A 144,179-nucleotide genomic window follows, 5' to 3' on the forward strand; every position below is an offset into this window, starting at 1 on the left:
CCGCCTGCTCTGAGGAGGCGGACAGACATTGCCACAATTCAACCCGATCGAATACGATCGGGTTGATTGACACCCCCTGCTAGCGACCGATTGGCCGCAAATCTGCAGGGTGCGGCGCTGCACCAGCAGTTCACAAGAGCTGCTAGTGCAATGCTGAATGTGGAGAGCGTATTGCTCTCCGCATTCAGCGAGGTCTGTCGGACATGATCCACAATGTCGGATCATGTCCAACAGGCCTTTCATAAATAGTCCCCACAGAGTAAATTATAACTTTAATTTGTTAAATTACAAAGAAATTGCTGTATACAGAATCTTTACGCAATAAAATACAAAATAGAAAGTGTAAAGTTTAAATGTAATACAACTTAATCTGAAGTCTAAAGTAATATTAAATACAAATCACAATGTGTAAATTCAGCAGAACTCTCTTGTCATGCAGTGCTATATTGCACTTGGTTTGTCTCTCCTTTACATACAGAAATGCAGCGATAACCCATTGGAGAAGTATAGCAATCTGTCTTTTTAGAATCTCGTGAGGGATATTGCAGTGCTGACAGATCATTTTATATCATCTCGTCTGAGTGGAGAGCTTGGCCTTGGGTATGGGTGCATAAGTGAGAGATAAGATAAGGAGGACTTTGTTTATCTATACAGAGATGGGATAACAAGGTCTGCCTTTCCTGCAAGTTCAGTCCATATACAAAATTAAGCCTAAAGGAGCAATTACCCATACATTTATGTATATGGTATAACAAGTCATTGGACATTAAGAGGAAGTCAATTTTTCCTTACAGTGTCCCTTTATATCCTAAGGAGGGTGTTACCTCCTGAACACAACTCCTGATAACAATCATTAATAAAAATTAGCTTTAGCAAGAATATTTTATGCAAACAATAACAAGGCAAAAAGTAAATGTCTGTTCAGATTTCTTAAGGAAATTGAAAAAAGAAATTGAGCTTGTAATATAAAATGATGTAATTTTGGGTAGTACATTTTTGCAATATATTTTTATTTTATTTTGCCCCCTTTTCCTTCAATTATTGGCCTTACAGTTTTAGAGAGAATTGGAAGTGCAAATTTCAGACTTCACAAGCCTAACACTGCTATATTCCAGACAACCATAGTTTTCTCCCTCTAGTAACTCAGTTATCTGTCCCTAAATGTCCTCAGCAGAAAATATACAATAACAGAAGCCAAAATTACAACCAGTTGGTGCCGACATAGAGACTCCAACTTTACACTTCTTTTTTCAGTATTTAAACAGCTAATATAAAAAATACACCTACATAATATTCTGAGGCTAATATTCACTTTGAATACATCATTATATCTAGCATTTATTCAATTTTTAATATCCCTTTCAGGGGGTCGATCCGATATAAAGCGTCGCCCGCAAAAGCCGGCGACGCCAATATTTACGCTGATTTGGTATCCTATATACGGCGTAACCTAGAAGTTACGCGCGTATATTTCTGCCGTCGCCCGTAGTTTTTTGGGCCATAGGCAGGTATACCAAACCAGCGCAGTTTGGTATCCAATATGCAGCGTAAGGACTTACGTGGCGAAAATGGAGAAAACTTACTCCATTTTCACCTCGCCACAAAAAGCAGCCGTAAGAAGCCTTACGCTGACTATTGGAGCCCCGTAACTCCCTAAACTAACTAGAAAATAAACCTAACACCTAACGCATGCGCAATGTCTATCTCCCTGTCAACCGCGATCTTCTAAAATAAACCTAACACCTAACGCATGCGCAATGTCTATCTACCTGTCAACCGCGATCTTCTAAAATAAACCTAACACCTAACGCATGCGCAATGTCTATCTACCCGTCAACCGCGATCCCCCCCCCCCCCGAAATCCCTAATAAAGTTATTAACCCCTAAACCGCCGCTCCCGGACCCCGCCGCCATCTACATAAACTAACCCCCTACTGTGAGCCCCTAAAACCGCCGCCATCTACCTTATCTATCCCCTAATCTGACCCCTTACACCGCCGCCACCTATATAAAAATAATTAACCCCTAATCTAATCCCCCTATACCGCCGCCAGCTATATTAATATTATTAACCCCTAATGTAAGCCCCTTACACCGCCGCCATCTCTATTAAAATGATTAACCCCTAATTTAATCTACCTACCCCGCCGCCAGCTATATTATCTATATTAACCCTAAGTATATTATAGTTAATATAGGTATTACATTATATATATTAACTATATTAACCCTAATTATATTAGGGTTAATATAGTTAATATAGTTACTATAGTATTTATATTAACTATATTAACTCTATCTAACCCTAACTAAATTTATATTAAATTAATCTAATTCATTTATAAACTAAAATATTCCTATTTAAATCTAAATACTTACCTATCAAATAAACCCTAAGATAGCTACAATATAATTAATAATTACATTGTAGCTATGTTAGGGTTAATATTTATTTTACAGGTAAATTGTTAATTATTTTAACTAGGTATAATAGATATTAAATAGTTATTAACTATTTAATATCTACCTAGTTAAAATAATTACCCAATTACCTGTAAAATAAATCCTAACCTAAGTTATAAATACACCTACACTATCAATAAATTTAATAAACTACAAACATCTATCTAAAAATACAATTAAATTAACTAAACTAAATTACAAAAAAAAAAAAACACTAAATTACAAAAAATAAAAAAAAGATTACAAGATTTTTAAGCTAATTACACCTATTCTAAGCCCCCTAATAAAATAATAAACCCCCAAAATAAAAAAATTCCCTGCCCTATTCTAAATTAAACAAATTTCAAAGCTCTTTACCTTACCAGCCCTTAAAAGGGCCTTTTGTGGGGCATGCCCCAAAGAATTCAGCTCTTTTGCATACAACAAATACAATCCCCCCCCCCATTACAACCCACCACCCACATACCCCTATTCTAAAACCACCCAAACCCCCCTTAAAAAAGCCTAACACTACCCCCCTGAAGATCTCCCTACCTTGTCTTCACCACACCGGGCCGAACTCCTGATCCGATCCGGGCGATGTCTTCCTCCAAGCGGCAAAGAAGAATTCTTCCTCCGGCGACGTCTTCCTCCAAGCGGCAGCAAAGTCTTCATTCTTCCGGCGGCATCTTCAATCTTCTTTCTTCGCTCCGCCGCCGCGGAGCATCCATCCCGGCCGACTGCTGTACTACGAATGATGTACCTTTAAATGACGTCATCCAAGATGGCGTCCGCCGAATTCCGATTGGCTGATAGGATTCTATCAGCCAATCGGAATTAAGTTAGAAAAATCTGATTGGCTGATTGAATCAGCCAATCAGATTCAAGTTCAATCCGATTGGCTGATCCAATCAGCCAATCAGATTGAGCTCGCATTCTATTGGCTGTTCCGATCAGCCAATAGAATGCGAGCTCAATCTGATTGGCTGTTCGGATCAGCCAATCGGATTGAACTTGAATCTGATTGGCTGATTCAATCAGCCAATCAGATTTTTCTAACTTAATTCCGATTGGCTGATAGAATCCTATCAGCCAATCGGAATTCGGCAGACGCCATCTTGGATGACGTCATTTAAAGGTACATCATTCGTAGTACAGCAGTCGGCCGGGATGGATGCTCCGCGGCGGCGGAGCGAAGAAAGAAGATTGAAGATGCCGCCGGAAGAATGAAGACTTTGCTGCCGCTTGGAGGAAGACGTCGCCGGAGGAAGAATTCTTCTTTGCCGCTTGGAGGAAGACATCGCCGGAGGAAGAATTCTTCTTTGCCGCTTGGAGGAAGACATCGCCCGGATCGGATCAGGAGTTCGGCCCGGTGTGGTGAAGACAAGGTAGGGAGATCTTCTGGGTGGTTTTAGAATAGGGGTATGTGGGTGGTGGGTTGTAATGGGGGGGGGGATTGTATTTGTTGTATGCAAAAGAGCTGAATTCTTTGGGGCATGCCCCACAAAAGGCCCTTTTAAGGGCTGGTAAGGTAAAGAGCTTTGAAATTTGTTTAATTTAGAATAGGGCAGGGATTTTTTTTATTTTGGGGGTTTATTATTTTATTAGGGGGCTTAGAATAGGTGTAATTAGCTTAAAAATCTTGTAATCTTTTTTTTATTTTTTGTAATTTAGTGTTTGTTTTTTTTTGTAATTTAGTTTAGTTAATTTAATTGTATTTTTAGATAGATGTTTGTAGTTTATTAAATTTATTGATAGTGTAGGTGTATTTATAACTTAGGTTAGGATTTATTTTACAGGTAATTGGGTAATTATTTTAACTAGGTAGATATTAAATAGTTAATAACTATTTAATATCTATTATACCTAGTTAAAATAATTAACAATTTACCTGTAAAATAAATATTAACCCTAACATAGCTACAATGTAATTATTAATTATATTGTAGCTATCTTAGGGTTTATTTTATAGGTAAGTATTTAGATTTAAATAGGAATATTTTAGTTTATAAATGAATTAGATTAATTTAATATAAATTTAGTTAGGGTTAGATAGAGTTAATATAGTTAATATAAATACTATAGTAACTATATTAACTATATTAACCCTAATATAATTAGGGTTAATATAGTTAATATATATAATGTAATACCTATATTAACTATAATATACTTAGGGTTAATATAGATAATATAGCTGGCGGCGGGGTAGGTAGATTAAATTAGGGGTTAATCATTTTAATAGAGATGGCGGCGGTGTAAGGGGCTTACATTAGGGGTTAATAATTTTAATATAGATGGCGGCGGTGTTAGGGGCTCACTTTAGGGGGTTATAGATATAATATAGCTGGCGGCGGGGTACGGGAGCGGCGGTTTAGGGGTTAATAACTTTATTAGGTTGCGGCGGGGTACGGGAGCGGCGGTTTAGGGGTTAATAGCTTTTTTATTGTTAGGCTAGTGAGGGGGGATAGCGGATAGAGGGTTAGACAGTGCGGGCTATGTTAGGGAGGCGTGTTAGACAGTGCGGGCTATGTTAGGGAGGCGTGTTAGACAGTGCGGGCTATGTTACGGAGGCGTGTTAGACAGTGCGGGCTATGTTAGGGAGGCGTGTTAGACAGTGCGGGCTATGTTAGGGAGGCGTGTTAGACAGTGCGGGTGTTTTAGACTTTAGTCAGGTTTTATAGGCGCCGGCAGTTTCTAACGTGCCGCAAGTCACTGGCGACGCCAGAAATTTGTACTTACGCAGATTTCTGGACATCGCTGGTTTGTCAGACTTACGGCACGTTAGCATCTGACGGCGACTTATATGGGATAGCTCGAGTTGCGAGCTGAAACTGCGGGCGACGCCGGTTCCCTCGCTTGCGCCGCAAACTGCGATCTATATCGGATCGCGCCCCAGAAATCTGTCCCCTGTCTGTAGCACAAATGACTTTGCTCTCCACTCCACCTAAAGTCTTGTCAGTACGACGACGTCCCTCACAGAATCTTAGAACATTTTACATTGGGAGAAGTTTATCTCACTATGCAGGGTTTTGTATGTGAAGGAGAGACTCCTATATTACAATATAAAAAAAAACCCCTCAAAGATGTTGTGTGATTTCTCTCCATTGCAGCAAGTTTTCAATCGTCAGACCCTTAGGGGCCAATTAATCAATGTCTGTCCGACATGATACGTGTCCGACAGACATCGCTGAATGCCGACAGCATATGCTGTCGGCATTTAATATTGCACAAGCAGTTCACCAGAACTGCTTGTGCAATGCCGCCCCCTGCAGATTCGCCGCTAGCAGGGGTGTTAATCAGCCCGATCAATTAGGATCAGGTGGATTACAGACCACAGCCTCAGAGGCAGCGGACAAGTTATGGAGCAGCGGTCTTAAAGTGCATGTAAAGTCAACAGAACTGCTTTTCATCAAAGTGTTTAATTGCTAAAATAAACGTTAGTTTAATTCATCATATTTTTAAAATCTATATATAAAAGTAAATATATATATTTTTACTTGCTATTCTTACCGCCGATTCCTCTGCCTGCTATTTTGGTCCCACATTAGTTTTATGATTGACACTTCGCTTTCTTAATCTTTTTTTCACCCCCGGGGCGTCAGGCCGGTTGTTCGCTACATCACGCGCTTTAACTGCGCATGCGTGAACTACTCGATGACGTAGCATACTCAATGCTCGTCCGCGATTCGCGCATGCCCAATACTAATAGCCTATTATTTATTCTACAACCTGAGTATCGCATGCGTGTTTTGTCAGCAAAATTTTGAAACGCATGCGCAAATGTCACCCCTGATCGTGACCGAGTATCAAACAGACGTCATCGAGTGGGCGGTAAATATTTAAATGATGCAGGGGAAATCGGGGTGAAATACAGGAAGAAGATGGTTGGGAGGAGTTCAATGTATATAACGGAGATAAGTTGGAATTGAAATAAAACTATAAACATTAGTTATATTCGAAAAATATTATTGCGGTTTGAATATATATAACATTGTGAGCAAGTAGGATTAATTTAATAACAAAAAATTTACATTCACTTTAAGGCCGTTGCTTCATAATTGCTGTTTCCGGCGAGCCTGAAGGTAATTCGGCCCCAGAATCTCAATTAAAGAAATTGTTGTCTAATAAAAATAATAATAATGATAATAATAATAATAATAATAATAATAATAATAAAACAATGATTTTTTTTTAATAATTAGACACTATGGACAACAGCATACAAAAGAAAAATATGGTAATAATTAATATTATGGTTAAAATCTCAAAAAAATAAATAAAAATAGATCAAGAACAGCAAATAAAAGTGATAAGAAAGTGAGCTGCAAAGAAATGGGACTTTAGTTTAACATGAGATCATTACTTCTAAATAAACTAAGGTGTAACCATGAGAGCTATACAGCAATTAGTGCCAAAAGAAGATTATGTAATCCGAGAAGCGCAGGACAAATACTCAGGAAGTAATGCTGCTAATATATTGCTCATATTAATCGCATTGTTAAATGTAGCATCATTCATTTTGTACTTCCTTTTTAACATTAGTTTAATCATCTTTATGCATTTCTTTCAGTTTAGTAGTCTTAGTAAAAATTGCTTTGAACCTACAAGATTCCTTAAAGAGACATTAAAGGGACATAAATCCCTAATTTTTTCTTTCATGATTTAGATAGCGCATACAATTTTAAACAACTTTCCAGATTAGTTAAATTATCAATTTGTCTTTGTTTCCTTATTATCCTTTTTTGAAAAGCACAACGGTAAGTTCAGTGTGCACGAGTCTGCAGTACTATATGACAGCAGTTTTGCAACAATGTTATACACTAGCAAGAGCACTAGATGGCAGCACTATTTCCTGTCATGTGCTCCAGACATGTGCATGCGACAACAAAGAATAATAAGAGAATTAAGTAAATTTGATAATAAATGTACATTGTAAATTGTATTCTCTATCTGAAAATAAAAATTTGGAATTTCATGTCCCTTTAAAGTAATTTACATCTGTAAAGTAATGGGCTCTGCCATGTTTGAACTTAAGTTTTCACCTTATCTCACTGTACTGCTGCGAACAATAGGGACAGATATAAAACAGACAATAAAATAGACTATCCAAACAAGGCTATGTGGGTTTCCACACAGCATTGATTACAGAAACACTGTTTTATTACCTGCTTTAGATATGTTCCCCTAATTGTTCTCAGAAGAAGACAGAGATAGTGCAAACAAGGTGGTGCCCATTACTTTACTTTACTTTTAGAATCTAGAGCAGGGGTCAGCAACTTTGGCAACCCAGATGTTTTGGAACTACATTTCCCATGATACCCAGCCAACCAAAAGTTGTCTGAGTATCATGGGAAGTGTAGTTCCAAAACATCTGGGGTGCGTTAAGGTAAGTGTTAAAGATTTCTTTTATGTAAAATATCAGTTTGACATCATGCAAAATACACTTCCCATATATTTCATTCTCACCTTTGCAGTCCCCACCTCCTGTTTCTCACCCTTCTACCCATCTAGATTGTAAGTTCCCACGGGAACAGGGCCCTCAATTCCCCCTGTATTTGTTTGTTAAACTTTGTCTGGTGTCTTTTTTATATTGTATTGTACTGTACTTTTATCTTTGTACCCAATGGACAGCACTGCAGAATCTGTTGGCGCTTTATAAATAAAGAATAATAATAATAATAAATTTAATTTGATTGTCATATGGCGCACCTGATGAAACGGCCCCCTTTGCACTCTCACAAGGACTTAAAAACACGTAATATATTGAGTGTATTGAGCAATTATATTGCTTTTAAATGCATTTTCCTTTTATATTGGATATACATAAATATCTTGTAATAAAATGAATATTTGTTGAAGACTAGTACTTTTAAAAGAACAAAGAGAGGCTTATTCTTTATAAGAATACACCTAATAGCACTCAAGGTTTGTTGCTTGTAGATCAAGTGTATTAGGACAGCATGTGATAAATGTACTTGTGAAACTAAGTTAAAACATAAACTTCTATTCAATAACTTGTAAAATTAGGAAATAATTAAAACCACATTTAGGTCACCTTATGTAGTCAAAATTGTGTTATATGCATAAATTTTGTCAGGTCTGATATATAGATTAAAGTTATATAGGAGTCTTTATTGGTATCACTAAAGTAAAGGTTATAAATCTATACAGGCCTCCTGCAGTTTAAGCTGCTATAGATCATACTAAATGAAAAACGGTGGTTCAGAATCTAACAAATATAATAAGTACCTAAATATCGACAAGTTGTCTCTTTACACTATATGTAACAACCGGTGCTAACTATTCTATAACCACTTACACTATACAATATTATGTAATACTAACTATATTAAACCTTGGTGTAAAATGTTATCGATAGAAGATACTATGTTAAACACTATTAAGGGCATGTATTACCGTAATACAAGTAATACAAGAGGCCTACTTATCAAGCCATCAACTGTGCTGCATTTGATGGCACCAATACGCTCGCCTAACATCGCGGCCGCGGACCTGAATACGCTCTCCATCTTTATAAAAAAAGCTGTCAAAAAGCTGCTCACCAAGTACGGGACGATGAGCAGCGGACTGTTGTTAACTAGCAGTCATCGATCTCGCTGCTTATTTATATCCTGTCACTAAACACCGCCACTATACTAATATGTTTAACCCCTATCCTGCTGCTCCCGGAGCCCGCCACGACTTTAATAAAGGTATTAACCCCTTGCTACCGGAGCCCACCGCAACTCTAATAAAGTTATTAACCCCAATCCCGCCTCTCCTGGACCGCGCCGCAACTAAATTAAGTTATTAACCCCTAAACCACCGCTCCCGGAGCCCTCCGCAACTCTAATAAAGTTATTAACCCCTATCCTGCCGCTCCCGGAGCCCACCACAACTCTAATAAAGTTATTAACCCCTATCCCGCCACTCCCGGAGCCCTCTGCAACAAAATAAATGTATTAAACCCTAAACCCCTTGCCTCCCACCTCACTACCACTTACTAAACCTATTAACCGGGAGAATGCGAGTACAATGCACGCTCAATCCTATTGGCTGATTGGATCAGCCAATAGGATGAAAGCTCAATCCTATTGGCTGATTCCAACAGCCAATAGGATTTTTTCCACCTTAATTCCTATTGGCTGATAGAATTCTATCAGCCAATTGGAATGTAAGGGACGCCATCTTGGATGACGTCATTTAAAGGGAAACTTCATTGTTCCAGAAGACGTCGGAAGAAGAGGATGCTCCATGCCGGATGTCTTGAAGATGGAGCCGCTCCGCGCCGGATGGATGAAGATAGAAGATGCCGTCTAGATTAAGACTTCTGCCGGCTAAGATGAAGACTTCGGCCTACTTGGATGAAGACTTCTGCCGGCTTTGCTGAGGACTTCTGCTGCTTCGTTGAGGATGGATGTCGGGTCTTCAAAAACTGTAAGTGGATATTTGGGGGTTAGTGTTAGGTTTTTTTAAGGGTTTATTGGGTGGGTTTTAATTTTAGATTAGGGATTTTGGGCGGAAAAAGAGCTAAATGCCCTTTTAAGGGCAATGCCCATCCAAATGCCCTTTTCAGGGCAATGGGGAGCTTAGGTTTTTTAGATAGAATTTTATTTGGGGGGGTTTGGTTGTGTGGGTGGTGGGTTTTACTGTTGGGGGGTTGTTTGTATTTTTTTTACAGGTAAAAGAGCTGATTTCTTTAGGGCAATGCCCCACAAAAGGCCCTTTTAAGGGCTATTGGCAGTTTATTGTAGGCTAGGAGTTTTTTTTTATTTTGGGGGGCTTTTTTATTTTCATAGGGCTATTAGATTAGGTGTAATTAGTTTAAATATTTGATAATTTATTTTTTATTTTGTGTAATTTGGTAGGGTTTTTTTGTAACTTAGTGTTTTTTATTTTGTGTAACTTAGTTGTTAGTTTTTTGTAACTTAGTGTTTTTTATTTTGTGTGTTATTTTTTTTAGTAGGGTTAGGTTTTTAAATATATAATCTAGTTAATTTAATTTGTAGTTTAATGTAATTTTAGTATAATAGTTAGGGTAGGTTAATTATTAGTTTAATATAGTTTAATGTAATTTTAGTATAATAGTTAGGGTAGGTTAATTAATAGTTTAATATAGTTTTTTTTAAAGGTAAGTTTAAATTTATTATAAAATAGGGATGAGTTAATATTTAATGTAAAGTTAGCGGGTTGTTAGGTTTAGGGGTTAATAGCTTAATTTAGTTTATGGCGATGTGGGGGGCTGGCGGTTTAGGGGTTAATAGGTTTAGTAAGTGGTAGTGATGTGGTAGAACAGGGGCTTAGGTGTTAATACATTTAGTTAGTTGTGGTGGGCTCCGGGAGCGGCGATTTAGGGGTTAATAACTTTAGTTAGTTGCAGAGGGGTCCGGGAGTGGTGGAATAGGGGTTAATAACATTATGTAGGTTGCGGTGGGGTACGGGAGTGGCAGCATAGGTTATATATACAAAAGTTGTTGTGCACTCTACTATTGTTGCAAATTCTTAAAGAGACAGGTGCTTGCAGTCATAGCCAATTTAACCTTAAACTTGAAAAAGAGAAGTAATAACTAATTAAAAAGTTATGAAAAAGAATGACAAGGCAGCACTCAGATATCTTCATAACAAGTGGTTTATTATTGCTTTTCCCAACATGTCAAAACACATGAAAAAAAACCCTAAACAAATGTGTAATTAAGAAGGAGTTACATACATTACCAGGCCTGGTGAACAGAACAATTCCTTACATCAAAAAGTTATAATAACCAAATACAAAGAAGCGCAATTATAAGACAAAACCGCTTCCATATATAACATATTGTTAAGGAAATAAAGGCAACAAACCAACATTAGACACAAGGTTGCAAATGTCCAGAACCAACAGAGCACTTAGTGTGAAACACACGATCTATATTGCAAAAGGAATGAAGCCAAAATAAAGTTCTAGCGTTACTGAATTTGAGCCAAAACAGCATAACAAGAAAAGAGCAGCCTCACCACCATACGCGGTAGAAGTTCCTGATACACCTGTGTCGTTTCCTCTGTATGCAAGCTTTACAGAAAGTGTGACAATTTCTCAGAAAAGCAACTGTGTGTGATCCTCTTTTCCATTCAGAGATAGTCGCCTCCTTTGAGATTTAAGACACGGAACTCCCCATACAAGGCTGCTGACTTCAATGCTGGTAATTGCAAATGCTCCTCAGTAATGCGGTAATTCAAGACTGCTGCCAGGTAAGTATACTCCAATTCGAAGGTTGCCGCTTCTCAAACGTCAGTCAGTATAGGGGTTAATAACTTTATTTAGGTTGGGCGGGGTCCGGGAGTGGAGGGATAGGGGTTAATAATTTTATGTAGGTTGCGGCGATGTCGGGCAGCAGATTAGGGGTGTTTAGACTCGGGGCTTATGTTAGGCTGTTAGGTGTAAACGTTCCTTGTTTTCTACCATAGAAATCAATGTGATATCTGGCAACATCGAACATGAGCTTTCGCTGCTTTCAGACTCCCATTGATTCCTATGGCGTTCGCGGCCTCCAACCAGGTATGCTGGGCCAGAATAGTGGCGAGCGTACCTGTTAGATATTTGATAACTTGCAAAAGTAGTCAGATAGTACCGAATTTGTATTCAGAACATCTGTAATGATGTAAGCATCGATCTGTGTCGGATTGAGACCGGCAGATCGTATTTTACGTCACAGATTTCAACTTTTGCCGGTCTGTAGGCTTTGATAAATAAGGCGAATCAGGCTCGCCACAATTATGCTGCGGAATTACAGCGTATTTGCGGTTGACAGCTTGATAAATAGGCCTCTTAGTGTACTGTTATGTTAAAAACTGAGTACAACTGTTTAAACAATTGTAATTTCATCCTATTATTGGTCTAAGATTACTATATTATCTAACAGCCGAGACTTAACACGGACAATATACCTTTCTGGGAAAGTAACAGACCTGACAAGTAATGCTTACCCGATATCAATATAAATACAGAATCTCTATGTTATAATAAAGGGTTTCTACTGAGGTTTAACTCTAAAGTAGTGCCATTGGTTTTTCCTTTTGTCTAATTTGTTGAAGACTGGCTGCTGGTCCAGAGAAGCCTGAGGAAACAGCCAAGAGAGCTGAGAAACGCGTTGCGCTACTGTTTTTTTAACCCCTTAACGACCAAGGACGTATGGGGTACGTCCTGCAAAAAAATGCAGTTAATGACCAAGGACGTACCCCATACATCGTTGGTCTTTGAAAGCAGTGGAAGCAATCCTGATAGCTTCCAGCTGCTTTCATGTTATTACAGTGATGCCTCAATATTGAGGCATCCTGCAATAACTGTTTTTAGCCATCCGATGCAGAGAGAGCCACTCTGTGGCCCTCTCTGCATCGGCTATCGATAGCTGTTACCGTTGGTGGGTGGGAGCTCATCCAGGGAGGCGGGTGGACAGTTATTGGTGGAGGAGGGGGAGGGATCTTGTGCGGGTGCGTGCGCGTGCTCGGGCGCGTGCACGAGAGCCATGCACGCGCGTTCACGTGCGCGCGCATGCACGTGAGATCTATGCAAACAGCATCAATATGCTGTAGATCTGGAGGGTGGGTGAGAGGACTGGGGAGGGTGGGATTTTCAAATCAAGGCATCTGGGAGAGGGTGGGGGGTTGGATGTTGAGGGGGGGGGAGGCAGCTACACTACAAAAATATTTAATAAAATAAAAAAATGTAAATACATTATTATTTTTCAAACTGGGTACTGGCAGACAGCTGCCAGTACCCAATATGGTGCACAATAAAGGCAGAGGGGGGGGTTAAAGAGCTGTTTGGGGGGGGGGATCAGGGAGGTTGGGGGCTAAGGGGGGTCCTACACAGCAGAAGAATTATTTTTTTTTAAAAAAAAAACCTAAAACCCCCCAAAAAACTTTTATTTTAGTACTGGCAGACTTTCTGCCAGTACTTAAGATGGCGGGGACAATTGTGGGGTGGGGGAGGGAAGGGAGCTGTTTGGGAAGGATCAGGGGGTGGGATGTGTCAGGTGGGAGGCTGATCTCTACACTAAAGCTAAAATTAACCCTGCAAGCTCCCTACAAGCTACCTAATTAACTCCTTCACTGCTAGACATAATATACGTGTGATGCGCAGCAGCATTTAGCGACCTTCTAACTACCAAAAAGCAACTCCAAAGCCATATATGTCTGCTATTTCTGAACAAAGGGGATCCCAGAGAAGCATTTACAACAATTTGTGCCATAATTGCACAAGCTGTTTGTAAATAATTTCAGTGAGAAACCTAAAATTGTGAAATATTTAAAGTTTTTTTTAATTTGATCGCATTTGGCGGTGAAATGGTGGCATGAAATATACCAAAATTGGCCTAGATCAATACTTGGGGTTGTTTACTACACTACACTAAAGCTAAAATTAACCCTACAAACTCCCTACATGCTCCCTAATTAACCCCTTCACTGCTGCGCATAATACACATGTGGTGCGCAGTGGCATTTAGCGGCCTTCTAATTAGCAAAAAGCAACGTAAAAGCCATATATGTCTGCTATTTCTTAAAAAAGGGGATCCCAGAGAAGCATTTAAAACCATTTGTGCAATAATTGCACAAGCTGTTTGTAAATAATTTCAGTGAGAAACCTAAAGTTTGTGAAAAAATTTGTGAAAAAGTGAACATTTTTTTTTATTTGATCGCATTTGGCGGTGAAATGGTGGCATGAAATATACCAAAATGGGCCTAGATCAATACTTTGGAATGTCTTCTAAATATATATATATACGAGTGGATTAAAGTCGGGGGCACTCCTATCTGTTCGAGAGGACATGGAACTGCAAGTATCATAAAAGTTAATTAACATGCATGTTTTAACTGGCCAGTTTCCATACTAATCCAGACGTAATACCAGCTCACACAGATGATTGGTGATACATATGCTGACTTAACTTACAGCTTCCACTGCATTAGAGACGCTCTAATATACTAACACAATAGTGCTGGGAGACGCTGCATATGTTACGCATAGGTTGTGACATCAACTGTTAGAATTGCCACACACCGATACTCAGGCTGAATATAACCCTACCGCATGAGTGGTTCGATAAAGGGGAACTTTGAAAGAGCCTTGGAGTAGGTTGAGAGTGAATACAGATTGACTTTTACACTTATGCTGGACGAACTAACGGCTTTTTGACATTTTTTTACAATATGCACTAACATATAGATGTGCTTACACTTGCTAAAAGAAACATAATTATCACAGCCTGTGGAAATGCTTATTAAACCTCATGCTTAAGAGGATATGTTTTGAATTGTAAAAAGAAATTTTCACAGCAACTTTGTCTATTAGCTTACATCAAAGAATAATCATTTGGATACAAGTTTGAAAGTTCAGTATGTTTACGGGACTGTCCATCTTCAAATGAACTTTCTAGGATATACTCTTGAATATATAAGAGCAGTGTCTTTGTGAGAGCCTTCTTTTGATTCTTCCAGGGACGCCTGAGTCGAATCAGTTTGTTTTATGAATGAATGTGCTTTGCATGAGTGGATGGGTTGAAAGGGTTGGATTCAGGTTTTAGAATTGTATTTAGATACTCTATAATAAAATCTTGTTGTATTTTTTGCATTTCAGGTGTGCTGAGTTTTTTGTTATATATATATATATATACATGTTAAAGGATATTCAGGGATTCCTGACAGATATCAGTGTCCCAATGTAACTAGCGCTAATTTTGAAAAAAAGTGGTTTGGAAATAGCAAAGTGCTACTTGTATTTAGTGCCCTATAACTTGCAAAAAAAGCAAAAGAACATGTAAACATTGGGTATTTCTAAACTCAGGACGAAATTTAGAAACTATTTAGCATGGGTGTTTTTGGGTGGTTGTAGATATGTAACAGATTTTGGGGGTCAAAGTTTGAAAAAATTGTTTTTTTTTCATTTTTTCCTCATATTTTATAATTTTTTTAATTGTAAATGATAAGATATGATGAAAATAATGGTATCTTTAGAAATTCCATTTAATGGCGAGAAAAACGGTATATAATATGTGTGGGTAGAGTAAATGAGTAAGAGGAAAATTACAGCTAAACACAAACACCTCAGAAATGTAAAAAATAGCCTTGGTCCCAAACGGTCAACAAATGGAAAAGTGCTCTGGTCACTAAGGGGTTAATATACATAGGGTACATGTAGTGGTCTTTTGTTTTTTAAAATGAATTTGAAAAATAAAATCTTATTTTTTGTGATTTTTGGAAGTATGAGCTTTAGTTATCCAGCTCACAGCAATAGGAGCAGTCAAAAGGATTTCCCCTGCTCTTTGGATCAGTGAGCTGGGACACAGAGTTCCTAGTACGCCCCATTAAGCACAATTGGGTGCTGCCACACTTGTGAGTATGTTTTGATAAGTATATACCAATCTCACATATCATCAGTGTTACAATAGAAGGCGCCCTTGTTTGTGATTCCTTTGCACAGAAGTCTATTATTATGAGTGTAACTGTACTTTGTAATGTATTTTTTATGTGTTTTGTGCAACTTTTTAGTTTTGTGAAACAATTAACCAGAGCTCTGAAGTCGCAGTAATCATTCTAGCGTAAAACGCAATTGTGCTCAATCGATCGCGTTTACTTTAAACTCGTAAGCCCAACAAACGAAACCCCAAATCTTTTGGAACAAATATTTATTGGCTGCACTATTCGGTATTCGTTTTGTTTAAGCAAATAATGAATATTTGTGGAACATTTACATTCATTTTCTTTAAACAAATGTAAATGTTCCTTTGCTACAGACTGGCTGATCTCAGGGCCTTCGTTAAAGGACCTTAGTGTGTCCCGAGGTTCTGAAAAGATGGATAGGGTTTAGTGTGTTTTTCCAGTTTACCAGAGGTAAGAATTTAACCCCTTAAATTTAATTTAAAAAAACAAAACAAATGAATATTGACAAAGTTTGTTAGTGCAATCATTAAAACTAAATGAATATCCGTTTTTTGTTTTACGAATTTGGATTTGTAATGAAAGGAATGCAAATCTTTACCAGTGTCTATAAAATTGCTGCCTCTGTAAAAATGTAGGCAAGTATACCTTAAAATAAGGAAAAGATCTTTAATTAGATGTATATTTTTACCTTCTAGTCCGAATCAATGATCTAGGCACCGTGAAACTTAAATTCTTAGATATAAATATATGTTTAAAAAATAAATCATCCATCTCTATCTCTATGGTTCAATGAACCATAAGGCTGTGCTGCAGTTTCTTTTAGTTTACTTGTGTTCTACACAAATTAAATCTGTGGTATTTCTGATAGATCCCACCCATATGGGGCCTATCTATCAAGCTCCGTACGCCCCTGCAGGCTCGCCAGAAACACCAGTTATGAAGCAGCGGTCTAAAGATCGCTGCTCGATAACCCTGTCCGCCTGCTCTGATGAGGCAGGCAGGAATCGCCGGAATTCAACCCGATCGAGTACGATCGGGTTGATTGACACCCCCTGCTGGCGGCAGATTGGCTGCGAGTCTGCAGGGGGCGGCGTTGCACCAGCAGCTCACAAGAGATGCTGGTGCAATGCTGAATATGGAGAGCGTATTGCTCTCCGCATTCAGCGATGTCTGTTGGACCTGATCCGCACTGTCGGATCAGGTCCAACAGACATATGATAAATAGGCCTCATAGAGTCCAGACCATAACATTTAAAAAAAATTCTCATGTGCGGGGGAAAATATTAAGGGAACACAACTCTTTGAGGACTTAAGCTTTTTTTAATTTGTATTGTTGACATGTTGCAGTCATCAATTCCTGTATTGAAGAGGCTTATTTCCAATTGAACTGTTATTGTCACTGGGGAGCTATGAAAAATGAGCTCCATGCTTCTATGTCCGGCTCCACATTTTTCCCATTTCAGCACTAATGATCCTAAGTGGTGGTTTTCTGTTGCAATGCTAACATTTTCTATCACTGTTTATATTGTAGACATGCTTTAATATTCCCTTTAAAATGAACTCTGAAAGAGGTAGGGAATGGTTAAAGGACCAGTAATAGATTTGCATAATCAACAAATGTATGATAAAAAGACAATGCAATAGCCCTTAGGCCGGCATTTATCAACTGCCATATGGATAGTGTTTCCACACACTCCTCTCTGCTCGGGATCTCAGAATGCTACCCGTATTTAACATTGCACAAGGGTGTGCTACAATCCTGTCTACTGCTCATCCTAGCCCAATGGCGTGCGAGTAGGGGGTTGTCAGTCACCCTGAGTTGAAGTTATTTGGAGTGATTTAATCGGCAGTCTATGATTAAGGCATGTAACAGCCAAAACGCGTAAGACTTTGGGGCTTCACCTTGTGTTTTTAACTGTTTTTCAAATGCATTAAACATGAACTTTTACTCCTCCGTGCCCATCATCTGTGTTTGCAGTGATTTAATTCAACAGCTAATTGCTGGCGTACTAGTTAGGAAGCTGCGGTCTGATGGCCTTCGTTTCATAACTTTTGGCTATAGGCTAACTTTCGGATGTAGGCCTGCATCAATGGGCCCCCAGACCTGCATACGCAGCTTGATAAATAGGGACCCTAATCTGAACTTCAAATGAGTAGTTTTCTCTGCCAAATTTCAAAGTTATGTCTATTTCTACTCCTCCTGTATCATGTGACAGCCATCAGCCAATCACAAATGCATATACGTATATTCTGTGAATTCTTGCACATGCTGGTGACTCAAAAATTGTAAACATAAAAAGACTGTGCAGAGTTTGGCAAGATATTAGATTATTTAAGAGAGATGGCTTGCATTTGGATGCTAAAGGAACAGAGTATCTGGGAGAGGAGTTCAAATGCTTTGTTAGAAGTCATTTAAACTGGTAAAGGGGGTAGCATTAATATATCCGCCTGCCCCCTACAGCATGCCAAAACTGTTAGTCTAAGTTACAGTTTTAGAAATTCTAGTAGAAAAGTTCTTTGTCCCATGAGAACAAATACTCACACATTAGGAGATAAATTTCAATAATGACTTGGATTTAGTAGCTATAACAGAATCATGGTACAATAATTCTCATGACTGGGACATAGTCATAGCTGGATACAAGTAATTTAAAAAGAACAGAGTAGGAATGAAAGGTTGAGGAGCTGCTCTGTATGTAAAATAAAATATAAAGAATACTGAAGTTGTAGGAACTAATGATGATGTGAAAAATATTTGGGTGACTGTGGAAACTGGAGATAAAAATATGTTGAGAATAGGGATTGCATAAAGGTCTTCATTACAGAAGACTGAACAATCTGTTATTAGAAGAAATAACCAAAATCACCATGAAGGGTATGATTATATTAATGGGGGACTTTAATTTGCTATATAAACAATAGACTGGAAGATTCCCTCTGCTAGATCAGCTAGAAGCAGGTATATTCTTGAATCATTTCAAGGGAATCACTTAAATAATTGGTTAAGGAACCAACTCAAAAGGAAACTATTTTAGATTTAATACTTACAAACAGTGAAACAGTATCAAATGTGTCTGTAGGTGAGAACTTAAGATCCAGTGATCATCAATCTGTTTGGTTTAGTATTCATGTGAAGGTACTGTCCTCTCAGACTAAAACAAAAGTTATAGGCCTCTATTTAACAAAGTCTGGTGGACCTGATCCGACAGTGTGGATCAGGTCCACCAGACCTCGCTGAATGCGGAGAGCTAAGCTCTCCATATTCAGCATTGTACCAGCAGCTCACAAGAGCTGATAGTGCAACGCCGCCCCCTGCAGACTCGCGGCCAATGGGCCGCCAGCAGGGAGGTGTCAATCAACCTGATCTTACTCGATCGGGTTGATTTCCGGTGATGTCTGTCCGCCTGCTCAGAGCAGACGGACAGGTTATGGAGCAGCGGTCTTTATGACCACTGCTTCATAACTGCTGTTTCTGGTGAGTCTGAAGACTTGCCAGAAACATGGGCCTTTCAGAGCTTGATAGATAGGCCCCTTAGACTTTAGAAAGGCTGATTTTTCATACATGGGAGAATACCTAAACAACTATTTAAAAGGGCAAACTCTTATTACTGGGGCTCAAGAACAGTGAGAATTGTTGAAGGGTGCCAATTTAGATGCAACTGCCCACTGTATTAGACATGTCAGTAAAAGTAAAAAAAAAGAGGAAACCAATATGGACTTCCAGAGAAGTAGCACATGCTGTAAAGATAAAAAAGATAGCTTATAAAAATTAAAGATACACACAGTCAGATGATTTGCATATATGAAAACTCCAACAAAAATGGCTAAGCATTTAATTAGGAAGGTTAAAGCTAATGAGGAAGAGAAGAAAGCACAGTCAGTAAAACCGGGGGACAAAACCTTATTTAGATATATCAGTGAAAGCAGAAAAACAAATTGAATAGTACAACTGAAAACAGTTGATGGTAGAATAGAAGAAGGAGATAAGCAAATTGTACACTGACTCAATTATTACTTCTGTTCTGTCGTCACAAAAGATTGTGAAGATAGAATGTCTACATTAAAGGGACAGACAACACCAGAATTTTTGTTGTTTAAAAAGATAGATAATCCCTTTAATACCCATTCCCCAGTTTTGCATAACCAACACTGTTATATTAATACACTTTTTACCTCTGTGATTACCTTGTATCTAAGCATCTTCTGACAGCCCCCTGATCACATGACATTTTATTTATTATCTATTGACTTTCATTTTAGCCAATTAGTGCAGTGTATGCCACAAGTCACGGGCATGATCACGATGTTATCTATATGGCTCACATGAACTAGCTCTCCCCTGTTGTAAAAAGTAAATATAAAAGCATGTGATAAGAGGCGGCCTTCAAGGGCTTAAAAATTAACATATGAGCCTTCCTAGGTTTAGCTTTCAACTAAGAATACCAAGAGAACAAAGCACAATTGGTGATAAAAGTAAATTGGAAAGTTGTTTAAAATTACATGCCCTATTTTTTGCCCTGTTTTTTTTTGTACTTGACTATCCCTTTAAGGAATGAAACAAAAAATGGACTAATCTTTTAACAGAGGATGAGGTTTTGTTGGCATTATCAAAAATAAATGTAAAAAAGTAATTGAGTCCTGATAATATTCATCCAAGCATTTTAAAGGAACTTTGATTTGTGCTAACTGCCCCATTAAGTGATCTGTTTAATCAGTTGCTATTGACAGGAGTTGTCCCAGATGATTGGAGAATAGCGAATGTAGTACCTCTTCATAAAAAGAGCAGTAAGGTATGAATCTGGTAACTGCAGGCCAGTTAGTTTAACTTCAGTAGTAGGGAAATTAATGGAAACTCTCTTAAAAGAAAGAATTATGACTTACATAAAGACAAACAATTTAGAGGACCAAAATCAGCTTGGTTTTACTTCAAGAAGATCATGTCAGACTAAACTAAATGGCTTCTATGATTATGTCACAAAAGTATTAGACCAGCGTGGGGCAGTTGATGTAGCATATCTATATTATATCAGCAAAGCATTTAACACCATCCCACAAAATAAATTAATTCAAAAACTGTATCTCCTTGGTCTAGACTCACTGGCTAGAATGCTGGCTTAATGATAGAAAAACAGACGGCTAGATTACGAGTTGTGCGTTAGGCTGAAAAAGCATCGTTAACAGGTCATAATGCTGCTTTTTTACGCCCGCTGCTATTACGAGTCTTGCAGGTACACCCTCTTCCTCCAAGATCCCTAACGCATTTTAAAGTCAGTAGTTAAGAGTTTTATGGTACAACGCCGTAGCATTAAACTCATAACTAAAGTGCTAAAAAGTACACTAACACCCATAAACTACATATTAAACCCTAAACTGAGGCCCTCCCACATCGCAAACACTAAAATATTTTTTTAACCCCTAATCTGCCACTCCGGACATCGCCGCCACTATAATAAACATATTAACCCCTAAACCGCCGCACTCCCGCCTCGCAAACACTAGTTAAATATTATTAACCCCTAATCTGCTGCCCCTAACATCGCCGCCACCTACATTATACTTATTAACCCCTAATCTGCCGCTCCAGACATCGCCACAATCTACATTATACTTATTAACCCCTAATCTGCTGCCAGCAACATCGCCGACACCTACATTATTTTTATTAACCCCTAATCTGCCGCCCCCAAAGTTACCGCAACCTACCTACACTTATTAACCCCTAATCTGCCACCCCCAACGTCGCCGCCACTATTCTAAATTTATTAACCCCTAAACCTAAGTCTAACCCTAACACCCCCTAACTTAAATATAATTTAAATAAATCTAAATACAAATTACTATCATTAACTAAATTATTCCTATTTAAAACTAAACACTTACCTATAAAATAAACCCAAAGCTAGCTACAATATAACTAATAGTTACAATGTAGCTAGCTTAGGGTTTATTTTTATTTTACAGGCAAGTTTGTATTTATTTTAACTAGGTAGAATAGTTATTAAATAGTTATTAACTATTTAATAACTACCTAGCTAAAATAAAGACAAAAGTACCTGTAAAATAAAACCTAACCTAAGTTACACTAACACCTAACACTACACTACAATTTAATAAATTAACTAATTTAAATTCAATTAAATAAATTAAATGAGCTAAATCACAAAAAAACACTAAATTACAGAAAATAAAAAAAAAATTACAGATCTTTAAACTAATTACACTTAATCTAATAGCCCTATCAAAATACCCCCCCCCCATATAAAAAAAACCCTAGCCTACACTAAACTACCAATAGCCCTTAAAAGGGCCTTTTGCGGGGCATTGCCCCAAAGAAATCAGCTCTTTTTCCTGTAAAAAAAATACAAAAACCCCCCAACAGTAAAACCCACCACCCACACAACCAACCCCCCAAATAAAATACTAACTAAAAAAAACTAAGCTCCCCATTGCCCTGAAAATGACATTTTCAGTTAGCTCTTTTGCGGCCCAAAGCCCTAACCAAAAAAAAAAACCCACCCAATACACCCTTAAAAAAACCTAACACTAACCCCCTGAAGATCGACTTACTGTTCTGAACGCGGAGCATCCTCTTCATCCGGAGTCTTCATACTGAATAAAGGTACCTTTAAGTGATGTCATCCAAGATGGCGTCCCTTAGAATTCTATCAGCCAATCGGAATTAGGTAGAAAAAATCCTATTGGCTGATGCAATTAGCCAATAGGATTGAAGTTCAATCCTATTGGCTGATCCAATCGGCCAATAGGATTGAGCTCGCATTCTATTGGCTGATTGGAACAGCCAATAGAATGCAAGCTCAATCCTATTGGCTGATAGGATCAGCCAATAGGATTGAACTTCAATCCTATTGGCTGATTGCATCAGCCAAAAGGATTTTTTCTACCTAATTCCGATTGGCTGATAGAATTCTATCAGTCAATCAGAATCTAAGGGACACCATCTTGGATGACGTCACTTAAAGGTACCTTCATTCAGTAAGAAGACTTCGGATGAAGAGGATGCTCCACGTCGGATGTCTTGAAGATGGACCCGCTCCGCTTCGGATGGATGAAGATAGAAGATGCCGTCTGGATGGAGACTTCTGCCCGTCTGGAGGACCACTTCACCCGGCTTGGATGAAGACTTCTCCCAGCTTCGTTGAGGACTTTGGCCCGGTTGGATGAAGACTTCTGCCGTTTCCTTGAGGAAGGATGTCCGGTCATCAGAACAGTAAGTCGATCTTCAGGGGGTTAGTGTTAGGTTTTTTTAAAGGTGTATTGGGTGGGTTTTATTTTTAGGTTAGGGCTTTGGGCCGCAAAAGAGCTAACTGCCCTTTTAAGGGCAATGCCCATCCAAATGCCCTTTTCAGGGCAATGGAGAGCTTAGGTTTTTTTAGTTAGTATTTTATTTGGGGGGTTGGTTGTGTGGGTGGTGGGTTTTACTGTTGGGGGGGGTGTTTGTATTTTTTTTTACAGGAAAAAGAGCTGATTTATTTGGGGCAATGCCCTGCAAAAGGCCCTTTAAAGGGCTATTGGTAGTTTAGTGTAGGCTAGGGTTTTTTTATTTGGGGGGGGGGCATTTTTTTATTTTGATAGGGCTATTAGATTAGGTGTAATTAGTTTAAAGATCTGTAATTAGTTTTTTATTTTCTGTAATTTAGTGTTTGTTTGTTTTTGTGATTTAGCTAATTTAATTTAATTTATTTAATTGTATTTAATTTTGTTAATTTAGTTAATTGTAGTGTAGTTTTAGGTGTTAGTGTAACTTAGGTTAGGTTTTATTTTACATGTACATTTGTCTTTATTTTAGCTAGGTAGTTATTAAATAGTTAATACCTATTTAATAACTATTCTACCTAGTTAAAATAAATACAAACTTGCCTATAAAATAAAAATAAACCCTAAGCTAGCTACAATGTAACTATTAGTTATATTGTAGCTAGCTTAGGGTTTATTTTACAGGTAAGTATTTAGTTTTAAATAGGAATTATTTAGGTAATAATATTAATTTTTATTTATATTTATTGTAATTATATTTAAGTTAGGGGGTGTTAGGGTTTTGGTTAGACTTAGGTTTAGGGGTTAATACATTTAGTATAGTGGCGGCGATGTTGGGGGCGGCAGATTAGGGGTTAATAAATGTAGGTAGGTTGCGGCGATGTTAGGAATGGAAGATTTGGGGTTAATAATATTTAACTAATGTTTGCGAGGCAGGAGTTCGGCAGTTTAGGGGTTAATATGTTTATTATAGTGGCAGCGATGTCCGGAGAGGTAGATTAGAGGTTAAAAAATATAATGTAGGTGGCGATGATGTCGGGGGCGGCAGATTAGGGGTTAATAAGTGTAAGATTAGGGGTGTTTAGACTCGGGGTTCATGTTAGGGTGTTTGGTGTAAACATAAATTTTATTTCCCCATAGGAATCAATGGGGCTACGTTACTGAGTTTTACACTGTTTTTTTGCAGGTGTTAGACTTTTTCTCAGCCGGCTCTCACCGTTGATTCCTATGGGGAAATCGTGCACGAGCACGTACGACCAGCTCACCGCTGACTTAAGCAGCGCTGGTATTGAAGTGCGGTAAGGAGCACAATTTTGCTCAATGCTCACTTCTTGCCTTTTAACGCCGGGTTTGTAAAAACCCTTAATACCAGCGCTGCAGGTAAGTGAGCGGTGAGAAAAAAACTGCTTGTTAGCACCGCACAGCTTCTATCGCAAAACTTGTAATTTGGCCGAGAGTGTCTTAGGAAATGGAGTACATTCAGGAGAGGGGGCAGTTAGTGGTGTTCCTCAGGGATCGGTTCTGGGGCCTGTTTTGTTTAACATATCTGTCGGAGATATCAGCAAAGGGCTACAGGGAAAAGTATGTCTATTTGCAGATGATACAAAAATTTTATAGAGAGTAGATATTCCGGGTGGGAGTAAACAAAAGGAGAATAGATATACAAAAATTGGAGGATTGGACAAATGACTAGGATCTAAAGTTTAACATTGCAAAGTGCAAAATTACACATTTAGGAAAGAAAAATGCAAATGTTAATTTCAGAATCAGTGACACTTTACTGACTGTTCCAAATGCAGAAAGGGACTTGGGAATTTGGGAATTATTATTTCAGATGATTTAAAATCTAGTAAACAATGTAGTATTGCAGCGCGTAAGGCCAGTAGAATTTATGGTTGTATTGGTAGAGGTATTTAAAGAAGAAATAGTAAGGTTCTTATACCACTTTACAGATCATTAGCTAGGTCTCATTTTGAGTATTGTGGCAGTTCTGGAGATCTCCAGAAGGATATAAACAAACTGGAATCTGTGCAAAGGAGGGCTACAAAAATGGTACATGGTCTAAAAAATAAAACTTTCCAGGAGAGGATCAATGACCTAAATATGTATGGCTTAGGTGAGAGAAGGGGATGAGGTGATATGATAGTCATTTTTAATTGTATTAAGGGCCTAAGTAAAGCTGAGGCTGTTAGTATTTTTCCTAATAAAATAAATTCAAGAACAAGGGGTTATGATCTTAAGCTGAAGGGTAGAAGATTTTAGGACTTTAGGAATGCATGGGATAAGCGTAAGGCTATCCTGCAAAGTAGATAAGTTTATACTTTTAGGAAATATCAGGCTTGCTGGACCTATGGTTCTTATATGTCGTTAAAATCTATGTTTCTATGTAAGTAAATTGAAAAGTTGTTTAAAATTGTATGCTCTTTCTGAATGATGAAAGTTTAATTTTGAATTGAGTTTTGTTTTAAAAACAATCCACACAATCACTAGTAATTGATCCAAACCCTAAAGAAAACACAGGCTTATAAAATTACACCTGAAACTTACTCAGACTCAAATGTAACCCAAATTTAGTGTGATCTCACTAAATAAAACATAAATAGATCCACTTCTATAGTAACAAAACAGGAGTTGTCATTTGTATTTGAGAAGGGAATATGGAATTATTAACTAAGAATATTTAGAATTAAAATGAAGCTCTGCAAGTATCCTCAGATTCTCTCCTACACTGTTTTCGATGATTACAGCATAAATCTCAACCCACTCCAATCCACCCCAAATCAATGTTGTACATATGAGCTGCACATAATTTAAAAAAAAAAAAAAGGTGTCTCAAGAACCATCTTTATCAGCCAGTAAGCATTAGAAGGACATGAAACAACTTGTAATTATAACACTTTTCTGGAGTTTATTAATGAATGATTCTGCCAGTCAAGTGTACAAACTTTCCACATACAATACCATTTGTTTGCTGTCATCGACTGATTGATTCTATTGTAAACTCCCCACAATTAGACTTATTTGGAGAAGCAAATCTTGTTATCTGAATAGTCAAGGCTATCATTATCTCAATACATCAGCTGAAGCCAATTAGAGGGGCATATATGTAGCAGGGTTAGGCTTGTGCAATCCGCAGAATAAATTAATAAAATATATGATAACAAATCTCAGTGTTTCATGTCCCTTTAAAACATACATTTCCTGCTGGTTTCAATTTAAATTTACTTAACCTTCTTCATGCTAAAACTTTAACATGTTGTGAGTTTTGTATGCATTTTTTTATTACATTGTCTCTTTAATTCTATATCATCTTCCAGAGGTTACTGCTTATTTGGTTGGACCAAGTGAGGTGACCGGAGCACTGGGAGGATCCGTGAATATATCGTGCTATTACAATACAATCTCCGCCAACATTCACGGGAGGAAATTTTGGTGCAAGATTCTCAAGAGGGATTGCAGAACCATCATATCCACCAATGGTTACATTGCAAATGGCCATATTAACAAAACTCGTCTTGTTGATTTTAAGGGTAATGGGAGCTTTATAATACAGATAACAAAGTTGGTGATGGAGGATGCTGGCCTATACAGATGCGGTATTGGAAATGATAATAATGGCTATGTTTATCCCATCACCCTGACTGTTCCTAAAGGTAGTTGCAAATCATTTTTTCTTTATAGTTACACTGGGATATATTTTTAAAACAGTTTGTGTTTAAATACTATTTATAGTAAATCTAGAAACAAGGTGATGTAGTTCAACAGTACACATTTTAGATTGAGGGGGCCACTAGCACCCCTACTTATATATTTACCATCAATAAATACTATTATCTGCAAAATTATATAGGCTAATATTAAGTTACAGTGACATCAGATAAAATAGATTGCAGTTTAGGTTTTATATCATCAATAGCACGACCAACAATTTTGGTAAGTAAAAAAAGCACCATTGCTTCAAAGACAAAAATATCAGAATCAAACCAGTTTTGTAAAAAAACAAAAACAAATTAAAACAACTCTTAAAACTATAAAGGTCGGAAAGAAAAACAATCAGTTGTAGCTGGTGATGCCTTTGAGTGTACCATCATAGGAAGTTGTATCTTTTAATTTCTTTTATTACTTTCTTCTATTTAAAAAAAAACAACACATTTTCTAAATTTTTTTTTTAAATATATGAAGTTATTTCTTTTATTATTTTCTTCAAGTTAAATTAATTTTTTTAAATATTCTATATTTTTAAAAAAATTATATATATTTTTACTTGTTAAATAAATTGAAAAATATATGCATTGCCTTTTTTATAATCTCACACTTACTTGAGGAATTCATTTCAAAACTATATTTCTGTTGGTATCTTTTGACTAACCATTCTCTTCAAACTACCTCATTGTGCCTTATAATTTAAAATTAGGGTTATATTACAAGTGCAGCAGAAAAATATAAGCACTATAGTGTGCTATATTATCTCAAATCAAAAGCATTTTTTATTTTTGGGCTCATATTACAAGTTATAAGTATTTTTTTATCACTCAAGCAAAAGTGAAGAGTGCCCTAACACCAGGATGTTGGAAAGTGCGGGTGCGCTAAATCCCTCACATAATAGACTTCTATGGGTGTGCGCAGTAAAATTAATGTCAGCTATCATTCAATCACTAAACCTAAGATGTGCTAAATGACCGCTCAGGTAGTGGAGTTCTTCACTTACTTGAAGAGAAATATAAGTGAAAAAGACAGCATACATACATACATACTGTATGTATACACACATGCACATATATACCCTTGACTGCTTCCCGATCCAGCAACTTTTCATATAAAATATCCTTTTAAATCACTAACAAAACATGTTCAATAATAAACTTTTTTTTTCTGCATATTTTAAAGCTTTAACAGTTTACTTCAGTTCTCCAAAAGCGCAAACTGTTTAATTGCTATTTTTTTTGCACTTGAGAGCAGAACTGAACTCACCGCTAGTAAGTAGTAACATGATTGTTAATAGAGCTCCCTGCTCTCTCCATTAAAAGTTTATAGCGTACTAAACAAAATGTTAGTCGTGTTTATATTCTCTAATAAATCTTATTTACCATCCACTTGTAATCTAACCCTTATTTAAGAAAGCAATAAATTAATAATGATGAGAGGGGCAAATATTTTTAAAAATAATAAAAGTAAATATATCTACAGGATCTAAGATTCCATCCTCATCAGAGTTAATTCTGGCTAAACTTAGGAGCTCTATTGTCATTCATTGTCCAATGCAAGATGAATTTTCGACCCGTCGGAAATACTTGTGCAAAATGCAGAGTTCAGATTGCGAAATCATTGTGGACAGTAATGGATTAGTCCACAAGGATGTCTGGGGAAGGGTGCTGATCAAAGAGGAAAAAAATTCAACTGGTTTTGTGGTCCTGTTGAATGACCTTGACAGGACAGACATTGGGTTTTACCGTTGTGGTTCTGGTTTATATGAGGAAGGATTGGACTGGAAGGACATACACTTGTTTGTCAGCAATGGTAAGTGAAATAGATTATGCATTCTGAATCTTTGTATCAAAAAGTGTTATATTGTTTTAAGTTATAATGAAAATTATATATATATATATATATATATATATATATACAGTATATATACACACACACATACATAACTGATTTAAGTGCATTTAAGGAGAAGGATGACAATAAGGAAGTCGTGAGGTGAACTGCCAACATTTAATCATTCTTGGCTTTTCCATCTTAAATGACACCATATACTTAGGAATAAATGTAATTTTAACCTCTTAAGGACATATGACGGAATTTTTCCGTCATAAAACAATTGAGCAAACTGAAAGCTGTGTCCTTAAAGGGTTAAGTCTGCTTTTACTAACATGCTTTTAATTTTTGTCTAATAAAGGTCACTATATAGTACAGAAAAATAACAGCATTACAAATTTGGTATTAATATTCCGATTTAATAGTGCTTAATCCCTAAATCTGCTATGAATAAACATCACATTATATTGTTGTAGCAGCAAGCAATGGTGGACACCCACTTAGCGTTAATAAAATTACTTTCATCCATGCTTGGGAGTGGTTCTCCTTCTGGTACTTGCTGTGACCCAACAATCCTCAAACTTTCACCAACAGCAGGCGCTTAGGGCCCGATTATCAAAAACTATCTGGCATGGAGAGAAATTTATTTGAACATTATATATGTAACACTGTCTGATAATCATTTAAAAAAACTGCATTAGAAAGTTATAAGGCATCAAAGATATGTCTTAGGTTTTAAAACAAAATGATTGCAAAGGGCTTTAACAAAGAGATACATACATATACATTTCTAAATATGTATGTATGTATGTATATATATATATATATTGCATACGAAGAGAGAAGCACTCTACTAGGAATGAACAACTCATCAGCTAGTTCTATGGTGATTTACCACCCAGGAGCAGCCTCTTTTAGACCAGTGTGCTTTTCACAGAGGAAAACTTTCCTGAAGTATATCACTCTGATCCTGCCATGTAAGGTCAGTCCAGCCCCAAAATATCAGGCAATTCTTCTCTGAACAAGGAACATGACAACCCCAGACGATCGTTTCGGCCTCCTTTGGCCTCATGAGTGAGGTGCAGCCACATTCCTCTAAGCACACTGGGCAAGGAGTCCACGTCTGGTTTCCACATCACCCATAGGGAGACCTCCCCAGGGTCATATTAATTTGCATACGAAGAGAGAAGCGCTCTACCAGGAGAAAACAACAGCTCATCAGCTAGTTCTATGGCAATTTACCACCCAGGAGCAGCTTCTTTTAGACCAGTGTGCTTTTCACAGAGGAAAACTTTCCTGAAGTACATCAGTCTGATCCTGCCAAGTAAGGTCAGTCCAGCCCCAAAATACCAGGCAATTCTTCTCTGAACAAGGAACATGACAACACCAGACGATCGTTTCGGCCTCCTTTGGCCTCATGAGTGAGGTGCAGCCACATTCCTCTAAGCACACTGGGCAAGGAGTCCACGTCTGGTTTCCACATCACCCATAGGGAGACCTCCCCAGGGTCATATTAATTTGCATACGAAGAGAGAAGCGCTCTACCAGGAGCAAACAGCAGCTCATCAGCTAGTTCTATGGCAATTTACCACCCAGGAGCAGCCTCTTTTATACCAGTGTGCTTTTCACAGAGGAAAACTTTCCTGAAGTACATCAGTCTGATCCTGCCAAGTAAGGTCAGTCCAGCCCCAAAATACTAGGCAATTCTTTCTAAACAAGGAACATGACAACCCCAGACATTTGTTTCGGCCTCCTATGGGCCTTGTCAGTGAGGTGCAGCCACATTCCTCTAAGCACACTTGGCAAGGAGTCCACATCTGATTTCCCCCATCACCCATAGGGAGACCTCCCCAGGGTCATATTAATTTGCATACGAAGAGAGAAGCACTCTACCAGAAATGAACAACAGCTCATCAGCTAGTTCTATGGTGATTTACCACCCAGGAGCAGCCTCTTTTAGACCAGTGTGCTTTTCACAGAGGAAAACTTTCCTGAAGTATATCAGTCTGATCCTGCCAAGTAAGGTCAGTCCAGCCCTGAAATACCAGGCAATTCTTCTCTGAACAAGTAACATGACAACCCCAGACGATTGTTTCGGCCTCCTATGGGCCTCGTCAGTGCAAATTAATATGACCCTGGGGAAGTCTCCCTATGGGTGATGGGGAAACCAGCCGTGGACTCTTTGCCCAGTGTGCTTAGAGGAATGTGGCTGCACCTCACTGACGAGGCCCATAGGAGGTTGAAATGATCTTCTGGGGTTGTCATGTTCCTTGTTCAGAGGAGAATTGCCTGGTATTCGGGGTTGGACTGACCTTACTTGGCGGGATCAGACTGATAAACTTCAGGAAAGTTTTCCTCTGTGAAAAGCACACAGGTCTAAAAGAGGTTGCTTCCGGGTGGTAAATTGTCATAGAACTAACTGATGAGCTGTTGTTTGTTCCTGGTAGAGTGCTTCTCTCTTTATATGCAAATTAATATGACCCTGGGGAAGTCTCCCTATGGGTGATGAGGGAAATCAGATGTGGACTCCTTGCCCAGTGTGCTTAGAGGAATGTGGCTGCACCTCACTGACGAGGCCCATAGGAGGCAGAAACAATTGTCTGGTGTTGTCATGTTCCTTGTTTAGAGGAGAATTGCCTGGTATTTCGGGGTTGGACTGACCTTACTTGGCGGGATCAGACTGATATACTTCAGGAAAGTTTACTTCTGTTAAAAGCACACTGGTCTAAAAGAAGCTGCTTCCAGGTGGTAAATCGCCATAGAACTAGCTGATGAGCTGTTGTTCGTTCCTGGTAGAGCGCTTCTCTCTTCATATGCAAAAAAATAATAATATATATATACATATATGTGTGCACATATTTATTTATGTATATAATATGTGTATATATATTTATAGACATATATACAGAGGCGGAACTAAGGCGGTTGCACTGGGCCCTTGAGGCTTGTGACTCTGGGGGGCCCCAGCATCCCACATGTCCCCTGCCCTGACTGTGAAGTTTTGTAGGCAGCACAGCAGCACAGTGAGTAGGGCCTGGGCCAGGAGGAAGCGGGAGAAAAAGAGTATGTGGGGGGGGGGGGATTGTAGGGCAGGGTTTCGAGCAAAGAACTTGTGCTCTGCTGAACCCGGGGGAATATCTGGCTGGGCCCTACCTCCACTCACTGGCAGTGATTGTCACTCTTCCGGTTCCCTCTACAGTGGTCCCTACTTCCCCTCTATCGCTGTCACTAAGAGAGATGCCAGGGTGAGTAGGGACCGCAGCAGAGGGAACAGGAAGACTAGCAGGGGTAGACTAATCCTCATTGGTGGAAGGCTGGGAGCACTCTGTCGTACCTCCACAATATGGAGTTTCATGCTTCTTGAAAAAATAATATTCACTTACAAATGTTAAGCTTTTCCTCATAACTTTTGTGCAACATATTTTGAGAATACCACCTCAATTATTTAGCCAAATGAATCTGCTTTTATTAATTTTTTTTTTTTTAATTTTTTTATGTCAAAGTTTAAGTTCTAAACCAAATTCTGAAGTGGAACTGTGCTCATAGCCAATTTAATTTTTTTTTTTAACGATTTATTATTAAGTTAGGATATCTTGAATAATAAAAAGAGGTGATGATGTTGGATTTGGGTGTGTAGAGTTTCATTTGAGTACAGGTGGCCCTCGGTTTACAACGGTTCAATTTGCACCATTTCAGAATAACAACCGTTTTTTTCAGTCATGTGACTGCTATTGAAAAGCATCGAGAAGCAGTGGATTGATTAAAATAGCCAGTAGGTGGAGCTGTACAGCTTGTGTTGCAGCAATAATATGCAAGCAAAGCAAGCTGAAATTAATCAGTTTAACCAGACCTGAGCTATCGAGCAGCTTGCAAAGGAACAAGATCTGCCTGTCTATAAATCAGTCCAGTTTGGAATGCATAGAAATAACTGTTTGCAGAAAAATGCAAGTAAAGTCTGTGTTGTGTTTTTATTTTATTAGTTTATAAAGCTGTTTTGCAATTGTTTTTGCTCATTTAACTTGGTTTAATTATATTTTCTGTGTTGTGTGATTATTTTATTAGGTTTATAATGCTGTTTAGCATTTAAAGTCTTCATTTCAAAGCTTTAAAAACAATGTATTAGGTGTTACTTATGCCAATTTTGAGAGGGGCCTGGAACCTAACTCCCTCACTTCCCATTGACTTACATTATAAACTGGGTTTCAATTTACAATGGTTTCGATTTACAACCATTCCTTCTGGAACCTAACCCCGGCGCAAACTGAGGGCTACCTGTATTACCATTTAAGGACTATTGTAGGGAAAAACAGCAGGTTTATTAAAGGGACATATTTCTCAGGTGTGCTGTACAATATAAGCCATCTACCATACTACTGATCTCTTGGGTAACACTGACTGATATGTATGCCCTCTAAACCGTGCATGGCGCATACCTACTAACTGGTGCCTGTGCTCTTGAACTGGGTGAGGGCAACTGGTACTGTTGTGATATAGCATAACATAGAATGTAGCTTTATTTATTAATACCCTTTGCATTATAAAGTGCTTTAGGTGACAGACAGGGTTAGGGCTCTAGTAGGGGAATGCCAAGAGTGAGTCTCATAGAGCACATAGAAGTTGTAGCAGGGGCAGGGGCTGTCTGTGAGACTGGCAGGGATTATAGGGGAGAGATGAGGGAAAGTGGCCCAGGGATATGAGGGAGAGAGGGAAACTTACCCCTGGGATCTCTACTCCTTTTAGTGCTGTCTCTCTCTCTCTGTGTCCTCCTCCTGTCTCGCTCTGTCCCTCTGTCTCTATCTGCCCTCACTCTCCCCCTCTGTCTTTCTCTCTTCTTTGTCTCTTTCTCTCTGTCTCTTTGTCTTCCCTGGCTCGCTCTGTCCTCCCCCTGTCTTGCTCTCTCTCTCTCTCTCTCTGTCCTCCCCCTGTCTTGCTCTCTCTCTCTCTGTCCTCCCCCTCTGTCTCTCTCTGTCCCCCTCTGTCTCTCTATGTTTCTCCCCCTTTCTCTCTCTGTCTGTCTGTCTGTCTCTCTCTCTCTCACAGATGCACAGTCAGCTATATATATGTGTGTGTATACAGCAATCAGCTATATATATATATATATATATATATATATATATATATATATATATGTATGTGTGTGTGTGTGTATACAGCTCATTCAGCTATATAAGTGAGTTTATACAGCACAGTCAGCTATATATGTGTGTGTATACAGAACACACAATTTTATTTTTTTCTGAATGAAATGTAGAAAAAAACGGTGTTAAATCCACTTTTTTTGGGGGGGGGGATTTTGGGGCTGCTTGGATTCTTGCACCTGGGGCCTGTGGTTTCTAGTTATGCCTCTGTGTATATATACACATATAAACACATAAATACATATGTATATGTGTATGTATATATATATATATATATATATATATATATATACATTGGAGCCCTTTGCAGTCAAGTAGCTGAAAACATGAAAAAATCATATTTATGCTATATTCATATTTAATAAAGTGTTATAGTATATATTTACTGTAAATATTGTACATTCCAATGTTCTATACATAGGGGAATATGTTCTATGTATTGCTAAATATATATTTCTGTATATATTTTTATATATCTATAAATATGTATAAATATATATATATATATATATATATATATATATATATAATATATATATATACACAGTATATATATAAAATAAATATACACACACACACATATATATATATATATATATATATATATATTTAAGAATAAATAGAACATGTTCTTCTATATAAAGAACATTGGAATGTGAAATATTTAAGCGTACTTAAATAAGATCTGGTTAGAGCGCGAGTATGGTTGTTAAGTTTGTTTTGCAGTTTTCTCGTTCCATTGAAGTCTATGGGGGAATACGTTGATGAGATTGCAACTTTGTGAAGTCTATCTTTTTGCACGCATCGGCTTTCGCTCATGCGCAAACATTTTACTTTCAACTTGTGATACGAGTGCAATCTGATGCAAGCAAAAAGCCTTCCTCTAGCAAAGTTAATACACAAGCGGGAGCACAAAATAATGCTCCATTCGTAATCTAGCCCTCAGTGAGATAAACAGTTTAGAAGCTAAAATTTGCCTTTCTAAATTTCTTTGAGGAACATAAAAGTACTGAAAATCTCACCAGACCAGAAAGCTTTAGAAAAATGGGCCTTTAGTATTAAAGCTTCACTTTTCTTTATGGAAGTTTGAGTATATTAGAAGTACAGTGAGTCCTGGAAGGAAGATTTCTTGCCAGCTTTAGTTAGAGCTTAAATAGGTCTTTTTTTACAGTTGAGAAATCAATTAATCTGATTAAAATAAATCTTAAACTGAATCATATCATTTTAAGTTGTGCATATTGTGAATAAAAGGCATAATCTTCCTCTGTCAAGGATCTTCTATGTAGGATATGGCATAGAATTACCAAATTCATTGTTGTTTTGTCTATTAAATGTATGCCATTTCTTTAAATCTAATTTTGGTTAAATTAAACTTTTCTAATGGGATGAAAAGACCCCACACAATTCAGATGGGGACATTTAAGAATTGCTGCTTATTGTACTTCCTATTGTAATGTTTGATGGAACTTCAACATATAATGGTAATTATTCCCAAGAAAAGATGGTTATTTATCAAACAAATAGTCATTCTATGAGATTCCATAGAAAATGAAGAAAATTAAATCTAAATTATTGTATACAATAGCATTACAAATATTGAACATATTTTAATCATTATTTAATTAACTTTTCTTAGTTGTTTATGACCTTCAGAAGTTCTGCCATCATCATATTTTCTTTATAGTATATTTGAAATATTTGTAAGTACTCTATTTTGATCATTTGTCTACAGATAAGGTGAAATACAGAAAATCAGTGATAGGATTTCCAGGTGACTTTGTTTCAATGGATTGCCCACTTGCAAAAGACCTGGATTCTTCTTCTAAGGTGTTCTGGTGTAAGTGGAGTGAAACTGGTTGCAGAACCCTAGTAGACTCCAGTGGGTTTGTAGAGGATGAGTTCATAACAAAAGTGGTTTTTCAGACCAAGCATCTTCCCCGCAGGAATTACAGACTATTGATTACCCAGTTAGATTTGGTAGACGCTGGATGGTACTGGTGTGTCATCACTGATGGACAGGAGGAGCACTCATTATCTGTTGAGTTGGTTATTGTAGGTAAGGATTTCAAAATAAATATTTATATAACTTAAATATTAGTTACAAAATAGCAAAACTGTGTATCAAAGACAAATATATTAAATTGAGTTAGAGAATTTGTGCACTTTTTGTTTAATGCTACTCTTTCACGCTTCCCCCTTTAATATTTTTCATTCTTTTTTTTATTTAAATAAAATATTGACTCAACACTTCTTTTTTTCCTACAGAAACCACAACACTGTTAAACACCCCCTCAACCAGCAGAGGGCAGCCTTACAACATATCCATTCTAACTGCCCTTCCATCTGCTACAGATGCTAAAGAAGGTTGGTGGTAAATGTATAGCTCAGCAGCACATTCATACTAATATCAAATAGCTGAATGCAATTTTTATGTTTTTTTGTCCTCTAAACTGATGTTACTTTCTTAAAAAGAATAATAATAATCAAATAGATATGCAATGAATCTCAAGTGTTAAACTTACTACTAGGTGTGTTTTTAAACTGACCTTACAAACAAAAATGAAACTGTTCTATTTTGATAGAACAGCTTCTTTTTTAAAAATGGCAAATATTAAAGGTTAATGTGGCCACTATTGGTACTTTTTGTTTTATCAATTTTATTGTTAATGTAACTTTGTGTGAAAATCAAATTAATTAGAATTTGTCAAACTAAAAAAAAACAGTGCAAGATTTCTACTCTGTCAGGTTCTAAATCAGTTGAAAATTTTTCTAAAGAATTTAAATCAATCTCTATGTTTTTAGCCTCTGCAGAAGAGGTTAAACACATAGTTAAAGTCAGCTTCAGAGCAGCAATGCACTACTGTGACCTAGCTGAACACAAATACCAATGATAAGAGGCACAAGTGTGTGGCCCCCAATCACTAGCTAACTGCTAGCAGTTCAATTTTTTACTGCTCCTGAGCCTACCTAGGTATGTTGTTCAACAAAGGATAACAAGAAAATAAGTAAATTTAAGGTTAATTGAAAAGTCTCTTAAAATTGTGTGATCTGTCTGAACTATAAAAGTTTAATTTTGATGTCCCTTTAACTCACTTTCTTAAATAAGACTGCTAAATCCTTTTTTATTCTTAGTTTTTATATATATTTTGGTTAGTTTATTTTTTTATTAACAGACTAGAGTAGTTCTGAAGTGTGGTTTGTATTTGCAGGCAAAAGTTCTTTATTTCTAATTAAAAAAAAAATAACTTATAATTTCTGTAATCAAAATAATTATTAAGCTGTTAATTTAAAGCACATTAGTTAAAATAACCTAGAAATATTGTGTAGTATCATACAGTGCTAGTGTAATAAAACATTTTTACCTCACATTAATAGTTGATGCAGCATTTGCATTCACAGAGAGAAGCAAGCAGGGGTAATTGCCCCCCACCTATTCTATGCGCATATATGGAGTCTAAACCTAGGTATAAGCAGTAAAACAGTATTTTATTTCAGCCATGTTCAAACCTAAAGTGACACGAGGCTGAGGGTAACCTAAAGGGGAATAAAAAAAATGTTTTGAATACGTTGGTTTTCAAACTTACCAGGTCCCCCACCTTATCCAACGGTCTTTTGGCAGGTGGTACAACTGCTCTAACATAAATGATCCATCTAATAGTTATTATCAATGTTCCTCAGGTTCTGAAATTCCTCACTATGACAAGAGTGACGGTGGAGAAGCAATTGAGACCACCTATACTAAAAGAGAATATTTTGTTGATTAAATACATTTATATTATTCACTCAAAAAAGAGTTTCTAAGAAATTGCATGTTGGTCCCATTGGAGCAACTCTATGAAACTTGTAGAACTTTCATTCGGTAGGATATCGTTTATTTTATGGGGATAAGACCTACTAAGCTCTTATGAACTTTGAGGATAATTTTATGTTTCCAAACTAATTCAACTATGCAATAAGACTTCAAACATATTTAGAAAACCTCTGGACCTTAAATGAACTTCTCAAGAACCCATAAATTTTTCTAGGACTATAAAATTATTCATACACGGTCTAGAAGTGGATGTGCAAATCACCCACCCTAAAATCACTAACTCCAACAGCTTTCCTGCACATTACATTTCACATAGAGAAAAGCTTTGGGTCAGTTTTCCGGGAACAAAGTTTGAGATCTCTTTGTGATTTCACAGTATTCTATTCATTTAATTCCAAAAGTATGTTTATTAAGTGTCAGGTATTTCTTTTAATATTCATCAAAACTCAAGACTTATGTGTATAATGTATACGAGTTTTTAAAAGTTTTAAAAAATACTTCTTCTTTCTGTCATTTTTTTGTTGTTCCTTAGTTCTTTTTTTGCTACTTTTCAACTATATTGTTTTGCCTGCTATTTTTCATTTCTTCACCTTATTGTTTCTGTCTTAATGATGCATAATGTGTAGTAATTTAGTTTCAATTTATTTTGTAAATAACCTAGTAACAAGACCTAGTAATGCTCATTAGTATCTAGATGGCACCTCAACTGCACCTTGGCATCTTTCTCCACTTAGAGATGATCAACCCTCTAGTCCACACCCCCTCCTTGTCACGCAACTTCAAGGTGTGTTACATCCTCATGAAAACGGACTTTACCTACGTGCTTAACTTCTATGTAGGGGTTACATAAACTAATACATTTACTCCATAATAAATGGATTTCATTTTATGAAAGAATACTGTACTCCTGGAGCAAAATGAGCAAACACCTATAGTAGCAGTTGTTTTGGATAACCTCCAAGATATTTCATTGGTGCATCTGATTTCTTTTTCTATGATGCAAAAAGTTAAACATAATTTACTCAAATTTGTGGACAACAAGGTCCAGATTAGGGGGCTGAATTATCATTGTGCGAGCGGACATGATCCGATATTGCGGATCATGTCCGCTGCACATCGATAAATGCCGACAGCATACACTCTCGGCATTTATTATTGCACCAGCAGTTCTTGTGAACTGCTGGTGCAATACCGCCCCCTGCAGATTCACAGCCAATCGGCCGCTAGCAGGGGGTGTCAATCAACCCGATCGTATTCAATCGTCTGCCGCCTCAGAACTGGCGGACAGGTTATGGAGTAGCGGTCTTTAGAAGGCTCGCCGGAAACATGGGGCATCAAGCTCCGTGTGGAGCTTGAGAAATATGCCCCTAGGAGTGGAGCAGTATATAGTGCTTTCGGTCTCACGCTAACTGTGCTAGAAGCAAACTTTTTGCGTGCGTTGGATTGGGTTCATATTACAAGTTGAAAGTGCGCTAACCTGAATGCAAATTCTTAAGTACGCTAATCAGACATAAAAATATGAATATTTCACATTCCAATGTTCTTCAGACAGCAGAATATGTTCTTTTTAATCATAAATACATATTTCTACATACAACTGATGGATTTTTACAATCTATACCTATAAATACATGATTATTTATAGGTATAGATATATGCAGATACATATAGGAATATCTACTGTATATATAAATACATAGAACATAGCCTGCTATGTGCAGAACATTAAAATGTGAAATATTTATAGTAAATAAACAGTATAGCACTTTATTAAATATGAATATTGCCTAAATATGACTTTTCATGTTTTCATCTACTTAACAGCAAAGGACTCCAATGCACTTATATGTCTGTAAACACATATATACACATATTAATACATATCTAACACACACACACACACACATATATATATATATATATACACACACTCATATACATCTTTAAACTTATGAATGTATCTCTATACTGTATTAAAACCCTTTGCCTGCTATTTTTTCTTATAATTGAGATCTCATATCTTTGAGCCTTTATAACTTTTGTGTGCAATATTTTTAAGAATAATTTTTATTAGATGATGTTATTATGAGTGTAACTGTATTGTGTAATGTATTTGTGATGTGTTTGTGACACATTTTAGAATAGCGAAACAGTTAACCAGAGCTCTGAGGTTGCTGTAATAATATTAGCATCAATCGCAATTGTGCTCACGCTTTGGCATCTACTTTCAACTTGTAATACAAGTGTAATTTAACTTGCATGCAAATGAACGGGAACCCTTTACTCGTAATTTGTCTCCAAGATGTGTAAAAATGAGGAAAAAATGTATTAATTTGAAACTCTCACATATCAACCTTAAATGGAGCTTGAAGCCCCTGTTTCCGCGTGAGCCTTCAGGACCGCTGCTCCATAACTGGTCCGCAACTGGTCCGCAAGCCTCTGAGGCTGCAGTCTTCAATCCGGTCTTCAATCCGCCCACTCCTATACGATCGGGCTGATTGACATCCCCTGCTAGTGGCTGATAGGCTGTGAATCTGCAGGGAGCGGCATTGCACAAGCAGTTCACAAGAACTGCTTGTGCAATGATAAATGCCGACAACGTATGCTGTCTGCATTTATCGATGTGCTTTTAATAAATCAGCCCCATGGTGTCTACAAAGGATGAAACATACTCTTTTTCTCCAATACTAATCCCAGTAATATTTTAATCCTTTTTATTCTCTCAGCTAAGGGTTCCAGGTTAAACTGGCATTTTATGTTATTAAAATATATAACAAGATTCTATAGGATAAAAAGGATAGTCCTAATGATTATTTGCTTGTGGTGTAACTAATACACTATGGAGGTCTAGTTTGCCCAGTATCAGAACATTAAACAGATATCATACGCATAATTCTTCTAGGTTCCCTGGTTATAGTTTGAACCGAGAAAATATCACGGTTATCCTTAAAACGCCATTATCCTTTTGTGCAATGATAGATTTTGCTGTGTGATGCAACATCACAAGTGGCGATTGCAGTAGGACAGGTTTACTACTTGTTAACTTGTTCATCAGCAGGGATGTTACATTTACCCTACTATATTATTCTTTAACATGTATCCATGAAAATAACCCATTAAATATAGTAGAATTGCACAATCAACAAGTACTTAAAGGGACACTGTACCCAAAAATTTTCTTTTGTGATTCAGATTGAGCATGAAATTTTAAGCAACTTTTTAATTTACTCCTATTATCAAATTTTCTTCATTCTCTTGGTATCTTTATTTGAAATGCAAGAATGTAAGTTTAATTGCCGGCCCATTTTTGGTGAACAACCTGGGTTGTCCTTGCTGATTGGTGGATAAATTCATCCACCAATAAAAAAGTGCTGTCCAGAGTGCCTTCTTTTTCAAATAATGATAGCAAGAGAATGAAGAAAAATTGATAATAGGAGTAAATTAGAAAGTTGCTTAAAATTGCATGCTCTTTCTGAATTACAAAAGAAAAAATTTGGGTACAGTGTCCCTTTAATAAAAAAAAAAAGACAATGCACTACCACATACTTTGAATTTTAAAGAAGCAGTAGAGTTTTTCTGACAAATTGTAAAATGTATTTTAATTATCTGGCCGCCTGTATCATGCGACAGCCATCAGCCAATCACAGACTCATATACGTATACACTGTAAACTCTTGCATATGTAGTATGATAGCCTCAGTAAATGCACATATAAAAACACTGTGGGAGTAAACTGGAAAGGCTCTTAAAACTGCCTGCTCTATCTGAATTATGAAGTTTAATTTTAATTTTAAGTTTTCCCTTAATTAATGTTTCAAATTAACCCACTACAGATATCAAACTCGCAGGACTGTAAGAGCCAATATTTTTAAACAGGTGCAACATTAAGACCTAATTCTAATTATAGGTTAAATATTGATTAAAGTTGGGGATGTGAATTTACAGATTTGTTTGTAACCTAATCACTGAAGTATGTAAACATATTATTTTTGTGAGAATGCTTAGCAGAATGAATGAGAACCTAAAGGCAAGGCTGCACTATCTGTCATGGGTCCTAGATAATTTTTCCTTTGTGGGCTCCTTTTTCCATAAAAAATATGTTTTACGATTGCGTTAGAAAAGCAAAGACTATAATCCAGGCTGTTTATCGTACTGATTGCTAGAACTAAACTGTGCTGAGGCTAAATAGGCCACCAATCTGCCATCATTTGATTGGCGCATATGGTGGACCACTATCATTGTCTATGGCTCCTCCAAACCCTGAACCTCACTCCATGATCTGAAGCCAAGCCTGTGGTGCTGTGCCCTCTGACACCACTCATAAAATGACAAGTAGTCAACTGACGAATGCAGACAAGACAAGAGTCAGACTGTGAGAGAACAGACAGCCCGCCCCAGAGCTTCAGGAATTCCGGAGGTGTATTAAAAGTACTGCTCCAATTGGCACCAAATAGAGGGATGCTGCTCATACCAGTTTATCTAGTCCCAGATATACCAGCTCTTATTTGCTTGCTACGTTTACTCTACATGGTTGGTGAAAGCCCGTGTATTAGATTACCTCTGTGTAAGAGTGAATGGTGCATTCACCTTCATCACAACATATCGGCTTCACTTTCTTAAAGAAAACTTACAGGAAAACAGGAAAATGTCATGTTCTAATTCATCTGGAAAAGTAATATTAGCACTAGCAACCCTGTATTGCTATGTGTTTAACCCACACTGAAGTTTTTATTTTAGTGGATGAGTGGCTGGAGTGGCGTCTAAGGGTATTAGAACCTGGGTCTTAAGTCTCCTGGGGGATCTGGTTGTAAGAGGGTTAATTTTGGTTAGGAGTTAGTAAATGAGCATGGTTATTGCATGAAAGGTGTTGTGGTTAGGAGTTAATTGGGCAGGGGTTTACAGTTAGCTTCATTAATATAACTTGAGGCTGGGGACTAATGTTCATCACCACTGCTCATAGAAAGTTGTAAAATATCATGGTAAGATATCAAACATATGTCATTTACTCTCCTAAGTCAAAATAAAGCTGCAGGCCTGTATAGAAGGTGCTAACATGGCAAGTCATTATTTTTTAGTAATGGCCTAGGAGTATAATGTGAGTTTTAGTGATCAGAGTGTTCACTCAAGAGAAACTGCCTTTTCACAACTGTTGTGGTAATGATTTATTTTTTCAAGATTGTATTTAGGATACATTTTTATTGTATAAAAAGATAGACAATGCCTTTACTACCCATTCCCCAGCTTTGCACATCAGACATTGTTATATTAATATACTTTATAACTTCTAAATCTCTAAACCTCTGCCTGCTTCTAAGCCCCGGCAGACTGCCTCTTATCTCAGTGTTTTTTATTAGCTTTTCACAGCCAGACAGTGCTAGTTAATCTGTGTAATATAGATACCACTGTGCTCGCTCCTGTGGAGTTACGTATGAGCCCGCACTGATTGGCTAAAATGCAAGTTTGTAAATAGAACCGAGATAAAGGGGCAGTCTGCAAAGGCTTAGATACAAGGTAATCACAGAGGTAAAAAGTATATTAATAAAACAGTGTTGGTTATGCAAAGCTTGGGAATGGGTAATAAAGGGATTATCTATCTTTTTTAAACAATAAACATTTTCAAGTAGTCTTTAAATACATTGGTTTACCCACTTTATTTTTGATGACCAATTATGTTAATTCTGGGGACCTGTCCGTCAACGCATATTTTCTTCACAACTCCCCAACCTTCATTCTCTGAACAGAAGCAATGTGGCAGCCCAGGACTTCCAGCCTAGGAAGAGCTGATAATAGATAGTAGCGATCGAGTTTGCACACGAGTAGGGTGTTTGTTTTTGTTTTTTCCACTTTTCATGCTCTGTTAAAGTCTATGGGGGAATACGTTAACGCAGTCGCAATATTTGAAGTTCAAAACTTTACGCATGTTGAATTTGTGCTCGTGTGAAACCTTTTAACTTTCAACTTATATTATGTGCACTACCCGATGTGCATTTAAATAATGCTCCACTCATAATCTAGCCCTAAATGTGCTTTGAGAGAAAATAAGGTGAAGTATTTATAAGTGGATAGGATAAATAGGACTGACTCCAGTTACAGATAAAAAGTATTTTACAGCGGTTTTCTATAAAATTAATCTTTATGGTATTGTGTGATTTCAAGAGTGGAGCTTTTCACTTACAATTTAATGTTAGCGGAATAAAGAAAATCCTAAGAGCAGGATGGCATAAGCTACAGTTTTTACAGACAGAAATTTCTCTTTAAACTATTTGTGACTGAGTGTTGCCTATTTATTAAATTAGAGAGATATTTAACGTGTTTTTTGTGAATATGCTCCACAGAACAAAAAATTGTTGGACATACGATTGCCATTAAAATATCTCTGACATAAAAGAATTAGAGTCACTTACCAAATACCACGTTATGCAGGAATGAAATATTTAATGCAGGATATTTATCTTAAAATATACTCTTGAATTTTTCTATGTAGAAAAAGTGACAAATGTACCCTAGAAACGCCACCAGAGGAACACACAGCAAAGCGCCTTCCTAAATACACCAATGCTTTTTTCACTTGCTACAGACCATACACAAGGTTTGTAGAAAACCTGTGTATTAGATCATAGATTACTTTTAGTAGAAAATCCTGATGCTCTCTATAGAGTGAGCACTTCATAGCAGATGCACTCACACTCATCCTATCATTCTGTTTGCTTCACTTCTTTAATCATTGGGCTACATTATGCGGAGGGTCTCGTTGTTCATGCTAGATCCTATCTTAAATCTTTCTTTTCCAGTCAATCACCAGCGGATGTTCCTGCTATTTATATCTATTTCGCACAGCAAACGTGAATTTACAAGAGAAATACAGAAAAACAATAAAGAACAAAACACAATTGAAAAATTAGATCTTTAATTCTGTGTTATTATTGAATAGTTTGCCAATAGAGGTCTAGATCAAAAGCTAAACGCTGCAGCTTTTTTGGCTCTTTTTCGGGTTGAAATGTTACTTTTCGATTTGGTGCAGTCACAAAAAGAGTTTTTGTCTCTTTGAAACAGCATTATGGACAACTTTACAACTACTTCACAGCTTCTTACTCAGTCTATTATCTTGCTCATGTATACCATGAAATTTCTAGAGGTTTATTAACATACACGGTCGGTATCGAATCATTAAGCTCCATTCATCCCTATTGGAGAAGCTGTATACAGTGGACAGGGCACATATTTCCATATGCATAGGTCCATATACTTATTTTTATGTATTAAATGTAAATCGTTAACCTGCTGCTGCCTTGGAGACCCGCAAATGAGATCATGCCTTTATTATTGAACTTGTGAACTGTAATGAGCATTCGTGATTGTGAGTTCAATAATGAAGGCACTGTCGGGAACTTAAATTAAATTATGACATTTAGGGAAGTCCCCCTAAGTGTGATGTGGGAATCCAGACGTGGACCCATTGCTCAGTGTGCCTAGAGGGATATGGCTGCACCTCACTGACGAGGCCCAAAATAGGCTGAAACGTATGTCTGGGGTTTTGCTGTTTCTCTCGTTCAGAGAGGGATTGCCTAGTATTTCGGGGCTGGACTGTACTGTAAAGTCAGGATCAGACTGCTATGCTTCAGGAAAGTTCCTATCTGTGAAAGGCACATGTTGAGCAAAAAGAGGCTGCTTCTTAGGTGGTAACTGGCCATAGAACAAGCTATTATGCTATTGGTCATTCCCAGTTTAAGCGCTTCTCTCTTTTTATTTATACTGTCAGGAACTTAGCCTGCATGGCGATGCGTTCGCTATAAAATTGCATTCATGAATGCACAATCTTGTTTAAGTATCTTCTAGGCAGATACAATGTAGCAATGCAATGGGTTAATGATTTACAGGTTAAAGGGACACTAGAGTAAACATTAAACTTTCATGATTCAGATAGAGCATGCAATTGTAAGCAACTTTCTAATTTACTCCTATTATCAAGATTCCTTAATTCTCTTGGTATCTTTATTTGAATGTAAACTTAGGAGTCAGACCATTTTTGGTTCAGAACCTGGGTAGCGTTTGCTGATTGGTGGCTACATTTATACACCAATCGGAAAGCCCTACCCAGGTTCTGAACCAAAAATGGGCCGGCTCCTAAGCTTACATTCTTATATTTTTTTCAGATAAAGATACCAAGAGAATGAATAAAAATTGACAATAGGAGTAATTTAGAAAGTTGCTTAAAATTTCATGCTCTATCTGAATCATGAAAGTTTAATTAATTTTGACTAAACTATTCCTTTAAATTTGACTTTACTGTCCATTTAACTAATGTTAAAATCCATCATGCCAAGACACATATGGCATTCACATGGTTAATGAGAGTTGAGGATAGATTCAGATAGCAATAGGTTAATATCTCGTAGGCAGATACAATGGCGTCAATTTATTAAATGCCGGGCGGACATGATTCGCCTGAAATGCTTGTGCAATACTGCCCCCTGCACATTCACGGCCAATCGGCCACTAACAGGGGCTGTCAATCATCCCGATAGTATCGGATCAGGATGATTGCAGTCTGCCACCTAAAAGATGGTGGACAAGTTAAGGAGCAGTGGTCTTAAGACCACTGAGTCTTAACTTAAGTTTCTGGCAATCCAGGAAACTTCAGGTGTAGAAAACATAATTTATGTAAGAATTTACCTGATAAATTAATTTCTTTCATATTGGCAAGAGTCCATGAGCTAGTGAGGTATGGGATATACATTCCTACCAGGAGGGGCAAAGTTTCCCAAACCTCAAAATGCCTATAAATACACCCCCACCACACCCACAATTCAGTTTAACGAATAGCCAAGAAGTGAGGTGATAAGAAAGGAGCGAAAGCATCAACAAGGAACTGGAATAATTGTGCTTAATACAAAAGAATCATAACCACCATAAAAAGGGTGGGTCTCATGGACTCTTGCCAATATGAAAGAAATGAATTTATCAGGTAAATTCTTACATAAATTATGTTTTCTTTCATGTAATTGGCAAGAGTCCATGAGCTAGTGACGTATGGGATAGCAAATACCCAAGATGTGGCACTCAACGCAAGAGTCACTAGAGAGGGAGGGATAAAAAGAAAGACAGCCAATTCCGCTGAAAAATTAATTCACAACCCAAATCAAAAGTTTTAATCTTATAATGAAAAAAACTGAAATTATAAGCAGAAGAATCAAACTGAAACAGCTGCCTGAAGTACTTTTCTACCAAAAACTGCTTCTGAAGAAGAAAAAACATCAAAATGGTAGAATTTAGTAAAAGTATGCAAAGAAGACCAAGTTGCTGCTTTGCAAATCTGATCAACAGAGGCTTTCTTAAAAGCCCAGGAAGGGGAAACTGACCTAGTAGAATGAGCTGTAATCTTCTGAGGCGGGTATTTACCCGACTCCAAATAAGCATGATGAATCAAAAGCTTTAACCAAGATGCCAAAGAAATGGCAGAAGCTTTCTGACCTTTCCTAGAACCAGAAAAGATAACACATAGACTAGAAGTCTTTCTGAAATCTTTAGTAGCTTCAACATAATATTTCAAATCTCTTACCACATCCAAAGAATGTAAAGATCTCTCCAGAGAATTCTTAGGATTAGGACACAATGAAGGGACAACAATTTCTCTACTAATGTTGTTGGAATTCACAACCTAAGGTAAAAATTTAAATGAAGTCTGCAAGACCGCCTTATCCTGATGAAAAATCAGAAAAGGAGACTCACAAGAAAGAGCCGATAATTCAGAAACTCTTCTAGCAGAAGAGATGGCTAAAGGAACAATACTTTCCAAGACAGTAATTTAATGTCCAGAGAATGCATAGGCTCAAACGGAGGAGCCTGTAAAGCTTTCAAAACCAAATTAAGACTCCAAGGAGGAGAGATTGATTTAATGACAGGCTTGATACGAACCAAAGCCTGTACAAAACAATGAATATCAGGAAGATTAGCAATTTTTCTGTGAAACAGAACAGAAGAGCAGAGATTTGTCCTTTCAAGGAACTTGCAGACAAACCCTTATCTAAACCATCCTGAAGAAACTGTAAAATTCAATGAATTCTAAAAGAATGCCAAGAGAATTTATGAGAAGAACACCATGAAATATAAGTCTTCCAAACTTGGTAATAAATCTTTCTAGACACAGATTTACGAGCCTGCAACATAGTATTAATTACTGAGTCAGAGAAACCTCTATGACTAAGCACTAAGCGTTCAATCTCCATACCTTCAAATTTAATGATTTGAGATCCGGATGGAAAAACGGAACTTGAGACAGAAGGTCCGGCCTTAACGGAAGTGGCCAAGGTTGGCAAATGGACATCCAAACAAGATCCACATACCAAAACCTGTGTGGCCATGCTGGAGCCACCAGCAGTACAAACGAACGCTCCATTATGATTTTGGAAATCACTCTTGGAAGAAGAACTAGAGGCGGAAAGATATAAGCAGGTTGATAACTCCAAGGAAATGTCAACGCATCCACTGCTTACGCCTGAGGATCCCTGGACCTGGACAGATACCTGGGAAGTTTCCTGTTTAGATGAGAAGCCATCAGATCTATTTCTGGAAGCCCCCACATCTGAACAATCTGAAAAAACACATCTGGGTGAAGAGACCACTCTCCCAGATGTAAAGTCTGGCAACTGAGATAATCCACTTCCAATTGTCTATACCTGGGATATGGACCGCAGAAATTAGACAGGAGCTGGATTCCGCACAAGCAAGTATCCAAGATACTTCTTTCATAGCTTGAGGACTGTGAGTCCCACCTTGATGATTGACATACGCCACGGTTGTGACATTGTTCGTCTGAAAACAAATAAACGGTTCTCTCTTCAGAAGAGGCCAAAACTGAAGAGCTCTGAGAATCGCACGGAGTTCCAAAATATTGATTGGTAATCTCACCTCTTGAGATTTCCAAACCCCCTGCACTGTCAGAGATCCCCAGACAGCTCACCAACCTGAAAGACTCGCATCTGTTGTGATCACAGTCCAGGTTGGATGAACAAAAGAGGCCCCTTGAACTAAACGATGGTGATCTAACCACCAAGTCAGAGATAGTCGAACATTGGGATTTAAGGATATTAATTGTGATATCCTTGTATAATCCCTGCACCATTGATTCAGCATACAAAGCTGAAGAGGTCTCATGTGAAAACGAGCAAAAGGGATTGCGTCCGATGCTGCAGTCATGAGACCTAAAACCTCCATGCACATAGCTACTGAATGAATGATGAATGATTGAAACTGAAGGTTCTGACAAGCTGCAACCAATTTCAGACATCTCTTGTCTGTTAGAGACAAAGTCATGGATACTGAATCTATTTGGAAACCTAAAAAGGTTACCCTTGTCTGAGGAGTCAAAGAACTTTTTGGTAAATTGATCCTCCAACCATGTTTTCGAAGAAACAACACTAGTTGATTCATGTGAGATTCTGCAGAACGTAAAGACTGAGCTAGTACCAAGATATCATCCAAATAAAGATACACCGCAATACCCCGCTCTCTGATTGCAGAGAGTAGGGCACCGAGAACCTTTGAAAAGATCCTTGGAGCTGTCGCTAGGCCAAAAGGAAGAGCAACAAATTGGTAATGCTGGTCTATTCATGTTACCCCTTTGTTCACTGTGAAAGCAAAATACTCAATAACATCTGTGACAATAGCTTATTTTTATTAGAATCCATCCTCAACTCTCATTAACCATATGAATGCCATATGTATCTTGGCATGATGGATTTTAACATTACTTAAACAGTAAATCATGAATCCTGAGCCTTTTCTGGGTTAACTGGAATGCGTGAGAGAAAGAAACTTCTCACAGGCGGTCTTACTTTGAAACCTATTCTGTACCCTTGAGAAACAATGTTCTGAATCCAATGATTTTGGAATGAATTGATCCAAACATCCTTGAAAAATTTTAGTCTGCCCCTACCAGCTGAGCTGGAATGAGGGCTGCACCTTCATGCGGACTTAGGGGCTGATTTAAAAAGTTTAAATGGCTTGGATTTATTCCAGACTGAAGAAGGCTTCCAATTGGAAACCGTTCCCTTAGGGGAAGGATCAGGTTTCTGTTCCTTATTTTGTCGAAAGGAACGAAAATGGTTAGCAGCCTTAAATTTACCCTTAGATTTTTTATCCTGAGGCAAAAAGCTCCCTTCCCCCCAGTGACAGTTGAAATAATTGAATCCAACTGAGAACCAAATAATTTATTACCTTGGAAAGAGAGAGATAGCAACGTTGATTTAGAAGTCATTACAGCATTCCAAGATTTAAGCCATAAAGCTCTTCTAGCTAATATAGCTAAAGACATATATCTGACATCAATTCTAATGATATCAAAAATGGCATCACAAATGAAATTATTAGCATGTTGAATTAACTTAACAATGCTATACACATTATGATCTGATACTTGTTGCGCTAGGGTTTCCAACCAAAAAGTTGAAGCAGCTGCAACATCAGCCAAAGAAATAGCAGGCCTAAGAAGATGACCTGAACATAAATAAGCTTTCCTTAGATACGATTCAAGTTTCCTATCTAAAGGATCTTTAAAAGAAGTACTATCTGCCGTAGGAATAGTAGTACGTTTAGCAAGAGTAGAGATGGCCCCATCAACTTTGGGGATCTTTTCCCAAAACTCCAATCTATCAGACGGCAAATGGTACAGTTTCTTAAACCTTGAAGAAGGAGTAAAAGAGGTACCCAGTCTATTCCATTCCCTAGAAATTACATCTGAAATAGCATCAGGAACTGAAAAACCTCAGGAATAACTACATAAGGTTTAAAAACTGAATTTAAATGTTTACTAGTTTTAATATCAAGAGGACTAGTCTCCTCCATATCTAATGCAATAAACACCTCTTTCAATAAGGAACAAATATACTCCATTTTAAATAAGTATGAAGATTTGTCAGTGTCAATATCTGAGGCAGAATCTTCTGAACCAGATAGATCCTCATCAGAGATAGATAAATCAGAATGTTGTCGGTCATTTAAAAATTCATCAATTTTATGAGAAGTTTTAAAAGACTTTTTACGTTTATTAGAAGGTGGGATGACAGACAAAGCCTTCTGAATAGAATTAGAAACAAATTCTCTCACATTAGCAGGAATATCCTGAGCATTAGATGTTGAAGGAATAACAACAGGTAATGGATTACTACTAATGGAAATATTGTCTGCATGTAAAAGTTTGTCATGACAACTATCACAAATTACAGACGGAGGTACAGTTACCACAAGTTTACAACAAATGCACTTAGCTTTGGTAGAACCGACATCGGGCAGCAGGATTCCAATAGTGGATTCTGAAACAGGATCAGATTGAGACATATTGCAAAGAGAAAAAAATAACATATAAAGCAAAATTATCAATTTCCTTATATGACAGTTTCAGGAATGGGAAAAAATGCAAACAAAATAAGCCTCTGGAAACCAGAAGCAAAAATAAATGAAGACTTAAATAATGTCAAAAAGTCTGGCGCCAAGTATGACGCCCACAAATGACAAAATATTTTTGGCGCCAAAAACGTCTACAACAAACACGAGCGTCATAGATGACGCAACTACGTGAAAAATTCTCGCTGCCAACTAAGACGCCGGAAATGACGAAATTACGTCAACAAACGTAAATCTCGCACCAAAAAAGTCTCGCGCCAAGAATGACGGAATAAATTATAGCATTTTGCGCACCCACGAGCCTAACAGTCAGCAATTTAGAAAAGAAAGTCAATTTGAAAATTTCAGCTAAGAATTTTTTTTAATTTTTTTTTATGTGCATTTCCCAAAATGAAACTGACAGTCTGCAAAAAAGGAAATATACTGATAAACCTGAATCATGGCAAATATAAGTACAAAAATTATATTTAGAACTTTACATATAAAGTGCCAAACCATAGCTGAGAGTGTCTTAAATAAAGGAAAACATACTTACCAAAAGACACTCATCTACATAAAGTAGATAGCCAAACCAGTACTGAAACGAGAATCAGCAGAGGTAATGGTATATAAGAGTATATCGTCGATCTGAAAAGGGAGGTAGGAGATGAATCTCTACGACTGATAACAGAGAACCTATGAAATAGATCCCCGTTAGGATGACGATTGCATTCAATAGGTAATACTCCCTTCACATCCCTCTGTCATTCACTGCACTCTGAGAGGAACCGGGCTTCAGCATGCTGAGAAGCGCATATCAACATAGAAATCTAGCACAAACTTACTTCACCACCTCCATAGGAGGCAAAGTTTGTAAAACTGAATTGTGGGTGTGGTGGGGGGTGTATTTATAGGCATTTTGAAGTTTGGGAAACTTTGCCCCTCCTGGTAGGAATGTATATCTTATACGTCACTAGTTCATGGACTCTTGCCAATTACATGAAAGAAAGCAGCATTTGCTGCTTGTTAAATCTACCTCAATGTAGCAAGGCAGTGGATTCCCGATTTACTGTTTAAGTAATGTTAAAATCCATCATGCCAAGATACATATGGCATTCATATGGTTAATGAGAGTTGAGGATGGATTCTAATAAAAATAAGCTATTGTCACAGATGTTATTGAGTATTTTGCTTTCACAGTGAACAAAGGGGTAACATAAATAGACCTTTACTGTAACCTTAAGGGGTGTGCATTGGCTATTGCATCAAGTTTTGGGAGACTTATGAGTTTCCATTTTAAATAACAGATACTTAAGACAAAAAGTCCTTTTCGGGTCTGTTTGGTTGAAAACTCATTTGCAGCAGCAGGCTTTTAACAAACTAAATAATATAGCTTTGTGATCACTTAAGACACTTGGTGGCCAATTCAGTTGGAAAGCAAAAAGCCTTTAAGGAGCAAACCGCCAATAGATTGTATTGAGGCCATAATGTTAAATATTTTCTTGTCTTTTCTGTTAAAAAGTCTTGCTGGGCAGAACAAAATTTGTCTTGTCAATCTCACAAATGCAAAAAAGGGGCTTACTGTGGCTATACTGGAGAATTCCAGGACTTTCTCTAAGTGTCCTTAGGATTTTTCACCTAAATTGTAACTCAGCATGCAAGATTTAGTGTAAATTATATTGTTGATGAAGTTTTACTATATCAAATCTAACTGCTTCTTTTTATTTTTATTATCTTTAACTTCTTTCAAGTTTTTTCAACTGCATATGTTAAAGTTGGCTATTTTATAGAGGCTGTTTTTTTTATTGTTTGTTTTTAAAAAAAATTATAACATTTTTGTGATGATGGTATCCTTGACAGGAGAAGTCTTCTATGGGAATGAAAGATAGAGGGATCTCCATTGATTTCAATAGATCTCTACCCTCACTGCTCTGTTGTGAGTAGGGTACAAATATTTTTGAATTCCCCAATTATTTCGAGCGTTGATGTTGTTGTAAGTTTTTTCAGCCAGTTATTGGTTTTATTGTATCCAGGTCATTGATTGATTTAACTTTATTCGCCATTCTGTACAGGGACTAAACTAAACCCATACCCAGCAATTTCCAGTATGGGGACATATAGCACCACAAAGCAAACAAGTCAACTTCTACATTCTAGACAGTGACGTGCAGTGACGTCAGAGGCTGGTGAGGCAGTGGCTAGGATACGCCTTCATTCTTTAGATATCCTTTGTTGAAGAAATAGCAATGCACATGGGTGAGCCAATCACATGAGGTATCTATGTGCAGCCACCAATCAGCAGCTACTGAGCATATTTAGATATGATTTTCAACAAAGGATATCAAAAGAATGAAGAAAATTAGATATTAGATGTAAATTGGAAAGTTATTTAAATTTGCATATGGGTTTCATATGGGTTTCATGTCCCTTTAAATGGTGTCTTGGAAAACTGGTCAACTTAGTAAACATCTGATTTTAGTCTAAAAGGATTGTAACAGAAACTCTTGCCAGATAACACAATGCTTGCTCTGATTATGAGATCTAGAAATCCATGCCCATTAAAATATGTTTAAAACATACTTTTTACTTTAATGCTGCAAATTATGCTTGTAGATTCTTTCATTATTCAGTAAATATAAAAATGTCTTGATCCAGTGGCGGCTGGTGAAATTAAAAGATGGTGGGGCCCTTGACCCCACCCCTTTAAATAAAGCCACACCATCAGATGGCACTACCAATTCATTAATTAAATAAATAAAAGGTAGACAGAAACACAGAAAAGCACTCAGGGGGAAAGGGAGAGAGAGACGGGGGAGAGAGACACAGAGGGTTAGAGAGAAAGAGAGAGAGAGACACAATCACACACAGAGGGTTAGAGAGAGAGAAAGAGAGAGAGACACAATCACACACAGAGGGTTAGAGAGAAAGAAAGAGAGAGAGAGAGACACAATCACACACAGAGGGTTAGAGAGAGAGAGAAAGAGACACAATCACACACAGAGGGTTAGAGAGAGAGAAAGAGAGAGAGACACAATCACACACAGAGGGTTAGAGAGAGAGAAATAAAGAGAGAGTGAGAGACACAATCACACACAGAAGGTTAGAGAGAAAGAGAGACACAATCACATACAGAGGGTTAGAGAGAGACACAATCACACACAGAGGGTTAGAGAGAGAGAAAGAGAGACACAATCACACACAGAGGGTTAGAGAGAGAGAGAAATAGAGAGAGACACAATCATACACAGGGTTAGAGAGAGAGAGAGAAAGAGAGAGAGAGACACAATCTCACACAGAGGGTTGAAAGAAAGAGAGAGACAATCATACACAGAGGGTTAGAGAGAGAGAGAGAGACACACAATCACACACAGAGGGTTAGAGAGAGAGAGAGAGAGAGAGAGAAAGAGACACAATCACACACAGAGGGTTAGAGAGAGAGAGAAAGAGAGAGACACAATCACACACAGAGGGTTAGAGAGAAAGAGAGAGAGACACACAATCACACACAGAGGGTTAGAGAGAGGGAGAGACGCAATCACACACAGAGGGTTAGAGAGAGAGACACAATCACACACAGAGGGTTAGAGAGAGAGAAAGGGAGAGAGAGACACAATCACACACAGAGGGTTAGAGAGAGAGACACAATCACACACAGAGGGTTAGAGAGAGAGAAAGAGAGACACAATCATACACAGAGGGTTAGAGAGAGAGAGAGAGAGAGAGAAAGAGAGACACACAATCACACACAGAGGGTTAGAGAGAGAGACACAATCACACACAGAGGGTTAGAGAGAGAGAGAGAGAGAGAAAGAGAGAGAGAGACACAATCACACACAGAGGGTTAGAGAGAGAAAGAGAGAGACACAATCACACACAGAGGGTTAGAGAGAGAAAGAGAGAGAGACACAATCACACACAGAGGGTGAGAGAGAAAGAGAGAGACACAATCACACACAGAGGGTTAGAGAGAGAGAAAGAGAGAGACACAATCACACACAGAGGGTGAGAGAGAAAGAGAGAGACACAATCACACACAGAGGGTTAGAGAGAGAAAGAGAGAGAGACACACAATCATACACAGAAGGTTAGAGAGAGAGAGAGAGAGAGACAATCACACACAGAGGGTTAGAGAGACACATAAGGGATGAGAGTCAGAGGGGGAGGAAGAGAGACAGAGAGAGAAAGAGACCATGGGGGAGAACAACACATAAGGAGAGCAGTGACGTGCAGTGACGTCAGAGGCTGGTGAGGCAGTGGCTAGGATACGCCTTCATTCTTTAGATATCCTTTGTTGAAGAAATAGCAATGCACATGGGTGAGCCAATCACATGAGGTATCTATGTGCAGCCACCAATCAGCAGCTACTGAGCATATTTAGATATGATTTTCAACAAAGGATATCAAAAGAATGAAGAAAATTAGATATTAGATGTAAATTGGAAAGTTATTTAAATTTGCATATGGGTTTCATATGGGTTTCATGTCCCTTTAAATTGTGTCTTGGAAAACTGGTCAACTTAGTAAACATCTGATTTTAGTCTAAAAGGATTGTAACAGAAACTCTTGCCAGATAACACAATGCTTGCTCTGATTATGAGATCTAGAAATCCATGCCCATTAAAATATGTTTAAAACATACTTTTTACTTTAATGCTGCAAATTATGCTTATAGATTCTTTCATTATTCAGTAAATATAAAAATGTCTTGATCCAGTGGCGGCTGGTGAAATTAAAAGATGGTGGGGCCCTTGACCCCACCCCTTTAAATAAAGCCACACCATCAGATGGCACTACCAATTCATTAATTAAATAAATAAAAGGTAGACAGAAACACAGAAAAGCACTCAGGGGGAAAGGGAGAGAGAGACGGGGGAGAGAGACACAGAGGGTTAGAGAGAAAGAGAGAGAGAGACACAATCACACACAGAGGGTTAGAGAGAGAGAGAAAGAGAGAGAGACACAATCACACACAGAGGGTTAGAGAGAAAGAAAGAGAGAGAGAGACACAATCACACACAGAGGGTTAGAGAGAGAGAAAGAGACACAATCACACACAGAGGGTTAGAGAGAGAGAAAGAGAGAGAGACACAATCACACACAGAGGGTTAGAGAGAGAGAAATAAAGAGAGAGTGAGAGACACAATCACACACAGAAGGTTAGAGAGAAAGAGAGACACAATCACATACAGAGGGTTAGAGAGAGACACAATAACACACAGAGGGTTAGAGAGAGAGAAAGAGAGACACAATCACACACAGAGGGTTAGAGAGAGAGAGAGAAATAGAGAGAGACACAATCATACACAGGGTTAGAGAGAGAGAGAGAAAGAGAGAGAGACACAATCTCACACAGAGGGTTGAAAGAAAGAGAGAGACAATCATACACAGAGGGTTAGAGAGAGAGACACACAATCACACACAGAGGGTTAGAGAGAGAGAGAGAGAGAGAGAGAGAGAGAGAGAAAGAGACACAATCACACACAGAGGGTTAGAGAGAGAGAGAAAGAGAGAGACACAATCACACACAGAGGGTTAGAGAGAAAGAGAGAGAGACACACAATCACACACAGAGGGTTAGAGAGAGGGAGAGACGCAATCACACACAGAGGGTTAGAGAGAAAGAGAGAGACACAATCACACACAGAGGGTTAGAGAGAGAGAAAGAGAGAGAGACACAATCACACACAGAGGGTTAGAGAGAAAGAAAGAGAGAGAGAGAGACACAATCACACACAGAGGGTTAGAGAGAGAGAGAAAGAGACACAATCACACACAGAGGGTTAGAGAGAGAGAAAGAGAGAGAGAGACACAATCACACACAGAGGGTTAGAGAGAGAGAAATAAAGAGAGAGTGAGAGACACAATCACACACAGAAGGTTAGAGAGAAAGAGAGACACAATCACATACAGAGGGTTAGAGAGAGACACAATCACACACAGAGGGTTAGAGAGAGAGAAAGAGAGACACAATCACACACAGAGGGTTAGAGAGAGAGAGAAATAGAGAGAGACACAATCATACACAGGGTTAGAGAGAGAGAGAGAAAGAGAGAGAGAGACACAATCTCACACAGAGGGTTGAAAGAAAGAGAGAGACAATCATACACAGAGGGTTAGAGAGAGAGAGAGAGACACACAATCACACACAGAGGGTTAGAGAGAGAGAGAGAGAGAGAGAGAGAGAGAGAGAGAGAGAGAGAGAGAGAGAGAGAAAGAGACACAATCACACACAGAGGGTTAGAGAGAGAGAGAAAGAGAGAGACACAATCACACACAGAGGGTTAGAGAGAAAGAGAGAGAGACACACAATCACACACAGAGGGTTAGAGAGAGGGAGAGACACAATCACACACAGAGGGTTAGAGAGAGAGACACAATCACACACAGAGGGTTAGAGAGAGAGAAAGGGAGAGAGAGACACAATCACACACAGAGGGTTAGAGAGAGAGACACAATCACACACAGAGGGTTAGAGAGAGAGAAAGAGAGACACAATCATACACAGAGGGTTAGAGAGAGAGAGAGAGAGAGAGAGAGAGAAAGAGAGACACACAATCACACACAGAGGGTTAGAGAGAGAGACACAATCACACACAGAGGGTTAGAGAGAGAGAGAGAGAAAGAGAGAGAGAGACACAATCACACACACAGGGTGAGAGAGAAAGAGAGAGACACAATCACACACAGAGGGTTAGAGAGAGAAAGAGAGAGAGACACAATCACACACAGAGGGTGAGAGAGAAAGAGAGAGACACAATCACACACAGAGGGTTAGAGAGAGAGAAAGAGAGAGAGAGACACAATCACACACAGAGGGTGAGAGAGAAAGAGAGAGACACAATCACACACAGAGGGTTAGAGAGAGAAAGAGAGAGAGACACACAATCATACACAGAAGGTTAGAGAGAGAGAGAGAGAGAGAGAGACAATCACACACAGAGGGTTAGAGAGACACATAAGGGATGAGAGTCAGAGGGGGAGGAAGAGAGACAGAGAGAGAAAGAGACCATGGGGGAGAACAACACATAAGGAGAGCAGTGACGTGCAGTGACGTCAGAGGCTGGTGAGGCAGTGGCTAGGATACGCCTTCATTCTTTAGATATCCTTTGTTGAAGAAATAGCAATGCACATGGGTGAGCCAATCACATGAGGTATCTATGTGCAGCCACCAATCAGCAGCTACTGAGCATATTTAGATATGATTTTCAACAAAGGATATCAAAAGAATGAAGAAAATTAGATATTAGATGTAAATTGGAAAGTTATTTAAATTTGCATATGGGTTTCATATGGGTTTCATGTCCCTTTAAATTGTGTCTTGGAAAACTGGTCAACTTAGTAAACATCTGATTTTAGTCTAAAAGGATTGTAACAGAAACTCTTGCCAGATAACACAATGCTTGCTCTGATTATGAGATCTAGAAATCCATGCCCATTAAAATATGTTTAAAACATACTTTTTACTTTAATGCTGCAAATTATGCTTATAGATTCTTTCATTATTCAGTAAATATAAAAATGTCTTGATCCAGTGGCGGCTGGTGAAATTAAAAGATGGTGGGGCCCTTGACCCCACCCCTTTAAATAAAGCCACACCATCAGATGGCACTACCAATTCATTAATTAAATAAATAAAAGGTAGACAGAAACACAGAAAAGCACTCAGGGGGAAAGGGAGAGAGAGACGGGGGAGAGAGACACAGAGGGTTAGAGAGAAAGAGAGAGAGAGACACAATCACACACAGAGGGTTAGAGAGAGAGAGAAAGAGAGAGAGACACAATCACACACAGAGGGTTAGAGAGAAAGAGAGAGAGAGACACAATCACACACAGAGGGTTAGAGAGAGAGAAAGAGACACAATCACACACAGAGGGTTAGAGAGAGAGAAAGAGAGAGAGACACAATCACACACAGAGGGTTAGAGAGAGAGAAATAAAGAGAGAGTGAGAGACACAATCACACACAGAAGGTTAGAGAGAAAGAGAGACACAATCACATACAGAGGGTTAGAGAGAGACACAATAACACACAGAGGGTTAGAGAGAGAGAAAGAGAGACACAATCACACACAGAGGGTTAGAGAGAGAGAGAGAAATAGAGAGAGACACAATCATACACAGGGTTAGAGAGAGAGAGAGAAAGAGAGAGAGACACAATCTCACACAGAGGGTTGAAAGAAAGAGAGAGACAATCATACACAGAGGGTTAGAGAGAGAGACACACAATCACACACAGAGGGTTAGAGAGAGAGAGAGAGAGAGAGAGAAAGAGACACAATCACACACAGAGGGTTAGAGAGAGAGAGAAAGAGAGAGACACAATCACACACAGAGGGTTAGAGAGAAAGAGAGAGAGACACACAATCACACACAGAGGGTTAGAGAGAGGGAGAGACGCAATCACACACAGAGGGTTAGAGAGAGAGACACAATCACACACAGAGGGTTAGAGAGAGAGAGAGAGAAAGAGAGAGAGAGACACAATCACACACAGAGGGTTAGAGAGAGAGACACAATCACACACAGAGGGTTAGAGAGAGAGAAAGAGAGACACAATCATACACAGAGGGTTAGAGAGAGAGAGAGAGAATGAGAGACACACAATCACACACAGAGGGTTAGAGAGAGAGACACAATCACACACAGAGGGTTAGAGAGAGAGAGAGAGAGAGAAAGAGAGAGAGAGACACAATCACACACACAGGGTGAGAGAGAAAGAGAGAGACACAATCACACACAGAGGGTTAGAGAGAGAAAGAGAGAGAGACACAATCACACACAGAGGGTGAGAGAGAAAGAGAGAGACACAATCACACACAGAGGGTTAGAGAGAGAGAAAGAGAGAGAGAGACACAATCACACACAGAGGGTGAGAGAGAAAGAGAGAGACACAATCACACACAGAGGGTTAGAGAGAGAAAGAGAGAGAGACACACAATCATACACAGAAGGTTAGAGAGAGAGAGACAATCACACACAGAGGGTTAGAGAGACACATAAAGGATGAGAGTCAGAGGGGGAGGAAGAGAGACAGAGAGAGAAAGAGACCATGGGGGAGAACAACACATAAGGAGAGAGATGGATAGATAGAGTGAGAGACACACACACACACAAGGGGGGGCGAGAGGGACCACTGCATTTTAAAGTAATAAAACAGCAGAGCTACAGAGAGTTCAGAAAATGAGTCTATAATTTAGTGTGAAGTACAGAGGCAAGCTGCTAAGTTAGTGGATGTAAAGTTTGAGTAAACAAAATACAAAAACGACCCTGCTGTAAAAGAGTAAAAAAACACTAAACCACATTCATTAAATTATCATTTTCACTAACAGAATCCCTTTCAGTAAAATCTTACTTTAATAAGATTTGGCTGTAACACTGCTCTCTGTTCCTCTCTTCCTCCTCTGTAAGGATTCAGGAAGTGACAGTGGCACATTCCACTGCACTTAGAGGGGAAGAACAGAACTCTCATTTTCACTTTAGCAAAGCTAGCAGGTTCACAGGACAGCAACAAAATAAATGAAAGTTGTTTTTTTCCGTTTTTGTTTTGTTTTATATGATTTAACATCCAGCCCCAACCCTATGTTCCACTTACTAATGCCTCTCGCTGGATTGGTTCAGCCCAAATAGGACTGCCTCAAATAAGCAGTTAATGGGCCATGCAATGATCTTAACCACTTGCATCCAGTAGGTGGCGCAGCATGTTGTGTAATGGTGGGCAGACCTGCTTGTGCCTCTCCATTGCACAACATATAGCTGTGAGGAAAAAAAAATTACAATTTTTTTTTTTAAAGCCAATAAAAAAAATATATTTTTGCCCATATGAGAGGTGAAGCACTGCCTCACCTGCCTCTAGTGACTGCACATCACTGAAGGAGAGAGATGGATAGATAGAGTGAGAGAGACACACACACACACACACACACAAGGGGGGGGCGAGAGGGACCACTGCATTTTAAAGTAATAAAACAGCAGAGCTACAGAGAGTTCAGAAAATGAGTCTATAATTTAGTGTGAAGTACAGAGGCAAGCTGCTAAGTTAGTGGATGTAAAGTTTGAGTAAACAAAATACAAAAATGACCCTGCTGTAAAAGAGTAAAAAAACACTAAACCACATTCATTAAATTATCATTTTCACTAACAGAATCCCTTTCAGTAAAATCTTACTTTAATAAGATTTGGCTGAAACACTGCTCTCTGTGCCTCTCTTCCTCCTCTGTAAGGATTCAGGAAGTGACAGTGGCACATTCCACTGCACTTAGAGGGGAAGAACAGAACTCTCTTTTTCACTTTAGCAAAGCTAGCAGGTTCACAGGACAGCAACAAAATAAATGAAAGTTGTTTTTTTCCGTTTTTGTTTTGTTTTATATGATTTAACATCCAGCCCCAACCCTATGTTCCACTTACTAATGCCTCTCGCTGGATTGGTTCAGCCCAAATAGGACTGCCTCAAATAAGCAGTTAATGGGCCATGCAATGATCTTAACCACTTGCATCCAGTAGGTGGCGCAGCATGTTGTGTAATGGTGGGCAGACCTGCTTGTGCCTCTCCATTGCACAACATATAGCTGTGAGGAAAAAAAAAATTACAATTTTTTTTTTTTTTTAAAGCCAATAAAAAAAATATATTTTTGCCCATATGAGAGGTGAAGCACTGCCTCACCTGCCTCTAGTGACTGCACATCACTGATTCTAGCACATTATGAGGAATGAATAAGCAAATACTGCATAGTATCAATTTAAATTTTTAATTTAGGAGATCTATAACTCCTTTCTTTAAAATTTTTAATTATGTTCTGTAAAGCAACAAACATGTACCAAAGAAACACTAGCAGAGGGAGACATAACAGTTCATCCAGTGCTAGATACATCACTAACGTTTCACCTGCTACAGACGATAGAGAAGGTTTGTTGAGGACTTGTTTATTAGATAACAGTGATTGGTGATTGACAGTACCTTCACTCACGCGATTGGTCACACGAAGGAAGGGGCGGGCATTACACACTCATTGGAGTGTGTAATGATACATACAGGCCACGGACGAACAGATCCGCTGCCCGTATGCAGCGAAGGTTGGTGGACAGCTACGTAAGTTCGCCTTTTAATATATGGGGCCCCTGGTCTACGTCAAGTGAACTGTTTTTAGTTCTATTTTCCTATTAAATACCATATTTACTTTCTGGAGCCTACTTAATTATGCGTGTTTACTACTTACTCTGGGCTAGATTATGAATGGAGCACTATCGTTTGCGTGAGTGATATCAGCTTTATTCGGCTTTTTGCTCACTCCGGAAATAGTGCACATGTTACAAGTTGAAAGTAAACACATTTGTTCGAGCAGAGTCCTGTCTTGCCTTTTAAATACTTTTTTACTTTTTGAAACCTATTTGCTTATATATGCATATTTCCTACTCTACAACTGGGGTCTGGGCAACTATACTAGAATCATTACAGCTATATTCTGTAGTCTGCTTTGGCTCTTTAATTTAATTGTTCATCCACTGAATGATGTCCCAGCTCACCACTTGACCAAGAACAACTTAAACCTAAACCTCATTATATAAAGCACCAAAATTCTAATATTGCAGACAAATCTGTATCCCAGCACCATCAGTAGAAGGTTGTATAGCAGTACTGTACAGCAGTTCCAATCAGCCAATAGGATTTGAGCAGCTCTCATCCCATTGCCTGTTCCAATCAGCCAATAGGATTGAGCTCTCATCCTATTGGCTGATTGGAAAAGCCAATAGGATGAGAGCTGCTTAAATCCTATTGGCTGATTGGAACAGCCAATAGGATTTTAGCAGCTCTAATCCTATTGGCTGATAGGAACCTTTCAGCCAATAGGAATGCAAGGGACTCCATCTTGGATGATGTCACTTGCATTCAAGTTCCAGTTTACGGCTCCGACCGTATTGAAGAGGAGCTCCGCGCCGGATGTCTTCAGGATGGACCCACTCTGCGCCGGATGGATGAAAATAGAAGATGCCGCCTGGATGAAGACTTTGCCGGCTGGATGAAGATGGAAGAGGACGCCCGGATGAAGACTTCTTGCCGGCTAGATGGATCCTTCAAGCGGAACTTCAAGAACTCTAAGTTGATCATCGGGGGTAAGTGTTAGGTTTATTTAAGGGTTTTTTGGGTGGGTTTTATTTTTAGAGTAGGGTCTGGGCAATAAAAGAGCTAAATGCCCTTTTAAGGGCAATGCCCATACAAATGCCCTTTTCAGGGCAATGGGGAGCTAAGGTTATTTTAGATAGGGTTTTTATTTGGGGGGGTTGGTTGTGGGGGTGGTGTAGTTTAGTAATTTTTATTAAGATTAAACAGTAGATTTAAATAATTTTTAGTAGGGTTAGGCTTTTTTAATATGTAATTTAGTTAATTTAATTGGTAGTTGGTAGTTCAAGTGTAGTATAATTAGGTTAATTAATAGTTTAAAAATAGTTTATTTTAATTCTACAGCTAAGTTTAAATGTATTTTTTATTTAAAGTTAGCGGCTTGTTAGGTTTAGGGGTTAATAGCTTAATTTAGTTTATGGCGATGTGGGGGGCTGGCGGTTTAGGGGCTAATGGGTTTAGTTAGTGGTAGTGATGTGGGAGGCCAGAGGTTTAGGGGTTAATACGTTTATTTAGTGGTGGCTGAGTCCGGGAGCAGCAGAATAGGGGTTAATACTTTTATTTAGGTTGCGGCGGGGTCGGGGAGCGGTGGAATAGGGGTTAATAACATTATGTAGGTTGCAGCGATGTCGGGGTGGCAGATTAGGGGTGTTTAGACTCGGGGCTTATGTTAGCGTGTTAGGTGTAAACGTAAATGGTTTTCTACCATAGAAATCAATGGGATATCTGGCAGCATCGAACATAAGCTTTCGCTGCTTTCAGACTCCCATTTATTCCTATGGCATCCGCGGCCTCCAGGGTGGCGGATTTAAAACCAGGTACGCTGGGCCGGAATAGCCGCAAGCGTACCTGTTAACTATTTGATAACTTTTAAAAAGTTTCAAACAGTGCCGAATGTGTTTTCGGAACATCTGTAATGACATAAGCATCGATCTGTGTCAGATTGAGACCGGCGGATCGTATGTTACGTCACAGATTTCAAATTTTGCTGGTCTGTAGGCTTTGATAACTAGGTCGAATCAAGTTTGCAACAATTACGCTGTGGAATTCCAGCGTATTTGCGGTTGACGGCTTGATAGATATCCCCCTTTAAATTAATTTTAAGTTTGATGTTGCTGCAGATAAATTAACCACTGTTTGAATTACAACAAAATTATGAGGCTGAATTATGAAAGGTCTTGCGGACCTGATTCGACAGTGCCTCATCAGAGCAGGCGGACAGGTTATGGAGCAGCGGTCTTTAGACCGCTGCTTCATAACTGCTGTTTCTGGCGAGTCCGAAGACTCGCCAGAAACATGGCCCTTCAAGCTCCGTACGGAGCTTGATAAATGGGCCTCTATATATAGCAAATTTATTTTCTTTAAAAACCTTAGTCTTAGAGTAAAGATAGTGTTATACTAGTGAGGGAAACCTATCTATCCTCAGTGGGATCCTATGCACTGACTTATAGAATACCCTATAGGCTGTAAGCTGAAATATTTTATCCAGGATATTTATCTTAAAATATTTCCTTCCTATTTCTAAATCAGAAATTTTGTTCTGTAGAGACAACAAACATGTACCCCATAAAGGCCAGCAGAGGGAGACAAAGCAGTACACCTGATCCTAAATACACCTCTGACTTTTCACCTGCTACAGATGCACAAGGTTTGTTGAAGACCCGTGCAAAAGATCACAGATTAGTTTAAGTGGAACTGAAATTCTGCCCATCCAATTGAGCACTTGATAACAGGTGCACTGACTGTCAGCTTCATTCCCTTAATTATTTACTGATTTAACATGATTGTTTGTTCTGCACAGGGGCTAAAACAAACCTATACCCCAGCATGGGGACATATAGAATCACACAGTCTATTCCACAGATGACAAGCGCTCTTCTACATTCTAGCACAGTTGAGCAAGGTTTGTAATATCTTCTAAAATTGATTATAATAAATCCAATACTGTATTCTTAGAGAGAGTTTGTATTTTTTTAATGTTGTACTTTGTAGATTTACTACATATTTAAGTATGGATGATCCATCTTTTCACTTTAGTCTAAAACATGATTTGCCAGTCTCAACTTTCAGGCTTAAAAACATTGTTCTGCAGCTTTATTACTTAATGCTTGCATGTTAGGCTGCTCCCTGTCTTCACCACACCATGCTACAATTTTCAGTGTTTTTGTTTAACCTTATTTAGCATGTATTACAGCATGGTTTTGCGCAAAACGTCATGCATGCCCTTCTCTCTTCACGCTCTTCTCTCATTAGCTATTACTGATTCACTGAAATTATTTAAACAGCCATGCAGATCTGCTACGTGCATATGCAAGGAGTTTGTTTCCTGTTTGCTTACAGAGTTCTTTGTATTGATCTTAATGCTCTCCTGAACTATTGACCTGGGCTTGGACTCTATTCACCTTTGGTTAAACCCATTTGCCTTGCCTGGGTTCTTGCAGCTTTTTGAATCTTACTTTTGATTGGACCTCAATCTTTCCTCTAGTTTAACCCCTGGAGTCTTGCCTAGATTCTGTCTGAATTTGGGATTTGATCTGACTGGACCTTGATCTTGTCTTTGGTTTTACAACTTGTGCCTTACATGAATTCTGTATGCCTATTGGGTTTTGATTTCTCAATAAACCTTGATATTGGACTTAAAAGGTTCTGATATACCTGTGAAAACTTTATTCATTATTTTTTGTGTTTGTAAAACTAAGATATTTTCACTTTGTCTAACCCAAGTGAACTGTATTGATTTTTATTAAGCCTATTAAATTCTAGGCATAATTTCTGATGCCGACTTGCTTATACTCTGCAACTGGGGTCTGCTCAATTATACCAGAATCCTTACATTCTACATTAGAATTTAATTATTGATCCACTGCATAAAGGACATGTGTTTGACATTATAGGGTGTAAATAACCAAATTTAGGAAATTTATAAATCCCTTCTTCAAAATTTTGAATTTTGTTCTGTACAGCAACAAGCATGTACCAAAGAAACACTATCAGAGGCAGACATAACAGTACATCCAGTGCTAGATACATAACTGACATTTCACCTGCTACAGAGCATGCACTAGGTGTGTTGAAGACCTGTTTATTAGATAATATATTTGTTATAGTGGAACATATCTATCTATGAGTGATATAACGTAATTCTGTGTTCTGTACAGGGAAGAACACCAGACTATACCCCAGCACCACCAGTACGGGGATATATAGCACCACACAGTCCTTTCTACCACTAACAAGGGCACTTCTACATTCTAGCATGGTTTGTGATGTCTTGTACAATTGATTACAATTAAATTCACATACTGTACCACACATAGTAGATTTAGTAAATATTTATGTCAGAAATATCCAACTCTTTCATTTCTATGGCATGATTTGCCGATTTTAAATTTCAGGTTTTATACTTATTAGTTTTAAACGTTAAACTTATCACTTGGATCCTGCACTGCTCCAGGAATCTTCTCTATTCTGAATTAAATGTATTAAAATACTTTTCTGTTGTAAATATATATTATATATATATATTTTTTTAATTCTACAATTGGATGTTTGCCTTTTAATTGTTAATCAGTGTTCATCTTTTAAGGAAATGATTTTTAAGTGATTATGCTTTAAATCCATTTCCATCTTAAGGGGAGGAGAGTCCACGGCTTCATTCATTACTGTTGGGAATTAAGAACCTGGCCATCAGGAGGAGGCAAAGACACCCCAGCCAAAGGCTTAAATACCTCCCCCACTTCCCTCATCCCCCAGTCATTCTTTGCCTTTCGTCACAGGAGGACGGCAGAGAAGTGCCGAAGATCGGAGTAGTCTCTTATGGAGGGTAGTACTCTTCACATTGGGACTGGAGTTTTAAGTAGACATGTGCATGGCGAAAAAATTCGGTTCAGTTTGGATCGATTCAGAATTTTCAAAGTTCGGTTCGGATCGATTCGAATTCGGAAAATTCTGAATCGATTCGTTTCGGATTCGTTTCGGATTCATTCGGATTCGAAGAAATTCGGCTGGATTCGATTCGGTTCGATTCGGTTCGGAAATTCGGCATTTCGGTAAGTGTTAGGTGGGATTAGACTAGTATTATACTGTATATTAGGTGTTAACCTAACATACTGTAAAATACTAGTGTAATCCAATGGCCATCCCGAATTTCCGAATCGATTCGAACTAATTCAGTTAGATTCGGAAAACTCGGCAGAATTTTAATTCGGAATTTCGGTTCGATCCGAATCGCCAAATTTGCAGAATTTTCCAAATTTCCGAATCGAACCGAACCGAATCGCACATATCTAGTTTTAAGTAGTCCTGTCAGCCTCTCAGTGAGAGCCTGGGTGAAAATTAGAGTCTGGAGATGCAGGGAGAGTCTTTCTGCGAAACCATCCCGACTCATATTAACACAAACAATCAGCGATGACGAGTTTCGCTGCCTGCTTTTTACACTCAAGTCCATGTCAGGAGTGAGGCTACTAACCTGTCAGACTTGAAGGGCTGTGTTCCTGTTCCACAGCGTAGATTCTGGTAAGATAGTTTCATTTTTTATTACATAATGATAACACGGAAGACAGGGTCACAGTGTGACGCCTTTTATCTTTACAGAATCAAGGGTTAATATTCCTAGAAAGGGGATTATTGAACAGGGAGGGTTTATACATAATATTGTTTATTGTGTCATTGCTGCGTTATGTGCGAAATGAGGCTTTGGCTATGTGTGGAACTCTCAGATGACTTACGGGAGTATGGCGCAGCCTTTTTTGGCGTGTTTTCTTCTTAGGCAGGGGCGGTCCTGCTGGGCATTCCATGTGACCAGGTGTGGCTATCTATCTTCCTCTGTTGATCAGCGGCGCAGGAGACAAAACGGTTTCTGTAGTGCTGGTCATAGGAGGTGGTGAGTGCCCCAGCCATTGGAGGTTATAAAGGTGCCTACTTATTATGTTAATCTAGTCCTTAATAATAGTGCAAGCTATGGAGGACTCTGACGCGTTTGAGGGCTCGCCCTCTTTAACTAGGTCTGATTCCTGTGTTTATTGTAAGGAGGTTCTGGTAGATCAGCCTGCTCAACTATGTTCCACCTGCCTTAATAAAGTTACAACATCTAAGAGCAAACGGATGTCTAGTACTACTAAGTCGTCCACCTCTGAGGGGTCCCTGTCCCATGAGGTGCGTTCCCTGCATCCATCTCTTATTGCACATGCAGCACCCCAGGGTCCAACCATTACTCCTGCGGAAGAGATTCATTGGCCATCAGATTTTGCGGATCAACTGTAAACAGCGGTATCGAAAGTAATCCATGCCTTACCATGTTCTGCTAAGCGCAAGCATAGGACATATCATGGCGGCCCAGCCCAGGGATTGTCTATGCCTGTGGAAATATCTGAGGTGTTATACGATAACAATGCCCACTCCAACTCTTCGGAGGAGGCCCCTTCTGGGTCGGAGTCTGTGTGTTCGGAGGAGCCTGATTTTAGGTTTAGGATGGAAAATTTGCGCTTTTTGCTGAAACAAGTGCTTGCTACTCTGGAAGTTCCCAAACCGAAACATCCAGAAGAACCTGTGATTCCTAAGCTTGATAAGGTATATAAGGACAGGGTGGTGCCTCAGGACTTCCCGGTTCTTGTTAAAATGGCAAATATTATTAAGAATGAATGGGAGCGATTAGGTTCTTCCTTTTCCCCTTCTTCTTCCTTTAAGAAACTGTTCCCCGTCCCGGACTCTCAGCTGAAGCTGTGGGGTACTGTCCCTAAGGTGGATGGTGCTATCTCCACGCTTGCGAAGCGGACAACTATTCCCCTCGAGGATAGTTCATCGTTTAAGGAGCCCATGGATAAAAAGTTAAGGAAGATGTTTCAACACGAGGGGTTTGTTTTTCAGCCGGCAGTAACTGTAGCTGCGGTCGCCTGAGCTGCGACATATTGGTGTGAATCCCTGTGTGAAATGGTCGAAGGGGAGACTTCCATCGACGAGATAAAGGATAAGATTAAGGTGCTGAAGATCGCCAATTCTTTCATATGTGATGCCAATATGCAAATTATTCGTCTGAACGTGAAGGTGTCAGGTTTTTCTGTTTTAGCTCGCAGGGCTCTGTGGCTAAGTCTTGGTCTGCGGACATGACCTCTAAGTCGAGGCTGTTGTCCCTGCCTTTCCAAGGAAAGATTCTGTTCGGTCCAGGATTGGATTTGATCATATCCACGGTTACAGGAGGCAAGGGAGTTTTCCTACCTCAGGATAAGAAGGCTAAGCCTAAAGGATCTACTTTTCACCCCTTTCGTGTGGACAAGACCCAGTGCCAGCAGCTGGCATGAAGGGGCGGCCCCCGACTGGTCTCCGGACCAAGTAGGGGGCAGATTATCTCTCTTCTCAGAAGCCTGGTTGCAGGACGTTCAGGACCCTTAGGTTCTAGACGTTGTCACCTAGGGTTACAGGATAGGGTTCAGATCCCATCCACCCAGGGGCAGATCAAACCTATCTTCAAGACCGGATAAGAGAGAAGCCTTTCTAGAATGTTTGAGAGATCTCTCCTCTCTAGGCATTATCGTACCAGTACCCCAAGCAGAAAGTGGTCTAGGGAACTATTCAAATCTTTTTGTGGTTCCAAAGAAGGAGGACACGTTCCGTCCGATTCTGGACCTAAAGTGTTTAAACAAGTTTCTGAGTGTTCCATCATTCAAAATGGAAACAATAAGATCAATTCTGCCCCTAGTTCAAGAGGTACAGTTCATGACAACCATAGACTTGAAGGACGCTTACCTTCATGTGCCAATCCAGAGGGACCACTTCAAGTTCCTGAGATTTGCGTCTCTAGACCAACACTTCCAGTTTGTGGCCCTTCCTTTTGGTCTGGCGACAGCCCCAAGAGTCTTCATGAAGGTTCTGGGGGAGCTACTTGTGGTGGCCAGAGCCAGAGGCATTGCTGTGACGCCCAATCTGGATGACATTCTAGTCCAGGAGCTGTCACTCAGTCTCACAGAGGATCATTTGAGGGCTCTTCTTCTTTTGCTCCAATCTCACGGTTGGCAGATCAACTCAGGAAAGATTTCCCTGGTTCCCAGCAACAGGGTGGAGTTCATGGGCAAGATAATAGATTTTATGTCTATGAAAATATTTCTCACAGACCATCAACACAGGAAGATTGTGTCCTCTTGTCTTGCCCTTCAGTCCTCCTCAAACCCCTCGTTGGCTTAGTGTATGGAGGTGATTAGACTAATGGTTTCCAGCATAGACGTCATTCCATTCGCCAGGTTTCATCTCAGACCTCTTCAATTGTGCATGTTGAGACAATGGAACGGCGATCATTCAGATCTATCACAGCAGATATTCATGGATGCTTGAACTCGGATCTCCCTCCCTTGGTGGATCCATCCAGAGCAACTGTCCATGGGGACATCCTTCTTGAGACCATCCTGGGAGATAGTGACCACGGACGTGAGTCTGGCAGGATGGGGAGCTGTTTGGCATGCCAGGATGGCACAAGGAAAACGGTCCCGGGAGGAGTTTCTCATTCCGATAAATATTCTGGAACTCCGAGCAATCTACAATGCTCTGAAGGTGTGGCCTCTTCTGGGGTCATTCAGCTTCATTGGATTCCAGACCGACAACATTACCTTGGTGGCTTACATCAACCATCAGGGGGGTACAAGAAGCTCCCTAACTATGAGGGAGGTGTCTTGGATCTTGGAGTGGGCGGAGTCCCACATCTGCTCGCTCTCAGTGATTCACATTCCAGGTGTGGACAACTAGGAAGCAGACATTCTCAGCAGGCAATCCTTCCACCAGGAGGAATGGTCTCTTCACCCCAAAGTGTTTGCGGATATTTGTCTCAGGTGGGGAATGCCAGAGATAGATCTCATGGTGTCCAGACTCAATTGCATGCTACCCCAATACGGGTTGAGGTCCAGGGATCCCCAGGCAGAGCAAATAGATAAAGCCCAAGGGAGGGCGAAACACGTCGCTTGCATTTGTGACACTGTGACACTGTGACTTTGAAACAGCAAGGGATATTTCAGTACAGCCTGTACTGCAACTTTAAACCCGGGTTACCAGCATCTTTGAATATCCCAAGGTGAGGGATAACTTGTGCCCCACTACTGTATTGGATCATTAAACATACCTACAGCAGCCAAGTCTGCCTTCACAGAAAGTTCCCACCAGGACACAGCAATCAGCTGCTTTTCCTTTACGCTGCTGGAGCAGCGAGTAACACCCTGAGAGGAGCCGATGAGAAGCCTGTGACGTCAGACGCCGACTCACATGTGCAGAGGTTTGCACACTTCTATCTCCAGGAACGGCAGTTACTGCAGCTGCGGTCCAAGCCTTGACCGAAGGATTTCTTCTCCTCGGTAACACCCTCTGAACACTCTCTTGACTTACGGTACAGTAAACTGTATCTATTTGTGGTACAAGCCGTTATTTTCTTTCCACTGTTCCAATATCGGCATTCATTTGCATACGGCCACCTGCACTGTGTTGATACATATGAACTTGGTGCTTGTCTTTTAAGTTTTATTTTATGATATCACTGTTATGCCATATCTTTTAATTATCATTTTTATGCTATATCTTTTTTTATGTCATAGATTATCAATTAGTATCTGCATTATTCATCATTTATAGGTTTTAACCTGTTTTTTCATTAGGATTTTTTCCTAGTTTTATTTACATTACAGGGAGACGTCCCTATTTTTAGTGTATATATTTGTGTATCTTATTCTATATGTTTATTAAATTTTCACTTCAATTCCTTATATGGTGTGTATACTTTCAGCTTGTTAGCGCACTTTCTCTATCTTGAAGCTTTGGCTTCACTATTTGGTTATTTCAGAGCAAATAGATGCCTTAGCGGTACCTTGGGGGTTCAGCCTAGCTTACATTTTTCCACCGTTACCACTTCTACCTTGTGTAGTGGCACGCATCAAACAGGAGCGAGCTTCGGCCATTCTGATTGCTCCATCATGGTGGCAGAGGATGTGGTTTGTGGATCTGGTGGAGATGTCATCCTCTCCGCCGTGGAGGTTACCCTGTCACAGGGATCTGCTGGAACAGGGCCCCTTTCACCATCAAAATCTCGATTCTCTGAGGCTGACTGCGTGGAGATTGAACACCTAGTCTTGATCAAGAGAGGCTTTTCGGTAAGTGTGATTGATACTCTAATTCAGGCAAGGAAGCCAGTCACTCGTCGCATCTACCATAAGGTGTGGAGGACTTACTTGTCCTGGTGTGAGAAGCATGGATATCCTTGTCATAAGATGAAGGTATCCAGGATTCTGTCCTTCTCCAAAAATGGTTTGGAGAAGGGTCTTGCTGCTAGTTCCTTAAAGGGACAGATTTCAGCATTATCAGTCTTGTTGCATAGGAGACTCGCTGAGCTCCCTGACATCCAATCTTTTGTTCAGGCTCTGTCTAGAATCAGGCCTGTCTTTATACAGTCTGCTCCCCCATGGAGCTTAAACTTGGTCCTTAAGGTATTGCAGAAGGTTCCGTTTGAGTCTATGCATGCCATTGACATTAAAATTCTGTCCTGGAAGGTTCTCTTCCTGTTGGCCATTGCATCAGCACGCAGAGTATCTGAACTGGCTGCCTTGCAATGTGAGCCTCCTTATCAGGTTTTTCATGCAGATAAGGCTGTGCTTCACACTGGTTTGGGGTTTCTTCCCAAGGTGGTGTCTAACCATAACATCAATCAGGAAATAGTGGTTCCTTCTTTGTTTCCTAGCACTTCTTCTTCTAAGGAGAGGTTACTTCATAATCTGGATGTGGTTCGTGCCCTGAAGTTCTATCTTCAGGCTACGAAGGATTTCAGACAGTCTACATCTCTTTTTGTGGTGTATTCAGGGAAGTGCAAGGGGCAGAAAGCCTCTTCTACTTCTTTGCCCTTTTGGTTGAGGAGCTTAATTAGCTTGGCCTATGAGACAGCGGGACATAAGCCTCCTCGGAGGATCACGGCTCATTCCACTAGAGCTGTGGCTTTGTCTTGGGCCTTCAAGAATGAGGCCTCTATGGAGCAAATTTGTAAGGCGGCTACCTGGTCCTCCTTACACACTTTTACACAGTTTTACAAATTTTACGTTTTTGCTTCTGCGGAAGCTGTTTTTGGGAGAAAGGTTTTGCAGGCTGTGGTGCCCTCATATTAGGGTCTGCCTTTTCCCTCCCAGGTTCCATTCAGTGTCCTCTAGAGCTTGGGTATATTTTCCCAACAGTAATGAATGAAGCCGTGGACTCTCCTCCCCTTTAGATAAAAAACATAAATTATGCTTACCTGATAATTTCATTTCCATCAAGGGGAGGAGACTCCACAGCTCCCGCCCGTATCTCCGATGGGCGGACCTAAATTTAATTTATCTTCTGGCACCTTTTATACCCTGATATTTCTCCTACTGTTCCTTGTTCCCTCGGCAGAATGACTGGGGGATGAGGGAAGTGGGGGAAGTATTTAATCCTTTGGTTGGGGTGTCTTTGCCTCCTCCTGGTGGCCAGGTTCTTAATTTCCAACAGTAATGAATGAAGCCGTGGACTCTCCTCCCCTCGATGGAAATGAAATTATCAGGTAAGCATAATTTATGTTTTTACGTTTGATGTTGCTGCAGACAAATTTACCACTGTTCCAATTACAACAAAAATTATAGCAAATGTATATTCTTTAAAGGCCTTAGTCTTAGAGTAAAGGAGAGTGTTTATATTAGTGATGGAAACCTATCTATCCTCAGTGTGATCCTATGCACTAACTTATAAAATACCCTATAGGATGTAAACTGAAATATTTAATCCAGGATATTTATCTTAAAATATTTCCTTACTATTTCCAAATCTGGAATTTTGTCCTGTAGAGACAACAACAAACATGTACCCCATACATGCCAGCAGAGGGAGACAAAGCAGTACACCTGGTCCTAAATACACCTCTGAGTTTTCACCTGCTACAGATGCACAAGGTTTGTTGAAGACCCGTGCATTAGATCATAGATTTGTTTAATTGGAACTGATTTTCTGCCTATCCAATTGAGCACTTAATAACAGGTGAACTGTCTGTCAGCTTCATTCCCTTAATTATTTACTGATTTAATGTGATTGTTTGTTCTGTACAGGGGCTAAAACAAACCTATACCCCAGCACCACCAGCATGGGGACATATAGCATCACACAGACTATTTCACAGATGACAAGCGCTCTTCTACATTCTAGCACAGTTGAGCAAGGTTTGTAATATCTTCTTAAATGTATTATAATAAATCCATTACTGTATTCTTAGAGAGAGTTTTTTTTTAAATTTTGTTCTTTGTAAATTTAGTACATATTTAATATGGATTATTCATGTTTTCACTTTACAGTCTAAAATATGATTTTCCAGTCTCAACTTTCAGGATTAAAAAAACATTGGTCTGCAGCTTTATTACTTAATGCGCTTGCATGTTAGGTTGCTCCCACTCTTCATCCATGCTACAATTATCAGTGTTTTTTTTTTTTTTTTAATTATTTAATTTTTATTGAGATTTTTAGAAACACCTACAAATCATGTAACATTGCCTTAACTTAGTACAGAAGTTGAAATGAAATTCACAGTGATAAAATGATGTACATTCATCTTTACATAGAAACTCAACATTGAATGGGCAAAGATAGCTGATACCTCTTTTTTATGTTTATATAGACCTCCTCTGATACTAGTAGGCCACTTTTGTACCTATGCGACATAATAATAATCAATGGAGATAAACTACCCACTTAAGGCTGATGAGGCCACTTTTGGACCTTCAATGTAGTTTACAAGACATATATAAGGGGGGTTATATTTCTATAAGGCCACTTTGGGACCTTCGTACATATCAACTGCAAAAATAACTAGCATATATGAACATCTCTAATATATGGTAAACAATTTAAACTTTAGCGACTCTGTGCTTAGCAGCCAAGTCTGAAGAATAAGATAGAGGTGGAGTCAGGATGAAGCCAATATGGACAGATAAGGGGCTACACAAATCTAAGAAATCTGGGAACTTATATCTTTGTAGTAGCAATGTAGTAGCAATATGGAGTATATGATGTAATTGCAATTTGTTTTAAATACTATGGTGGTAGGGGTTAATATTAAGAACTACTCATATCAATATGTAAATTTAGGAACTATAAACACTGGTTGTAGGAATATGGAAACTCAAACAGCAGATCCGTGATAGGGACCAACCCCCCCCCCCCCCCCCGTCCCAGCCACTGACAAGGGGACATGGCACCACACACAGACAAACTGAATATAGGGTCTAATCAAACATGGAGGGAACCAGAATTCATGTTAGGCAATTTTAGAGACTAAGATATGATTACAGAGTAAGGTAGTATATATGAGCGTTTGCTGTCAGTATCCTAAGTCAATCACATTCAATAAACACAGCATCAGGAAGGTATAGCAGAATAACAATTCAAGTAGTATACATCCATGAAAAATAAGTATGTGCAATGTTAAAGTGAAACAAACAGGTAAACAAACACAAATAATGAGCATTCTCTAGATGAGCTAGCTAATAATAACAGAATCCTATGTCAGCTATATTCAATCCATATGGTATCAGTAAGGTTTAATTGCATGTTATCGCTAACTATATAAACCCAGGAGGCATAAGTATGTATGATATAATAAAACTGGACTATGTATTTGAGTCTAAAATAATGATCCATTACTAACGTGATGTGTGCTGACAACTGGAAAGTAAAATATGTGACATGAATGAATACACATTCAAAGAAAAATTAATAACAGGGGTGGGGTTAACATTTTATAAAACTGTTTATGAGAGACTATTAATTATAACCTTAGCGTAATCAATGATCCAAGCTATTAAAATTCAAGCCCAAAGGCTGTCATCAAGACTTAGTAGTCCAGCTATGATAGTTATTGAGGTTGGAGTGCAGTAGTAGCCTTAAACCGGTACCTGAATTCAGAGCGTCAGGGTTATTCAGAGAGGGGTCGAGCACGGAGTAGGTAGTGAAGTATCATTGGCATTGTTCTTTCAACCTACTCCTATTGGCTCGTCAAGAGAGGCTCTAGTAGGGGCATTGAGACTCATGTTAGGTGAGTGACCATCTGAGTGTCTAGGCTCCGGTAAGCAGTCAGATCGTATGTACCACCAGGATGCATGACTGGAACAAATTTCTCCACTCCTCGCATCCCCATTTAGAGCTATGGACTGACGTGGGTAAGTTAGCATATTCAAACTGCTCAGGCGTGACATCTCTAATGATGTAGCAAGATCAGTTTTCCGTTTTTTTTCGACAACAGCCTTATCTGCATCTCCGGGGCACTGATGGACAGCACTCTCCTCAGACGGCACAGGTATAATCTATGCCTCTGACTCTGCTTCTGATGCATTCCACTCACGCATGGTTTCGGGTCCTGCAGACTCCAGTAATTCTTCCAAAGTCACAGGTCTCCTCATCTGGGGATTTAACGCAGGTAGAGATTTCTTTGGGAAGGCGCAGATTAGTTCCCCATGCGGGTAAGAGATGGGGACCTCCAAATTATCTGTTACCATCTCGCAGGGTATAAGATCACCAGTTAGTCCCGTTACCATCAGACTTGTGTGTTCCAGATGTAGCCTCTTATTGTTTTGGGCAGTTATCAGGATATCATATAGCTCTTATTCTAGACTCCCAAAATGTTCCTCTATAAGCCGGGTCAATGTCAACTACCATCTATGTAGACCCTCCATTTTGAAATAAAGGGTAGGTGGGCTACCAAGCAGCAGAGTCCCAAATTATGCTTTAGTATTGAGGAAATATCCTATTGCAGGATAGCTTAACCCCAGAGTTTGGGGGTGTAATTGTGCGGCAGCCCCAGACCTATGATTCACGTCTCACACAGACTTTGATTAGTGAGATCCTCTCGTTACTTGAACATGGCAGTTGTAAAATGGCTACTAGGCCTGAGGAGATGCATGTCTCACAGCTGTCTCAGAGAACATAGGCAAGGATGCAGTTGAGACATCCACTTTTAGCATCTGTCGGATCTCGGTTGAACAGATGATTGGAAGAGAATAAAATAGTGTAGATTTTCTGCAGGAAAGCCATACAAAATCTATCTGGTATCAGGAGCTTCACACAGATGCAACCTACTGCACTGAGAGCAGGCTCCACCCCCTTCAGTAGTTTTTTAATCTTATTTAGCATGTATTACAGCTTGGTTTCATGCAAAACGTCACGCATGTCCTTCTCTCTTCACGCTCTTCTCTCATTAGCCACTCCTGATTCATTGCAATTATTTAAACAGTCATGTAGGTCTGCTATGTTCCTATGCAAGGAGTTTGTTTCCTGTTTGCTTACAGAGTTCTTTGTATTGATCTCAATGCTCTCCTGAACTATTGACCTGGGCTTGGACTCTATTCACCCTTGGTTAAACCCATTTGCTTTGCCTGGGTTCTTGCAGTTTTTGGATCTTACTTTTGATTGGACCTCAATCTTTCCTCTAGTTTAATCCATAGGGGTCAATTTATCAAGCTCCCCGTGAAGGCTTGCCAGAAACAGAAGTTATGAAGCAGCAGTCTAAAGACCGCTGCTCCATAAACTGTCTGCCTGCTCTGAGGCAGCGGACAGAAATCAACCTGATCGAATACGATTGGGTTGATTGACACCCCCTGCTAGCGGCCAATTGGCCGCGAATCTGCAGGGGGCAGCATTGCACCAGAAGTTCACAAGAACTGCTGGTGCAATGATAAATGCTGACAGAGTATGCTGTCTGCATTTATCGATGTGCAGCGAACATGATACGCTACATCATATCATGTCCACTCGCACTATAATAATTTGACCCCCTGGAGTCTTGCCTGGATTCTGTCTGCATTTAAGATTTGATCTGACTGGACCTTGATCTTGTCTTTCGCTTTACAACTTGTGCCTTACATGGATTCTGTATGCCTACTGGGTTTTGATTTCTCAAAAATCTTTGATATTGGACTTGCAAGGTCCTGAGTAACCTGTGAAATCTTTATTCATTATTTTTTGTGTTTGTAAAACTAAGCTATTTTTACTTTGTCTAACCCAAGTGAATTGTATTTAGTTTTATTAAGCCTATTAAATTATAAGCTTAATTTCTACTCAATTATACCAGAATCATTACAACAACATTCTATATTGGAATTTAATTATTGATCCACTGCATGAAGGTCATGTGTTTGACATCATAAGTTGTGAATACCCAAATACCACATAGTATAGATTTTAATTCTCAATTTAGGAAATTTAAAAATAATTTCTTCAAAATTTTTTATTTTGTTCTGTACAGCAACAAGCATGTACCAAAGAAACACTATCAGAGGCAGACATAACAGTACATCCAGTGCTAGATACATTTCAACTGCTATAGACTATGCACAAGGTGTGTTGAAGACCTGTTTATTAGATAATATATTTGTTATAGTGGGACATACTGTATCTATCTTTGAGTGATATAATGTTATTCTGTGTTCTGTATAGGGCCGAACACCAGACAATACCACAGCACCAACAATATGGGGAGATATAGCACCACACAGTCCTTTCTACCACCAACAAGTGCACTTTTAAATTCTAGCATGGTTCTACAAGGTTTGTGATGTCTTGTATAATGGATTATAATTAAATCCACATACTGTACCATATATAGTAGATTTAGTAGATATTTATGCAATAATTATCCAACTCTTTAATTTCTATCTATGGCATGATTTGCCTATTTTAACTTTTAGGCTTTATACATATTGGTGTAAAACATTACATTTTTTGCTTGGATCCTGCACTGCTCTAGGAGTCTTCTGGATTTTGTATTAAAATACTTTTCTGTGGTAAATATATATATATATATATATATATATATATATATATATATATATATTTACATTTCTTCAATTGGATGTTTGCCTTTTAATAATTAATCAGTGTTCAGTGTTCATCTTTATTAAGTGATTATTCTTTAAATTAAACAAAAATATATAGCAATTTTTTATTTATTTTTTAAAAACCTTAGTCTTTGAGTAAAGGAGACTGTTTATACTAGTTAGGGAAACCTATCTATCCTCAGTGGGATCCTATGCAGTGACTTATAGAATACCCTATAGGATCTAAGCTAAATATTTTATCCAGGATATTTATCTTAAAATATTTCCTTCACTATTTCCAAATCTTGAATTTTGTCCTTTAGAGACAACAAACATGTACCCCATAAATGCCAGCAGAGGGAGACAAAGCAGTACACCTGGTCCTAAATACACCTCTGAGTCTTCACCTGCTACAGATGCACAAGGTTTGTTGAACACCCGTGCATTAGATCACAGATTAGTTTAAGTGGAACTGAAATTCTGCCCATCCAATTGAGCACTTGATAACAGGTGCACTGTCTGTCAGCTTCACTCCCTTAATTATTTACTGATTTAATGTGATTGTTTGTTCTGCACAGGGGCTAAAACAAAACTATACCCCAGCACCACCCGCATGGGGACATATAGCATCACACAGACTATTCCACAGATGACAAGCGCTCTTCTACATTCTAGCACAGTTGAGCAAGGTTTGTAATATCTTCTGAAATGGATTATAATAAATCCAATACTGTATTCTTAGAGAGAGTTTTTATTTTTTTCTTTGTAGATTTACTAAATATTTAAACATCGATTATCCATCTTTTTCACTTTGCAGTCTAAAATATTATTTTCCTGTTTGAACTTTCAGGATTAAAAAAACATTGGTTTGCAGCTTTATTACTTAACCCTTTTGAGTGCTAAGCAATTTACCACCTGGGTGCTAAGCTGGATTTGAGTTTTTTTTGTTCTTTTTTAAATTAAATATATGTTTTTACTTTTTTGTCCTCCCAAGATCCCCAAGACTTATACTGTTGGGAAGGTGATTACCTTTCCAATGGTGGGTCTTGGGGGTCTGTAGCTACTTAGATGCCTGAGATACAGGCTTCTAAGCAGCATGCCCCCATTTCCCTATACTGTCCATTGTAATTTTTAAATAAAATTGTGCAGTGATGTCATCACATCATTTCGTGTGACGTCACTGTGCAAAATGTGAAGCCCCAGCGATGCCTGTCACTATACAGACCAGATCGCCGGGGTGGGAGTCAGTGGGAGCCCCCAGATTGCTCTCAAGGTTGGTGAGTGCTAGCGATGGCTTTGAGCCGTCGTCAGCACCTGACTGGGACAATTTGCGATGGCTCAGAGCCATCGTTAGCACTCAAAGGGTTAATGCTTGCATCACACAGTGCTACAATTTTCAGTTTTTAATCTTATTTAGCATGTATTACAGCTTGGTTTCACGCAAAACTTCATGCATGCCCTTCTCTCTTCACGCTCTTCTCTCATTAGCCACTCCTGATTCACTGCAATTTAAACAGCCATGCAGATCTGCTACGTGCATATGTAAGAAGTTTATTTCCTGTTTGCTTACAGAGTTCTTTGTATTGATCTCAATGCTCTCCTGAACTATTGACCTTGGCTTGGACTCTATTCACCTTAAAAAACATTGGTCCGCAGCTTTATTACTTAATGCTTGCATGTTGGGCTGCTCCCTGTCTTCACCACACCATGCTACAATTTTCAGTATTTTTTTAACTTTCTTTAGCATGTATTACAGCTTGGTTTCATGCAAAACTTCATGCATGCCCTTCTCTCTTCACTCTTCTCTCATTAGCTTCTACTGACTGATTCACTGCAATTATTTAAACAGCCATGCAGGTCTGCTTCGTGCATATGCAAGGAGTTTGTTTCCTGTTTGCTTACAGTTTTCTATCTATTGATCTCAATGCTCTTCTGAACTATTGACCTGGGCTTGGACTCTATTCACCTTTGGTTAAACCCATTTGCCTTGCCTGGGTTCTTGCAGCTTTTTGAAACTTACTTTTGATTGGACCTCAATCTTTCCTCTAGTTTAACCCCTGGAGCCTAGATTCTGTCTGCATTTTGGATTTGATCTGACTGGACCTTGATCTTGTCTTTGGTTTTACAACTTGTGCCTTACATGAATTCTGTTTGCCTATTGGGTTTTGATTTCTCAATAAACTTTGATATTGGACTTAAAAAGTTCTGATATACCTGTGAAAACTTTATTCATTATTTTTTGTGTTTGTAAAACTAAGATATTTTCACTTTGTCTAACGCAAGTGAACTGTATTGGTATTTATTAAGCGTATTAAATTCTAAGCTTATTTTCTGAAGCCGACTTGCTTATACTCTGCAACTGGGGTCTGATCAATTATACCAGAATCCTTACATTCTACATTAGAATTTAATTATTGATCCACTGCATAAAGACCATGTGTTTGACATTATAAGGTGTAAATAACCAAATTTAGAAAATGTATAAATCCTTTCTTCAAAATTTTGAATTTTGTTCTGTGCAGCAACAAGCATGTACCAAAGAAACACTATCAGAGGCAGCCATAACAGTACATCCAGTGCTAGATACATCACTGACATTTCACCTGCTACAGACCATGCACTAGGTGTGTTGAATACCTGTTTATTAGATAATATATTTGTTATAGTGGAACATATCTATCTATGAGTGATATAACGTAATTCTGTGTCCTGTACAGGGATGAACACCAGACTATACCCCAGCACCACCAGTACGGGGATATATAGCACCACACAGTCCTTTCTACCACTAACAAGGGCACTTCTACATTCTAGCATGGTTCCGCAAGGTTTGTGATGTCTTGTACAATGGACTATAATTAAATTCACATACTGTACCACACATAGTAGATTTAGCAAATATTTATGCCAGAAATTTATGGCATGATTTGCAGATTTTAACTTTCAGGTTTTATACTTATAAGTTTAAAACATTAAACTTATCGCTTGGATCCTGCACTGCTCCAGAAGTCTTCTTGATTCTGAATTAAATGCCTTTTAATTGTTAATCAATGTTCAGTGTTCATCTTTTAAGGAAATGATTTTTGATTATGCTTTAAATCCATTTTACGTTTAATGTTGCTGCAGACAAATTTACCACTGTTCCAATTACAACAAAAATTTATAGCAAATGTATTTTCTTTAAAGACCTTAGTCTTAGAGTAAAGGAGAGTATTTATACTAGTGAGGGAAACCTATCTATCCTGAGTGTGATCCTATGCACTAACTTATAAAATACCCTATAGGCTGTAAGATGAAATATTTTATCCAGGATATTTATCTTAAAATATTTCCTTCCTATTTCCAAATCTGGAATTTTGTCCTGTAGAGACAACAACAAACATGTACCCCATAAAGGCCAGCAGAGGGAGACAAAGCAGTACACCTGGTCCTAAATACACCTCTGAGTTTTCACCTGCTACAGATGTACAAGGTTTGTTGAAGACCAGTGCAAAAGATCATAGATTTGTTTAAGTGGAACTGATTTTCTGCCCATCCAATTGAGCACTTGATAACATGTGAACTGACTGTCAGCTTCATTCCCTTAATTATTTACTGATATAAGTATGTGCAATGTTAAAGTGAAACAAACAGGTAAACAAACACAAATAATGAGCATTCTCTAGATGAGCTAGCTAATAATAACAGAATCCTATGTCAGCTATATTCAATCCATATGGTATCAGTAAGGTTTAATTGCATGTTATCGCTAACTATATAAACCCAGGAGGCATAAGTATGTATGATATAATAAAACTGGACTATGTATTTGAGTCTAAAATAATGATCCATTACTAACGTGATGTGTGCTGACAACTGGAAAGTAAAATATGTGACATGAATGAATACACATTCAAAGAAAAATTAATAACAGGGGTGGGGTTAACATTTTATAAAACTGTTTATGAGAGACTATTAATTATAAACTTAGCGTAATCAATGATCCAAGCTATTAAAATTCAAGCCCAAAGGCTGTCATCAAGACTTAGTAGTCCAGCTATGATAGTTATTGAGGTTGGAGTGCAGTAGTAGCCTTAAACCGGTACCTGAATTCAGAGCGTCAGGGTTATTCAGAGAGGGGTCGAGCACGGAGTAGGTAGTGAAGTATCATTGGCATTGTTCTTTCAACCTACTCCTATTGGCTCGTCAAGAGAGGCTCTAGTAGGGGCATTGAGACTCATGTTAGGTGAGTGACCATCTGAGTGTCTAGGCTCCGGTAAGCAGTCAGATCGTATGTACCGCCAGGATGCATGACTGGAACAAATTTCTCCACTCCTCGCATCCCCATTTAGAGCTATGGACTGACGTGGGTAAGTTAGCATATTCAAACTGCTCAGGCGTGACATCTCTAATGATGTAGCAAGATCAGTTTTCCGTTTTTTTCGACAACAGCCTTATCTGCATCTCCGGGGCACTGATGGACAGCACTCTCCTCAGACGGCACAGGTATAATCTATGCCTCTGACTCTGCTTCTGATGCATTCCACTCACGCATGGTTTCGGGTCCTGCAGACTCCAGTAATTCTTCCAAAGTCACAGGTCTCCTCATCTGGGGATTTAACGCAAGTAGAGATTTCTTTGGGAAGGCGCAGATTAGTTCCCCATGCAGGTAAGAGATGGGGACCTCCAAATCATCTGTTACCATCTCGCAGGGTATAAGATCACCAGTTAGTCCCGTTACCATCAGACTTGTGTGTTCCAGATGTAGCCTCTTATTGTTTTGGGCAGTTATCAGGATATCATATAGCTCTTATTCTAGACTCCAAAAATGTTCCTCTATAAGCCGGGTCAATGTCAACTACCATCTATGTAGACCCTCCATTTTGAAATAAAGGGTAGGTGGGCTACCAAGCAGCAGAGTCCCAAATTATGCTTTAGTATTGAGGAAATATCCTATTGCAGGATAGCTTAACCCCAGAGTTTGGGGGTGTAATTGTGCGGCAGCCCCAGACCTATGATTCACGTCTCACACAGACTTTGATTAGTGAGATCCTCTCGTTACTTGAACATGGCAGTTGTAAAATGGCTGCTAGGCCTGAGGAGATGCATGTCTCACAGCTGTCTCAGAGAACATAGGCAAGGATGCAGTTGAGACATCCACTTTTAGCATCTGTCGGATCTCGGTTGAACAGATGATCGGAAGAGAATAAAATAGTGTAGATTTTCTGCAGGAAAGCCATACAAAATCTATCTGGTATCAGGAGCTTCACACAGATGCAACCTACTGCACTGAGAGCAGGCTCCACCCCCTTCAGTAGTTTTTTTAATCTTATTTAGCATGTATTACAGCTTGGTTTCATGCAAAACGTCACGCATGTCCTTCTCTCTTCACGCTCTTCTCTCATTAGCCACTCCTGATTCATTGCAATTATTTAAACAGTCATGTAGGTCTGCTATGTTCCTATGCAAGGAGTTTGTTTCCTGTTTGCTTACAGAGTTCTTTGTATTGATCTCAATGCTCTCCTGAACTATTGACCTGGGCTTGGACTCTATTCACCCTTGGTTAAACCCATTTGCTTTGCCTGGGTTCTTGCAGTTTTTGGATCTTACTTTTGATTGGACCTCAATCTTTCCTCTAGTTTAATCCATAGGGGTCAATTTATCAAGCTCCCCGTGAAGGCTTGCCAGAAACAGAAGTTATGAAGCAGCAGTCTAAAGACCGCTGCTCCATAAACTGTCTGCCTGCTCTGAGGCAGCGGACAGAAATCAAACTGATCGAATACGATTGGGTTGATTGACACCCCCTGCTAGCGGCCAATTGGCCGCGAATCTGCAGGGGGCAGCATTGCACCAGAAGTTCACAAGAACTGCTGGTGCAATGATAAATGCTGACAGAGTATGCTCTCTGCATTTATCGATGTGCAGCGAACATGATACGCTACATCATATCATGTCCACTCGCACTATAATAATTTGACCCCCTGGAGTCTTGCCTGGATTCTGTCTGCATTTAAGATTTGATCTGACTGGACCTTGATCTTGTCTTTCGCTTTACAACTTGTGCCTTACATGGATTCTGTATGCCTACTGGGTTTTGATTTCTCAAAAATCTTTGATATTGGACTTGCAAGGTCCTGAGTAACCTGTGAAATCTTTATTCATTATTTTTTGTGTTTGTAAAACTAAGCTATTTTTACTTTGTCTAACCCAAGTGAATTGTATTTAGTTTTATTAAGCCTATTAAATTATAAGCTTAATTTCTGAAGCCGACTTGCTTATACTCTACAACTGGGGTCTACTCAATTATACCAGAATCATTACAACAACATTCTATATTGGAATTTAATTATTGATCCACTGCATGAAGGTCATGTGTTTGACATCATAAGTTGTGAATACCCAAATACCACATAGTATAGATTTTAATTCTCAATTTAGGAAATTTAAAAATAATTTCTTCAAAATTTTTAATTTTGTTCTGTACAGCAACAAGCATGTACCAAAGAAACACTATCAGAGGCAGACATAACAGTTAATCCAGTGCTAGATACATTTCAACTGCTATAGACCATGCCCAAGGTGTGTTGAAGACCTCTTTATTAGATAATATATTTGTTATAGTGGGACATACTGTATCTATCTATGAGTGATATAATGTTATTCTGTGTACTGTATAGGGCCGAACACCAGACAATACCACAGCACCAACAATATGGGGAGATATAGCACCACACAGTCCTTTCTACCACCAACAAGTGCACTTTTAAATTCTAGCATGGTTCTACAAGGTTTGTGATGTCTTGTATAATGGATTATAATTAAATCCACATACTGTACCATACATAGTAGATTTAGTAGATATTTATGCAAGAATTATCCAACTCTTTAATTTCTATCTATGGCATGATTTGCCTATTTTAACTTTTAGGCTTTATACATATTGGTGTAAAACATTACATTTTTTGCTTGGATCCTGCACTGCTCTAGGAGTCTTCTGGATTTTGTATTAAAATATATTTACATTTCTTCAATTGGATGTTTGCCTTTTAATAATTAATCAGTGTTCAGTGTTCATCTTTATTAAGTGATTATTCTTTAAATTAAACAAAAATATATAGCAATTTTTTATTTATTTTTTAAAAACCTTAGTCTTTGAGTAAAGGAGACTGTTTATACTAGTTAGGGAAACCTATCTATCCTCAGTGGGATCCTATGCAGTGACTTATAGAATACCCTATAGGATCTAAGCTAAATATTTTATCCAGGATATTTATCTTAAAATATTTCCTTCACTATTTCCAAATCTTGAATTTTGTCCTTTAGAGACAACAAACATGTACCCCATAAATGCCAGCAGAGGGAGACAAAGCAGTACACCTGGTCCTAAATACACCTCTGAGTCTTCACCTGCTACAGATGCACAAGGTTTGTTGAACACCCGTGCATTAGATCACAGATTAGTTTAAGTGGAACTGAAATTCTGCCCATCCAATTGAGCAATTGATAACAGGTGCACTGTCTGTCAGCTTCACTCCCTTAATTATTTACTGATTTAACGTCATTGTTTGTTCTGCACAGGGGCTAAAACAAACCTATACCCCAGCACCACCAGCATGGGGACATATAGCACCACACAGTCTATTCCACAGATGACAAGCGCTCTTCTACATTCTAGCACAGTTGAGCAAGGTTTGTAATATCTTCTAAAATGTATTATATTAAATCCATTACTGTATTCTTAGAGAGAGTTTTTATTTTTTTCTTTGTAGATTTACTAAATATTTAAACATCGATTATCCATCTTTTTCACTTTGCAGTCTAAAATATTATTTTCCTGTTTGAACTTTCAGGATTAAAAAAACATTGGTTTGCAGCTTTATTACTTAACCCTTTTGAGTGCTAAGCAATTTACCACCTGGGTGCTAAGCTGGATTTGAGTTTTTTTTATTCTTTTTTAAATTAAATATATGTTTTTACTTTTTTCTCCTCCCCAGATCCCCAAGACTTATACTGTTGGGAAGGTGATTACCTTTCCAATGGTGGGTCTTGGGGGTCTGTAGCTACTTAGATGCCTGAGATACAGGCTTCTAAGCAGCATGCCCCCATTTCCCTATACTGTCCATTGTAATTTTTAAATAAAATTGTGCGGTAATGTCATCACATCATTTCGTGTGACGTCACTGTGCAAAATGTGAAGCCCCAGCGATGCCTGTCACTATACAGACCAGATCGCCGGGGTGGGAGTCAGTGGGAGCCCCCAGATTGCTCTCAAGGTTGGTGAGTGCTAGCGATGGCTTTGAGCCGTTGTCAGCACCTGACTGGGACAATTTGCGATGGCTCAGAGCCATCGTTAGCACTCAAAGGGTTAATGCTTGCATGTTGGGCTGCTCCCAATCTTCATCACACAGTGCTACAATTTTCAGTTTTTAATCTTATTTAGCATGTATTACAGCTTGGTTTCACGCAAAACTTCATGCATGCCCTTCTCTCTTCACGCTCTTCTCTCATTAGCCACTCCTGATTCACTGCAATTTAAACAGCCATGCAGATCTGCTACGTGCGTATGTAAGAAGTTTATTTCCTGTTTGCTTACAGAGTTCTTTGTATTGATCTCAATGCTCTCCTGAACTATTGACCTTGGCTTGGACTCTATTCACCTTAAAAAACATTGGTCCGCAGCTTTATTACTTAATGCTTGCATGTTGGGCTGCTCCCTGTCTTCACCACACCATGCTACAATTTTCAGTATTTTTTTAACCTTCTTTAGCATGTATTACAGCTTGGTTTCATGCAAAACGTCATGCATGCCCTTCTCTCTTCACTCTTCTCTCATTAGCTTCTACTGACTGATTCACTGCAATTATTTAAACAGCCATGCAGGTCTGCTACGTGCATATGCAAGGAGTTTGTTTCCTGTTTGCTTACAGTTTTCTATCTATTGATCTCAATGCTCTTCTGAACTATTGACCTGGGCTTGGACTCTATTCACCTTTGGTTAAACCCATTTGCCTTGCCTGGGTTCTTGCAGCTTTTTGAAACTTACTTTTGATTGGACCTCAATCTTTCCTCTAGTTTAACCCCTGGAGCCTAGATTCTGTCTGCATTTTGGATTTGATCTGACTGGACCTTGATCTTGTCTTTGGTTTTACAACTTGTGCCTTACATGAATTCTGTTTGCCTATTGGGTTTTGATTTCTCAATAAACTTTGATATTGGACTTAAAAAGTTCTGATATACCTGTGAAAACTTTATTCATTATTTTTTGTGTTTGTAAAACTAAGATATTTTCACTTTGTCTAACCCAAGTGAACTGTATTGGTATTTATTAAGCGTATTAAATTCTAAGCTTATTTTCTGAAGCCGACTTGCTTATACTCTGCAACTGGGGTCTGATCAATTATACCAGAATCCTTACATTCTACATTAGAATTTAATTATTGATCCACTGCATAAAGACCATGTGTTTGACATTATAAGGTGTAAATAACCAAATTTAGAAAATGTATAAATCCTTTCTTCAAAATTTTGAATTTTGTTCTGTGCAGCAACAAGCATGTACCAAAGAAACACTATCAGAGGCAGCCATAACAGTACATCCAGTGCTAGATACATCACTGACATTTCACCTGCTACAGACCATGCACTAGGTGTGTTGAATACCTGTTTATCAGATAATATATTTGTTATAGTGGAACATATCTATCTATGAGTGATATAACGTAATTCTGTGTCCTGTACAGGGATGAACACCAGACTATACCCCAGCACCACCAGTACGGGGATATATAGCACCACACAGTCCTTTCTACCACTAACAAGGGCACTTCTACATTCTAGCATGGTTCCGCAAGGTTTGTGATGTCTTGTACAATGGACTATAATTAAATTCACATACTGTACCACACATAGTAGATTTAGCAAATATTTATGCCAGAAATTTATGGCATGATTTGCAGATTTTAACTTTCAGGTTTTATACTTATAAGTTTAAAACATTAAACTTATCGCTTGGATCCTGCACTGCTCCAGAAGTCTTCTTGATTCTGAATTAAATGCCTTTTAATTGTTAATCAATGTTCAGTGTTCATCTTTTAAGGAAATGATTTTTGATTATGCTTTAAATCCATTTTACGTTTAATGTTGCTGCAGACAAATTTACCACTGTTCCAATTACAACAAAAATTTATAGCAAATGTATTTTCTTTAAAGACCTTAGTCTTAGAGTAAAGGAGAGTATTTATACTAGTGAGGGAAACCTATCTATCCTGAGTGTGATCCTATGCACTAACTTATAAAATACCCTATAGGCTGTAAGATGAAATATTTTATCCAGGATATTTATCTTAAAATATTTCCTTCCTATTTCCAAATCTGGAATTTTGTCCTGTAGAGACAACAACAAACATGTACCCCATAAAGGCCAGCAGAGGGAGACAAAGCAGTACACCTGGTCCTAAATACACCTCTGAGTTTTCACCTGCTACAGATGCACAAGGTTTGTTGAAGACCAGTGCAAAAGATCATAGATTTGTTTAAGTGGAACTGATTTTCTGCCCATCCAATTGAGCACTTGATAACATGTGAACTGACTGTCAGCTTCATTCCCTTAATTATTTACTGATTTAATGTGATTGTTTGTTCTGCACAGGGACAAAAACAAAACTATACCCCAGCACCACCAGCAAGGGGACATATAGCACCACACAGTCTATTCCACAGATGACAAGCGCTCTTCTACATTCTAGCACAGTTGAGCAAGGTTTGTAATATCTTCTGAAATGGATTATAATAAATCCAATACTGTATTCTTAGGGAGAGTTTGTATTTTTTAATTGTTGTTCTTTGAAGATTTAGTACATATTTATATATGGATTATTCATGTTTTCACTTTACAGTCTAAAATATGATTTTACAGTCTCAGCTTTCAGGATTAAAAAACTTTGGTCTGCAGCTTTATTATTTATTATGCATGCTAGGTTGCTCCCAATCTTCATCCGTGCTACAATTTCCAGTGTTTTTTTATCTTACTTGCATGTATTACAGCTTGGTATCGTGCAAAACTTCAAGCATGCCCTTCTCTCTTCACGCTCTTCTCTCATTAGCTACTCCTGATTCACTGCAATTATTTAAACAGCCTTTAAGGTCTGCTACGTTCCTATGCAAAGAGTTTGTTTCCTGTTTGCTTACAGAGTTCTTTGTATTGATTTCAATGCTCTTCTGAACTATTGACCTGGACTTGGACTCTATTCACCTTTGGTTAAACCCATTTGCCTTGCCTGGGTTCTTGCAGTTTTTGGATCTTACTTTTGATTGGACCTCAATCTTTCCTCTAGTTTAACCCATAGGGGTCAATTTATCAAGCTCCGTAAAAAAGACCGCTGCTCCATAACCTGTCCGCCTGCTCTGAGGCAGTGGACAGAAACCAACCCGATCGAATACGATCGGGTTGATTGACATCCCCTGCTAGCGGCCTATTGGCCGCGAATCTGCAGGGGACAGCATTGCACCAGCAGTTTACAAGAACTGCTGGTGCAATGATAAATGCCGACAGCGTATGTGCAGTGGACATGATACGCTACATCGTATCTTGTCTCCTATAATAAATTGTTTCCCTGGATTCTGTCTGCATTTAAGATTTGATCTGACTGGACCTTGATCTTGTCTTTTGTTTTACAACTTGTGCCTTACATGGATTCTGTATGCCTATTGGGTTTTGATTTCTCAATAAACTTTGATATTGGACTTGCATGGTCCTGAGTAACCTGTGGAAACTTTATTCATTATTTTTTGTTTTTGTAAAACTAAGCTATTTTTACTTTGTCTAACCCAAGCAAATTGTATTTAGTTCTATTAAGCCTATTAAATTATAAGCTTAATTTCTGAAGCCGACTTGCTAATACTCTGCAACTGGGGTCTGCTGAATTATACCAGAATCATTATAACAACATTCTACATTGGAATTTAATTATTGATCCACTGCATAAAAGCCATGTGTTTGACATCATAAGTTGTGAACAACCAAATACCACATAGTATACATTTTTTTTTTTTTTTTTTTTTTTTTAAACAAGCTTTATTAAACATAAAGAAACATCATACAAAGACAAAATGTTACACCATCATAGTATACAAGAGGGCTTGTGTTTAAGTTATCCAAAAACTGAAAGCTATGGAGAGATATTGACGTGAGTCCAATATTAAACAGTGTTCAGAAATGTGCCCTCCCCGAGGTCGGAGAGGGCGAGTCCTCTGCTGTTTTAACTACAATGTCCTCTGGTCATTAGTGAGAAAAGTATCTCTGGCGTAACATTCAATATAATAAAACTCGGGTTTTTATTGCTAAACAGTTCAACATTTTTTTTGTACTTTGCTTGTTCTTAAAAAGAAGTAAACATTTTAACACGAACCAAAAGATATACGGAAGACAGATAAGATAGGGTTCAGAGCGTTTAAGAAGGGAGAGAAAAAAAAGGGGGAGGGAAGGGGAAGAGAGAGAAGGGGGAGAGAAAAATAAATAAATAAATAAATAAAAAAAAAATAAAAAAATTGTCGAATATTTGTAATTGCATGCATTAGCACGGTCGGGAGTATAAAAGTATAGGTAATGGTCCACCATTATTGTGGATGTGTAGGAGGAGGGTTCCAAGTGGCCAACATCAGTTCATATGTGGCCATCTGGTTGCTCCTGAGGTAATGGAATTTCTCTAGGATCAACAGTTCCTCTACTGCGGAACGCCAATCAGAGAGGGCAGGTGTTTCTCTAGATTTCCACAACTTTGGTATTAGTCTCTTAGCTCCAGTGAGCATGATCAGGAGAAGGGCCCGGTTATGGCTGCTCTTAGTGTCGGGAAGATGAAGAAATAGTAAAGTTTCTGGAGATGTGGGGATATTTAAGTTCAATTTATCAGACATCTCCTTCAGGACTGACGTCCAATAGTTGGTCAATTTGGGGCATTCCCACCAAATATGAATAAGAGTACCCTGTTCACCACACCCTCTCCAGCAGGCATCTCTGACTGTCGGGAAAATCTGATGGAGTCTGTGTGGGGTGTAGTACCATCTTAAGAGTAGTTTAATATGTATTTCTTGGACTGTGGCTGAGACAGAGGAACGTTTAATTAACTTAAACGATTTAAGCCAATCATCTTCTTCAATAATAGAATTAAGGTCCCTATTCCATGATCTAACAAATGAGGGGAGTGGAGTGTCTGGAGGGGTCAAGAGTAATTTATATATTTTTGAAATTAGTCGTCTTGGCGGTGAAGTCCCTGTACAGAGTGTTTCAAAGGGAGTAAGGTCTCTGAGAAAGTTTCCTCTGTCGTTATGGTGTGACAAGTAGTGCGATAACTGATGATATCTTAACCATGAGGAAAAGACTTCCCCATGGAGGTCAACCATCTCCTGTTGTGATCGTAATCTGCCGTTATGGAGAGCGAAATGTAGTATTCCTAATCTCAGATTATGTGGTGCAGTTTTACGTTTACACAATTCATAATAGGGAATCTCAGGATTTTCAAGAATCGGAAGCATTGGTGATGATCTTGCCGATATGTGTGTGCTAGTTGCAAGTAATCTATCCCATTCAAAAAATGTTTCTGACGTTAGATGATATTTGTGTAAAAGTTTAGGGCGCTTAGAGGCATGGATCCACGCGAAGGATGCCACATTGTTGGTATGAAGGATCTGTCCATCTAACCTAACCCATTGTTTCTGGGCTGTGTTGTGTGACCACTCCACCAATCTCTGAAGGAGTATAGCTCTTCTATACAAGGCCAGATTAGGAAATCCCAGCCCCCCCCTATCTCTAGGAAGGTATAGTGTTTTTTTTGGTATTCTGGGTTTTACTCCAGTCCAGATAAACCGTTCTAGGGAACCCTGTAGTTGTAATAAGAAGTCTGTGGGCAGACGTATAGGTACAGTTTGTAAAACGTACAATATACGTGGCAAAATGTTCATCTTAATTAGACTTATTTTTCCCAGCCAGGATAAGGATTTATTTCTCCAGGAGGAAAGATCATTAATTATTTCCCTACGTAATGCAAGGTAATTATGTTTATATAAATCTGAGGGGTTTGCTGACAGATAAATGCCTAGATACTTCAGTTTGGATGTAGCCAAGGGAACATTGTAATACGTAGCTAAGAGTCGGATTTGTTCTGCAGGGGTATTAATGTTAAGGAGCTCCGACTTCGAGAGGTTCAGATGAAAATTAGACATCTCACCATATTCTTGAATCTCTCTCAGTAACTCTGGGATGGACGTTTCTACATTAGTGAGGGTGTAAAGAACATCATCGGCGTATAACGCCTGTTTATACTCCATATCACCTATTCTAATACCCGTAATATTTGAATTAAGCCTGACCTTTTGCGCCAGGGCTTCTATGGAAAGGGCAAAAAGTAAAGGGGATAGAGGACATCCCTGACGGGTTCCATTTGATATTTTAAAGGTATTTGATAGTGTTCCATTTATCCTAATTCGTGCATTTGGGGATGAGTATAGTGCGAAGACCATATTCAAGAAGGGTTCTCCAAAATTCATGGTCCTCATAACCTGACGCAGAAAAGACCAATCGACCCGGTCAAAGGCCTTCTCTGCGTCAGTCGAGAACAGCGCCATAGGCACCCTCTCAGCCTGCGCATAGTTTATCAGCTGAATCACCTTATTGGTATTATCCCGCGCCTCTCTCCCCGGCACAAAACCAACTTGGTCAGATGAGATGAGACTCGGCAAAAATCTGTTGAGGCGATTCGCCAGGACTTTGGCTAGAATTTTTATGTCCAAATTTAATAAGGATATAGGTCTGAAATTAGCTGGGGAGGTAGGTGGCTTTCCGGGCTTGGGGATAACTGTAATATATGCTTCAAGCATAGAGCTAGAGAGTGTGGGCTGTTCTATTAAATTATTGAAAAGTTGGAGCATTAGGGAACTCAAAGTGCCCCCGAATAGTTTGTAATACCTAGGCGAGAAACCATCCGGACCCGGGCTTTTCCCACTCGGGAAATCCTTAATGGCTTGTGTTATTTCGTCTGCTGAAATGCATTTATCTAGGCTATCTCTTTGTTCTGTATCTAATTGAGGCAGTTTCAGTGTGGTTAAGTATTGTATCACCAGACTTTCTTTCTCGGAGCTGACTCCGCCAGAGTCCTCTGGTCTCTGAGGTTGTTTGATGTTGTATAGTGATTGATAGAATGAATGAAAAGAATGAGCTATTTGTTTTGAGCCTTTTAATATCGACCCGTCTGGATTTTGCATCTCATGTATATGTGTTTTAAGTTGTTTTCTTCGGACTGCCCTAGCCAACAATTTGCCTGGCTTATTGCCTCCTTCATAGTATTGCTGCTTTAGATGTAACATTTTGCGTTGATAGGCCTCCCACAAATGTGTATTTAAATCTGATTTAGCTTTCTCTAACTTCATTTTAGTATCTAAATCTGAGGGGTCTTCTTTGTGTTTCTTTTCTATTTGAATAATGTTTTGAAGCAATTGCGTGTGTCTTGTTCTGCGGTTCCTATTAAGTCTCGCCTGGTGTTTGAGAAACTCACCCCGCATCACGCATTTATGTGCCTCCCAAACTGTTACAGCTGAGGTCTGGGAAGGACAATTATGAGCTAGGTATTCAGTCAGTGATTTTTGTATGTCAATTTTTATTAGAGGGTCATTTAATAGGGAGTCGTCTAGTCTCCAGGTATATGTTGTAGGTGGTAAGTCAGGCCAATGTACTGTGCAGGTAACGGGGGCGTGGTCAGACCAAGTGATCGGTCCAATTGAGCAGTCAGTGATCATGTCCAATCCGTTAGAGTCAGTAAAGAAATAGTCTATACGAGAATATTTGTTGTGTGGGGATGAAAAAAAAGTGAAGTCTTTGTTGGTTGGGTGTAGCGTCCGCCAGACATCATGTAAATGTAAATTTGTGAATGTGGACCTGACAGATTTAATTATTTTGGGTGAGGTGCTAGTTAATCCGTTTGATGTATCCAATTGTGCGTCCATGGTGATATTGAAGTCACCGGATAGAAACACCGGGCCCCTCGCATGATCCAAGAGAATCTTAGAAAATTTAGTCAGGAATAGATGCTGGTCAGAATTTGGGCTGTACAGTGTGGCTAAAGTGATAGGGTGCTCATACAGTAGACCCGTGACTATCAAATACCTGCCCTCTGGATCTTTTTCTACGTGTAAATTTTTCAGTGGGACTGAGTGGTGAATCAATATACCCACCCCACATCTCTTAGTAGTGCCAGAGGCAAAAAAAGCAGTCGGGTATTGTGCGTTAAACCATTTCGGCTCTCTTCCCCTGCTGAAATGTGTCTCTTGGAAGAAGAGAACATGACTATGTAATTTCTTGAGAGCATTAAAAGCGATGGATCTCTTACCTGGATTATTTAACCCTTTGGCATTGACCGTGGTCAATGTTATGGTATGAGCGCCATATCTACTAGCACGTTGAGTCATTCTGGAAGAAAAAAAAAAAAAAAAAAAAAAAAGGAGGAGGATGGGTAGGGAAAGATATCGGACGATTAAAGTGTAAAGAAGGGTTAGTGAGGGCAATTAAAGGATATATGAAAGAAAGTATTCAGTTTAAGAGAGTGAATATAGTTTAAAGGTATAAAGAAATAGAAAAGAAAAGTGTACAGTCAAATACTAGTTAAGCATTCAACAAAAACAGTGAAACAAAAGTACTAACGGGGTAGTAACCCTCAGGCTAATTCAAACAATAGATACTTTCGTGTCCCCTATCATGGGTCTAGCCCATTCTCTATAGGGTATTTGTACAGTTGGCATATGATAATATATGGCGAGGGGAAAGGGGAGGGAGGGGGAAGGGAAAAATGAGGGAGGTTAGGGTAGGGGTAGGATAGGTTATGAGTGAGGGGGTGAAGGGGAAGAGGGAAGGCTATATGGAAAGGAGGTAACAATCTAAAACTATTAATAAGAATATTTGAACTTATTCCCACCTTTGATAACATGCAGTAATCAACATTATAAACCTTATATTAATCAATTTTATATGATCTAAGTGCAACAAATTCTAGAAACCATGGGTCTCTAGTTGAAGGCAGTCTCAACATTAAAGGCATCATGGTACATCATAAAATAACTGTGGGCCCTTATTTCCAGGTGAACCAGGAGGGTCACCAGGGTCATATATTTGACTAAAAGCGTAGTCAAATGAAAAAGGATACAATTTAGGCAGTTCTTGAAGTAAAGTTCCTGTAATCTCAATATGGGAAGTTTCCTGCTTTGGTTGTTGTTGATCACAGGCGTGAAGAAGAGTGTCCTTGAGGCGCCTCTGGGCCGGGCAGAGGCTCAGCAATGGAGAGGCTTGTATAGAAGGCTTGCAAGTCTGCTCCTGGGCTGAACACTGCAGTCTTGTTCTGGTGTGTTGCCACTAGTGATATCGGGAATCCCCAGCGGTACTGGATTTTATGTGCTCTTAATCTGGATGTAACATGACTCAGCTCCCTTCTCTTTTGGAGGGTGGTAGGTGACAAATCTGAGAAGACTTGAATTTCCTCACCTGCATGGTGAACAGGGCTCTTAAGGCGGGCAAATTTGAGGATCTCTTCCTTGTCTTTGTAATTTAAAAAGCGAACAATTATGTCCCTAGGGGGAGCCTTAGGTGGTGGCTTAGCTCTAAGAGCTCTGTGTGCACGTTCGAGCATTATATCTGGAGCTGACGGAGAGTCTTTTAGGGTTCGAAATAAACTTTGGAGGTATCCATCAATTGCCGGTGGATGAACAGATTCAGAGACCCCTCTGAAGCGTAAATTGTTACAGCGGCCCCTGTTATCCAGGTCCTCCACCATGTCTGAGAGCTGTTGTATAGTTTCATTTTTGTGTTGGAGCTCCGTGTTCAATAATTGTACCGATGTTGCTTGTTCATGTTGCGTCGTTTCCACTTGCGAGACCCTGGCATCCAGTATTGTGATGTCTTTTCTAAGGTCATTGAAAAGGGTACGCATCTCTTGAACTGCATTTTTGATGTCCTCTTTTGAGGATAAATGTTTTAGATCTTCTTTCGTTATGCATTCACTGTTAGAGGCCATTTTGTCAAGATCTTTTTGCTGTACAGCAGAGTATGGCAGATTAGTCTCCACAATATCAATAGTTGGAGAGCAGGGTTGTTCCACTTGCTTTAGATATTTATTTAATGTGCTTGCAGTTGTAATTTTGTCAATTTTAACTTGTTTCTTGCCAGGCATTACTCAGTCTCTTATTGAAAGGAGGGGAAAAAAAAAAAAAAAAAATCTCACTTTTCTCTTCTTTTTCTTCTCTTTTTTTTCCTTTTATTTGTTATTTTTTATTCTCCTTCCTCCCTCCCACTTTATTTTATCCCTTCCTATGAAGCTGCCAAGACTCTGCTGTGTTAAAGTAATGTGGATAACTTCACTTTCTCTTTATACCAATGCATATATTCTTACTTGGCCTGAAAGTTATGACTCATTAATATTATGATACATCGATGGTAAAAAAGAGTTTGCTAGACTAGAGTGATAATGTTAATGTATATCTCTAATTTTAATCTTAAAAATTGATGCAGTTTTTACACCTCTCTGAATGATGTCAGACTTATAGTGCAGTATAAGTTACAGAAGCAATCAAAAAGATTCCCAGTAACAAAAGGTGCCAGCCTGAGCAATGGGCCTTAATTACTCCGGTTAATTGTCAGGTGGCCTTCTCATGCATGTCATTGTATTGTTGACATGGGATAACAGTGTGTTGGTGCCTCTAATCCCCTTATCAAATCTAGAGGTGGCTGTAGTAGCTTGTGAAGAGCTTGTGAAGATGCGTGACGCAACCAAGCCCCAGGCTGTATAATGCGGCGCGGCCGCGTGTAAAGCTGTGTATCCTACCTCGGGTCTGTGCGAGAAGGTTATAGTATCACTGAGAAGTCCGGCGGTAAGCGTTATCTTCTTTTGCTTACTCCTCCGGTCCGCACGAAGGAGCGGTGTATAATGTATTATGTCGGCGCCACCGCACTTTCCTTGCTGAGTGTTCAGCTGCCTGAGGCCTGATCGCGGCTGTCTGCCCTATCTCCAAGGGGTCTCCGTCGGCAGTGGGGATTTGGTAGTCTAGCAAGGGGTGCTGTACAATTGTTCCTCCTTTTGAAAACTTTGAGCCATAAAATAAAAAGATTATGCCATTTTTATGTTAAATTCGCCTGAGGGTTTAAGGAGCAGACTTAAAACACAGCCATCTGCCTGCGTGGCTTGGCTCCGCCCCCCCATAGTATACATTTTAATTCTTAATTTTGGAAATTTAAAAATAATTTCTTCAAAAACTTAACTTATGCTTACCTGATAATTTTATTTTCTTCAGATGGAAAGAGTCCACAGCTGCATGCATTACTTTTGGGAATTCAGAACCTGGCCACCAGGAGGAGGCAAAGACACCCCAGCCAAAGGCTTAAATACCTCCCCCACTTCCCTCATCCCACAGTCATTTTGCCGAGGGAACAAGGAACAGTAGAAGAAATATCAGGGGAAAAAGGTGCCAGAAGAACAAAAATAACAGATGCCCCACAGAAAAAATATGAGCGGGGAGCTGTGGACTCTTTCCATCTGAAGAAAAGAAAATTATCAGGTAAGCATAATTTAAGTTTTTCTTCATAAACGGAAAGAGTCCACAGCTGCATTCATTACTTTTGGGAAAACAATACCCTAGCTATAGAGGACACTGAATGCAAAAACGGGAGGGTACAAGAAGCTTCCCATTCTGAGGGCACCAGGCCTGAAAAACCCTACCCAACAAAATTCTGCTTCGTCCGAAGCCGAGAACAACTTTGAAAAAAAGGAAATGGCCGAAGGACACTGACCCACAGATAGTCCACAAGCCTTGCTAGAGACTGCAGGAACTAGACTCGACTGAGTCAACCGCCTCCAAGAGACACCGTTGCCCAGCAGTCGGTCTCCAAACAACACACCCCTTACTAAAGTAAGGGAACTACCATATCCTTCCACAAGGAAGAAAAGACACGAGGAAAACATGATTGTACTTGTAAAGCACGACTAATCCCCCTTAAGGGACTCAAGGCACTGCTCATTTTATCAACCTCAAAAGGAGTGCATTAGTATGCTGAGCTAGCTGAACAGCTAGCATAAGGAACTCCAAAAAAAACCCCTAAAAAGGGCACAAACACAGAGCAAAAAACCCGAGAAACTGGGTCATGCTAACAGAGACCCAACCAGTCTCATAGAAACAAGGGGAGGCAATGCCCAGACTCCAGAAATACAGAAACCATGGGATAAGGCAGGGAGTCTGAAACAGAGAGAGGATCTTACACCAAAAAATATTGCAACTGAAAGCAACTGAAGACGAAGGTCCCCAAGTCGTAAAAAGGTAGCTCAGGATACCGAAATATTCAGAAACGAAACCTCGTGCAGCAAGCTCAGATAGGTCTAACGAACACCTGTAGCGAAGGAAAGAAGGCGCCTTCTTTCCTTCGCTACAGATTCCACTTACCTCGTCTATTTTCGGAAGAGCTGCCTGGTTTCTACACTTTGGAAACTGTCGACTACCATCATCGTTTGCATACTGAGCGCACCTACATAGGAGGACGATACTCTGAATTGTTTCTAACGAACACCTGAAGCAAAAACACTGCAAGCTGCAGTCATCTAAAAATGACTCTGAAACTTAAATACTTGCGGGCAAGTAGAACGCAGCTGAAGATAGGATCCTTCAGATTGCTAAGTATCCACTAACCAGTGGATAACGTTGCAGGCTATCTAAGAGCCGCCAGAAAGGAGAAACCTCAAAAAGGCTTACCATACCTTGAATGCTCTGAGGATGAAATAGCAGAGCAACAGGTCTCAAATCCTGCTCCAACACCGGACCAGCCCAAGTGACAGACATGTCCGATAGACAGGGGGAACAGAAAGACCCCAACCACAAGCCCCCATGGAATGGAGAGAAAAAGGGGGGACTCACCCCCACCAACAGAGCTCAGGTGTTAACCCAATCCGCTCCTCCAAAACAAGGAGGACCCCCTAGAACCTGGAACAGAGAAAAGTGCAATAGATCCATAGGAAGACCTGTCACGACTCTCTTAGACAGTCTCTACTTAGAGAGATCAATTTCCAACAGGTGGAACAGAGCCCACAGAGCAGCAGATGCTGCCCCTTACAGAAATTAGCCACCTGATCCAATCTCCTACACACAGGGCAGGACAATCACCCTCCAAAGAGAGGAAACCCCAGCTCATAAGAAAGACACACTATCCCCTCAAAAGGGAAGGGCACAGATAAGAACAGCCTACATGTTCACAAGACATGAAGCCATAGTATGATCAAAACACGGACCAAATGAAAAATCACCCAGACACCACTGTTGACCCAACAGAGAAAAAATTCCCCATGAAAAGGAACACACTCCATCCGAAGGAAAAGTAAGGCCTTAATTTATAACCAGTACCATAGGTGGATGTGAACTCTGGCCTTCCTGCTTGCAATCCCAATGAGCAAGCCCCTATGAGCTAGGGTCCCTGAAAAAACAGTTTCGTCCCGAACCAATCCACAGGATCATAAGTCTCCAGACATCCAAGAAGGATCCAAGACAAAAACCCTGGACCCAGGACCTAGAATCATCCTAGAACGAACGTCACCCCCAGGGAACACAAGATACCCCGTCTGAAGCAATCAGACCTCACAGGGGATGATAACTGGGGAACCCAGAAAATGGGTACAGGACTCACTCATAATTCCCAGCCCAAAGGGAAGAGAACACCCTTGGCCGGAGGTCAACACCCCTCCCCCAACAAGGTGCTAGGCCATGAAAAAGTCACACAATTTCCCTAGAGCCCCAAGGCCCCAAGGGCAACACAAGGGAATGAGAACGAGAACAGAGTCAGAGTAGAAAGGAAAGGCTAGTCTCCATAATCCTTTCAGATTAACATTCCAGAGGACCACACCCAAAGGGGAAGAATGCAAAGCATCCCAAACCCAGGCAGAAAAACATCCCCTAAGCAGAAAGCTTTGAAAAAGAGACAAGACCTCCTATCGCCCCTGATATGGAGACAACTAACTCCCAAAGGAAGACAGAGCCTCACAGCCTTCACTTCCTAATTAAGCGGCCAAAGCCACCAGAAAAACCGGACAAAGTCTAGAAAGTCTCGACCCAAAGGAAGAGAACCTCTAAAAGGAACAAGTCCTAAAAGGACACTTCCAAAGAGACCATGAAAGGCAAAACCGTAAGAACGGCGGTATGAAGGACCTAAATCCTCCAAACCTCCAACCCACAATGGGAAGGAACACTCTAGTTCCCAGAAAATTCAGAAATGACTAAGCATGTCGCCACAGATCTCAACGTAGTCCCGGCCCACTAGATCAAAAAGTGAATGAGGACTGAACCAATGCCCCATTCCCCTAAGCAACTATGGACCATCAAGTCCTCTCAGGATGCTAGTTTAAGCTTGTAAAAAAACAACACAAATCATATTGTGATCACTAGGCACCCTCACTGGACCAGTTGGACATAAAAAGGTGCCACATGTCTGAACTAGGCCTCAAAGACAGAAGGATTTGTACCCAGTCAGGACCAGCCTGAACCCAAGGGCCCCAGCACTAACAAATCCACATAGAGTCTCCCCCAAGATGGAGGGATAAAGAACAGTCAGACAGAACATAGGGCTTGTACGTCCTCACTCTTGTAAAAGTAAACAGTGAGACCATAAAATCGTGAGTATCAATTCCAGAGAAGAAAGTTCCCGAAGGAAACATCACACAACATGAGACCAAATACAAATCATCCTCTAAGCTCAGAACTGGAAAAGGATACACAAATAACAAAGACTATAAGAAGATTACTTCATCCCCTTATGTCTATGCAAGCAAGCCAGTCAAAGAGTAAGACTGAGAATCCCCAGACCCATTAAGAGTGGGATCCTCCAGCAACGCCAAAATGTGCCTCAGTAGAACACGAAGGCACGCCAGTCTATAACAAAAGGCGCAACATACCTTCGCCGGGACAAAAGAAAACACTGGCCCTGAAAGTTGACCCCCTGAGGCCTCAGGGGCAGTCGCCCCCCCGGAGGGCTGAACTGGACCAGGCGATCTCATGCCTGACGAGCCCCGGTTAACGGAACATGGACAATATCATAAGCACACTCCCGGGAGGTGCAGATGCACCAGTGCCAAAGATATGACCGTGCAGAACCGCGTCGTAGCCTGCGGTGGGAACAGGTCACACTCCTTAGAAGGATAAGTAGCATTTGGGTTATCTGCATGCATAGTAAGAGTTGGTGGTAGGGAACTCGCCTCGTGGGAAATAGAATCCCCATAGGTGGATGGCTCAGAGGGAACTTGATTCCCTGATTCAGAGGAACAGAGTACTCTAAAACGTCATTTGGAACATAACTGATGGGCATGTATCACCCGGGCCAATTCATAATCTTTGCAAGAAGTAGAGTCTGAAACAGAGACATCCGTCTCCACAAAATCAGAATCCTCCATAACTGGGATATTGAATAAAAAATGGACCAATAAGAAAAATCTAAATGGCACCTTACACCCCCAATGGCTGGGGCACTCACTACCTCCTGGGAACCAGACACCAGCGAACCAGGATTTCTCTGTCACCACACGGTCAGGAATGCGGAAATGGAGAGCCAAAATGTGGCCACGCCGGTCACAAGGTAAACTGTGCAGTCCATGCAAAAGCGCGCCCGACCGTAAAGGCCGCCTCACTAGACATAGGCCGTTATAATCCAAAATAGCCATGAGCCGAAGCAACGCTACACAGTAGCAGACAGAATCACATAACAAACATTATTATAACCCCCCTGTTCAATAACCCCTCTCAGCAGATATTAACCCTTGATTCCGAGATACAAAAAGGAGCCTCACTGAGACCCTAAGTTAAAGTCATCCCCGAAAGTTTGTAGCCCCTCTTGGACAAACAATTGTAATTACAATACATCAATGATGAAAGTAAAATTAAATGATCTTACCGGAATCTACGCTGTGGAACAGGAAAACAGCCCTTCAAGTGTGACAGATAGCAGCGTCACTTCTGCCATGGACTCGAAAGAAATAAGCAGGCAGCAAAACTCGTCAACGCTGATTGCTTGTGGAGCTCTTAATATGAGTCGGGATGGTTTTGCAGAAAGACTCTACCTGACTCTCTGGAACTCTAACTTTCACCCATGCTCCCACTGAGAGGCTAACAGGACTACTTAAACTCCAGTCTCATGCCGAAGAGTACTACCCTCCATAAGAGAGTATTGAAAACTTCTGACACTTCTCTGCCAACCTCCTGGGACGAAAGGCAAACAATGACTGGGGGATGAGGGAAGTGGGGGAGATATTTAAGACTTTTTTTTTTTGAGCTCAGGCTCATTCTGGTTTTAAAGTGTCTCAACTAATAAATATCCTTTTTATCTTTCTACGTGACCCCCCTGAATCATTTTATTTCATATCCTATGGACACTTGAAGGAAAAGGTTTGTGAAGCCCCGGAAGCCTGTTTGTGTGATTTTTATTTAAGACTTTGGCTGGGGTGTCTTTGCCTCCTTCTGGTGGCTAGGTTCTGAATTCCCAAAAGTAATGAATGCAGCTGTGGACTCTTTCCATTTATGAAGACATTTTTTTATTTTGTTCTGTACAGCATTAAGCATGTACCAAAGAAACACTATCAGAGGCAGACATAACAGTACATCCAGTGCAAGATACATCATTGACATTTCACCTGCTACAGACCATGCACAAGGTGTGTTGAAGACCTGTTTATTAGATAATATATTTGTTATAGTGGAACATATCTATCTTTGAGTGATATAATGTTATTCTGTGTTCTGTATAGGGACGAACACCAGACTATACCCCAGCACCAACAATATGGGGAGATATAGCATCACACAGTCCTTTCTACCACCAACAAGTGCACTTCTAAATTCTAGCATGGTTCTACAAGGTTTGTGATGTTTTGTATAATGGATTATAATTAAATCCACATACTGTACCACACATAGTAGATTTAGTAGATATTTATGCAAGAATTATCCAACTCTTTAATTTCTATCTATGGCATAATTTGCCTATTTTAACTTTTAGGTTTTATACATATTGTTGTAAAACATTACATTTTTTTGATTGGATTCTGCATTGCTCTAGTTAGGAGTCTTCTGGATTTTGCATTAAAATACTTTTATGTGGTAATATATATATATATATATATATATATATATATATACAGTGGATATAAAAAGTCTACACACACCTGTTAAAATGTCAGGTTTCTACGATGTAAAAAAATGAGACAAAGATAAATCATTTCAGAACTTTTTCCACCTTTAATGTGACCTATAAACTGTACAACTCAATTGAAAAACAAACTGAAATCTTTTAGGGAAAGGGAAATAAAAATAAAAAAATAAAATAATATGGTTGCATAAGTGTGAACACCCTTTTATAACTGGGGATGTAGCTGTGTTCAGAATTAAGCAATCACATTCAAAATCATGTTAAATAGGAGTCAGTACACACCTGTCATTATTTAAAGTGCCTCCGATTAACCCAAAATAAAGTTCAGCTGTATATATATAAATTTAATTTCTTCAATTAGATGTTTGCCTTTAAATAATTATTCAGTGTTCATCTTTATTAAGTGATTATTCGTTAAATTAATGTTACGTTTGATGTTGCTGCGGATACATTTTTCACTGTTTCAATTACAACAAAAATATATAGCAATTTTTTTTAATTTTTTTTTAAAACCTTGGTCAAAGAGTAAAAGAGAGTGTTTATACTAGTGAGGTAAACCTATCTATCTTCAGTGAGATCCTATGCAGTGACTTATAGAAAACCCTATAGGATGTAAGCTAAATATTTTATCCAGGATATTAATCTTAAAATATTTCCTTCACTATTTCCAAATCTTAAATTTTGTCCTTTAGAGACAACAAACATGTACCCCATAAATGCCAGCAGAGGGAGACAAATCAGTACACCTGGTCCTAAATACACCTCTGAGTCTTCACCTGCTACAGATGCACAAGGTTTGTTGAAGACCTGTGCATTAGATCATAGAGTTGTTTAAGTGGAACTGAAATTCTGCCCATCCAATTGGGCACTTGATAACAGGTGCACTGTCTGTCAGCTTCACTCCCTTAATTATTTACTGGTTTAACATGATTGTTTGTTCTGCACAGGGGCTAAAACAAACCTATACCCCAGCACCACCAGCATGGGGACTTATAGCACCACACAGTCTATTCCACAGATGACAAGCGCTCTTCTACATTCTAGCACAGTTGAGCAAGGTTTGTAATATCTTCTAAAATGGATTATATTAAATCCAATACTGTATTCTTAAAGAGAGTTTGTATTTTGTTCTTTGTAGATTTGCTACATATTTGAATATGGATTATCCATCTTTTTCACTTTACAGTCAAAAATATGATTTTCCAGTCTCATCTTTCAGGCTTAAAAAACATTGGTCTGCAGCTTTATTACTTAATACTTGCTTGTTAGGTTGATCCCACTCTTCATCCATGCTACAATTTTTAGTGTTTTTCTTAATCTTATTTAGCATGTATTACAGCTTGGTTTCATACATGCCCTGCTCTCTTTACGCTCTTCTCTCATTAGCCACTCCCGATTCACTGCAATTATTTAAACAGACTTGCAGGTCTGCTACGTTCCTATGCAAGGAGTTTGTTTCCTGTTTGCTTAGAGTGTTCTATGTATTGATCTCAATGCTCTCCTGAACTATTGACCTGGGCTTGGACTCTATTCACCTTTGGTTAAACTCATTTGCCTTTCCTGTACTCTTGCAGCTTTTTGGATCTTACTTTTGATTGGACCTTGATCTATCCTCTAGTTTAACGTTTGGAGTCTTGCCTGGATTTTTTCTGCATTTGGGATTTGATCTGACTGGACCTTGATCTTGTCTTTGGTTTTACAACTTGTCTTACATGAATTCTGTTTGCCTATTTGGTTTTGATTTCTGAATAAACTTTGATATTGGACTTGCAAGGTTATGAGTAACCTGTGAAAACTTTATTGATTATTTTTTGTGTTTGTAAAACTAAGCTTTTTATACGTTGTCTAAGCCAAGTGAATTGTATTGAGTTCTATAAAGCCTATTAAATTCTAAGCTTAATTTCTAAAGCCGACTTGCTTATACTCTGCAACTGGGGTCTGCTCACTTATACCAAAATCATTACAACAATATTCTACATTGGAATTGAATTATTGATCCACTGCATAAAGACCGACAGATAGATTATGAGTTGTGCATTATGAGTGAAAAAGCATTGTTATGACTCTTTTTCACTATCGCTGGTATTACAGGTGTTGTAGGTATAGCTGTACCGCACACCTTTTTGGCCATCACGCAACGTAACTACCGCACATTTCAAAAAGTCCTTTTTCAATGGGACTTCCATAGCGCCGGTATTATGAGTTTGCCTGTCCGGCCGAAAAGTGAGCGGTACAGCCTATAACCACAAGATCTGTACCGCCACCTGAAAGTCAGTAGTTATGAGTTTTACGTTACAAAGCTGTACCATAAAACTCATAACAAAAGTGTTAAAAAGTACACTAACACCCATAAACTACCTATTAACCCCTAAACCGAGGCCCTCCCGCATTGCAAACACTAAAATAAAATTATTAACCCCTAATCTGCAGCTCCAGATGTCGCCGCCACTATAATAAACATATTAACCCCTAAACTGCTGCACTCCCGCTTCGCAAACACTAGTTAAATATTATTAACCTCTAATCTACTGCCCCCAATGTCGTCGCCACCTACATACACTTATTAACCCCTAATCTGCTGCCCCCAATGTCGCTGCCACTATACTAAAGTTATTAACCCCTAAACCTAACCCTAAGTCTAACCCTAACCCTAACGTAACCCTAACACCCACTAACTTTAACATAATTAAAATAATTCCAAATAAAAATTACAATTAATACCTAAATAATTCCTATTTAAAACTAAATAAATACTTACCTGTAAAATAAAACCTAAGCTAGCTACAATATAACTAATAGTTATATTGTAGCTAGCTTATGTTTTATTTTTATTTCACAGGTAAGTTTGTATTTATTTTAGCTAGGTAGATTAGTTATTAAATAGTTATTAACTATTTACTAACTACCTAGTTAAAATAAATACAAATTTACCTGTAAAATAAAACCTAACCTGAGTTACACTAACACCTAACATTACAATAAAATTAAATACATTAAATTAAAAAAAATACATTTATCTAAATTACAAAAAATAATAAACACTAAATTACACAAAATAAAAAAAGAAATGATCAAAAATAAAAACGCATTACTCCTAATCTAATAGCCCTATGAAAATAGAAAAGCCCCCCAAAATAAAAAAATAAAAACCTAGCCTACACTAAACTGCCAATAGCCCTTAAAAGGGCCTTTTGCGGGGCATTGCCCCAAATAAATCAGCTCTTTTACCTGTAAAAAAAAAATACAAACAACCCCCCAATAGTAAAACCCACCAACCACACAACCAACCCCCCCAAATTAAATCCTATCTAAATAAACCTAAGCTCCCCATTGCCCTGAAAAGGCCATTTGGATGGGCGTTGCCCTTAAAAGGGTATTTAGCTCTTTTATGGAGCCCAAAACCCTAAGCTAAAAATAAAACCCACCCAATAAACCCTTAAAAAAACTAACCCCCAAAGATCCACTTACAGTTTTTGAAGACCGGACATCCATCCTCATCCAGCCGGCGAAGTCTTCATCCAAGCAGCAAGAAGTCCTCAACGAAGCCGGGAGACGTCTTCATCCAAGCAGCAAGAAGTCCTCAACGAAGCCGGGAGAAGTCTTCATCCAAGCGGCAAGAAGTCGTCCTCCAGGCGGGCAGAAGTCTTCATCCAGACAGCATCTTCTATCTTCATCCTTCCGACGCGGAGCGGCTCCATCTTCAAAACATCCGGCGCGGAGCATCCTCTTCATACGGTCCCAGCCATACACTGAAGGTTCCCTTTAAGGGATGTCATCCAAGATGGAGTCCCTTGAATTCCGATTGGCTTATAGAATTCTATCAGCCAATCGGAATTAAAGGGTCAAATATCCTATTGGCTGATGAAATCAGCCAATAGGATTGAGCTACAATCCTATTGGCTGATTTTTTACCCTTTAATTCTGATTGGCTGATATAATTCTATCAGCCAATCGGAATTCAAGGGGCGCCATCTTGGATGACGTCCCTTAAAGGGAACCTTCAGTGTAGGGCTGGGACCTTATGAAGAGGATGTCCGCGCCTGATGTCTTGAACATGGAGCCGCTCTGCGTCAGAAGGATGAAGATAGAAGATGCCGTCTGGATGAAGTCTTCTGCCTGCCTGGAGGACGACTTCTTGCCACTTGGATGAAGACTTCTCCCAGCTTCGTTGAGGACTTCTTGCCACTTGGATGAAGACTTCTGGCTGGATGAGGATGGATGTCCGGTCTTCATAAACTGTAAGTGCATCTTCGGGGGTTAGTGTTTTTTTGAGGGTTTATTTGGTGGGTTTTATTTTTAGCTTAGGGGTTTGGGCAACGTAAAAGAGCTAAATGCCCTTTTAAGGGCAATGCCCATCCAAATGCCTTTTTCAGGGCAATGGGAGCTTAGGTTTATTTAGATAGGATTTTATTTGGGGGTTGGCTGTGTGGGTGGTGGGTTTTACTGTTGGGGGTTGTTTGTATTTTTTTTTACAGGTAAAAGAGCTGATTTATTTGGGGCAATGCCCTGCAAAAGGCCCTTTTAAGGGCTATTGGCAGTTTAGTGTAGGCTAGGGTTTTTTTATTTTGGGGGGCTTTTTTATTTTTATAGGGCTATTAGATTAGGAGTAATTTGTTTTTATTTTTGATAATTTCTTTTTTTATTTTGTGTAATTTAGTGTTTATTATTTTTGTAATTTAGATAAATGTATTTTTTTTAATTTAATTTATTTAATTTTATTGTAATGTTAGGTGTTAGTGTAACTCAGGTTAGGTTTTATTTTACAGGTAAATTTGTATTTATTTTAACTAGGTAGTTAGTAAATAGTTAATAACTAAATTACAAACTTAGCTGTGAAATAAAAATAAAACCTAAGATTGCTACAATGTAACTATTAGTTATATTGTAGCTAGCTTAGGGTTTATTTTACAGGTAAGTATTTAGTTTTAAATAGGAATTCTTTAGTTATTAATAGTAGGTTTTATTTAGAATTATTTTAATTATGTTAAAGTTAGGGGTGTTAGGGTTAGATTTAGGGTTAGGTTTAGGGGTTAATATATGTATTTAGTGTTAGTGATGTGGGAGGCCAGAGGTTTAGGGGATAGTAACTTTAGTATAGTGGCGGCGGTGACGTTGGGGGCGGCAGATTAGGGGTTAATAAATTTATGTAGGTGTCGGCGACATTGGGGCGGCAGATTAGGGGTTAATAAATGTATGTAGGTGGTGGCGACATTGGGGCGGCAGATTAAGGGTTAATAAATTTATGTAGGTGCCGTGACTTTGGGGGCGGCAGATTAGGGGTTAATAAATTTATGTAGGTGGCGGCGACATTGGGGCGGCAGATTAGGGGTTAATAAGTGTAATGTAGGTGGCGGCTATGTCGGGGGCAGCAGATTAGGGGTGTTTAGACTTGGGATTTATTTTAGGGTGTTAGGTTTAAACATAACTTTTTATTTCCCCTAGACATCAATGGGGCTGCATTACGGAACTTTACGCTCCGTCATTGCAGGTGTTAGACTTTTTTTTAGCCAGCTCTCCCCATTGATGTCTATGGGGAAATCGTGCACGAGCATGTCAAAGCAGCTCAAAGCAGCGCTGGTATTTGTGTGCGGTATGGAGCTCAACGCTGCCATATTGCCCGCAAACGCAGTTTTTTTGCAAACCTGTAATAGCAGCGCTATTAAAGGTGAGTTATGGAAATAATTAGTAGCGAGCCACTCATAAAGCAAAACTCATAAGCTTGCTGCATGTGTTTGACATTATAAATTGTGAATAGCCAAATACCACATAGTATAGATTTTAATTCTTAATTTAGAAAATGTATAAATCCTTTCTTCAAAATTTTGAATTTTGTTCTGTACAGCAACAAGCATGTACCAAAGAAACACTATCAGAGGCAGACGTAACAGTACATCCAGTGCTAGATACATCACTGACATTTCACCTGCTACAGACCATGCACTAGGTGTGTTGAAGACCTGTTTATTAGATAATATGTTTGTTATAGTGGAACATATCTATCTATGAGTGATATAACGTAATTCTGTGTTCTGTACAGGGATGAACACCAGACTATACCCCAGCACCACCAGTACGGGGATATATAGCAGCACACAGTCCTTTCTACCACTAATAAGTACACTTCTAAATTCTAGCATTGTCCCACAAGGTTTGTGATGTCTTCTATATTGGATTTTAATTAAATATAGATACTGTTACACATAGTAAGTAGATTTAGCAAAAATTTATGCCAGAATTATCCAACTCTTTAATTTCAATGGTATGATTAGCCGATTTTAACTTATACTTATTGGTTTAAAATGTTACACTTATTGCTTGGATCCTGCACTGCTCCAGGAGTCTTCTGGATTTTGTATATATATATACTGTATATATATATATTTTTTTTTTTTTTTAATTTCTACAATTGGATGTTTGCCTTTTAATAATTAATCAGTGTTCAATGTTCATCTTTTAAGGAAATGATTATTAAGTGATTACTCTTTAAATTAATATTACGTTTGATTTTGCTGCAGATTTACCACTAATTCAATTACAATAAAAATATATAGCAAAATTATATTCTTTAAAAACCTTAGTCTTAGAGTAAAGGGGAGTGTTTATACTAATGAGGGGAATGTATTTATCCTCAGTGAGATCCTATGCAGTGACTTACCCCATAGGATGTAAACTGAAATATTGAATCCAGGATATTTATCTTAAAATATTTCCTTCACTATTTCCAAATCTTGAATTTTGTTCTGTAGAGACAACAACAAACATGTACCCCATAAATGCCAGCAGAGGGAGACAAAGCACTAAACCTGGTCCTAAATACACCTCTGAGATTTCACCAGCTACAGATGCACAAGGTTTGTTGAAGACCCGTGCATTAGATCATAGAGTTGTTTAAGTGGAACTGAAATTCTGCCCATCCAATTGAGCACTTGATAACAGGTGAACTGACTGTCAGTTTCACTCCCTTAATTATTTACTGATTTAACATGATTGTTTGTTCTGCACAGGGGCTAAAACAAACCTATACCCCAGCACCACCCGCATGGGGTCATATAGCATCACACAGACTATTCCACAGATGACAAGCGCTCTTCTACATTCTAGCACAGTTGAGCAAGGTTTGTAATATCTTCTAAAATGTATTATAATAAATCCAATACTGTATTCTTAAGGAGAGTTTTTATTTTGTTCTTTGTAGATTTAGTAGACATTTAAATATGAATTATCCATTTTTTCACTTTAGTCTAAAATAGGATTGGCCAGTCTCATCTTTCAGCCTTAAAAAACATTAGTCTGCAGCTTTATTACTTAAAGGGCCACTAAACCCAAAATCTTTCTTTCATGATTCAGATAGAGAATAGAAATTTAAACAACATTACAATTTACTTCCATTATTAATTTTGCTTCATTTTTTAAATATCCTTAGTTGAAGAAAAAGTGATGCACATGGTGAGCCACTCACACGATGCTTCTATGTTCAGCAACCAATCAGCAGCTAGTGAGCATATCTAGATATGCTTTTCATCAAAGAATATAAAGAGAATAAAACAAATTAGATAATAAAAGTAAATTAGAAAGATGTTTAAAATTGCATTCTCTTTCTAAATCATAAAAGAAAAAATGTGGGTGGCATGTCACTTTAATGCTTGCATGTTGGACTGCTCCCAGTCAATCATCACACGTGCTACAATTCTTAATGTTTTTTTAACCTTATTTTGCATGTATTACAGCTTTGTTTCGTGCAAAACTTCAGGCATGCCCTTCTCTCTTCACGCTCTTCTCTCATTAACTACTCCTGATTCACTGCAATTATTTAAACAGCCATGCAGGTCTGCTACGTGCATATGCAAGGAGTTTGTTTCCTGTTTGCTTAAAGTTTTCTATCTATTGATCTCAATGCTCTTCTGAATTATTGACCTGGGCTTGGACTCTATTCACCTTTGGTTAAACCCATGTGCCTCTCCTGTATTCTTGCAACTTTTTCTTATTACCACATAGTATAGATTTTAATTCTTAATTTAGGAAATGTATAAATCCTTTCTTCAAAATTTTGAATTTTGTTCTGTACAGCAACAAGCATGTACCAAAGAAACACTATCAGAGGCAGACGTAACAGTACATCCAGTGCTAGATACATCACTGACATTTCACCTGCTACAGACCATGCACCTTGTCTGTACCTTTATTTAATATTTGATGTGTTGCTAAAGTTATTTCTTTCAATTTGCCTATCTCAAGTGAAGTCTTTAGTATTATTTAGCCTTACAATTTATAAATTTACTTTTTGAGGCCTACTTGACTATTTCTTTCTCTGCAACTGGGATCTGCTCAGCTATACCATTATTACCACACCAATATTCTGTAGCCTTCTTTGGATCTTAATTCTACTTTTCATTCACTGCACAATGGCTCAACTTTCCGCTCAACCAAGAACTGCCTAAATTTTCACTCTACAAAGGACCAAAATTCTAATCTTATAAACAGGACCAACCTGCATCTCAGTTTTGAAGTTGCTTTTTTGCATTTACTCTTTTGTGCAGCTAACACTTTACCATTATACCTGAGCATTACTTGCAGAGTACAATAAAGCAATGTATCCAATTATAAATATACAATTTGACTTCAGTCTGCTTCAAAACTACTGAAGGTTTCTGGGGCTTTTTTTGTAAAATAAATTATGCCCGTAAATATAAATATGTTCAAAAGGGTGTTTGCCTTTACATAGCTAATGAGTGATCATCTTTTTTGGAGATAAGTGATTATTTCTTAAATAAACCTTACATTAGTTGCTTATAACATTAATTGCAATTTCAACAGAAAACCTCAAAGATATATTTTTAATAACTTTAGTCTAATACTAAGAGGAGAGTGTTTTCTAGTAAGAGAAACCTCTCTTATCTCATTGTGACCCTATGCAGCCTATTCAAGATTGTGAGCAAAAATGTTTACACTCTTTTGTAATCAGACTCTGCAAAATAATACAGAAACTGGAGAAGGTTCACAGGAAAAAATATGGCCATTATTGTTCAAGTGCCCCTGAATAAATTATATTTTTGTATATTAATGCTATCTAAATAGATCATTATTATAACCTTCTCAACCTTCATGTTCTTTAGAGGCACAGTTTTATACCACAGACAGCAGAGTCATAACAGTAAACCCATACCCTGATACTCTTGCTAAAGACGCTGTACATGATTGATGGAGAACTATGTATCTGAGTATCCATTTGTTTAAGTGAAAATAATAACTAAGGCATGCATGTACTATAAAGAACCAGAGGGGGGTGGGGTGGGATAAGGTAAAGGCTAGATGTTGTGATGTATACAGCTTCAAATGCTGCATCTGGGACAACTCCGTAGAGTAGACTGAACACACTGTGTAAGTCCAAGCAGGTAAAGTATTAGTAAATACAATCTTAATGACAGAAGCAGGGCGGCAAAATAAAAAGTCACTTTCTCTCTTAGTTAGCGGCCCCTGCAGTGGATAGTGTATTCCCCCCAGCAATGTTAAACTCTGACAAGCATGCAAGAGGATATCCTACTATCCTGAAGTCCAAACATCCATCTCCATCCAGGCAACGAGAAGTCTTCATCCAGGTGGCGAGAAGTCTTTATCCAGGCATGCATGTACTATATACAGTTAGTTCTCCATAGCAGATGTGCTCACCATTATCTTAACATCTCCTTCACTGTCTTAATTATGAAATGGTTTTGCTTTCTACTCTGTTTTGCATAGTGACCAAGACAAAGCTGCATTCCATCACCACCAGTGTGTGGAGATTTAGTAGTAAAACTAGATCTCTGTCCACCACTATCACTGGCTAGGGCAAGGTGTGTAATGGCTTGTGTGATCATCAGCAATATCTAATATATTGTAAGCTTCAAGGAAATTAGGACTTTGCAAATAATATGAAGTCAATCTGAACAGTTTGTTTTGGTTCATTCCACTGTATGAAGATGATTAACAAATTATCACCTAGATTACGAGTTTTGCGCTAAACAGGGTGCGTAAAGAACGCAATAAAATGAGCGGTACTGCACTTTCCATAGCGCTGCCATTACGAGTTACTGAAACACCTCCTTGTGCTGTGCGTTATGGTGCCTAAGCTCCATGCCGCACAAAAGCCAAGGGCTGCGTTTACATGCTCATGCATGCTTTTCCCTATAGACATCAATGGGGACAGAGTGTTAGAAAAAAACTAACACCTGCGATCGCGGAATGGCAAATTGCCGTAACGCAACCCCATTGATCTATGGGGGAAAGAAAGTTAAGTTTAAACGTAACACCCTAACATAAACGAATAGTCTAAACACCCCTAATCCACCGCCCCAACATCGCCGACACTAAATAAAGCTATTAACCCATAATCCACCGCTCCCCGACATTGCTGATGCTAAATAAACCTATTAACCACTAATCCGCCACTCCCGACATCGGCGACACTAATAAAAGTTATTAACCCTTAATCCGCTGCTCCCCAACATTGCCAACACTAAATAAACCTATTAACCCCTAAACCACCGGCCCCCACATCCTAGCTAATAAACTAACCCTATTAACCCCTAAACCACTGGCCCCCACATTGCAAAACACTTAATTAAACTATTCACCCCTAAACCTAACACCTCCCTAACTTTAAATTAAAAGTTTCAATATAACTATCTTAAAATAAATAAAATGTTACCTGTAAAATAAAAAAACACTAACATTAAACTATAAATTAACCTTACTATTCTAATAAAATAAAAAAATAAAAAAACTCTAAGATTACAAAAAATAATAAACAAAATTATCAAAAATAAAAACAATTACACCTAATCTAATAGCCCTATGAAAATAAAAAGCACCCACAAAAAAAAAACACCTCCTAACCTACAATAAACTACCAATAGCCCTTAAATGAGTTAAACTGCTCTCTTACTTAGAAAAAAAATACAGAGTCCCCCCAACAGTAAAAACCCTCACCCAACCCCCCAAAATAAAAAACCTAATTCTAAAAAAAAACTAAGATACTCATTGCCCCTAAAGGGGAAAATGTATAGGCATTGCCCTTAAAAGGGCATTCAGCTCTTTTACAAGCCCAAAGTCCTAATCTTTAAAAAAAAACACCCAAAAAAACTAACACTAACCCCAGAACATCTACTCACGGTTCCTGAAGTCCAAACATCCATCTCCATCCAGGCAATGAGAAGTCTTAATCCAGGTGGTGAGAAGTCTTTATCCAGGCAGCGACAACTTCACCCATCGCAGGGGCGTCTTCTATCTTCCTCCCGGCGGGGCAGAGGGGAGCTATACAGGACCGGTGATGACATCCTGCACGGAGCGTCCTCTTCCTAAATGCAAGGTACCCGTTTAAAAATGGCATACCTTGCATTCCTATTGGCTGATTTAATTCTTCAAATTCAAATCAGCCAATAGGATGAGAGCTACTGAAATCCTATTGGCTGATTTAAACAGCCAATCGGATGAGAGCTACTGAAATGAAGATAGACGTCCCTGTGATGGATGAAGATGTCGCCGCCTGGATGAAGACTTCTCGCCACCTGGATGGAGATGGATGTCCGGACTTCAGAAACCGTGAGTAGATATTCTGGGGTTAGTGTTATTTTTTTATTTTATTTTTTGGGGGGGGTTGTAAGATTAGGGCTTTGGGCTTGTAAAAGAGCTGAATGCCATTTTAAGGGTAATGCCCATGCAAGTGCCCCTTTAGGGGCAATGGGTAGCTTAGGGTTTTTTTTTTTTTTGCGTAATTCAGTGTTTATTATTTTCTGTAATTTTATATTTTTTTTTATTTTTTTTGAGGTATTTGGGTTTTTTTAAATGTGTAATTTAGGTTTTTTAATTGGTAGTATTTTTTTATTTTATTAGAATAGTAATGTTAGGTTAATTTATAGTTTAATGTTAGTTAGTTTTTTATTTCACAGGTAAGTTTTTATTTATTTTAAGATAGTTATATTGTAAATTTTAATTTAAAGTTAGGGGGTGTTAGGTTTAGGGGTATTTAGTTTAATTTAGTGTTTTACGATGTTGGGTCCGGTGGTTTAGGGGTTAATAGGTTTATTTAGTGGCGGCGATGTCAGGGAGCAGCGGTTTAGGGGTTAATCAATTTATTTTAATGGCGGGGATGTTGGGGTTTCTAGATTTATTTAGTGTTGGGGATGTGGATGGGTGGCGGATTAGGGGTTAATACGTTTATTTAAAAGTTGCGATGTGGGTGGGTGGCAGAGTAGGGGTTAATAGGTTTAATATAGTGTTAGCAATGCGGGAGGATGGCGGTTTAGGGGTTAATAGGTAGTTTATTGGTGTTAGTGTACTTTGTAACAGTTTAGTTATGAGTTTTGTGAAACATTTTTGTTTTGCAAAATCCTTAACTACTAGTCTCAGATGGCGGAATAGATCGTGTCGGTAAAGGCTGTAACTCAAGCATTTTAGCCGGACCGGACAACCTGTAATACTGCGCTATGGAAGATCCCGCACTCAAACGTCATTTTTTTGAGTGCGGAATGGACGTTGCGTTAAGGCTAAAATGCTTGCGTTACAGCCTATACTGCGGCGACTCGTAATATGCGTTAACGGCCATTCCAGTGCAATGGCCAATTTTTCAGCAGTAATAGCCGTACCGCACCATAACGCAAAACTCGTAATCTAGGCCTATATTTTTTAAAGAACTTTCTTCAGAGTTAGAGTATAAATTTACTTTTTAACTGCCTCCATTTTAAACAGGTGGCTGTTCATCAATGTACCTTTACATTAGCAGCAGAGGCCATCATAGAATGTATATAGTCACAGTCACCATTGCAATTACCCTTCAATATGCTACAGACACTACTCAAAGTTAGTGGCATCCTGCCTTCAAATATTTCCTAAAAATGCTAAACATATATTAGTTTTTTTAAGTTAAAGGGACAGTCTACTCCAAAATTTGTTTTGTTTTAAAAGATAGATAATCCCTTTATGACCCATTCCCCAGTTTTGCATAACTAATAGTTATAGGTATAGGTATATGTGTCTGATTGTGTGCTGCAAGCCTGTGCATAGGTATATGTGTCTGATTGTGTGCCTACCAGTCTGTGCATAGGCATATGTGTCTGATTGTGTGCCTACCAGTCTGTGTATATGTACTGTATATGTGCCTGATTGTGTGCCTAGCATAGGTATATATGTCTGATTGTGTGCCTACCATAGCTATATGTGTCTGTGAGCCTACCTGTGTGTGTATTGGTATACGTGTCTAGTAGAAGGGGGTGGAAGATATGTGAAAGGGAAGATATAAGGAAAGAAAACTGTGTTGGAGCAGAATACCTGAAAGGGAAATGTGGGTAATTAAAAAAGAGATCAATGCTAATAGTTCAGGAAATAACTTCAGGATAGGGAGAGGTTATAAAGCAGTAAAAGGAGTTATAGGGAGTGGTTGCAGTGTAACAGGAAGATTGAAAATCAAGTGATAATGAGTTGTAGAAAGTGGAAACAGACCAATAGGAATCATGGGAAGCTGATATATGGGCAATATTATTATTTATTGTATGTATTACAATACAATCTGCCAGATTACGAGTTTTGCGTTATGAGCAGCTCGGTAATAATTTGCAAGTTATTTCCATTGTTCACCTTTAATAGCGCTGCTATTACAGGTTTGCAAAAGCCCGGCGTTAGCAGGCAATATGATAGCGTTGAGCTCCATACCGCACACAAATGCCAGCGCTGCTTTGAGCTGGTTTTACGTGCACGAATTCCCCATCAATGGGGAGTGCCGACTAAAAAAAAGCCTAACACCTGCAATAAAGGAGCGTAAAGCTCCGTAACGCAGCCCCATTTATTCCTATGGGGAAAGAAAATTTATGTTTACACCTAACACCCTAACATAAACCCTGAGTCTAAACACCCCTAATCTGCCGCCCCCAACATCGCCGACACCTACCTACACTTATTAACCCCTAATCTGTCGCCCCCAACATCGCCACCGCCACTAAAGTTATTAACCCCTAAACCTCTGGCCTCCCACATCACTAACACTAAATAAATATATTAACCCCTAAACCTAAGTTTTACCCTAACCCTAACACCCCTAACTTTAATATAATTAAAATAAATCTAAATAAAAATTACTATCATTAACTTAATAATTCCTATTTAAAACTAAATACTTACCTATAACATAAACCCTAAGATAGCTACAATATAACTAATAGTTACATTGTATCTATTTAGGTTTTATTTTTATTTCACAGCTAAGTTTGTATTTATTTTAACTAGGTAGACTAGTTAGTAAATAGTTATTAATTATTTATTAACTACCTAGTTAAAATAAATACAAAATTACCTGTAAAATAAAACCTAACCTGTCTTACACTAACGCCTAACATTACACTACAATTAAATAAATTACATTAATTAAAAACAATTAACTAAATTACAAAAAATAAACACTAAATTACACAAAATAAAAAAGAAATTATCAAATATTTAAACTAATTACACCTAATCTAATAGCCCTATCAAAATAAAAAAGCCCCCCAAAATAAAAAACCCTAGCCTAAACTAAACTGCCAATAGCCCTTAAAAGGGCCTTTTGCGGGGCATTACCCCAAATAAATCAGCTCTTTTACCTGTAAAAAAATACAAACAACCCCCAACAGTAAGTAAAACCTACCACCCACACAACCAACCCCCCAAATAAAATCCTATCTAAAAAAACCTAAACACCCCATTGCCCTGAAAAGGGCATTTGGATGAGCATTGGCCTTAAACTGGCATTTAGCTCTTTTTCTGTGCCCAAATCCTAATCTAAAAATAAAACCCACCCAATAAACCTTTAATAAAACCTAACGCTAACCCCTGAAGATCCACTTACAGTTTTTGAAGACCGGACATCCATCCTCATCAAGCCGGGAGAAGTCTTCATCCAAGCGGCAAGATGTCATCAACAAAGCCAGGAGAAGTCTTCATCCAAGCGGCAAGAAGTCGTCCTCCAGGTGGGCAGAAGTCTTCATCCAGACGGCATCTTCTATCTTCATCCTTCTGACGCGGAGCGGCTCCATCTTCAAGACATCCGGCGCGGAGCATTCTCTTCTTTCGATGGTTCTTGAAGAATGAAGGTTGCTTTAAATGATGTCATCCAAGATGGCGTCCCTTGAATTCCGATTGGCTGATAGAATTCTATCAGCCAATGGGAATTAAAGGTGAAAAAATTATATTGGCTGATGCAATCAGCCAATAGGATTGAACTCGCATTCTATAGGCTGTTCCAATCAGCCAATAGAATGCGAGCTCAATCCTATTGGCTGATTGGATTTTTTCACCTTTAATTCCGATTGGCTGATAGAATTCTATCAGCCAATCAGAATTCAAGGGACGCCATCTTGGATGACGTCATTTAAAGTAAACTTTATTCTTGAAGAGCCATCGAAAGAAGAGGATGCTCCGCGCTGAATGTCTTGAAGATGAAGCCGCTCTGCATCGGAAGGATGAAGATAGAAGATGCCGTCTGGATGAAGACTTCTGCCCGCCTGAAGGACAACTTCTTGCCGCTTGGATGAAGACTTCTACCGGCTTCATTGAGGACTTCTGCCCGCTTGGATGAAGACTTCTCCCGGCTTCGTTTAGGATGGATGTCCAGTTTTCAAAAACTGTAAGTGGATCTTCGAGGGTTAGTGTTATTTTTTTTAAGGGTTTATTGGGGGGTTTTTATTTTTAGCTTAGGGTTTTGGGCAGCAAAAAAGAGCTAAATGCCCTTTTCAGGGCAATGGGGAGCTTAAGTTTTTTTATATAGGATTTTATTTTGGCGGATTTGTTGTGTGGGTGATGAGTTTTACTGTTGGGGGGTTGTTTGTATTTTTTTTTTTTACAGGTAAAAGAGCTGATTTCTTTGGGGCAATGCCCTGCAAAAGGCCATTTTAAGGGCTATTGGCAGTTTAGTTTAGGCTAGGGTTTTTTTTTTATTTTGGGGGGGGCTTTTTTATTTTGATAGGGCTATTAGATTAGGTGTAATTAGTTTAAATATTTGATAATTTCTTTTTTATTTTGTGTAATTTAGTGTTTATTTTGTTTTGTAATTTAATTAATTGTATTTAATTAATGTAATTTATTTAATTGTAGTGTAAGGTTAGGTGTGAGTGTAAAAAAAAAAAAAGCAGATTTTATTGGGGCAATAATTGTAAGTTTTATTTAGATTTATTAGTCATGTGCATGGCGAAAAAATTCGGTTTGGTTCGGATCGATTCAGATTTTTTCGAATTTCGGTTCGGATAGATTCGAATTCGGAAAAATTCTAATCAATTCGGTTCAGATTCATTTCGGATTTATTCAGATTCGAATAAATTCGGCTGGATTCGGTTCGATTCGGAATTTCGGTAAGTGTTAGGTGGAATGTGCTGTGTATTAGACTAGTATATGTACTGTATATTAGGTGTAACCCATAGCAGAGTGATATAACCTAATATACTGTACAATACTAGTGTAATCCATGGCCATCTGAATCTACCGAATAAATCCAAATAAATCCGAATTAATTTGGATTTATTCGGTAGATTCTGCACTATTTTAATTCGGAAATTCGAATCGATCCGAATCCCGAATTTTACGAATTCGGCCGAATTTCCAAATCGATCCGAAATGAATCGCACATTTCTAAGATTTTTTTTAATTATATTTAAGTTAGGGGTTTTTAGGGTTAGGGTTAGGTTCAGGGTTACGTTAGGGTTAGACTTATGCTTAAGGTTGCATTAGGGTTAGGTTTAGGCGTTAATATATTTATGTAGTGTTAGTGATTTGGGAGGCCAGAGGTATAGGGGTTAATAACTTTAGTATAGTGGCGTCGACATTGGGGGTGGCAGGAAATAAAGACTGATATTCAACCAAAGATTTATAGCCAAATAACGATATATTATGTACAGTTATCTTAACAACACAGTCTGATGTTCAACAAATTTTTGCCAACTATTAGATGATACACAATATATACATTACATAGATTAGGATCCAATACAACTACCACACAAATTCAGTACCTTGATGTAGTGCAATACTGCAATATCCAAATACTTACACATAAATCAATATGCATATTTACATAGGGTTTGAGATCAAGCAATAAAGATATATCGTTAACCCACTATTTGCCACTACTATAGGCACTAATATCAGTATTAAATCATATAAGAAGTAGGACTATAATACCTAACATAGATCCAACAATAATATACTGAAATATGGTGAACCCTTAAGCTATCCAAAACTTGTGATCCACTATTTTCACTCTCTGAATAATTTTGTAATCTATAACCCAATATATTATTCTAATAAGAAGTCATATTATTGCTCGTGTTTTTAATTAAATTTCTTTCCCGCATATTTTTAGTAGTGTTCCAAGAATAAAAGTTAAGTTTTAAAGTAAGATATTTTGACTCTGTTACCTTAGAGATCTGAATACAAAGTAATAACTAAGTCTCTATAATTAGTAACAAACAACAACACATTTAAATATAGCTCTTGAGTGCTATAGATGTACTCTTTCAGTGGTTATCTTCATAGCCACTAATAACCTGTAAAGCTACCCCAAAATATGTTGATGGCCTGAAAATATTGTATATGTTACCTGGGCAGTTTTTCTTACTCTTCGAATGAATTGCAACAAAATTGAAATTGAAGCCGAAACTGACTTGGCAAAAACTACTGGATTGGGCTGGGGCCAGGGAGTCATTCGGTCACTAGATCAATGGACATAATTTCAAAGACACTGCTAGCATAAAGAAGTATTACAATAAATCTAAATAAAATTAATATCATTAACTAAATTATTCCTTTTTAAAACTAAATACTTACCTATAAAATAAACCCCAAGATAGCTACAATATAACTAATAGTTACATTGTATCTAGCTTAGAGTTTATTTTTATTTTACAGGCAAGTTTGTATTTATTTTAACTAGGTAGAATAGTTATTAAATAGTTATTTACTATTTAATAACTACCTAGCTAAAATAAATACAAATTTACCTGTAAAATAAAACCCGTTACAATAACACCTAACACTACACTATAATTAAATAAAACTAAACTAAATACAGTTACCTAAATTAAATATAATTAGCTAAAGTACAAATAAAAAACACTAAATTACAGAAAATAATAAACAAATTACAGATATTTAAACTAATTACAACTAATCTAATAGCCCTATTAAAATAAAAAAGCCCCCCCAAATAAAAATAAAAACCTTAGCCTAAACTAAACTACCAATAGCCCTTAAAAGGGCCTTTTGCGGGGCATTGCCCCAAAGTAATCAGCTCTTTTACCTGTTAAAAAAAATACAAACAACCCCCCCAACAGTAAAACCCACCACCCACACAACCAACCCCCCAAATAAAATACTATCTAAAAAAACCTAAGCTCCCCATTGCCCTGAAAAGGGCATTTGGATGGGCATTGCCCTTAAAGGGGCAGTTAGCTCTTTTGCAGGCCCAAAGTCCCTAACCTAAAAATAAAACCCACCCAATACACCCTTAAAAAAACCTAACACTAACCCCCTGAAGATCGAATTACCGGGAGAAGTCTTCATCCAATCAGGCCGAAGTCCTAAACGAAGCCGGGAGAAGACTTCATCCAAGCCGGGCTAAGTGGTCCTCCAGACGGGCAGAAGTCTTCATCCAGACTGCATCTTCTATCTTCATACATCCGGCGCGGAGCGGGTCCATCTTCAAGACATCTGACGCGGAGCATCCTCTTCATCTGACGACTAAAGCTGAATGAAGGTACCTTTAAGTGACATCACCCAAGATCCAATCAGCTAATAGGATTCAGCTCACATTCTATTGGCTGTTCCAATCAGCCAATAGAATGCAAGCTCAATCCTATTGGCTGATTGGATCAGCCAAAAGGATTGAACTTCAATCCTATTGGCTGATTGCATCAGCCAATAGGATTTTTTCTACCTTAATTCCGATTGGCTGATAGAATTCTATCAGCCAATCGGAATCTAAGGGACACCATCTTGGATGACGTCACTTAAAGGTACCTTCACTCAGCTTTAGTCTTCAGATGTCCATCCAAATGCCCTTTTCAGGGCAATGGGGATCTTAGGTTTTTTTAGATAGTATTTTATTTGGGGAGTTGGTTGTGTGGGTGGTGGGTTTTACTGTTGGGGGGGTTGTTTGTATTTTTTTTAACAGGTAAAAGAGCTGATTTACTTTGGGGCAATGCCCCACAAAAGGACCTTTTAAGGGCTATTGGTAGTTTAGTTTAGGCTAGGGTTTTTTTATTTTGGGGGGGCTTTTTTATTTTAATAGGGCTATTAGATTAGGTGTAATTAGTTTAAATATCTGTAATTTGTTTATTATTTTCTGTAATTTAGTGGGGGGCTTTTTGTACTTCAGCTAATTTAATTTAATTTTGGTAATTGTATTTGATTTAGGTAATTTATTTAATTATAGTGTAGTGTTGGGTGTTATTGTAACTTAGATTAGGTTTTATTTCACAGGTAAATTTGAATTTATTTTAGCTAGGTAGTTATTAAATAGTTAATAACTATTTAATAACTATTCTACCTAGTTAAAATAAATACAAACTTGCCAGTAAAATAAAAATAAACCCTAAGCTAGATACAATGTAACTATTAGTTATATTGTAGCTAGCTTGGGGTTTATTTTATAGGTAAGTATTTAGTTTTAAAAATGTATAATTTAGTTAATGATAGTAATTTTATTTAGATTTATTGTCATTATATTTAAGTTAGGGGGTGTTAGGTTTAGGGTTAGACTTAGGTTTAGGGGTTAATACATTTAATATAGTGGCGGCGACATTGGGGGTGGCAGATTAGGGGTTAATAAATGTAGGTAGGTTGCGGCGACATTGGGGGCGGCAGATTAGGGGTTAATAAATTTAATGTAGGCGTCGGCGATGTTGGGGGCAGCAGATTAGGGTTTAATAAGTGTAAGATTAGGGGTGTTTAGACTCGGGGTTCATGTTAGTGTGTTAGGTGTAAACATAAATTTTATTTCCCTATAGGAATCAATGGGGCTGCGTTAAGGAGTCTTTCACTGCTTTTTTGCAGGTGTTAGACTTTTTTTTTAGCCGGCTCTCCCCGTTAATTCCTATGGGGAAATCGTGCATGAGCACGTACGACCAGCTCACCGCTGACTTAAGCAGCACTGGTATAGGAGTGCGGTAATGAGCAAAACTTTGCTCAACGCTCACTTCTTGTCTTTTAACGACGGGTTTCTGAAAACTCGTAATACCAGCGCTGCAGGTAAGTGAGTGGTGAGTGAAAACTGCTCGTTAGTACCGCATAGCCTCTAACGCAAAACTCGTAATCTAGGCCTTAATTTCTTAATTATCCAGGACTTGTGGACTAGTGAACATTTCAAGTCATATATATTATTATCACTGTCTGCAATTGTAAAAGGCCACAATGTGTAAAGAAAACTCATATACAAAAGAGTGGAGGTTCAATGAATAATAAATGTTGTGATTATTTTTTATCATTTATTTGTATAACACCAATAAAAGATGTATCTATGGGCAACAGCAGAGGAGTAGGATAGTAAATAAGAAATAAGGGCCCTGGGAACCCTCAACAAAGGGAGAAGAAAGGTACTACATCAGTATCATCTCCACATTTAGGGCTAGATACAAGTACAGAACAAACAATGGCACAAGGTGCATTATCTTTTGTGTGAGGGGCGTACATGTGTAGTACTCCCATTTAGCTGTGAAGGGCAGAGCATGCTGTATAGGTGCTGTGACTCAATATTCTAGACCCGCCACTGCCTCCCACAAAGAATAATGCACTTACATAACAAGTGGGTAATTAAATATTTTAGCCAAAGCATCTTAACAGGGCTGAAACATTTTTAGAGTGCCCTATACTTTTAAGGGAAAATACAGGGAGCGTTCATTGCACTCGTATTACAAATAGAGAGTAGTGTCACACTGAAGTGCAATCCAAAATACTGCTGTAAGGTTTAGCTGTTGTAAAACTTGTATACCTTTGACTTAGTGCTTGAGCGATATCTGACATGAATCTTACTCTATACGCCCATAGAAGTCTATTATGGGAGGGATTTAGCATACCCGCACTGACATGCAGATGTTAGAGCAAACTATCACTTGAGTGCTAAAAATAACTTTAGACTTGTAATATGAGCGCAACAATAAAAGCGCTATTGATTGTGCTTGCATGATGTTAATTTATAAGAGCACTAATACTTTTACTCTTCACTTGTAATCTAGGTCTTAATATTTAGCTTTTTAATTGCTTTTGTGAATGCCCTCAGATTATAACATCTAGGATCATACCTCGCAACCAGTGCTCTCTCTTTAAACCCTAACAAATAATAACAACTGCAGCAAACTAAGGGCTCATTTCCACTGTGCCGTAATTTGGTTTGCATTAGGTTGCAAACCAATAAATTAGCTGTTGGAAGCAATTTCGTGAATCCGATGGCATGTCCCATAGAAGGTATTAGAAGCCATTAAGCGCTAATTTACATTAGATTTTCAATGAAAGCGCAAACCATTAATACATGGGGGTAATTTATGAATCTCTGGTGGACATGATCAACTATAGCGGATCATGTCCGCCAGACATCGCTAAATTCCTACAGCATACGCTGTTGGCATTTAACATTGAACAAGATTTGTGGTCAATCGGCCACTAGTAGAGGGTGTCAATCAACTGATCGTACACGATCGGGCAGATTGCTGTTCGCCGCCTCAGAGGAGACGTAAGAGTTAAGGAACAGCAGTCTTAAGACCGCTGCTTCTTAACTCCTGTTTCCGGCGAGACTGAAGGCTTGTGTGGAAACAGATGCATTGCAGCCGACTGACTGTTTGATAAATAGGCCTCATTGTCGGAGCCTGTAAATACATTGAAAAAAATTACACCAAGCTCAACTAAGTCAGGCCTAGTTACCATTGAAATGTTAAAATTTGCAAATAATGCAAGTGTTTCAATGTAGAAAAAAATTGTAATATGTAATATTTATTGTTGTCCCATGTAAAATAATAGTTGCATTTATGTTCTTATAAAATATCAATATATATTTACATAAAAGAATATATGCAAGTACATATCTACAGAATTTAAAGTAGACCTATGCCTAGGGCAGAAATAAATATTACATATATAAATAAAGTAGAACATGTAATTAAAATAAAAATTAGTATTTGCTTATAGTTATAAAATATGTATTATAAATAAGTGTATCTTTATTTTTGTTTCTCTTCAGAGGTGATCCCAGATAAGGAGTGCAGACGTTAAATGTATATGTTAAAGTGTAAGGTCCGGTTACCATAGCAACTAACTTAACATGTGATGGTGCACAACATTAACTTACACCTACACGAAAAGAGTGACTGCACGCAATGGGCAAAATGTTTAATTGGAAACCTGGTACTAAAATGGAACTGTAAACTACTTTTAGCTGTCCATAACTTTGTTAGCTTACGGCTCTCTTTTGTACGTCTCAATATAAATGAGCCCTAAGTGGGTATTTGGTTAGTGAAACAAAAATGCTATATAAATACGAAGCAGTTTATTTTTGACTATTATGTTGAAAGCCAAGCATTTACAGGGACATTAAACACCTTTTAATAGCAATATTGTGTTACTGTCTTGATAATAAATTAACATGTTCGGTGAATATAAGTATGGAATTTTTTTTTTTTATGAACACCATAGTTGTTGCTTTTTTTCCATAGCCAAATTCCACTGCCACTTGCCTCATTTGGGGGAACCAATCAGATCTTGTTAACTGAGTAGACAAAGCTAGTTACTGTCACTTTATTAGCAAAAATTCCATTGTTTTTTCAGTTTGTTACCTGATAATCCATTCTGGGGCCAATTGGAGACAGATATGTAACAGGGTTAGACTTATACAGAGTGCACTTCCATTCCTCAGAACTGGAAAACTACAAAAAATTACAAGAAAGGAGAGCAAAAAGTGATGAAAGTGAAATACAAAATTGTTTTACTATGCGTAATTAAAGGGACACTAAAGTCAAGTATGCAGTTTCAAGAAACTTTGCAATTTACTTCCATTATCAAATTGTGCTATTGTTTTTCTTAAATCTACAATTTCTGTGGCACCGGCTACCTTTGTGCATATGCAAGAGTTCAGTGTGTACATACATGTGGCTGTGATTGGTTGATGGCTGTCACATGATACGGGGGCAGTCAAATTGAAGTACATTTTTAAATTTGTCAGAAAAAAATGTACTGCTCAAGTACTAAACTGATTTAACCAAACTTTTTTAGTTACTATCAGTCTGAATTAAACTACCAAATTTAACATGGCTTAATTGCCAGTACAGAGATATAGGCCAAGCAATATGATATTTAAAAAGTTCAGCATGGATTACAGGACTTTATTTTTGCTTTCTTTATCATTGTGTCATCATTTGCTTGTTGCAGACAATAAAAACTATTTCCAAGCATGATCTTAGTAAGAAAAATGAAATACTTTTTTTTTTTCAGGCAAGAGAAATAAGTTTAATTCCAGCACTACCAGTAGAGGGAGACATAGAAGTGTATCTAGTTCCAGCAATACCATTACCACCCCAAAAACTTCAGATCCTGCACAAGGTTGGTTTTCATTGTATCTTAAAGGGACAGTCTACAATAGAATTGTTATTGTTTTAAAAGAGAGATAATCCCTTTATTACCCATTCCCCAGTTTTGCATAACCAACACAGTTATATTAATGTACTTTTTACCTCTGTGATTACCTTGTATCTAAGAACCTTCTTCCAGCCCCCTGATCACATGACTGTGACTGTTTATTATCTATTGTCTTGCATTTAGCATTGTATTGTGCTAAACCTTAAATAACTTTCTGTGCCTGAACACAGTGCTATCTATATGGCCCACGTGTACTTTCTGTCTCTTTGTGTTAAAAATAAATTTAAAAAACATGTGATTAGAGGCAGCCCTCAAGGGCTTAGACATTAGCATCATGGATTAGCATGAATTAAATTATTTTATGGATATTCTTGAAATTAGGGCTAAAAATATTACCGTTAATAATAATATGTGGAATGAAAACAATGAATTATTCCAAGAGCTATTAATGATTAATCAATGCAAGGCTCTCAAAAAGCGAGATGAACTAATACTAAAATTTTGTCCCCTTGTGATATGCGTTATTGACGAAATGTCGCTTTGTGTCATAGACAAAGAATTATAAATACAGGAGCTAGAAAGTGGTATTCGTTCCTCACGCAGATGCGAAGAGGAGTTAAAAATAGCCAAAAATAAAATGGATGTTTGCCCAAAACCTAACCTTAGATAAGCATAACATAGACTTGCTAGCACAGGTACAAGAGTTAAATAAACAGCTTTCTTCAAAGCCAGAGAGAACTAAGGGATTTAAAAAGATCATATCACCATAATGAAAACCCCTATGTTAACAGTGAGAATAATGCAGATAATGCTAACTCCCTTAGAGAACGCTTCAGGGACGAAGTGCAGAAATATATGGAGGAGTATAGACAAATGACCCCTATTGGGTCAGAAATAGATTTCCCAAATAGACAATAACCTCATGATATAAATCCAGAGAACTGCTGTAACTCAGCTGGTGCGGGTGAGGGAAACTCTAATAGAGAATCCCCAAATAAGTCTAATAAGGTATATGACTCCCATAAAATAGTTACTTTCATAAAGGGTGCCGTACCTGTATTCTCCAACAAGGGAACAAACTCTGTAATTGATCACTTAGAAGCCTTTGAAAATGCATTAGCTATAATGAATGTTACAAGTGAGTAATTAAAAATTAAACTTCTGCCCTGGGTATTTGACGGTAAACATCACAAATTCTTTACTTCACTAAAGAATATGAATATTCATTCCTGGAGTGAAATAAAACGACAATGCAGAAAAGAATTCAGACAACATCGCACTAAAACTGCAGCGAAAATAGCTGTATATGGTTACAATCCATTATGAATGCCTCTGCCAGGCTCATCTTCCTTACTCGTCGCTCTTCATCTGCTGCACCTCTCTGCCAATCCCTTCACTGGCTTCCTCTTGCCTCTAGGATTAAACATAAAATCCTCACCCTGACATATAAACCTCTCAACTGCTCTGCTCCCCCCTACATCTCAGAACTTGTCTCTAGATACTCTCCCTCCCGTCCAATTCGATTAGCTCAGGATCTCCTCCTCTCCTCCTCTCTTGTTACTTCCTCACATTCCCGTTTACAGGACTTTTCCAGACTGGCCCCCATCTTGTTGAATTCCCTGCCTCGCTCCATAAGACTCTCCCCTAGTTTTAACAGCTTCAAGCGCTCCGTAAAAACTCTACTATTCAGGGATGCTTACAACCAACACTAACCTGGCTAACTCCATTGCTTTCCCCTTGAACCCCTTAGAATGTAAGCCTATGGGCCCAGCTGTTTACATATCGCTTCATAAGAACCGACTACAACTGTGAAACTCTCGGCAGGGCCCTCTACCCACTTGACCCCTACAAAAGCTATCCTGTACACCGACTATGTTTACAGCGCTGCGGAATCTGTTGGCGCTCTACAAATACCTGATAATAATAATAATAATAATAATAATAATAATTATTAGCATATGAGCCTCCCTAGGTTTAGTGTAAACTAAGAATACCAAGAGGAAAAAAGCAAATTTGATGGTAAAAGTAAATTGGAAAGTTTATTTAAATTACATGTCCTTCAATAATGAAAGTTTAATTTTAACTAGACTGTCCCTTTAAACAATTCCTCATGGAACTGGCTAATCAGGTGAGGTTCATACACTACACACAGTGAGTATATTTCAAATTCTTATATAGTAACATCCCCTTTAACTAAAAAATTCCAGAACTTCTGATGGTTTGAAAGCTATTTAGTACAAAAAAACATTTTGTTAACCAACTACAACCAACTTGCTTTTCTTTAGGACAAATAAGGTGATGTGGAATTTGCTAATGTTTACACAAAAAAAACCCATTAAAAATCACCAATAAATCTTAATGTCCTTGTCTTCTAAAGTGTTGCTTTGAAATGGGTCCTGTGTATATAGTGGCAACATATAGCATAGTCAGGAATGTTACAATGTGCCTAGGGCAGTAGGTTTGGGTGGGGCAGCCCATTTTGTGTTTTGCATTTGTATGGCATGGTGCCTTCCATTATTATGCATTCCAAACACTTTATTTAGCAATGCTATTACATAACAATAATTCCTGTTTTTCATTTAAATTATTATTATTTATTTGCACAAACTAGATAGTGCTTGCATATGAAAGCAGCTAAAACTGTCAATGTGCTTAATTGCATTATAAATATAATGTTGTGATTTTGTGGACTATTATTGAACATATTTTAATTCAGTACAATAATACAATACTTTATGGGTTAAAAAAAAAAGGATTTCTGTTAACTGTGATTTTTTTTTTTGATCAGGTAATACTATAATACTGACATCCAGCAGAGAGAGACATAGTACACCTGTTAAAAAACATTTTGCTCCCACTCTGTCTTCCACAGGTTCTTTTAAAGGTTGGTAATGCAGATTATCTCCTTAAAGGGATAGAAAACACCAAAAATGTTATTGTTTAAAAAGATAGATAATCCCTTTATTTCCCATTCCTGAGTTTTGCATAACCAACACTGTTATAGAAAACATTTTTTTAATGTTTAATTTCCATCGATGGGAGGAGAGTCCACTGCTTCATTCGTACTTGTAGGAATTAAGAACCTGGCCACCAGGAGGAGGCAAAAACACCCCTGCCAAAGGCTTAAATACCTCCCCCACTCCCCTCATCCCCCAATCATTCTGCCAAGGGAACAAGGAACAGTAGGATAAATATCAGGGTATAAATGGTGCCAGGAGATTAATATAAATTTAGGTCCGCCCACAGGAGAAACGGGCGGGTGCAGTGAACTCTCCTCCCATCGATGGAAACGAAATTATCAGGAAAGCATAATTTATGTTTTCCATCTTAATGGGAGGAGAGTCCACTGCTTCGTTCATTACTTGTGGGAACAAATACCCAAGCTCTAGAGGACACTGAATGAAAAAAAAAAACAGGAGGGTAAAAGGAGGCAGACCCTATGCTGGGGTCACCACAGCCTGCAGAACCTTTCTCCCAAAAGCTGCTTCCGCCGAAGCAAATATGTCAAATTTATAAAAGGTTGCAAAAGTATGTAAGGAAGACCAAGTGGCCACCTTACAAATCTACTCCATAGAAGCCTCATTCTTAAAGGCCCAAAAAGAGGCCACAGCTCTAGTCGAGTGAGCCGTAATACTCTGAGAAGGCTTGTGTCCCGTTGTCTCATATGCCAGACGGATCATACTCCTCAACCAAAGAGACAGAAAAGTGGCAGAGGCCCTTTGCCCCCTACGCTTCCCCGAATACACAACAAAAAAGGATGAAGTCTGTCTGAACTCCTTCGTGGCCCGAAGATAAAACTTCAATGCCCACACCACATCCAGATTATGAAGTAACCTCTCCTTGGAAGAAGAAGGGTTATGACACAAAGAAGGAACTACTATTTCCTGATTGATGTTATGACTCAACACTACTTTGGGAAGGAATCCCAATCCAGTGCGAAGAACAGCCTTATCGGCATGAAAAACCAAGTAGGGAGGCTCACATTGCAAGGCTGCCAGCTCAGAGACTCTGCGTGCCGATGCAATAGCCAGTAATAATAGGACTTTCCATGAAAGAACCTTAATGTCAAGAGCATGCATAGGCTCAAACGGAGACCTCTGCAAGACCTTAAAGGGACACTGAACCCCAATTTTTTCTTTTGTGATTCAGATAGAGTATGCAATTTTAAGCAACTTTCTAATTTACTCCTATTATCAATTTTTCTTTGTTCTCTTGCTATCTTTATTTGAAAAAGAAGGCATCTAAGGGTTTTTTGCTTCAGATTCTGGACAGCACTTTTTTTATTGGTGGATGAATTTATCCACCAATCAGCAAGGACAACCCAGGATGTTCACCAAAAATGGGCTGGCATCTAAACTTACATTCTTGCATTTCAAATAAAGATACCAAGAGAATGAAGAAAATTTGATAATAGGAGTAAATTAGAAAGTTGCTTAAAATTGCATGTTCTATTTGAATCACAAAAGAAAAGATTTGGGTTCAGTGTCCCTTTAAGGACCAAGTTTAAGCTCCAAGGAGGAGCCGGATTTCTGAAGACAGGTCTGATCCTAACCAGCGCCTGAACAAAGGACTGAATGTCAGGAATGTCCACAAGCTTCTTATGCAACAGTACTGATAAAGCCGAGATCTGTCCCCTCAGGGAATTGGCGACAAGACCCTTATCCAGACCGTCCGGGAGAAAAGCCAAAATCCTGGAAACCCTGAACTTGTGCCATCGGTATCCTCATTCCTCACACCAGGACAAGTAGGTCCTCCACACAATGTGGTAGATGCGTCGAGTGCCCGGCTTTCTGGCCTGAACAAGAGTGTCAATCTCCTTTTCCGAAAATCCTCTCTTGGCTAAGACTAGACGTTCAATCTCCACGCAGTCAGCCTCAAATAATCGAGATTTTGTTGTAGAAAGGGACCTTGAACTAGCAGATCCCTGTGACAAGGTAACTTCCATGGCAGAGATGATGACATCACCACCAGATCCACAAACCACATCCTCCACGACCAAGACAGAACAATCAGAATAGCCAAAGCTTGTTCCTGCTTGATGTGGGCCACTAATAGTGATGTCGCGAACCTAAAATTTTGCGTTTGCGAATGGCGAACTTCCGCAAAAGTTCGCGAACCGGGCGAACCGCCATGGATTTCAATAGGCAGGCGAATTTTAAAACCCACAGGGACTCTTTCTGGCCACAAAAGTGATGGAAAAGTTGTTTCAAGGGGACTAACACCTGGACTGTGGCATGCCGGAGGGGGATCCATGGCAAACTCCCATGGAAAATTACATAGTTGATGCAGAGTCTGGTTTTAATCCATAAAGGGCATAAATCACCTAACATTCCTAAATTGTTTGGAATAACGTGCTTTAAAACATCAGGTATGATGTTGTATCGTTCAGGTAGTGTAAGTTTTTTTTTTTTTTAAATGTACACTACTGTTTTAGCAGATATGACTTGCACTGGTGTGACACTGTGCCCTGGCAGGACCTGGAACGCACACGTGTGAGGGAAACTGACTGCTATTATTTCACAGTAAACAAAGGTTGTTTTTTTTTTAAATGTATGTACACTACTGTTTTAGTAGATATGACTTGCACTGGTGTGACACTGTGCCCTGGCAGGACCTGGAGCGCACACGTGTGAGGGAAACTGACTGCTATTATTTCACAATAAAAAAGGTGTTTTTTTTTTAAATGTATGTACACTACTGTTTTAGCAGATATAACTTGCACTGGTGTGACACTGTGCCCTGGCAGGACCTGGAACGCACACGTGTGAGGGAAACTGACTGCTATTATTTCACAGTAAAAAAAGGTTTGTTTGTTTTTAAAATGTATGTACACTACTGTTTTAGTAGATATGACTTGCACTGGTGTGACACTGTGCCCTGGCAGGACCTGGAGCGCACACATGTGAGGGAAACTGACTGCTATTATTTCACAATAAAAATGGGTTGTTTTTTTTTAAATGTATGTACACTACTGTTTTAGCAGATATGACTTGCACTGGTGTGACACTGTGCCCTGGCAGGACCTGGAATGCACACGTGTGAAGGAAACTGACTGTTATTATTTCAAATTAAAAAAAGTTTTTGTTTTTTTTAAATGTACACTACTGTTTTAGCAGATATGACTTGCACTGGTGTCACACTGTGCCCTGGCAGGACCTGAAACGCACACGTGTGAAGGAAACTGACTGCTATTATTTCAATTTAAAAAAAGGTTTTTTTTTTTTTTTTTAAATGTACACTACTTTTTTTAGCAGATATGACTTGCACTGGTGTCACACTGAGCCCTTGCAGGACCTCAAACACACACGTGTGAAGGAAAATGACTGCTATTATTTCAAATTAAAAAAAGTTTTTTTTTTATATGGAATGTGTCTTGTGACTGTGAGCTACAGGGTCAAAGTTTACTCAATGATGACGAATAGGGGGCGGATCGAACATCGCATATGTTCGCCGTCCGCTGCGAACGCGAACATGCTATGTTCACTGCGAACTATTCATGGCAGAACTGTTCGCAACATCACTAGCCACTACCGGAGGTAGAAGAGGTAACGGTGGAAATATGTAAATTAGGTTGAAGTCCCAGGGTACCGCCAAGGCATCTATCAGTTCCTCCTGGGGACCCCTGGATCGCAACCCATATCTGGGTAGCTTGCAATTGAGTCTGGGCACCATGAGATCTATCTCCAGCGTCCCCGATCTGCTGCAGATCTCCTCAGGATGGAGGGAACATTCCCCTGGATGAAACGTCTGTCTGCTCAAAAAATCCGCTTCCCAGTTGTCCACACCCGGAATATGGATCACTGAGAGCGAACAATTGTGAGTCTCTCTGCCCATTCCAGAATCTGAGAGACTTCCCTCATGGCGAGGGAGCTTCTTATCCCCCCTGATGGTTTATGTAAGCCACCAAGGTAATGTTGTCCGACTGGAATCTGATGAATATGGACGACCCCAGAAGGGGCCAGGCCCTCAGAGCATTGAATATTGCTCGAAGTTCCAAAATATTTATAGGTAGTCTTGACTCTTCTCAAGTCCATCTGCCCTGTGCCCTTCTGGCAACCCAAACAGCTCCCCATCCTGATAGACTTGCATCCGTGGTCACAATCTTCCAGGATGGTTTCAAAAAGGATGTCCCCCGGTTTGGTCCACCAAGATAGGGACTCCCACACTGGTCTGTCTAGAGATATCTGTTGGGATAGATCTGAATGATCTCCGTTCCATTGTCTCAACATGCACAGCTGAAGAGGTCTGAGATGGAACCTGGCGAATGGAATGACATCTATGCTGGATACCATGAGCCCCATCACCTCCATAAACCTGGCCACAGATGTCCTGGAGGATGTCTGAAGAGCTAGACAGTTGGACGCAAGCTTGCAATGTCTCTGATCTGTCAAGAATATCTTCATGGCTGAAGAATCTATTATCGTTTCCAGAAATTCCACCCTGTTGCTGGGGACTAATGAACTCTTTCCTTTATTTATCTTCCACCCGTGTGATCGAAGGAGAAGGAGAAGAGCTCTTGAGTGATCCTCCACAAGGCTGTAGGATTGAGCCTGGACTAGGATATTGTCCAAATAAGGTGCCACCGCAATCCATCTTGCTTTCATCACTGTGAGTAGAGCTCTCAGAACCTTTGTGAAGACTCTTAGGGCAGTCGCCAGACCAAACGGAAGGGCCACAAACTGGAAGTGCTGGTCCAGGAAGGCAAACCTTAGAAACCTGAAGTGATCCCTGTGGATTGGAACATGAAGGGGTAGGCAACCTTCAGGTCTATAGTTGTCATGAATTGCCCCTCTTGCAACAGGGACAAAATTGACCTGATCATCTCCATCTTGAACGATGGTACTGACAAGAACTTGTTTAGGGCTTTTAGGTCCAGAATTGGACGGAACGTGCCCTCCTTTTTTGGGACCACGAAAAGGTTTGAATAATATCCCAGACCTCTTTCTGCTGGAGGAACTGGGACGATTATCCCCAGAGATGAGAGATCCTTCATGCACCCCAGGAAGGCATCTCTATTTTCTGGTCTGGAAGATATGTTTGACAGGAGGAATCTGCCTCTGGGCAGATAAGACTTGAAACCTATCCTGTAACCCTGGGATACGACCTCCAGAACCCAAGGGTCTATAACATCTCTTCTCCAGGTCTCTGCAAAGAGAGATAATCTGCCACCTACATGATCCAATGACGGACCAGGGGCCACCCCTTTATGCCGACTTTGACTCAGCGGGCTTCTTGTTCTGCTTGGACTTGTTCCAAAAGTTATTTGGCTTCCAAGGTCCCTTGGATTGCTCTAACTTTGCAGCAGGATGCTGACGCTGAGACTTGTACACACGAAAGGGATGAAAAGTAGATCCCTTTGGCTTAGCCTTCTTATCCTGAGGCAAGAAGGCACCCTTGCCAGCCATGACCATAGAGATGATAGAATCCAGGCCCGGGCCAAACAAAACTTGAGAGACAGACGTCATGTCAGTATACTATGACTTTAGCCACAGAGCCCTGTGGGCTAAAACAGAAAACCCTGATATCTTAGTATTCAGGCGAATAATCTGCATGTTAGCATCACAAATAAACAAATTAGCCACCCTTAAAGCCTTAATTCAATACAAGATTTCATCGAGAGGAGTCTCCACATCGACCATCGCTGCTAGTGCGTCACACCAGTAGGTGGCTGCACCCACCAATGCGGCCGACTGCCGCTGCTGGCTGAAAAAGGAACCCCATAAGTTGGAACATCTTCCACAACATGGACTCCATCTTTTTATCCATGGGTTCCTTGAATAAGGAGCTATCCACTATCAGAATAGTCGTTCTCTTAGCAAGCATAAAGATAGCACCATCCACCTTAGGGATGGTTCCCCACAGTTCAAGCTGCGCTTCAGGAACAGGGAAAAGCTTTTTAAAAAAAGAAGAGGGGGAAAAGGGCGATCCAAGTTTCTCCCATTCATTCTTAATAATGTTAGCTATTTTGTCTGGAACCCAGTTGCCTGAGGCACTACCCTGTCCTCATAGACAAGTTTAGAAATCAAAGGTTCCTCCGGTAGTTTATGCTCCGGAACCTCCAACGTATCAAGCACCTCTTTTAACAGATAGTGCAAATGCTCCATCTTAAACTTAAAATCAGGCTTCTCCACTGACGGAGGCCTAGAAGTAGCTTATTCCGTCCCAGAAGTGACATCCTCCGATAATTCGGAGTTGTCCTCCTCAGTTGAAAATCTTTCCAAGACATCCAGCGGAGTCGAAGACCCCTGAGACGGATAGCAGTGCCGTACCTTCCGCTTGCGCTTAGTAGGGCGAGGCATCACATTTATGGACGCAGAAACCGCCGTCTGTAATTGATCGGCGAAGTCTGGAGGCCAAAGGGCCCCTCCCGTGGGAGGATTAGTAGTGCCCTGGGGAACTGCTTGTGTAATCAGAGATGAATGCAGGGAACGCACCTCGCGGGGCGGAGAACCCTCAGAGGTGGACAGCTCAGTGGTACTAAAAATGTTATTCTTTTTGGAAATAGCAATATTGTCAAAGCATGGGGAACAGAGTTGTGTCGGCTAAACTGGAACATCCTCACAATATACACAGTTAATGGATTTAGATAAAGAGGGAGTATCCTCTAATATATCAGAGTCCTCCATAGCTTGCACCTTATTTACGAACTTGATTAAAAAATAAAAGGCACCTTTCTATCCCAATGGCCGGGGCACTCACAACTTCCTATGACCCAGACTATAAGAAACAGCTTGCATCTCCTCTAAACGCAGGTTGAGAAAGAGGAAGTTGTAGAGGCCACACCCGGTCACATGGAGTGCCATGCAGGACCGCCCCTGCACTCGAGAGAAGGACGAGCCAAAAAAGCCTGCCTCAATGTCTCTCTATGAACTGTGTTCCACACTGGCAGAGCCTCATCTCACACAAATGCAGTAACAAACACAATAAACAATATTATGTATAATAACCCCCCCCCCGTTAAACAGCCCCCTTCAGAGGATATTACCCTAGATTTTATAAAGATAAAAGGAGTCACACTGTGACCCTGTCTCCATGCATTATCAAATATGTATATAAATGAAACGATCTTACCAGAATCAACGTCGTGGAACAGGAACACGGCCCTTCAATTGTGACAGGGTAATAGCAGTGCTCCTGACATGGACTTGAGAGAAGAAAAGCAGGCAGCGAAACTCATCAACGCTGATTGGTAACAGAACTGTTAAACTGAGTCGGGATGGGTTCGCAGAAAACTCTCCCTGCATCTCCGGACTCAAACATTCACCCATGCTCTCACTGAGAGACTGACAGGACGACTTAAAACTCCAGTCCCATTTCAAAGAGTACTACCCTCCATAAGAGACTACTCTGAATCTTCCGACACTTCTCTGCCAACCTCCTGTGACAAAAGGCAAAGAATGACTGGGGGATGAGAGGAGGTATTTAAGCCTTTGGCTGGGGTGTCTTTGCCTCCTCCTGGTGGCCAGGTTGTATCTAAGCTTATTTTAGGCTTAAAATCTAAAAATATACAAGCACAAAATATAAAATATATATATGCTATAAAAAAGCATCCCAAATTGTCATCCCGAATTGGTGGGTGTGCTGTAAGGTTTGCACGGATACGAGGACACATCACATTAAGGAATGCACACACCGCTGACCAACGGATCCACTCTTTGTTTGGTCCTATCAGATAAAGTCAAACATTTGACACGAAGGATAGGCGGTAAGACTTTACCATTAAGGAGTATAATTTACCTAAATTAATCTGGAGGTTTACCTACGCCCAAAAGCAAATTGGATACAAAGGAATATAAGAACTGTGGCTATATATCACATATCGGAACTGTAACAATACACACGACTGCATTTTAAAGGTGCACACAGACTTTTTCGTAATTTCTCCTAAAGGGAGATTTTAAGCATTATTTATTTATACTATTAGTACTGAAGTTCATGCATGATTCAAACTAATTAGTTTTATTTATTTCAATAAAATATTACATTTTTTATACATTATTTGTGTGAGGTGTTTTTTTAACTATCCACATATTGATGAAATTGTTATATTAAAAAAAGCAGAGGCTTATATCTTTTCAGATACTGCATGGTGTATCACAATAGGTTTGTTATGTGACTTTATTTTATTCTATATACAAGATTACCTTTTTTATAGCATATATATATTTTATATTTTGTGCTTGTATATTTTTAGATTTTAAGCCTAAAATATTTTTGGGCGCTTCATATCAAACATTCCCTCTTTTTGCTATATCTTTTTGTATCAGGTTTTGGATTGCCTGGAATCTAATGTGAAGCATAATCTAAGTGTTTTCAGCGCAAGTTTTTCTACCTCTTTTTTTCCTAATTGTATCTAAGCTTATGCAGACTACCTCCTTATCTCAGATCATTTAACAGACTGGCATTTCAGGCAATTAGTGCTGACTCTTAAATAACTCCACATGCATGAGCACAGTGTTATTTATATGAAACACATTAACTAACACCCTCTAGCTGTGAAAAACTGTCAAATGCATTCAGATAAAAGGCGGCCTTCAAGGGCTTAGAAATTAGCATATGAGCCGTCCTAGGCTTAGTTTTTAACTAAGAATGCCAAGAGAACAAAGCAAATGTGAAGATAAAAGTAAATTAGAAAGTTGTTTAAAATTTCATGCTCTATCTGAATCATGAAAGTTTAATTTGGACATTACTATCCCTTTAATAACCTGTGTTGTTCTGAGATCCCAATTGGCTCATATTCATTGACCAAAGTACGATCGTACAGTAAAGGCACGGACAATGTATCTATCCTTTATAACAGGGCTTTGGCTAATTATTTATTTGGAAACTGGTGACACATTACTCAGCAATGTTTATTTAGAAGCAGTTATACGCTCAGCAAATCTAGATAATTACCTAATATTACATGCGTAGTTATGTGAATTACTTTAACATTTTCATGAACGGATAAAGTCCATGTAAACACAATCGCTGAGATTACGAGTTTGGCGTTAACAGGGGTGCGTTGCTAACGAGGCTTTTTTTTAAAACTTGGCGTTAACTGCAAAAAGGTGAGCGTAGAGCAAAATTTAGCTCCACATCTCACCTCAATACCAGCGTTGCTTAAGTCAGTGGTAAGCTGGCTAAACGTGCTCGTGCACGATTCCCCATAGGAAACAATGGGGCTGAGCTGGCTGGAAAAAAACCTAACACCTGCAAAAAAGCAGCGTCCAGCTTCTAACGCAGCCCCATTGTTTCCTATGGGGGTATAAAAAATATGTCTGCACCTAACACCCTAACATGAACCCAGAGTCTAAACACCCCTAATCTTACACTTATTAACCCCTAATCTGCCGCCCCCGACATCGTCGCCACCTACATTATACTATTAACCCCTAATCTTCCACTCCGGACACCGCCGCCACCGACATTATACTTATAAACCCCTAATCTGCTGCCCCAACATCGCCGACACCTACATTATAGTTATTAACCCCTAATCTGCCCCCCCAACGTCACTGCAACTATATTAAATTAATTAACCCCTAATCTGCCGCCACCAACATCGCCGCCACTATAATACATTTATTAACCCCTAAACCTAAGTCTAACCCTAACCCTAACACCCCCCTAACTTAAATATAATTTAAATACATCTAAATAAATTTACTATAATTAATTAAATTATTCCTATTTAAAACTAAATACTTATCGATAAAATAAACCCTAAACTAGCTACAATATAACTAATAGTTACATTGTAGCTAGTTTAGGATTTATATTTATTTTACAGGCAACTTTGTATTTATTTTAACTAGGTACAATAGTTATTAAATAGTTATTAACTATTTAATAACTACCTAGATAAAATAATAACTACCTAGTACAAAATTACCTGTAAAATAAATCTTAACCTAAGTTACAATTACACCTAACACTACACTATCATTAAATAAATTACCTAAACTAACTACAATTAATTACAATTAAATTCAATAAACTAAATTACGAAAAAAAAACCCCACTAAATTACAGAAAATAAAAGAAGAATTACAATAATTTTAAACTAATTACACCTAATCTAATCCCCCTAATAAAATAAAAAAGCCCCCCAAAATAATAAAATTTCCTTACTCTATACTAAATTACAAATAGCCCTTAAAAGGGCCTTTTGCGGGGCATTGCCCCAAAGTAATCAGCTCTTTTACCTGTAAAAGAAATAAAATACCCCTCAACATTAAAACCCACCACCCACACACCCCTACTCTAAAACCCACCCAATCCCCCCTTAAAAGAAACTAACTCTAACCCCCTGAAGATCTCCCTACCTTGAGCCGTCTTCACCCAGCCAGGCACAAGTGGTCCTCCAGAGGGTCCGAAGTCTTCATCCGATCAGGGCAGAAGAGGTCCTCCAGATGGCAGAAGTCTTCATCCAAGCTGCATCTTCTATCTTCATCCTTCCGGAGCAGAGCCATCTTCTATCCAGCCGACGCAGAGCCATCCTCTTCAAACGACGTCCTAACGAAGAATGAAGGTTCCTTTAAATGACGTCATCCGAGATGGTGTCACTTGAATTCCGATTGGCTGATAGAATTCTATCAGCCAATCGGAATTAAGGTAGGAAAAATCCTATTGGCTGATTGGATCAGCCAATAGGATTGAGCTCGCATTCTATTGGCTGTTCCAATCAGGATTTTTCCTACCTTAATTCCGATTGGCTGATAGAATCCTTTGAAGAGGATGGCTCTGCGTCGGCTGGATAGAAGATGGCTCAGCTCCGGAAGGATGAAGATAGAAGATGCAGCTTGGATGAAGACTTCTGCCATCTGGAGGACCTCTTCTGCCCTGATCGGATGAAGACTTTGGACCCTCTTGAGGACCACTTGTGCCCGGCTGGGTGAAGATGGCTCAATTATTATTTTGGGGGGGCTTTTTTATTTTATTAGGGGATTAGATTAGGTGTAATTAGTTTAAAATTATTTTAATTCTTTTTTTATTTTCTGTAATTTAGTGTGTTTTTTTTTCTCGTAATTTAGTTTATTGATTTTAATTGTATTTAATTGTAGGTAGTTTAGTTAATTTATTTAATGATAGTGTAGTGTTAGGTGTAATTGTAACTTAGGTTAGAATTTAGCTACGGAATTTGGCGGCGCTATACAAATAAATGATAATAATAATTTTACAGGTAATTTTGTACTTATTTTAGCTAGGTAGTTATTAAATAGTTAATAACTATTGTACCTAGTTAAAATAAATACAAAGTTGCCTGTTAAATAAATATAAATCCTAAGCTAGCTACAATGTAACTATTAGTTATACAGTATTGTAGCTAGCTTAGGGTTTATTTTATCGGTAAGTATTTAGTTTTAAATAGGAATAATTTAATTAATTATAGTAAATTTATTTAGATGTATTTAAATTATATTTAAGTGTAGGGGTGTTAGGGTTAGACTTAGGTTTAGGGGTTAATACATTTATTATAGTAGCGGCGACGTTGGGGTCGGAAGATTAGGGGTTAATAAATGTAGGTAGGTGTCGGCAATGTTGGGGGGGCAGATTAGGGGTTAATAAAATTTAACTAGTGTTTGCGAGGCTGGAGTGCGGCGGTTTAGGGGTTAATACATTTATTAAAGTGGCGGCGATGTCCGGACGGCAGATTAGGGGTTAATAATTGTAGGTAGGTGGCAGCGACATTAGGGGGGCCAGATTAGGGGTTTATAAGTATAATGTAGGTGGCAGCGATGTTGGGGGCAGTATATTAGGGATTCATAGGTATAATGTAGGTGGCGGCGATATCCGGTCGGCAGATTAGGGGCTAAAATGTTTTATTATAGTGTTTGCGATGTGGGGGGGCCTCGTTTAGGGGTTTAATAGGTAGTTTATGGGTGTTAGTGTACATTGTAGAACTTTAGTTAAGAGTTTTATGTTCCGGTGTTAGCCCATACAACTCTTAACTACTGACTTTTAAATGTGGTAGAAGTCTTGACAGGATAGGGTCTACCGCTCACTTCTTCCAAGACTTGTAATACCAGCGTTAGGCAAATCCCATTAAAAAGATAGGATACTCAATTGACGTAAGGGGATTTGCGGCAGCCTCGAGTCGCGGAAGAAAAGTGAGCGGTGAGCCTCTACCTGTCAGACTCGTAATATCAGCGTTAGGTAAAAAGCAGCGTTGGGACCTCTCAACACTGCTTTTTCCGGCTAACGCCAAACTTGTAATCTAGCAGAATGCCTTTTTTGCCCATAATTGTACTACAATCACCTTTGAGCAAGTAACCTATACTTGGGTAATTGTGACAAAACCCCAACTTTTATTTTGCTGTCTTATCCCTGTAAGATGTAAACATTATATGACCTACAAATAATGAATGTATAATGGATCCATCAGTTGCTATAGATAGCACAAGTCTTACACAACCAGGATGAACAGCAGCAGAATTCAATAAACTAATATTTATTGTTACAATAGGTTCATAGTATAACAAAGGAAATGTCTCAGCTCTCTGCCTTTAGTCCTGTCATGGTATATGGTATTATGAAAAGCAGAAGTCGAAAACAATTTGTTGCGTAACCAGTTAATTATAAATACTGCACATCTTTGGGTTACATCCAGAAGAGTTTTAAATGGACATACAAGTTATTTTATATACTGTTAAATATCTGAAATAAAGCACTGCATTGCAAAAAATAAAATAAACTACAAACGTATATATATATATATATATATATATATATACATATATCCATTTTGCTGCAGCCAATCATATGTACTGCTCTAAAGTGAAATTTGAAATATAGGATAATTGCAGTGCCTCCATTCATTCTGGGGGAAGGGAAATGTACAATTTGCAAATGTTTGTTGCAGAAAAAGCAAATTTCAAATAATTAACGCGTATTGCATTTTTTTCTACTGTCCTTATTTAAACACTCTAGACTAGATTACAAATGGAGCGCTACTGATATTGCAGGGTGCGCTATAAATATTGCAGGACCGCTCTAAGATTAGTGCGCAATCTGGTATAACAAGTCCGTGGTAAAACTAAATTACCAGAAAATGTTTAGCGCATCCTATACTTTCAATGGATAGTGTGGCCACGCTAAACATCACTCATATTACAAGATGAAAGTTATGTGTGCCCGCAAGAGCAGTACTCAACAGCTGTAAAATAGTTAGCGTGATTTGAGAACTGATGTAAAGTGTTAGGGCTAGAATAACAGTATAAAAAAAACACGTAATGGTATTTGATTGAAGGGTTTAAAGGTGTATATATATATATATGTATATATATGTGTATATATTTTTATGTGTGTGTGCATATATATTTATAATAATAATACCTGTTATCAGTGCCGCAAGTCGATTAAGTTCAAGGTAGTGCACTATACAAGTATCCAATTATTATTATTATTATTATATGTGTGTATATATGTGCTTATATTTGTTTATATGCATGTGCACGCA

The sequence above is a fragment of the Bombina bombina genome, chromosome 3 (assembly GCF_027579735.1).
Source record: "Bombina bombina isolate aBomBom1 chromosome 3, aBomBom1.pri, whole genome shotgun sequence".
NCBI classification, from domain to species: domain Eukaryota; kingdom Metazoa; phylum Chordata; class Amphibia; order Anura; family Bombinatoridae; genus Bombina; species Bombina bombina.